We start from the raw sequence: 123208 nt of genomic DNA, 5'->3' as shown, positions 1-123208 counted from the left end.
TCCCACAGAGTTGTGATTGGCTGGAACCATCTGACCAATCACAGATCTCTGCGGGAAATATGAATATGTGTATATATACGGCAGTGCAGGGGACCATAGGAGAGCGGCTGCATCTATACATTATACAGGAGGATCACAGCGGGTGTCATGAGTGACATCCACTGTGATCTTACTGTAACTGCAGGTACTACTACTCCCAACATGGAGCACACTCTGCACACTCTGCTCCATGCTGGGAGCTGTAGTACCTGCATTAATAGACAGATTGCACCGGGTGTCAGAAGTTACACTCGCTGCGATCTGTCTATTAATGCAGATACTACAGCACGCAGCATGGAGCAGAGTGTGCTCCATGTTGGGAGTGGCAGTACTTGCAGGTAAGAACAGATCACAGCGGGTATCACTACTGACACTCGCTGTGATCGTCCTGTGTATTGCAGAGATGGAGCGGCTGTATACATCGCTCCCATCTCTGCTCTATACTCCGGCCACTCATTCATTCATATTTTCCTCAGAGCTGTGATTGGCTGCAACCATCTGGCCAATCACAGCTCTGGGTGGGAAATATGAATAAGTGATGTTCTATTCATTGCCCGGAGTATAGAGCAGAGATGCGAGTGCTGTATGAAGCTGCTCTGCTTCTTTGCCAACGAACCAGGGGGCCTCCAGCTGTTGCAAAACTGCAACTCCCAGCATGCCCAGACAGCTGGAGGCACCCTGGTAACAGTAACAGAAGCACTGTGTTAGCTCAAGTGACATGACATGTTATACATAAATCACCCGACAATCAAACACATCGATCAAACACATCAATCATTCATACAGCAGTCATTCATTCATTCATTCAACATTACATCATGTATTAATAAATCATAAAATTATATTATCTTACCTGTCTTCCAATGTTCCGATCTCTGCGGTTCCCCTCTTTTCCTGCACCCGCTCCCGATAATGGTCCCCTGCTTAAAAAAGATTTACCCGAATGTGCCCGAATACCGAATGTATCCGAAAACAATCAAACCCAAAATAAAAAAAACAAACTAAATGAAAATTTTTCTAGTGCACAAGTCTAACTTTTGCTTTAACTTTGAATCTAAATTTGTCGCAGTTACTTTATTGCAACTTTTCAAGTAGACAGTTTTCTCAGGATTGTGTAGATGTCAAAATCAAGTTGTCTTTCTCAGTGGTATTGAGTTTATTTTGTATGCATTTTTGTGAAATCTTGCACATTTTGGTGCAATGGTTTAACCCCTTAAGGACGCAGCTCATTTTCACCTTAAGGACGGAGCCATTTTTTGCAATTCTGACCACTGTCACTTTATGTATTAATAACTCTGGGATGATTTTACCGTTTATTCTGATTCTGAGATTGTTTTTTCGTGACATATTCTACTTTATTTTAGTGGTAAATTTGCATCATTACTTGCATCCTTTCTTGGTGAAAAATCCCCAAATTTCATGAAAATGTAGAAAATTTAGCATTTTTCTAACTTTGAAGCTCTCTGCTTGTAAGGAAAATGGATATTCCAAATAAATTTTATTTTTCTTCACAAATACAATATGTCCACTTTATGTTGGCATCATAAAATGGACATATTTTTACTTTTTGAAAACATTAAAGGGCTTCAAAGTATAGCAGCAATTTTCAACATTTTCATGAAAATTGCAAAATCTGAAGGAACAGATGTTACAGAACTACAACTCCCAGCATGCCTGGGCAGTCTAGGCATGCTGAGAGTTGTAGTTTTGCAACATCTGGATAGCTACTGTTTGGGCACCACTGTAATAGTGGTCTCCAAACTGTGACCCTCCAGATGTTGCTAAACTACAACTCCCAGCATGCCCAGACAGCCTTTGGCTGTCTGGGCATGCTGGGAGTTGGAGTTTGGCAACCACTAGGAAGGCAGCAGTAAAGATCGCTTTACTGCCACCCTCCTTGATGCTCCACGCCGTCGCGTCTCTACCTGCGCTGCTGATCTCTGCTGATGTCCCCACCGTATCTTCTCCACAGGTACCGGCCGCCATCTTCTCCCCCTGTTCTGCCCGACATCCAGGGGTGGGCAGAGCGGGGGGTTTCCATGGCAACCCCTCCGCCTTCAACTGCCATTGGTCAGTACTCATTGCTGACTAATGGCAGGGGATAGGAGGGGGTGGCACCACTGCAACCTCGCTCCTATCCCTTAGGATGATCGGGGCTGTCACTGACATCACATCCCTAATTTCAGGGCGATCGGGTCACCAAAGACCCGATCAGCCCAGAATAGCAGAAAATTGCATGTCAAAATCAATTGACATGCGATTTTCTGCGATTGCCGAAATGGGGGGGGGGGGGGGGGTGGGGGGGTGGTTAGGGGGTCTCAGGACCCCACTCGACTATATGCCAGGATGCCTGCTGAATGATTTCAGCAGGCATCCCGGTCCGGTCCCCGACCGGCTAGCGGTGGGGACCGGTATTCCCATGGACGTATCCATACGCCCTACGTCCTTAAAGGAGTACTCCTATGCTTGTTTTTTTAAGGGCAAACTAAGCCTAAAACAAAGTTATATAACATTGTAAATTACTTACCTTATCCTTATGGCTCTTTTCCTGGTCTTCTCCCGCATTTCTTCTCCGACCGGAAGCTGGCTCCTTTTTCTTCAATCCATGACGCTCGACCGCTGCTTCTTAGGCGCCGCCGCCATCTTCGCCCGGTGACTCATAGCTCCCATGAGTCACTGCGGGCTCTTCCGGCCTCCCAGTCCCGAGTCGGCCACTCCCCATCTCAGTAATCTATTCATATATTCGCAGAGCTTGCGTGCGCACGCAGCGGCGGCCGAAATCTCATTGGAGCTCGGCGACCATGTGAGTAGGATGTATTCTGTGAGGCGGGGATAGGGAAATAAGTGGGAGAGGAGGGGGCGTGCAATATTATAATTTAGGGAGGGGGCCGAGCAGGGGAGCTACAGGGGGAGGGCAGGAGCTGGGCGGAAATCAGGAGCGGGCATGCTGGGAGAAGTAGTTTTTTACAGAGCGTGGAAAGAAGAGAACCCGGAAGTAACGGAAACTTGGGGCAGCAATAACACAATAACGGCTGGGCCATTTTAGATGAAAGAGGGGTCGTTTAAAAGGTACGTTCATGGGCTACATTGTGGCATGTTTTGGTTGGTGCATCGGAGTACTCCTTTAAGGACTTGGATGCAGGGCGTATGCATAAGCCTTGCGTCCTGAACAGGTTAAACAGCCGCAGCAGGGACCATAAAATTTGTCGCAGCAGGGGGACCATACAAAGTGGTGTCTTGAAGTGTTTATTTAAAAAAATAAAAAATGGACTAGCACATTATTTATCACATTCCATGCGACACTTCAATAAATGTGGCGCGTATATACAAAAAAGATTGAAAAAAAAAAAAAGAATTCACCCACACCAACATTGATAAATGGACTGATGTTAGATGCAACGCTGAATGGACAATGAATTTTGCTCTCTCTTTTTTAAATCCTCTCAATAAGTGCCTCGCAACAGAAACGCGGATATATAGGAGAGATTCTATGATTTCCAAATCTGTGCACCATTTAGGCTATGTTCACACGACTGAAAACGTGCGGAATATCCGTCCATTCTGCACATTTGCTTAATTCCGCAACAGTAGGACTGCTCGGAGATGCACCATTTCATAGACAGCAATGCATTTCCGAGTGGAATCTGCAGAAAACTGATTTTACTGTCCACTGTGTGCACAGAAAAATCAATGGGACTCTGGTGCAGGGAAATTTCTGAGTGGAATATTTCCACGGATCTGAGTGTGAACACCGCAATGGTTATCACTACAACACCAGCAGTTATCACCCAACATTTGTTACAAACTAAAGAACTTATGTTTTATATTGTTCTATCTTGTATTTTACAAGTGGAATTCTTAAAGTTTGCCTCAGCCCTGCACATCATGCTCTTCTAGTACTCTGTAATTCTTCTAGATTGTTGCATCAGAGCCTGTCTGAACAGATGCCGTGCAGAGGCCACATTCCTGCTGTGACCCGACCAGCCGATTTAAATACATAAGTCAGTGTTTCCCAACCAGGCGCCTCCAGCTGTTGCAAACTTATGCTGACAACTTATGCTGGTTGGAAAACACTGGCATAAGTTGTCAATATGCAGGTGCATTGTATGTTCCTATCTTCATGAGCATCTGTGCCTTGTCTATGATAACAACAGATAACAACAGTGGGATAGTGATGAATGACAAGATTACAATCATGCAACCAATTTAACTCCTTCCTGGCTGAGACAGCCAGTTTTCATTTTTTTCCCTCCTGCATTTGAAAAGCCAATTCTGTATCTTTCTGTATTCTTTTTTAAAGAAATATTCTTAAAGATAAACTGTCAGTTTGCTCCCCCCGCACTAACCAGTGGTACTGGCTGATGCGGGGGACGCTGATCAGTTTGGTCCTTACCATGCCCGGATCCGCCCCGCCGTTCGGCCGTAATGTTCTATTTTCGGTATATGCAAATGAGGTGTTAACTTGCACTGGCCAGGCTTACTGGCACTCTGACGTTAGCGTTTTTGGCCGCAGCGCCGCCCAGCTCATCAATATTCCTCCCCTCCTTCTCTCCCTCTTCTCCCCGCTCTGTAATGAAGAGAAAGGGGAGGAATATTGATGAGCTGAGCGGCGCTGCGGCCAAAAACACTAACGTCAGAGTGCCAGTTAAACCGGCTGGTGCAAGTTAGCACCTCATTTGCATATACCGAAAATAGAAGACTACGGACGAACGGCGGGGCGGATCCGGGCACGGTAAGCATCAAACTGATCAGCGTCCGCCGCACTACCAGCCAGTACCACTGGTTAGTGCGGGGGGAGCAACCTGACAGTTTTCCTTTAAAATTGCCATATTCTGATCCTCATAAAATAGTTTTATTTATTTATTTATTCTTATGAGGGCTCATTTTGTGCATTATGGTCTGTTCATTTTTTTTTTTTTTTTTTTAGATGAGACTTATTGATTGTTTTTTTTTTCATATACATTATATGAAGTGTGCAAAAATCTGCAATCCTGGCATTGGGTATGTTTTTTTTTTTCTAATTACGGTGCTCACCGTGCAGGACCATAAAGTTTATATTTAAATAGATCGGACAAGTTTGCATATGGCAATATGAAATATATTTGTTTTTGTTTACTTTTTTATTGGAAAATGTGAAAAGGGGGTAATTTGTATTTTAATTAGGGATGGGGCTTTTTTTAATATATATTTCAAAACTCATACCTGCTGTGTATGATGCGAAATCAACTACTGAGCTTGCGTCATATTCCCTGATAGCGAGAGTGACATTCATGTGCATCATGAGTCGTGAAAGGGTAAGCCAGCCGAAACATCGCCTTACACTATGTGTGAATAAAGACCTATAGGGGGTGATTTATAAAAACCTGTACAGAGGAAAAGTTGACCAGTTGCCCAAACTAGAGATGAGCGAATCGAAGCTGATGAACCCGAATTAGTTATGCATTTCATGAAATATTTGATTTGCAACAAATGCGAATATCGCCGCGATTCTATCACGCAAATCGCTTCATTAATCTCTATTTACTGCGGTCCAGGCTCCAGGGCATCTAAAATGGCGGATCCACATATCAGTACATGGGGCAAGGAATGCTGGGAAGGCGGGAAGGCAAGGCGGGAAGGGAAGTAGGCGGGATGATCCTGAATAACATGCAGGAGGCAGCCTATCAGCAGCCAGTCACCCCTGTGATGTCACAGCCCTATATATTTGTCAGCCATTTTGCGGCTCATCATATCATTCATTACACTGCATACAGATAGGACGGACATTGCTGTATGTATGTTACACAGAAAAGCTCATTCCAGCAGCGTTTCACATCCTAGTCACATCAGCCTTCTGGTTGACAGAGAGCAGTGTTTTTTTCACTGTAAATAATTTTTACTGCAGCCATTAACCTCCCAGTCACTTTCTTCAGCATTGTATTACAGAGGGGGGCAGATAGCTGGGTGTTGCCTCATACATTTCAACAAGCTGCCTCAACTTCATAAACCTTAGCAGAGGAGGCAGGAATAATTTTTCAGCGCAATTCTGTCTTTGTTCCACAACAAATCCTCTACTGGTTATACTAGTCTGTAGACGGTATAATACCCAGCAGCCCATTCCTAATAATCTTTGACAGAGAGCAATTTTGTGTTTAGCACACAGTTTTTTTGTGCTGCTGCACTGTTGTGTACTGCTGGAGTTTTCCCAAAATAATGTTTTTTTAAGTGTACTGTAGCGTATTTTTCTGTCCTCATAAGTGCACACCACATATGTACATCTAAGTAGTGTACTATTTTGTATCTGTTAATCTGTCAAGGGCCTAGATACTGTGAAAGTCCAGGCAAAAGTAATCACCAGCTGGTGTTTTACTAAAATAAGTTTTTTTAAGCATACTGTACCACATTTTTCTGCCCTCATTAGTGCATAACTGCATACCACATACGTACATCTAAGTAGTGTACTATTTTGTACCTGTTAATCTGTCAAGGGCTGTGAAAGTTCAGGCAAAAGTAATCACCGGCTGGTGTTTTACTAAATACGTTTTTGTAAGCGTATTGTACCACATTTTTCTGCCCTCATAAGTGCATACCACATACATACATCTAAGTAGTGTACTATTTTGTACCTGTTAATCTGTCAAGGGCATAGATACTGTGAAAGTCCAGGCAAAAGTAATCACTGGCTGGTGTTTTACTAAAATACATTTTTTTTAAGCATACTGTACCGCATTTTTCTGCCCTCATAAGTGTATGCCACATACCTACATTAAGTAGTGTACCAATTTGTGTCTGTTAATCCGTCAAGGGCCTACATACTGTGAAAGGACAGCCAAAAGTAATCACCGGCTGGTGTTTTACTCCAATACGTTTATTAAGCGTACAGTAGCACATTTTTCTGTCCTCATAAGTACATACCACATACCTACATCTAAGTAGTGTACATTTTTCTGCCCTCATAAGTGCATGCCACATACCTACATCTAAGTAGTGTACTATTTTAAACCTGTGAATCTATGAAAGGCCTAGATACATTGAAAGTCTAGGCAAAAGTACTCACCGGCTGGTGTTATACTCAGATACTTTTTTAAGCGTACTGTACCATATTTTTCTGCCATCATGAGTGCATACCACATACCTCCATCTAAGTGATGTACTATTTTGTGCCTGTTAATCTGTCAAGGGCCTACATACTGTGAAAGGACAGCCAAAAGTAATCACCGGCTGGTGTTTTACTCCAATACGTTTATTAAGCGTACAGTAGCACATTTTTCTGCCCTCATAAGTGCATACCCCATTCCTAAATCTAAGTAGTGTACTATTTTAAACCTGTTAATCTGTCAAGGGCCTAGATACTGTGAAAGTCCAGGCAAAAGTACTCACCTGCTGGTGTTGTACTCAGATACTTTTTTTTTTAAGTGTCCTGTAGCACATTTTTCTGCCCTCATAAGTGCATACCACCTACCTACATCTAAGTAGTGTACTATTTTGTACTTGTTAATCTGTCAAGGGCCTAGATACTATGAAAGTCCAGGCAAAAGTAATCACTGGCTGGTGTTTTACTAAAATATGTTTTTGTAAGCGTACTGTACAGCATTTTTCTGCCCTCATAAGTGCATACCACATACCTACATCTAAGTGGTGTATTATTTTGTGCCTGCTATTCTGTCCAGGGCCTACATAATGTGAAAGGACAGCCAAAAGTAATCACCGGCTGGTGTTTTACTCCAATAAGTTTATTAAGAGTACTGTAGTGCATTTTTCTACCCTCTAAGTAGTGTACTATTTTAAACCTGTTAATCTGTCAAGGGCCTAGATACTGTGAAAGACCAGGCAAAAGTACTCACTGGCTGGTGTTGTACTCAGATACTTTTGTAAGTCTACTATAGTACCTTTTTCTGCCCTCATAAGTGCATACCACATACCTACATCTAAGTAGTGTACTATTTTAAACCTGTTAATCTGTCAAGGGCCTAGATACTGTGAAAGTCCAGGCAAAAGTACTCACCGGCTGGTGTTGTACTTGGATGCTTTTTTAAGTGTACTGTAGTGCATTTTTCTGCCCTCATAAGTGCATACCACATATGTACATCTAAGTAGTGTACTATTTTGTACCTGTTAATCTGTCAAGGGCCTAAATACTGTGAAAGGACAGTCAAAAGTACACACCTGCTGCTGTTCTAGACAAATACTGTTTTAAGGGTAGTGAAGCGTATTGTACTCCCCTCATATAAGCACTAAGTATGTCAGGCAGAGAAGTGCCAGGATGTGCACAGAGGAGTGGCAGAGGCCTAAATTCATCAGGCAGAGGTCGCAGCAGACTAGGGGTGAGTGGCAGCAGGAGTCGCAGCAAGAGGCCTGAGCTCCCGGTATCAGCTAGCTGTTGTGTCTCGACCAGCAACCCATCTTCCGTCATCGATTGGTTAACATGGTCATCCACTCATCACAAGTGACAGCTGATACCCCCCAGTCAACAGTCAGGGGGTTTCTCAGACACAACCCTCAGTTGGCATGGCCTGGGAGCAGTGCCTGTCCTCCCATTGCTTCTGTTTTATGCTGTTCCCTCCCCTAAAGAAGTATCTTTTGCTGTGGGTTCAGCTCTTTTATTCAGTGAGGAAAATCTGATAGAGGACAGTCATTAGCTACTGCCCAGCCAAGTAGTGGAAGCGACATCTGCCGCTTCCCCCGCTAGGCTGGCAAGTAGTGATGAGGAGAGTGATGTGGGAGGCGGTGTTGCAAGGGTTCAGGGTCCTGAAGCAGACACTGTTGAGGAACCTGAGGAGGACATCAGTGACGTGCAGACACTTGTTGATAATGATGAAGCCAATCGCAATTGGGAGCCGAGTGCAGAAGGGGCTTCATCATCATCAGGAAAAGAGAGTTGCAGGTTGCCCGTGAGGCAGCATCTGAGCCAGCAAAGTGGTAGCATGGTTGGCAGTCAGCATGGTGGCAGAAGTGGAAATTCTGGAGCCAAACGTGCCAGGGGGAGACCACCTGCTTCGCGGCAGCCCACCTTCCCGGGAGGTAGAGGAACAGGGGTTCCTGGAGTCGGCGGCAGTAGCAGTCAATTAGTGCGGACTGTTGGTGGGAAAATCAGCTACTCGGTGGTGTGGCAGTTTTTCATCAAGCATCCGGAGGAGGTTCACATAGCCAGATGCAAGATATGTCGGCAGAAGGTGAAGTGTGGCCAAGGTCCCAATGTTGGCACCACGGCCCTGCGTCAACATATGCTTCGCCATCATAAAACGGCCTGGGAGAACTGTGGCTCCGATGTAGTGGTCCAGCCTGCTACATCACCCAGTGGCACGCCGCTCCCTCTTTCAGTCAGCCAAGGCTCCACCACCTCAACCGAAGGGAGCTGTGTGTCATACAATCCTTCTGTCACTCCATATGCTCCTGCTCCTTCTACTTTTAGTCAGCCATTCCGCCAACAATCCATTGGCGAAGCCATGTCCAAGAGACAACAGCATGCACCCACTCATCCAATGGCCAAGCCATCATTTCTTTGCGAAGAAGGCAGTAAGAGCCCTGCACAATTTTGTGGAAGGGAAGGTAGTCCATTCCTTGAGCCTGTTGGTGTATACCAAAGTGCACGTCAGCGCCAGAGCTTTAACTATGGTCAGGGACAATACATGTCCTTTATGGCTCATCGGGTGAATGTGGTTCCTGCACAGCCACAACACCAACTTGGACAGGTCACGCCGCTTCCTCCTCCATGCTTTCAGGCCATTGGTCCTGTGACAGTGTGTGACTCTGCCTCCTCATTCTCCACCGTGTCCTCTGCCTCCACTACCCAGACAAGTCTCAGTGGCCCTTCAGCATACCATGTGTGCAGGGCACGGTGGTGTCACACTGTTCTTCACATGGTTTGCCGTGGCGAAAAGAGTCACACAGGGGAGGAACTGCTAAAAGTCATTCGTAAAGAAATCGGAGCATGGCTTACTCAACGAAAACTGGAAATGGGAACCATGGTGACTGACAATGGGAAGAACATCTTGCATGTGCTGCGACTGGGAAGGCTGAGCCATGTGCCCTACATGGCACACGTGTTCAATATGGTTGTGAAGCAGTTCCTGAAGTGTTTCCCCCACTTTGCATGCACTTCAGCCACTCGTACACCACAAAGCACAGCCTCCTTGAGCTGCAGCGTCAGAACGGTATCCCCCAACATAATCTGATTTGTGACGTTGCCGCACATTGGAATTTCACACTCCATATGTTGGACTGACTGTACGGACAGAGAAAAGCCATCACTGATTTATTTGATGATCCAAGCGGATAGAGGTACTCCCCTGTGTAACTTCAATGTGAACCAGTGGCAGCTCATACGTGACACCTGCCGTTTGCTCAGGCCACATTATTAGTAAGTCGCCCAGATTACGGGATAAACAATGTCATTCCACTGATTCTTTTCTTACAACACATGTTGGAAATAAAGGTTAGTCAGGGTACGCATCAGACCTTTTTTCACCAACCTTCGTCACCAGGTACTGGTATTGCCACCCACTGCACCACTCTGCCACCGGGTCACTTTCAGGTCTCCTGATGCTGCTGCTGCCCCCTCCAGGCTGTCTCATTCAGCCACTATATGGTCTCTTCTCATGTTTCAGCCAACTCCAGGCAGTGTCATTTAGCCAATATATGATTTACTGATGCTTCAGCCACCTCCAGGCTGTGCCATTCATCCAATATATGGTTTACTGATGCTTCAGCCACCTCCAGGCTGTGCCATTCATCCAATATATGGTTTACTTATACTTCAGCTGCCTCCAGGCTGTTCCATTCATCCAATATATGGTTTATAGATGCTTCAGCCACCTCCAGGCTGTGCCATTCATCCAACATATGGTTTACTAATGCTTCAGCCACCTCCAGACTGTGCCATTCATCCAATATATGTGTGGTGACTGGGTGGTGCAGGCAGTAGTGTAGGGTATGTTGACATTAACCCTTTATTGTCGTGATGCCAGGATGCGGTTTCCTTAGGGTAATGGTCCTACCGCCAACTGTCCCACAAACAGTAGGGAAAAATTATGGAATGTCCACAGCAGATATTGATGAAAACCGGAATAAACTTTACTGCATATTTTATGCAACTGCAGGTAACAAAACCGGCTTTGTATAGAGGACCGTAGTTCAGGTTCCTCACAGGCTTGCTGGGACTTCTGAGTACAATGAGCTTTGATTTGTTAGCCACTGTGCTACTGATTTGAAGATAATTGAGTTGCAGTAGTCACACAGGATTTTAGTAGTTTTGAGTTGGATGATTCACGGTTTAGTGGCTGCAGAAGATAAGGCTTCAGGCCTAGCTTGAATTGATGATGAGATGTGAGATATGCTTTCTCTGATAATCTGGAACTAAATAGAGCGAATTAAGTGGCAGCAGCCCCTTATAAATTAAGGGGGTGGGACAAAGCTCATTGGATAGCTGTCAGGATTCGGCAGGCTGGAGGTGGATCCTCTGTGTCAGAGAGGGATTGGCGTGGACCGTGTCGGTGGACCGGTTCTAAGTTGCTACTGGTTTTCACCAGAGCCCGCCGCAAAGCGGGATGGACTTGCAGCGGCGGTAGCAACCAGGTCGTATTCACCGGCAACGGCTCAACTTCTCTGACTGCTGAGATAGGCGCAGTACAAGGGATTAGACAAGAGCAGGGTCGGACGTAGCAGAAGGTCAGGGCAGGCAGCAAGGATCGTAGTCAGGGGCAACGGCAAGAGGTCTGGAACACAGGCTAGGAACACACAAGGAACGCTTTCACTGGCACAATGGCAACAAGATCCGGCAAGGAAGTGCAGGGGAAGTGAGGTGATATAGGGAAGTGCACAGGTGAAGACACTAATTAAAACCCATGCGCCAATCAGTGGCGCACCGGCCCTTTAAATCGCAAAGACCCCGCGCGCCCTAGGGAGTGGGGCCGCGCACGCCGGGGCAGCACAGACGGGGAGCGAGTCTGGTAAGCGGGTCGGGATCCGCACCGCGAGCGGGCGCATCCCGCATCGCGAATCGCATCCCGGCTGGGGGCATTGTCGCAGGGCACCCGGTCAGCGGGTCTGACCGGGGCGCTGCGAACAGGAGAACGCTGTGAGCGCTCCGGGGAGGAGCGGGGACCCGGAGCGCTCGGCGTAACAATAGCCAAACCTGTCAGTCCTGACCCATGGAACTCTCGGTATATCACATGACCCGAAGGTCCTTAAGCCATAGCATAACATAAATTAAAGGCACATGACCTCTAAGGTCCTATACAGAGGTATCCTAGATTAATCAAAAATATAAATATGGACATTAAATATTACAATATTAAGAGGCGACTAGGGGTTAGCCCTTCAGGAGAGCCCATTAGCATGGAGCGACTCTGGCTGCGGGGACTCGAGACACGATATGGTCTCCTCATGCTGCCAACACCTCCACACTGTGTCATTTAGCCACTTTAGGGTCTCCTCATGCTGCCAACACTTCCACGCTGTTTCATTTAGCCACTATATGGTCTCCTCATGCTTCAGCCTCATCCAAGCTGTGTCATTCAGCCACTATATGGTCTCCTCATGCTGCCAACACCTCCACGCTGTGTCATTCAGTCACTATATGGTCTCCTCATGCTGCCAACACCTCCACGTTGTGTCATTCAGCCACTATATGGTGTCCTCATGCTGCCAACACCTCCACGCTGTGTCATTCAGCCACTATATGGTCTCCTCATGCTGCCAACACCTCCACGCTGTGTCATTCAGTCACTATATGGTCTCCTCATGCTGCCAACACCTCCACGTTGTGTCATTCAGTCACTATATGGTCTCCTCATGCTGCCAACACCTCCACGTTGTGTCATTCAGCCACTATATGGTGTCCTCATGCTGCCAACACCTCCACGCTGTGTCATTCAGCCACTATATGGTCTCCTCATGCTGCCAACACCTCCACGCTGTGTCATTCAGTCACTATATGGTCTCCTCATGCTGCCAACACCTCCACGTTGTGTCATTCAGTCACTATATGGTCTCCTCATGCTGCCAACACCTCCACGTTGTGTCATTCAGCCACTATATGGTGTCCTCATGCTGCCAACACCTCCACGCTGTGTCATTCAGCCACTATATGGTCTCCTCATGCTGCCAACACCTCCACGCTGTGTCATTCAGTCACTATATGGTCTCCTCATGCTGCCAACACCTCCACGTTGTATCATTCAGCCACTATACGGTGTCCTCATGCTGCCAACACCTCCACGCTATGTCATTGTGCCGCTCTGCGGCAGTGATTCTAAAAGCGATGCCAGTAATCTGTATATTATTCTGAATAACAGTATTATTTAACTAGCCCAGCACACTCCATATGCGTGTTAGAACACAGCAAAGTGTTCTATACCCCTATTGAGGTTGTCTGTAGTCCAGAAATAGCCGTTTTTAATATAGATTCGCCGTAAATAAATTCAGAGCAAACCACATTTTTTCGAAAAATTTGGCGAATTGGCCGAATCAAATTTTTAAAAGGTTTGCTCATCTCTAGCCCATAGCAACCAATCAGATTGCTTCTTTCATTTTGCAGTTTCATTTTTCATTTTTAAGAAGGCATCTGAAAAATGAAAGAAGAGATCTGATTTGTTGCTTTGGTCAACTGGGCAACTTTTCCTCTGCACAGGTTTTGATAAATTTCCCCTTAAACTGTTTTACCTGATGGGATGCTGCTGTAAATCTGTACTGTGTAGTTTTTATTTTAGCCATATTAGATCAGTCTGAAGTTAGTTACATATGTCACAGGTGAGTTTCAAAACCTTCCAAATCAGTTTGATCCATTATTGGGGTTGTTCCTTGTTACATGGGGAGTGCGAAATCTGAGACCAGCACCATTGGAGCTCTCAGAATGGGAATCCATTTAATTCCCAATTTGAGCTTGAGTTAAAAAAAACATGTACAGTGGTCCCTCAAGTTACAATATTAATTGGTTGTATGTTTAAACCATTGTATGTTGAGACCATAACTTTATGTAAACCTGGTAATTGATTCTAAGGCCCCCAAAATGTCATCCAAAAATAGGAAAAAGTGAGGATTAAAGTAAAATAAGGAGATAACTAATACAGATAAAGCAAATCCTTACATATAAAAGTAAGAAAGATCTGCGGGGAGCTGTAAATCACTGTCTGTGTAGAGGACAGGAGCTTCTTCAGGGTACTGTACAGTAAACGCAATGTCCTAAAAAAGTCAAATGAAGTCGCCCTCACCTGCAGCAGCTATCCCTGGCACAGTTAAAGAGTAGTACAGAACATGTCGTATCTCCCTGTACTGTAAGGAGGGGCTAGTAGACAGCTTGTCAGTGCATGCACTTCAATAATACAGGGGTTTTACCAGTAAAATTCCCATTCTGATTAGTCAGTTCTTCCAGCCATTTACACGTTTTACAGATCTGGACTCTCTCTCTTCCGCCTCTTCCTTGGTGCGCAGATATCAGTCTCCAGTACTTCGGACCCAAACCTAGCATTCTGGGGCCCAACCCGTCACACTGCGCTGAGCTTATCCCTGGCCACTGAAATGTCCTGCTGGTGATACACTGAATGGCCCCGACCATCGTCCTATTGCCTGGGTGCTCAGCCTGCCGCTGAGCATGTGATGTCATGTTATTTTCTTTTTGCGGCCCGGCCAGCATGGAAACATAAATAAAATCAATAGACAACCCCTTTAATACTTATCTAAGTTTTAAAGCAAACATTTTCTGAGCATCTGACAGCATTATGCAACTGCTTGTGCAATAAAGTGAATGATACCTTTGTGACAGTTGTCCATTTTGTAAAAAATTATAAAATTGCCCTTTATATCTATAGTAAAGAGCAAAAGAGGTATCAGCCAGCCACATCAATACCACAGTCTGGCACACCTCACTTCCCACCTTCCTCTCCCTTCTTGATTAACATACATGAGTCAACCTCACCAGCCATGCGTCACCCTTTGCATCAATGACATGGATGTGGTGCATGGTGGAGAAGGCCAGGCCATGATCATTTATCAAGGAGGGAGAGGAAAGGAGCAGTGAGGTGTGTCAGAACTTGGCACTGATGCAGGTGGACAATGCCTCTTTGATTCTTCAATCAGGAGCATGCACATGCTTCACTACCACCTTGCAGTGATCTGTGGCCCCATTATAAGTCTATAGGGCCATCCTGATAAGCTTGATGAAGACCAATACAAGCCAGACAGAGAAGCATGCTACAATGGACTTCTCCCCACTTGTTCTCATGATTGGTGGGGGTCTCAGCTTGGAGACCCCGACTGAACAAAACCTGTGAAGTTTTTCTAAATGACAGGTGCAATTAACATTTGCTTTATCCAAGGTTCCTTGTATTGATCTCATTGAATGTTGCAAATCTTTGGAGAAACTGTTAAAAAGAAATGGGTATTTATTATTCACATATTATTTACTGTGGAGTGATAGGAGGTCTAGTGGAGATCACAGAAATTGCAGAAGTGGTAGTCCTTAAATGGGCACTGTCAGATACAAAAACTTTTTATATGTTGCACATCTTGGCAAAACATTAACTTTCCTAATATATTTCATAAGAATATTTTCTTTCCTTTTTAAAGAAATCATGGCTTAAAAAATCATGGCTTTGTAGAAGCTGAAGCACAGGCATGGACAAAGTCCAGTAAGTCAGGGTGGGCTAGCACTCCTTTGAGCTCTCTCTTGTCTGATAGTACTCCTCTGTGCTCTCTCCTGTCTGATAGCACTCCTCTATGCTCTCTCCTGTCTGATAGCACTCCTCTATGCTCTCTCCTGTCTGATAGTACTCCTCTGTGCTTTCTCCTGTCTGATAGTACTCCTCTGTGCTCTCTCTTGTCTGATAGCACTCCTCTGTGCTCTCTCCTGTCTGATAGGACTCCTCTGTGCTCTCTCCTGTCTGATAGCACTCCTCTGTGCTCTCTCCTGTCTGATAGCACTCCTTTGTGCTCTCTCCTGTCTGATAGGACTCCTCTGTGCTCTCTCCTGTCTGATAGTACTCCTCTATGCTCTCTCCTGTCTGATAGCACTCCTCTTCACTCTCTCCTGTCTGATAGTACTCCTCTGTGCTTTCTCCTGTCTGATAGTACTCCACTGTGTTCTCTCCTGTCTGATAGTACTCCTCTGTGCTCTCCTATCGGATAGTACTCCTCTGTGCTCTCTCCTGTCTGATAGCACTGCTCTTCACTCTCTCCTGTCTGATAGCACTCCTCTGTGCTCTGTCCTGTCTGATAACACTCCTCTGTTCTCTCTCCTGTCTGATAATACTCCTCTGTGCTCTTTCCTGCCTGATAGGACTCCTCTGTGCTCTCTCCTGTCTGATAGTACTCCTCTATGCTCTCTCCTGTCTGATAGCACTCCTCTTCACTCTCTCCTGTCTGATAGTACTCCTCTGTGCTTTCTCCTGTCTTATAGTACTCCACTGTGTTCTCTCCTGTCTGATAGTACTCCTCTGTGCTCTCCTATCGGATAGTACTCCTCTGTGCTCTCTCCTGTCTGATAGCACTGCTCTTCACTCTCTCCTGTCTGATAGCACTCCTCTGTGCTCTGTCCTGTCTGATAACACTCCTCTGTTCTCTCTCCTGTCTGATAATACTCCTCTGTGCTCTTTCCTGCCTGATAGAACTCCTCTGTGCTCTCTCCTGTCTGATAGTATTCCAGTGTGCTTCCTCCTGTCTGATAGGACTCCTCTGTGCTCTCTTCTGTCTGGTAGTACTCCTCTGTGCTCTCTCCTGTCTGATAGTACTCCTCTGTGCTCTCTTCTGTCGTATCGTACTCCTCTGTGCTCTCTCCTGTCTGATAGTACTCCTCTGTGCTCTCTCCTATCTGATAGCACTCCTCTGTGTTCTCTCCTGTCTGATAGGACTCTTTTGTGCTCTCTTCTGTCTGATAGGACTCCTCTGTGCTCTCTCCTGTCTGATAACACTCCTTTGTTCTCTCTCTTGTCTGATAGGACTCCTGTGCTCTCTCCTGTTTGATATGACTCCTTTGTGCTCTCTCTTGTCTGATAGCACTCCTCTGTGCTCTCTCATGTCTGATAGTACTTCCCTGTGCTCTCTCCTGTCTGATAGCACTCCTCTGTGCTCTCTCATGTCTGATAGTACTTCCCTGTGTTCTCTCTCCTGTCTGATAGTACTCCTCTGTGCTCTCCTATCTGATAGTACTCCTCTGTGCTCTCTCCTGTCTGATAGCACTGCTCTTCACTCTCTCCTGTCTGATAGCACTCCTCTGTGCTCTGTCCTGTCTGATAACACTCCTCTGTTCACCAAGGTGATGTGGTTTCTGGTGCTGCTTACCGTGCTGATGTGTGGGTCCTTGTTGTGTACAATGGAGGCGGCTGCTGTAGTATGAGCCAAGATTTCTCTCTTCTCCATTTGACAAAACAGGGAATTTGCATTGGCGGCGAGACTGATGTTCACATGCTGAGCAGCGATAGAAACCGGGTCACCTGCACTATCTACATATAAATTGAAGTTAGTGCAGGTGACTCTGCTGTAAGAATGCCTTTAGTAGTAGGTAGTATCCCCTTGTAGGTAGTATAAATAGTTGCAGACATTAGTGGTAGTATAGCATATATTACAAGTATTATTATGTTTTAATAGCATACAACAATCCAATTTCAGTAATTCACATTTGCAACAAGGCATATATCTTGCAACCAACATTCCAATGTTACAGAACCCTGTAGTAGGACACTGCATATAAAGCATTTAAATGTTCATAAGCATCTACTTTTTTTCCAGAAATAACCGGCTGTTCAATGCACACCAATATACAGTGTTTAGTTGACTATGGCCATCCAGCCTGTGTTTATTTAGTACTTTAGGCTCAACAATCACATTCTGTAAATATATATTAGATAAACACACCCTAAGAAGCCTAAGTACTGGTAATTTAATGTGTGAATTACATGCAGTGAACTATATTTAGGAATTCCAATGAATAATATTTTGATAAAATTATAAGGTTCCACTTGGGTGTGGGGCACTCATAATGTAATGTGAAATAATCAAGCCTCTTAAAGAAAGGTAGTTATAAAACACAAATCTGTTATGGGTCCCATGCTGAAACTGAATCGGAATATCCCAAACCATTGATCCTTGTTGATGTATTTGACAGGTCGGCCTAAGGTAAGTACTGTACATATTGTGTGTAATCCCATCTTGCTGGTTAATGTTTTGTAGCCTCCCACAGGATTATTAGTGTATTGTGTGTTTGTATGAATATTTGGCCATAACATGTGATGAGAGTGGGAAATCACTCAAGAAAATAGCTGCTGAAATGTGTGGTGTAGGGAAGATTAAACGTAAACTGGTTTTGGTTTACAGTAACAATGATGTCTCACATCAACAACCCCCATCGCCACTATGAGTCAGACATCTTTTTGTCTGCAACAATCAAATAGTAATTCTAAAAAGTCCCCTCCCCCACTTAGCAAAAGAAAGGGATGAGTAATAGCAGAATAGCAATTGTAACTGTATAAGACTGAATACATTGCAAATATTGATAGAATCTAGAATTAATTTCTATTAAGTAACATTTTAATTTATCATGAAGTTGTAGGGTAACTAGACATGTTTTCTGTAAAAATAGAGACCTATGAAACCAATGCTGTAGTATGGAAATAGTTTTTTGGGTTCCTCAGGTACAGAACAAAGTAATCTGGGAAGTATTACTGTTTAAATAGAATTTTTGAACCTAAATCCTTTAATCAGTTAATTGACCCATTCAGTGCTGATACAGTATATCAGAATTAAAAAATATATGCACATTATATTTTGAGGTCCACTGGACTGCTAGGGCCCAGCAAAGTTCGTCCTCATTACCGGTTAGTTACTTCCCTCTGGAGGGGGTAGAGGAGATGACCAGTGCACAAAGGGGAGTGACTAACTAGTGAAGGGGCTGAACTTTGCTGGACCATAGCAGCCGATGAGAACGCCCAATTGGCTCCAAAGCCTAATTTGCATGTATTTAAAAACTCTGATATCTCAAGACTAGAGGGGGTCAATTATCCAATCACAAGTATGTACGGATTCATGGTCAAAAGCCCTACACAGTCATGCCCTTACGTTATACCCCAAAAACCTGCTGGCAGGTCTAAAGAAAAGTCTTTGGGATTTAAAGACCCTGGGGGAGATATATAAAAACCTGTGCAGAGGAAAAATAGTGCTGTTGCCCATAGCAACCAGATTGCTTCTTTATTGCTGATGAAGCTCTGAGGAGCGAAACATGTCAGGGGGCTATTTGTCTGAGTTTTTAATAAGCCTGTGTCACTGGTCATATTTTTATTATACTGTACTTGTTGTTAGAAAAGGAGAAGTCCAGTGCAGGTATACGGTGCAAATAAAAGCTGATATTTATTCAAGCCACAGGATAGCAGTAAACAGGGTTACGCGTTTTCAGGGTTACGCGTGTGACCAGCCTTACTCATACCTTACTGTACTTAGTTGTATACTGTACTTGTTGTTAGCACTGCAGCCATCATTAGTATACAGTATATGATGTGATACCCCCAGTGTTATACAAAGAGTGCTTGTCCTCATGTCACAGTGAAGTATACCTATTACGGTTGGACTGGTGACACTAGTGTTTTTAAACATCTTTTTTTAGTTATACCTTTTAATAAACATGTTAATAAAAGTGATGTTTTATAGTGGAGTAATAATAAGGGTATTTTTGATCACGGGAACAGGATCAGTTGGTTCAAGTTCTATGGGCAACTGGTCCACGTTTCCTCTGAACAGGTTTTGATAAATTCCCCCCATGTCCATTGGCTTACATTTTTCGTTCAGACCATGGAATCATTGGGTGCATGGCTTTCGGATGGCTTTCACTCATTCACTTTCAGTCATTTCTTGGAATGTATGTTGAAGCAGACAATCTATTTTAGGTCATAAACTTAAAAAAAAAAAATTTCATAAAAGAGCTCATAGCAATATTTTGTCACATCAAGGGAATTCGTCCCCGCCCTTCTCCTATGAGTAGTTTGCTGTACTGTACAACATTTGAAATAACTGTATATTATTGGAGATTTCATCATGCATCATGGCTTAGGATAAGAAATCCAGCCTTGAAAATTGTATTCATGAGTGATGTACAGTATAATACCGCAAGGATAAAAGGACACCCATAGAAGGGTATGCTCTTTATGCTCAGTATGGTTTAGACATATGCATTTCTATATACATTAAGGATTGTTTCTTAAAACTACTGTAAACCACAGCAAATTGTAAAGTTACAGTAAAAAATGCTGCAGAGGAATATGGCTCATACAGACGTCATGTCGACAGGAAGTGATAAGTAAGTGTGAGTGCGGTGAATAACTGTGACAAAATACAACAAATAGTTTTTACTAGAGATTGGAATGCTCATATTCGTGATATCATTGCAATAATGGGAATCTTCCTCCTTTGGGCAATAGTAAAATATGAAAAACACATGTACACTACCGGATTACAGATCACATACTCTTTCACTGTTATTCATTCAAATGAGGACTATGATTTATTATTTCATTTATTTCCAATTGCTTATTCATGAATCATACATAACAGTAAAACTGTCAGACAAAGTAAAAAACACTGAATATCTCAATACCGTGGCACCTGTCAAAGGGCCAGACATAATAGGGAGCAAATAAACAGTCAGTTCTTGAAGTTTTTGTGTTAGAAGAAGGGAAACTGTGCAAGTGTAAGGATCTGTTCCCACAGAAAAACTACGAGAGCACAAAAAAAAATGCTGAAAAGTTAATGCTGATGTCAAGACACAGGGGTTTAAAGCTGCTGCATATGGGAATGCATAGCTACAGACCAGTCAGAGTGGCTATGCCAAGACTTGGAACCTGACTTTATCGTATTCTCACAAAATATATCTTATTTGCACCTTTTTACATTGCAACCTTACATCCCATCCTCATATCCCGTCCTCATATACTGTTCTTATATTCTGTCCTCATATCCTGTCCATCGAATTAACTATTGTCTTCACCTGGCTGCCGAACAGTCGTCAGGATGTTTAAAAGTCCTGGGCAATCTCAGCAGACCGAAAGTAACTGGAGATATACTGAAGTCCCATAGACTTGAACGGGACTTCAGACAAAATCCCCCAACTTTGCATAAAGGGTGGGTTAGAATTGATTTAACTCTACTGTATTTTAAGTTTTGTACCAAGTTTCATCAAAATATCTCCAGTCATTTGGAGGTTATGCTGGAAGATATATACATATATTCATATGTTGAGTTTTAGATATATAGATGACAAAAAATACCAAACACATACAAATGAAAACATTTAAAAATATTAATTATAGGTAAGAGCCAAATACATTGCAAACCTATCCTCTATGCAAAAAAAATATAAATCTCACAGTAAGGTATGGGCAAGTAATACAATCTATTATAGCAGCCAGGTACTAAAAATATAAAGATAGCCAAAGAGTGACCAGAAGAATTCAGAAAAATATCACCCACATAGGGAGTAATAAGGTGGTAGGATAAATAGACTAACATCCTGGAGTATACCTGGTTAACTTATGCCCAAAACAAAAGAACCTGAGGGAAAGAGAGGAGGGGAAAGACCCTTGTGTATCGTCATTGACTTTGTCAGGGGCCATGTACACAGCGATCAGGAGGGTAGACACAGTAATAAACTGTCTCTGCCTTCTCTCTGGAGATTCTGGCTGTCTCTGTCAGCCGGCTCTCCTCTATTGCAGCTGCACATTTTCCTTGTTGCTGCGGACTTTGCAAAATCATCAGGAACTTAAAGATTTGTTTCCTATGAACCAGACGCTTATAGTCATTTGGCCGTCTTCAAGTGGTTAAATAACTATAATCTCTAAATAAATAAGAAACTTAGGATGTCCAAACACAATACGTCACAATATTGTGGCAAGTACAGGTAAAACACTGTGTAAATAAAGTTCTTTTTACCTCTTGTCTTCCTGGGTGTACGTCATGTGTACCTCATCCAAATTTATCAAAGAAGTGCACGTTCTTCATAAATAGGTTAGTAGGTTAGATGTAGACCAGTTTCTAAGTGCAGTCCGAGCTGGTGTGAGGTTACCCACAAATTTTGCCACAATTTTAATAAGTTGCAGTTGACAAATCCCTGACCACTACAAAAAGCGACCATGCCACACTACTAACATCTAACATCAAACATGATAAAAATTGGTTAAAACATGTGGGCAGTGTACCATGCGGTAGAGCTCGTTGTCTCATGTGCCGGTACATGATAAAGTCAAGTCATATTATTTAAACACCAACAGTTGCACATTCCCCATTAAAACATACATATTGTGGGAAACTGACCATGTCATCTATTGCATCTCATGTACGGAATGTAGAAAACAATATGTGGGCTCTACAGCCGAAAATTAGAACATAGAATTTCAGAGCGCATTGCAGGCGCATGTTAAGCTTGTTTATACCCGCGCACTGTCCGGTGCGTTTAGGCACTTTATGGAGATGCACGGAGGTAGTGTCACGCATATGAAGGTTATCCCAATAGAACCTGTTACTAAATCACTCAGAGGAGGTGACAGAACATGAAAATTACATACAAGAGGGACATACTGGGTTATGAAAATGGCGACTCGTGCAACGTGATGTTGTTCTATAGATTTTTTATGCACTTTATTCAATAATTTGCATGAACTATCTATCAATTATTAGTCAGGTACAAAAGGGTTAATGCACGATCAGGACTAGTAAGTGATAGGACCTTGAGAGGACCTTGAAAAAGGCTTTGTATGCCGAAATGCATTGGTTTGATTTTACCCATTTTTGTACCCTCTATATGCTTTTAAGGAAGAATTAATAAAGTTCATATGTTTTAGATACACCAGTTGTCCACTAGTGCTGAGGGATCCATGCTCCATCGTGAGCGAAGCTTTATTCCTACATCTACCTTGTTTGTGGCAGCACCTGGTCTGGACGGGAATCATGATTCCACATGCAGGAGGAGGTGAGAAGAGTTTTTCTGATCTACTGTACACTACATTCAAGATATTTTCTTTAAAGAGTCTAAATGCATTACACAAAAATCAATTTTTACAAAAAAATGAAATAAATAAAACAGTGATAACTTCTCTCTATGATGTTAATTACATCCAGAACACAGACATTCTTGTTATTGTGTAAGCTGTCTACTTCACAATGTGGAAAGTACCTGGACAAGATGTTCAGTACTGATATCACAGTAGTTATCAGAACTCAGCCTATCCAAAAACGGCAATTTTACAAGGAATCCACTAGTGCCAGTCATCTCCTTGAGTCACGCATATTGCTACATAACCATCTATCTGTACATTTAAAAGAGCATCACATAAAACCCTTTTTAAATAATGTGTTAAAATATATTGTACAATATAAATTCAATGTATCATGATTGTTATATATTTGTTGAAGGAATGGGATCTTTTTTTAAGTCCTTTCCACAATTCCGATATTCATCGCCCTATGTCATTTATTATAGTCAACACATTCCTCTAGCTAAATTAAGGAGCTGACACTACAATAATCATTTTCACCAATATACCTTTAATAAAATAGCTTATATCGCACATAATAATTGTATCATTATTATTATTTCTATTATACTGTAATATGTGTATATATAAAGTTTTATTTACAATGGCATCATGACCCCAAGTTTGAGAAAACATTTTAGACTTATTAAAACTGGGTGGAGCTTGCCATAAAGCGGGCGGGGAAGAGGCATGGCCTCCTGCAATGCAACATTTTATTACAATTTGTGCTACCATTTAGCATAAATTGTAATTGAAATGTATGCTAGCTTGGAACAAGTGAAGCTTTCAAAGTGGACATACAGGCAGCTGCTCAAGAACCTGGTTTATTAAATTCTGCTGCATGAATGGGACAGCGGAATCCCATTGATGTGTATTAGCTATAAATTCATGCCGAATTTTCACACGGAATTCCATGAAGAAATTATGGCATGTAAACATAGCCTAAGGCTGCGTTTTTAGTTTTTGCAGAATTCAGCATTGTTTTCCTGCATTTGTGGAATTGATGCGAAATTCATGCTGCAGAATCTAAATGCTTTCTGCGTGATTCCGCAGCACAGTTAAGCCGCATTCACATGGCAGAAAATCCACACAGAATTTTGCGTGAATTTTCCCGCTGAATTCTGTGTGAATTTATTGCCCATTAACTTAGGCATTAAACATTAACAAGTAGCCATTCAGAACATACAACTCCCATCATGGACAGTGTCTGTTTTATGATGGGAGCTGTAGTAGGAGAGATGGCTCCTGCCAGGGAAGCGGGTGGCATTGCGCCATTCAGTCATATATATAATAATCCTGATCCATGCTCTAGAATTTTAAAAACCCAGCCGGGAGCCCTAAATGGCTACATGCTGTCGGCCATTCAGGGCTCCCAGCAGAGTCTTTGAATCTGAATTTTTGACAGTTAAAAATACATAGCTGGGGAGCGTTGCAGCTGACATGCCACCCACTCCTCCACCCCGGTTAATACATTTTAATCGCATCGGGTTTCAGAAGTGAAATCTGATGCGATCAATCCCTCAGCCCCTGTACTATTACCACCAACATGGAACAAATTCTATAATAGTAGTACTATATCTACAGTAGTCTCCCTAGACACCGGCAGACTCCCGCAGCTGGAGAACTACTACTCCCATCATGGAGCAGTGCAGAAGTCCAGGGTGGCTGCAGAATAAAGATGCAGAATCCGTGCGAACATTTCCACATGGATTTTGCACAAATTCCGCTTCAATTTTGCATCTGCTTAACATTAAAAGAATTGTACACTGAACTAATGCGGATGCAGAATTGATGCAGATGTGCGGAACTTAGGTTATGTGAATGCGGCCTTAGGCATTGTGTGAATGCGGCCTTAGGCATTGTGTGAATGGGGCCTTAGGCAGCCTCTGCAGACACCCTCTGCTTCCTAAGTTACTTCCTCATTTTATGTACTGACCTTTTGTGTGGCACAGTATGAAATGCCTTAGAAAAGTCCAGATATATAACAGCCACAGCTTCCCCCTGGTCCCTGGACCTCCATATAGAAGCTATTTTCATTAGGATACTAAAGATTCAAAAATCTTACCCACAACAGCTGTTAAATTTATGGTTTTCTCCTATTTCTAACACATGTATTCTCGTAGGGCACATGTCGTTCACAGGATCTATACAAGAGGCTTTTAAAAATGTCCCATTTAGCTTGGGTACTTACTTACTGAAGACAAAGTCCTTATCTATGTCCCTAAGGTCCTCTCTTGGCCTTCCTGAACTAGTAGACATTTTCTTACAGGATTTCTAAAAAAAAACATATTTTTGAAATACATCAGGGCAGTACATATTTGGGGTGTCCCAGCACCAAGGGCTGTCCTGTGGGCTGCGGATCTACTCGGGCATGCCTGCTGCACACAGTTATATTGTTTACTATGTTCATGCACTTTATTATATTTACTGTATTCATTGTATTGTTGTATTATGTGTGTACTGTGCAGAGTATTCAGTTGACCACTTTTACCCAATGAGAACCCCCAAATTGTCCTGTTTATAGTTTGTGTGTGTGCGGGGGGGGGGGGGGGGGGAGTTGCCCGAGTTCGGTGCTGAGTCACTGCAGAGTGCAGAGCTCCATGTGAGCTGCAGTGTGGAATGGATGTGTAAGAAGTGTGAGGTGATCCAGAGGGAAGCCTAAAGAAAAGCTCTTAATCAAGTCAGTCCCACCATTCTGCAAGTGTTCCCCCATACAGGAGTTCGTGAGTCATATCCTGGCGGTGTCAGTGAAATTGGACCTTAGCAGAACCCTAGTCGGCATGGGATATCTCTTAATCTACAAGTCTCCAGTCTATCTAATTCAAGTGGATGAAATATACTATAAGTCCCAGCAAGGTAACAGGGCTCCTGTTACGCCGAGCGCTCCGGGTCCCTGCTCCTCCCCGAAACGCTCGCGGCGTTACTCTCCCTGCAGCGCCCCGGTCAGACCTGCTGACCGGGAGCGCTGCACTGACATTGCCGGCGGGGATGCGATTCGCATAGCGGGACGCGCCCGCTCGCGAATCGCATCCCAAGTCACTCACCTGTCCTGGTCCCCGGCTGTCATGCTCTGGCACGCGCGGCTCCGCTCTCTAGGGTGCGCGCGCGCCAGCTCTCTGAGATTTAAAGGGCCAGTGCACCAATGATTGGTGCCTGGCCCAATCACCCTAATTAGTTTCCACCTGCTCCCTGGCTATATTACCTCACTTCCCCTGCACTTCCTTGCCGGATCTTGTTGCCTTAGTGCCTAGAGAAAGCTACCACTGTGTTTACCATTACTGTGTTCCTGACCTCCTGCTATTACCATTGACTACGAACCTTGCCGCCTGCCCCGACCTTCTGCTACGTCTGACCTTGCTCTTGTCTACTCCCTTGTACCGCGCCTATCTCAGCAGTCAGAGAGGTTGAGCCGTTGCCAGTGGATACGACCTGGTTGCTACCGCCGCTGCAAGACCATCCCGCTTTGCGGCGGGCTCTAGTGAATACCAGTAGCAACTTAGAACCGGTCCACCGACACGGCCCACGCCAATCCCTCTCTGACACAGAGGATCCACCTCCAGCCAGCCGAATCGTGACAGGTCCCAAGGGTTACACTGCATCCCTTCTACTCTGCTCTGTACTGTGTGTAATACCATCTGCACCTGCCTCAGTAAAAGACAGTTGTCTGTAACCCGGCATTGGTGTGTTTCTTGTCCCCATACCTAGCACAGGAGAAGCTGTCTCCACCTTGGACCATGTATAGGCTAACAGTGCCCTGGCGTCAGAAATTGACAAGTTTACCTTGCACCCCCATGTCACCATATATATTAATTTTCTTTTATGTTTTACTGTACTGAAAATCACAGACAATTATTCTTTTCAATACAAAGACATCCAACAAATAAAACATTTTTTTTTTCCATTAGTAAGAAACATTCAGCAATTCAGAGGTATAAATACATACTAAGCCCTGCACAGCCGGGTCATCTTGAGCCACTGTTAAGGGCAAAAACAAACAATGGGTTGCAGCATCATACCGACACAACATATCCTTCATTCTCATCAACAGTGATTCCCAACAGTCCTAAAGTGAATGGCATAGCGCAGTTTCCATCATTTTATAATATGGAAATACTCTTTAACAAATTGCAGCACAAGAAAGTTTCTGCTATGTGAAATAGCCATAGGCAAAAAGACCTTCAGGAGAATTATACCACGCTCTCACAGCAAAACTGTCATTTTAACAACAGACAAAAAATGACAAATGGTTTCTTTCCAAGAATCCAGTTCTTGTGGAATGGTCCAGTCATCCTCCACCTGACTCAACACATGGTTAGATGTTTAACTATTAATCTCTTTACAATAAGCAGGAATGTTCACTACTTTACTACAAGTTACCTTTTCACCTCTATTAGTGTGGAGTTTCCTCCAGGATTCGATAGAATATTTAGTATTATTTTGGCATGCTTCCAGTGTGTCATCAAGAAGAAAGCCATGATACCCTATCCCTTAGTGCCTTGTGTATATATTCAAGGATACTGCAGTATACGCCATGGTAGAGATTTATCACTGCGTTGTTTTGTACGTCATTTTTAAAGTCAAGTTTTTGCGAGTTTTTTGGCAAAAATGGTCATAATGTGATGAATAATGCATAAATCCACCTCAACTAACAAAATGACCTCACAACACCACTTCTCACTTTGTAAAGCAGTTTTCTAGAACAGCAATGAAGGTGGTCTATGTTGGCGGTGTTACAATAGTACATGAAGTGATACGTGGAATTTGATTTATGGAAAATCTTGCTTAATGTTACGGATAGACAAGCAATCCACCATCTCCCAGCATAGAAGACCAAAAACATACATAAAAAAAATTATATTAGGGGAGGTGCCTAAAACTTAACTTTTATTACACCAGGTAAAATACACCACATAAACCAGTGCTCTAAAGACCACAACCAAAAAATAATAATAGAAATCATAGATTGTATGCACAATCATTTTTTGATCAGTCATCACTAGAAAATCCATTTTAAGCAAGTCCCAACGAATTTCCGCCAATATTGATCGGCATCCTCAGGGGATCACAGAATTGCTCCCTGAAATGAATAAAAACTGCCGTCACCTCCCACCAACCCAAAGTTAAATTGGCATAGCTGGGGGCACAAGGGCTCCCCATAGCTGTTCCTCTGAGCTGATGGAAGAGACGGTCATTAAATAAAAATTGATTATGTGTTAATACAAAATTTAATAATTTCAATACAAAGTTGTTATGTGATTGCATGAACGTCCCTCTGAAGGATAAAAAATATGAGACCGCCTTAAGCCCAACCTCATGGGGTATGTACGAATAGAGGGCCTCTACGTCAATACTGGTAAGCAAAGTGTCATCATCCACCGTAAGGCCCTCTATATTTTAGGAGGTCCATTGTGTGGTATTTGATGGCAGGGATGGGAAGAAACCTCGCAAAATCTGATCAATGTATATTCCTAGTTTTTGTCCTAAACCTCCTATCCCTGCCACAATAGGATGACCCTTGAGTGGGGATAATTCACGTCTGTAAGCTTGAGCGGGATCATGGGGTAAGATCTCATACGTACTCTTATCATCAAGTAGTCTATGACACATTCTAATGTATTCCTGACGATTCATAACCACTATGTTGCCCCCCTTGTCTGCCTTCTTTATGATTAGGTTGTTATCATTTTGTAATTACTTCATAGCTTTTCTTTCTTCATTAGAAAGATTAGTCCTAATCTCAGACAAAGGGGGCAAAGACAGTGATGCAACATCACGCAGTACCAATTAAAAAAAAAAATCAATACATGATGTGTCTCCAATAGGAGGAAAAGATTTGCTTTTAGGTCTAAATTATTGTCCTCCAGGAGGGATGCCAGGACCCTCATGGCCGGGAGATCATTTAAGCCAATGCCCAGTTCTAGGCATTCTTTCCTCTCTCTAATTTTATGGAATTTGTGCCATTTGAGCCTACGGGCAAACAGGTGAAGGGCCTTGGTCCATGTAAATTGGTCAAATCTCACTGACGGTACAAATGAGAGACCACGGTCAAGGACCCCCACCTGTTCATCAGTCAAAGTAGTTCCTGAGAGATTGATCACCTGTAACAACCTATCAGGTTGGGCTCTAGATCCTAACGTCGACTGTCCTTTGGTCGCAGAGGATAGGGTTCCCGGTTCATATCTCGGCCTACATCCCCTAAAAAAGAAGAGGGAGAAGAGAACATAGATGAACCATCCACCCCCCATTCTACATCGTGATGTTTCTTTCTTATATCCCCTCGACCATGATTATAACCCCATCCTCTATAGCCACGATAATTCTCCCTACCCGTTTGTTCTGTGGGTTACACTGGTCACCCTCACTGGGTTCGGTATCTGAAGAGGATATTTCAGTCTCGGTGTCCCGAGTCAGGGGAACTCTAGTTAACACACTATATGCCCTGTTTTCTAAAAAAAATCCTGAAGATCTCTTATAAACTGAGAGTGCTTGCGCTCCTTCAGTTGATACTGAAATTGAACTATAGAATTGTGGGCCTGAGTTTCCTTCACTACAAAGTCCGGGTCATCCTTAAATCTTAGGACAATCTCCTTCTGTTCTTTCATTCCTCCTCCAATAAAATATGTAAACATTTTAAAGATGTACTAGTATCCTCTGCTTCCCACTTTTTGCGTACTGACGGGGTGTGAAGTCAAACTGCTGGGAGCACAGGGATTCCAGGCCTCTTGGTACAATGCCGTGCTTGATGTGGCTCTCGAATCCCTGTATCTACCAGAAGGACGTTGCATATTGCCTATGACAATTAACTAAATCCCTAAGTGCTATTTTCAGAGATGGGGGGGAATTTAGGTAGTGAAAAAGCACGTTCAGAAAAGACTTCTTGTTACGCCGAGCGCTCCGGGTCCCCGCTCCTCCCCGGAGCGCTCGCTACACTCTCGCTATTGCAGCGCTCCGGTCAGATCCACTGACCCGTTGCGCTGCGATCCTGCCTCCAGCCGGGATGCGATTCGCGATGCGGGTGGCGCCCGCTCGCGATGCGCACCCCGGCTCCCGTACCTGACTCGCTCTCCGTCGGTCCTGTCCCGGCGCGCGCGGCCCCGCTCCCTAGGGCGCGCGCGCGCCGGGTCTCTGCGATTTAAAGGGCCACTGCGCCGCTGATTGGCGCAGTGGTTCTAATTAGTGTGTTCACCTGTGCACTCCCTATGTATACCTCACTTCCCCTGCACTCCCTCGCCGGATCTTGTTGCCATTGTGCCAGTGAAAGCGTTTCCTTGTGTGTTCCTAGCCTGTGTTCCAGACCTCCTGCCGTTGCCCCTGACTACGATCCTTGCTGCCTGCCCCGACCTTCTGCTACGTCCGACCTTGCTTCTGTCTACTCCCTTGTACCGCGCCTATCTTCAGCAGTCAGAGAGGTTGAGCCGTTGCTAGCGGATACGACCTGGTCACTACCGCCGCAGCAAGACCATCCCGCTTTGCGGCGGGCTCTGGTGAACACCAGTAGTGACTTAGAACCGGTCCACTAGCACGGTCCACGCCAATCCCTCTCTGGCACAGAGGATCCACCTTCTGCCAGCCGGCATCGTGACAGTAGATCCGGCCATGGATCCCGCTGAAGTTCCTCTGCCAGTTGTCGCCGACCTCACCACGGTGGTCGCCCAGCAGTCACAACAGATAGCGCAAGAAGGCCACCAGCTGTCTCAACTGACCGTGATGCTACAGCAGCTACTACCTCAGCTTCAGCAATCATCTCCTCCGCCAGCTCCTGCACCTCCTCCGCAGCGAGTGGCCGCTTCAGCCCTACGACTATCCTTGCCGGATAAATTTGATGGGGACTCTAAATTTTGCCGTGGCTTTCTTTCTCAATGTTCCCTGCACTTGGAGATGATGTCAGACCAGTTTCCTACTGAAAGGTCTAAGGTGGCTTTCGTAGTCAGCCTTCTGTCTGGAAAAGCTCTGTCATGGGCCACACCGCTCTGGGACCGCAATGACCCCGTCACTGCCTCCGTACACTCCTTCTTCTCGGAAATTCGAAGTGTCTTTGAGGAACCTGCCCGAGCCTCTTCTGCTGAGACTGCCCTGTTGAACCTGGTCCAGGGTAATTCTTCCGTTGGCGAGTACGCCGTACAATTCCGTACTCTTGCTTCAGAACTATCCTGGAATAATGAGGCCCTCTGCGCGACCTTTAAAAAAGGCCTATCCAGCAACATTAAAGATGTTCTGGCCGCACGAGAAATCCCTGCTAACCTACATGAACTCATTCATCTAGCCACTCGCATTGACATGCGTTTTTCCGAAAGGCGTCAGGAGCTCCGCCAGGATATGGACTTTGTTCGCACGAGGCGTTTTTTCTCCCCGGCTCCTCTCTCCTCTGGTCCTCTGCAATCCGTTCCTGTGCCTCCCGCCGTGGAGGCTATGCAAGTTGACCGGTCTCGCCTGACACCTCAAGAGAGGACACGACGCCGCATGGAGAATCTCTGCCTGTACTGTGCCGGTACCGAACACTTCCTGAAGGATTGTCCTATCCGTTCTCCCCGCCTGGAAAGACGTACGCTGACTCCGCACAAAGGTGAGACAGTCCTTGATGTCAACTCTGCTTCTCCACGTCTTACTGTGCCTGTGCGGATATCTGCCTCTACCTTCTCCTTCTCTACTATGGCCTTCTTGGATTCCGGATCTGCAGGAAATTTTATCTTGGCCTCTCTCATCAACAGGTTCAACATCCCGGTGACCAGTCTCGCCAGACCCCTCTACATCAATTGTGTTAACAATGAAAGATTGGACTGTACCATACGTTTTCGCACGGAGCCCCTCCTAATGTGCATCGGACCTCATCACGAAAAAATTGAGTTTTTGGTCCTCCCCAATTGCACTTCTGAAATTCTCCTTGGACTACCCTGGCTTCAACACCATTCCCCAACCCTGGATTGGTCCACAGGGGAGATCAAGAGTTGGGGTACCTCTTGTTTCAAGGACTGCCTTAAACCGGTTCCCAGTACTCCCTGCCGTGACCCTGTGGTTCCCCCTGTAACCGGTCTCCCTAAGGCCTATATGGACTTTGCTGATGTATTTTGCAAAAAACAAGCTGAGACTCTACCTCCTCACAGGCCTTATGACTGTCCTATTGACCTCCTCCCGGGCACTACTCCACCCCGGGGCAGAATTTATCCTCTGTCCGCCCCAGAGACTCTTGCTATGTCTGAGTACATCCAGGAAAATTTAAAAAAGGGCTTTATCCGCAAATCCTCCTCTCCTGCCGGAGCTGGATTTTTCTTTGTGTCCAAAAAAGATGGCTCCCTACGTCCTTGCATTGACTACCGCGGTCTTAATAAAATCACGGTAAAGAACCGCTATCCTCTACCTCTTATCTCTGAACTCTTTGATCGCCTCCAAGGTGCCCACATCTTTACCAAACTGGACTTAAGAGGTGCTTATAATCTCATCCGCATCAGGGAGGGGGATGAATGGAAGACGGCATTTAACACTAGAGATGGACACTTTGAGTATCTGGTCATGCCCTTTGGCCTGTGCAACGCCCCTGCCGTCTTCCAAGACTTTGTTAATGAAATTTTTCGTGATCTCTTATATTCCTGTGTTGTTGTGTATCTGGACGATATTCTGATTTTTTCTGCCAACCTAGAAGAACACCGCCAACATGTCCGCATGGTTCTTCAGAGACTTCGTGACAATCAACTTTATGCCAAAATGGAGAAATGTCTGTTTGAATGTCAATCTCTTCCTTTCCTAGGATACTTGGTCTCTGGCCGGGGACTACAAATGGATCCAGACAAACTCTCTGCCGTCTTAGATTGTCCACGCCCCTCCGGACTCCGTGCTATCCAACGTTTTTTGGGGTTCGCCAATTATTACAGACAATTTATTCCTCATTTTTCCACCATTGTGGCCCCTATCGTGGCTTTAACCAAAAAGAATGCCAATCCTAAGTCATGGCCTCCTCAAGCGGAAGACGCCTTTAAACGGCTCAAGGCTGCCTTTTCTTCTGCTCCCGTGCTCTCCAGACCTGACCCATCTAAACCCTTCCTATTGGAGGTTGATGCCTCCTCAGTAGGAGCTGGAGCGGTTCTTCTACAAAAAAATTCTTCCGGGCATGCTGTTACTTGTGTTTTTTTTTCGAGGACCTTTTCTCCGGCGGAGAGGAACTACTCCATTGGGGATCGAGAGCTACTGGCCATTAAATTAGCACTTGAGGAATGGAGGCATCTGCTGGAGGGATCAAAATTTCCAGTTATTATTTACACCGATCACAAAAATCTCTCCTATCTCCAGTCTGCCCAACGGCTGAATCCTCGCCAGGCCAGGTGGTCTCTGTTCTTTGCCCGGTTTAATTTTGAAATTCACTTTCGCCCTGCCGATAAGAACATTAGGGCCGATGCTCTCTCTCGTTCCTCGGACGCCTCGGAAGTAGAGCTCTCTCCGCAACACATCATTCCTCCTGACTGCCTGATCTCCACTTCTCCAGCCTCCATCAGGCAAACTCCTCCAGGGAAGACCTTCGTCTCTCCACGCCAACGCCTCGGAATCCTCAAATGGGGTCACTCCTCCCATCTCGCAGGCCATGCGGGCATCAAGAAATCCGTGCAACTCATCTCTCGTTTCTATTGGTGGCCGACTCTGGAGACGGATGTTGTTGATTTTGTGCGGGCCTGCACTGTCTGTGCCTGGGATAAGACTCCTCGCCAGAAGCCCGCTGGTCTTCTTCATCCTCTGCCTGTCCCCGAACAGCCTTGGTCTCTGATTGGTATGGACTTTATTACAGACTTACCCCCATCCCGTGGCAACACTGTTGTTTGGGTGGTCGTTGATCGATTTTCCAAGATGGCACATTTTATTCCTCTTCCTGGTCTTCCTTCAGCGCCTCAGTTGGCAAAACAATTTTTTGTACACATTTTTCGTCTTCACGGGTTGCCCACGCAGATCGTCTCGGATAGAGGCGTCCAATTCGTGTCAAAATTCTGGAGGGCTCTCTGTAAACAACTCAAGATTAAATTAAACTTTTCTTCTGCTTATCATCCTCAGTCCAATGGGCAAGTAGAAAGAGTTAACCGGGTCCTGGGTGATTATTTACGGCATTTTGTTTCCTCCCGCCAGGATGACTGGGCAGATCTTCTACCATGGGCCGAATTCTCGTATAACTTCAGAGTCTCTGAGTCTTCTTCCAAATCCCCATTTTTCGTGGTGTACGGCCGTCACCCTCTTCCCCCCCTCCCTACTCCCTTGCCCTCTGGTTTGCCCGCTGTGGATGAAATAACTCGTGATCTTTCCACCATATGGAAAGAGACCCATAATTCTCTCTTACAGGCTTCATCATGCATGAAGAAGTTTGCTGATAAGAAAAGAAGAGCTCCCCCCATTTTTTCTCCCGGAGACAAGGTATGGCTCTCCGCTAAATATGTCCGCTTCCGTGTTCCCAGCTACAAATTGGGACCACGCTATCTTGATCCTTTCAAAATTTTGTGCCAGATTAATCCTGTCTCTTACAAACTTCTTCTTCCTCCTTCTCTTCGTATTCCTAATGCCTTTCACGTTTCTCTTCTTAAACCACTCATCATCAAGCGTTTCTCTCCCAAACTTGTTTCTCCCACTCCTGTTTCCGGCTCCTCGGACATCTTCTCCGTAAAGGAGATACTGGCCTCCAAGAAGGTCAGAGGGAAAACCTTTTTTTTGGTCGATTGGGAGGGCTGTGGTCCTGAAGAGAGATCCTGGGAACCTGAGGACAATATCCTAGACAAAAGTCTGGTCCTCAGGTTCTCAGGCTCCAAGAAGAGGGGGAGACCCAAGGGGGGGGGGGGTACTGTTACGCCGAGCGCTCCGGGTCCCCGCTCCTCCCCGGAGCGCTCGCTACACTCTCGCTATTGCAGCGCTCCGGTCAGATCCACTGACCCGGTGCGCTGCGATCCTGCCTCCAGCCGGGATGCGATTCGCGATGCGGGTGGCGCCCGCTCGCGATGCGCACCCCGGCTCCCGTACCTGACTCGCTCTCCGTCGGTCCTGTCCCGGCGCGCGCGGCCCCGCTCCCTAGGGCGCACGCGCGCCGGGTCTCTGCGATTTAAAGGGCCACTGGGCCGCTGATTGGCGCATTGGTTCTAATTAGTGTGTTCACCTGTGCACTCCCTATGTATACCTCACTTCCCCTGCACTCCCTCGCCGGATCTTGTTGCCATTGTGCCAGTGAAAGCGTTTCCTTGTGTGTTCCTAGCCTGTGTTCCAGACCTCCTGCCGTTGCCCCTGACTACGATCCTTGCTGCCTGCCCCGACCTTCTGCTACGTCCGACCTTGCTTCTGTCTACTCCCTTGTACCGCGCCTATCTTCAGCAGTCAGAGAGGTTGAGCCGTTGCTAGCGGATACGACCTGGTCACTACCGCCGCAGCAAGACCATCCCGCTTTGCGGCGGGCTCTGGTGAACACCAGTAGTGACTTAGAACCGGTCCACTAGCACGGTCCACGCCAATCCCTCTCTGGCACAGAGGATCCACCTTCTGCCAGCCGGCATCGTGACACTTCTTTTGCATCAGTTAACCACTCTGCCAGATTCGGAGTTCCAGTTACAAGACTAGCCATCACTATATCCTCAAATAAAAATGGAAAATCTTGCTTAAAGTTATAGATCTACAAGCAATCCACCATCTCCCAGCATAGAAGACCAAAAACATATATCAAAAAAATGTTATTAGGGGAGGTGCCTAAAACTTTACTTCTATTACACCAGGTAAAAAACACCAAATAAACCAGTGCTCTAAAGACCACAACCAAAAAAATTATAACTTGGCTGTCATAAAACATAATAGAAATCATAGATTGTATGCACAATCATTTTTGGATCAGTCATTACTAGAAAATCCACTTTAAGCAAGTCCCAACAGGTTTCCCCTAATATTGACTGACATCCTCAGGGGATATATAAAATGGATATCATTATATAGTTACTGATAGTTCAGCATACAAATCATTACGGTACAATGCTAATGTCACGATGCCGGCTGGCAGGTAGTGGATCCTCTGTGCCAGAGAGGGATTGGCGTGGACCGTGCTAGTGGACCGGTTCTAAGCCACTACTGGTTTTCACCAGAGCCCGCCGCAAAGCGGGATGGTCTTGCTGCGGCGGTAGTGACCAGGTCGTATCCACTAGCAACGGCTCACCTCTCTGGCTGCTGAAGATACTGAAGATAGGCGAGGTACAAGGGAGTAGGCAGTAGCAAGGTCGGACGTAGCAGAAGGTCGGGGGCAGGCGGCAGGGTTCGTAGTCAGGGGAGATAGCAAAGGTACTGGTACACAGGCTATTGAACACACAAGGAACGCTTTCACTGGCACTAAGGCAACAAGATCCGGCAAGGGAGTGCAAGGGAGGAGACTAGATATAGCCAGGGAACAGGTGGGAACCAATTAAGCTAATTGGGCCAGGCACCAATCATTGGTGCACTGGCCCTTTAAGTCTCAGGGAGCTGGCGCGCGCGCGCCCTAGAGAGCGGAGCCGCGCGCGCCAGCACATGACCGCAGGAGACGGGAACGGGTAAGTGACCTGGGATGCGATTCGCGAGCGGGCGCGTCCCGCTGTGCGAATCGCATCCCCAACGGCCATGGCAGAGCAGCGCTCCCGGTCAGCACTGACCGGGGAGCTGCAGGGAGAAGGACGCCGTGAGCGCTCCGGGGAGGAGCGGGGACCCGGAGCGCTAGGCGTAACAGCTAATAGTCATACAATTTTTGATTCTGTGGTCAGATATAGGGTACCCTAGAGCATAGCAACCCCTGTTAATAACCCTCATACAGCAGCGGCAGTGATCTCCGGTACCTGTAATAAAACATAAAGAGAGGGGCTATAAACACTGTATATTTCAGGACCTCATCCTAAAGTGTAGAATCTGTCACACTCACGGCCATAGGAAATCCAGAAGAGACCTGTAAAAGAAATGCCCTATCACTCTCAATGTTCCAGGCACCTGTAAAAAGAACACTGCACACAGCTCTGGCCGGCTCCTTACATGACAGTGCGCTCAGCCTATAACCGGCTGAGGCAGGACATCGCTGCAGCCGGTGATACACTGATGGCTCTGTGACGTCACCGTCCCCAGGAAGCAGCAAGAGGACCGCAGCAGAGAACCGTGTGGCTGGTACCGGAGCAATGGGGGAACGTAGGAAGGTGACTCAAAGTTTATTTTGTTTATTTTTGCAGCCCGGGCACAGGCATATGTAAAATGCATGCAGTACAGATGTCCTTTAACCACCAAGCAGCATGGTGTGCAGTGTTCTCTTTACAGGTGCCTGGAACATTGATTGATAGGGCATTTATTTTACAGGTCTCTTCTGGATTTTCTATGGCTGTGAGTGTGACAGATTCTACACTTTAGGATGAGGTCCTGAAACATAAAGCGTTTATAGCCCCTTTCCCCTCTCTTACCGGAGATCACTGCCGCTGCTGTATGACTGTTATTGACAGGGGTTGCCATGCCCTAGGGTACCCTATATCTAACCACAGAATTAAAAATGATATGACTATTATTGTAATTGACTATGAATTTATGAGTTGCTAGACATTTATTAGAATTCATTAGCATTGTACCGTAACGATTTGTATGCTGAACTATCAGTAACAATGCCAGGATGCCAGTCAATATTGGCGGAAACGGGTTGGGACTTGCTTAAAGCGTACCTGTCATGGTGCAAATAAAAGAAAAAAAAGTGATATGTTACTCGGACCCAATCCTGATCATGTGCATATAAATTTTACGTGTCTTTGACCTATATATCCAGAGATATAAGCCTTTATCTGCTGGTGAGTTACTTTTTCATTGTGCAGGCTGGAGGGGGCGTGTCAGTCTGTCTCCCTTACAGGAGCAAGCCTGTGCAGTCAGCCAATCAGTACTCTCTACTCTGTAACCCTTTCCTCTCTGGTTTTATGCTGTGTCATGTGTCAGAGGAAGATATTTGGAGCTTGCCTGCAGTAATCAGAAGACATTATGGTGAATTCATAACAGGATAAAATTTATAAATATAAGAATAGATCTTTATAAAATTAGTGCAAGGATTTTTTAGATAAAAGTACAACATTTTTATGAATACATGTTCTATCTGTTTTATCTTCTCCTAGTAAAGCTGGATGCTAATCAGCATAGCTGTCACTATGTGTGTCATTCATCTTTCACAGACTCCTGAATGTCTGATCAACTTTGTCATTCAGGAGTCCGAGAAAGCTTTGACTATTTCAACATGCTGGGAGTTGTAGTTTAGTAACAACTGAAGCTGCAATGTTTGTAAATAACTGTGTTAGAGCAGTGTTGCCTCCAGTGGTTTTAAAACTACAGCTCCCAGCATGTCCACACATCCTTTATCTGTAGTTTTGCATACACAATAGAAATCTCCTATACTGGATACTGGTATGCTTTACGGCCGGTATCCAGTATGCTATAAAATCTAGACTAGTCTGTCAGGCTAAAAGACAGGCGACCCCTAGTGGTGGCTATTTTGAGCTTGAATTTCAGGTGAAAATTTAAATTTTTTTTAACAGGTGTATATTGTGAAATGTCATATTATAATGAGTGCTGCAATATATGAAAAGTTTTTAACAATGACAATGCCTCTTTAAAGTGGATTTTCTAATGATGACTGATCCAAAAATGATTATGCATACAATCTATGATTTTTATTTGGTTTTATGATGGCCAAGTTATTTTTTGGTTGTGGTCTTTAGAGCACAGGTTTATTTAGTGTATTTAAAAGTTAAGTTTTGGGCACCTCCCCTAGGATCATTTTTTTGATATATGTTTATGGAATTTGATTTAATCATACTACCTTGTAGTTGTATAGTAATTGATGCTGTGTGGTGTAATAATCATAGTAGCATTTGGCAGCATTACACAAAATACTAGAAATACATTAATCACTTTGCCTAGTACTCTGCAATATCTATGTTCTGCGGTATATTATTTACAGTAGTGTATATTTTGTATGGATACAGTTGGAAATATTCCAATGTTATTGGTTGTGGTGACACTATACACTTCTTTATCTAACATTAGCTTTTAATATATGTTATCAATAAAAGTGAAGTTTTAAGATCACCTTAGGCACTGAGGTGCTGTATTTTTTGTGGTCTATGTTTGCAGTTTTTTTCAACCATTATGTGGTAGCCAAAAACAAGTAAAAAAGATTCATAAATCTCCCCCTATGAACTTATGACATTGGTGCCCACTGCATTTTTTTAAACAATATCAGCAATATAACATCCAGAATCTAGACTGTTACAGTACATTAACAGCAATGCAGGTTATACCAGAAAACTGGATTCACTTACTATTCCTTTTCGGCTAGGTTTACATGGTGCCTTTTTCTTTTTTTCTTCTTTTTTTTCCGGTATTATATCACATTTTACAGGTAAGGTGGAGAGAACACAATGCAATAATCAAGTTTATGCAATGCATTTTTGACCTTACCTGTTCACCCATAACCACAATGGAAGAATGTTGCAATTTGCATGTGTTTTACAATAAATTTTTTTCACCTGGTGTTTAAATTTCATTTGAAACATGATTAAAAAATGCATAGTGTGAACCCGGCCATATAATCATCCATTTTATTTTTGCACAGAGCACAGAAGTTTTCAATTAGAAATCTATTAAAGTTACGCTTTGGGCAAATTTTCATAATGAGTAAAATGGCGCTGCTACGATGATATAAACCAGGGCTGATAATTCCTTCACTCTGATCTCCCAATTGTAGGTGTACGTTAGAGAAGAAGTTCTTTAACATCATTTAGGACTCCTGTCTCTGGTTTTCTGCTTTATGGGCCAAAGGTGGGAAGAGGTAAAAACAATGTATTACTTGTAATAAGTAGAGTACATGGGGCATGTAGGGGGTGGATAGAAAAGGATGTCTGTGAGGTGCAGCTTCAGCCAATAGACTGCAAGCAATGAGTGCTGTCAGAGTAGGGGGCATCAATATGGTAACTTAGAAACTACAGCTGTTTTTTTTATTTTTTGTGTGTGCACTGACAGTCACTATTAGATTAAGGGTGCATTCCCACCTGGCGTATTTTGCTGCGTATTTGCTGCATATTTGCTGCTGCGTATTTTATTTCCCATTGAAGTCAATGGGTTAGAAAATATGCAGCAGCAAATACGCAGCAAATACGCAGAAAAATACGCCAGGTGGGAACATACCCTTAAGATTAGTTCATTTTTATATCGATTTTACTTCCATGTTATCCTTTTTATGGTGTGTGCACTTTACGGTGTGGAGTATAAACCAAAGTCAAGTTTTGTCAAGATAATGAAAAAAAAATATTTTAAGTTTCCCTGATGGTCTAGAGTAATGCCAACTTTAAGGATGGTCTCAGTTAGAGAATAGGCAATCTCCCCTTCCAAGGTGTTGGAGGGGTAAATGCCTCCTTCCCTAAATGTCTAGGGCACTAGAGGGTTGATAAACTATCACTGTTGGTCTAGAATAATATTTGCTTTTTAAGGTAGTCAAGATTAATGGAGTAATTGGTGCCTGCTGGCTGTTAGTCTTTCACAGTAAAGAGGTTAATGCAGTGTCCCTAGTGGTCTAGGGTAGAAATGGGGTAAATACCATAAAGACCAATAATAAGACAATAAGATTTGTGAGGATGCATTAGAACCTGTTATATAACAGATCTCCATTGCCTTTCTTCCTATTCAATCTTCTATTCCATCGATCTGAAGGATGCGGGGCAGTTTTCTCAGGTTCTTCCTCTGCTCTTGTGAAAGCTTTTGCTTTCTTGAACATATAAGAAATAAAGTGTGTTGTCCTAGTGGCCATTGAACTTGAGGGTTGGTACTGAGTGCTGTAATCATTGAGGAAAGTCATGCTCTTGCCAAAATCCAAGAGTTAAAGGTTGTGATCTTTTAGCTATGCTGTTTAATAGTTAATCCTTGTATACATTACTTGAACATGAGAGTTAGTAGTCCCCAGTCATATTATCTTTGACATATATACATAACTTAACCTGTACCTGCATAATGATGCAAGCAACATTATGTGTCAGCGCCATGCCAATGGTGCCTGGTCCCCAGTGCTCAGCACTTCCTGGTCTGCTCTTAGCAAAAAGAAGTGCCCACTGAGCCAATCACTGTCTGCAATGCTGACCATCTCAGCCACTGACTGACACCTTGCTTGTATTTAAAGCAGACCAGGATAGGTTGTCCCTATGAAATATGTAATAATTGTCTTTGAATTATTTTAATTTGTCCTTTTATGCAATTATATATTTTTTCTTTTGTATATGACAAGGAATAAAAAAAAAAAAAACTGATGTTTTAGGAACACTCTATGAAATCATGACTCTCATGCTCTGATTCCAGTCCGCCATGCTGCTTCATGGTGAAATCTACGATTTCAGTACTGCTGGTCCTAAGGGAGCCAATACAACCAACAACAATGGGAGTCAGCAAAGGAGGAACTTTATAAGAGAGGGAGGGAGGGTAATAAAAGGGGGAGTAGAAAGCAAAAGGGGGGGGGGGGGTAAGGAATCACCAGCAAGAGCGGGCGCACAATGCTTGGCAGGGAGGCACGTTAGCTCAAGGAAAAAGTACTGCTGGTCTTGTGTGCACCAAAGACTACTCTGAGGAAATTGATCTGGGAATTATCATGTGAAAAAGACTATATTGGCCAGTTTAATATGACCACCAACCAAACATTGTGGTGTCTAGAATTGTGTGTATGTTGAGATTGGACTCTCACTCTCACTGAGATTATCTGTAATGTTACCAATGCTTGTCTGTTTGCTTGTGTTTGTTTTCATCCCTCTGTTGAGCATCCAACAACTTTTTATCAGTACAGTCAGAGATGAGCGAACCGAATCGGACGAAGTCGAATTCGTTCCGAATTTCATGAAAAATTTGACTCGGACCGAATCCGAACTTCGACTCGATTTGAAATAACTAATTTCTTCATTAGCGACACCCCTGCGATCGTCCTGTATAATGTATAAATACAAGTGGCTTTCTCCTGCGCTCGCATCTCTGCAATAGATAGGACTATAGTAGCAGATGACAGGAGTGACACCCGCTGTGATCTGTCCTTAAATGCAGGTACTACTGCTCTCAACATGGAGCACATTCAGCTCCATGCTAGGAGCTGTAGTACCTGCATTAATAGACGGATCACAGCGAGTGTCACTTGTAACAACTGATGCGATCGCCCTGTATAATGTATAGATGCGGATGGGCAGCTGCTCTTCTCTGGTCCCACTGTAGTATGAGTATATGCTGTATATATACCTATTATTCATATTTCCCATAGAGAGTTGTGATTGGCTGGAACCATCTGGCCAATCACAGCTCTCTGTGGGAAATATGAATAAGTGATGTGAATTCTATTCACATCACTGGCCAGCCGAAGTATAGTGCAGTGATGTGAGCACAGGAGTAAGCCTCTCCATCTCTGCAATAGAAAGGACGATCTCATCAGGTATCAGGAGTGACACCTGCTGTGATCTGTCCTTAACTGCAAGTACTACTGCTCCACACATGGAGCACACTCTGCTCCATGCTGGGAGCTGTAGTACCTGCATTAATAGACAGATCACAGTGGGTGTCACTTCTGACACCCGATGCAATCGTCCTGTATAATGTATAGACGTGGGTGGCCAGACGCTCTTTTCTGCTCCCACTGTAGTATGAGTATATGCCATATATATACCTATTATTCATATTTCCCTCAGAGAGCTGTGATTGGCTGGAACCATCTGGCCAATCACAGCTCTCTGTGGGAAATATGAATAAGTGATGTGAATTCTATTCACATCACTGGCCAGCCGGAGTATAGTGCAGTGATGTGAGCACAGGAGAAAACAGTTCCATCGCTGCTATAGAAAGGACAATTGCATCAGGTATCAGGAGTGACACCTGCTGTGATCGTTCTATTAGTACAGGTCTACAGCTCCCATCATGAAACAGTCTGTTCCATGCTGGGAGTAGTAGTACTTCCTAAAAAATTTAAAAAAATAGAGAAAAAAAGCATTTTTCACCTAAAAACCCATATGAGGGCTTATTTTTTGAACCACCAATTTTTTATTGTATAAAAAGTGACCAAAATTTTTTGCACATACGCCATTGACCATGTGGTTTAATTAATGATATATTCTTATAGTTCAGACATTTATGCACGTGGTAATTCCACATATGTTAATTTTTTTTTATTTACACAGCTTTTTTTAATGGGAAAAGGGGGGTGGTTCAAACTTTTATTAGGGAAGAGGTTAAATCATCTATATTAACTTTTTTTTTCACTTTTTTTTTGCAATGTTATAGCTCCCATAGGGGACTATAACATGCAGTACACTGATTCAATACACTGATCAATGGCATTGCATTGCAATGCATTGATCAGTGTTATCGGTGGTTGATTGCTCAAGCCTGGATTTCAATCAATCGCCGATCAGACGCGCACCCTCCTGATGCATCCTAGCTGATCGGGACATCGCGATTTTACCGCCCCATTTATTTAATTTTTTCAAGCATTTAGATGTGCCGCCATGAATAATTGCGGGGGTCAGAGATGAGCCAGGGACATCAGTAATATGTATAATACAGTAGGCAAAAAAAAAACAAAAAAACACTTTATTAGTCCAAGACAAAACTCGGGTACATAGTGAAAATGAGTCGCTATTTGACAGCGCTCGTAACAATCAAATAAATGGGGCCCATGCTTGTCCAAGCATGGACACATTGGTGTGTCATTTTGAAATTTTGTTGACATATCTGTGCACAAATCATAGTGTGAACGTAGCCTAAGGTATATGGAAGCCTCCTGATTTTACACCAACAGATGATGTCAGTAAGAAGAAGAGTCGGGCGTGATGGATTTTATCCGCTCAACCCTTTTGTTATGGAGGTTAACCAGTGACAGAGCTGTCTGGCTGTGGCTTACCTTTCCCCTTCCAATAGACATAGCTGAATGCTCATGTGTATGGGAAGAAAGGGAGAGAAAACTATCAGCTGAACAAACATTTTGCCTAACAGTTATTAAAAATGTATGGCCACCTTAAGATTTACCAAAACTGGTGCAAGGAAAATTAGGGTAGTTGTCTATCACACCACAGTCATTCCCATACAAATGAATGGAGCATGTGCCGTCTACAGCATGTGCTCCTCACTGAGATCCAAAGTCCCATTCCAAAGATCGTGGTGGTCAGTTATGGGGTCCTAGCTACCTATCCCCTATCCTGTGAATAGGAGATCATTTAGAATGGGGGACAATATAGTTTTCACCGGACAACCCCTTTAATGTCTTTATAGTATGTTCACATTTTTTTGCATGGTTTTGCTGCTGTCCTGTTTTATATGCTGACAGGGAGCTGCAGATTGCAACATCTAGAGCAGTGTTTCCTAACCAGGGTGCCTCCCGCTGTGGCAAAACTACAACTCCAAGCATGCTGGGAGATGTAGTTTTGCCACAACTGGAGGCACCCTGGTTGGGAAACACTGATCTAGAGTGTACAGTCCACTGAAGTTGTAGCCCTTTCTTTGTTTCCTATTGAGAAATGTGGCATGCAGTTAGGGTATTCAGTTACTTTTATTTAGTCTTTTAACCACTCTCTGAAATTTACTCAACTGCTGCACTTAAAGGGGTACTCCATCCCTAGACATCTTATCCCCTATCCAAAGGACCCCCCCAATCTTCCTGCTGCACCCGGCGTTCGCCGCGCTCATGACATCGCGGCCACGCGCTCTCAATGCAAGTCTATAGGAGGGGGCGTGACGGCTGTCACGTCCCCTCCCTAGACTTACATTGAGGGGGAGTGGCCGTGATGTTACGACCGGAGCGTGACGTGACATCAAGAGCCTCTGTGCAGCATCGCCAGTCATCCGGCATGGAGCAAAGTTAGGTCTGTGTACCGGATGTCTGGGGTGCCGCAGCCGAGATCATGAGGGTCCCCAGCAGCGGGATCCCCGCGATCAGACATCTTATCCCCTATAATTTACAAGTCTAGTGATATTTGTTGTAAAAAAATAAAAAATAAAATTCTGGCTGCCTACAACCACCATACAGCTAGGTAAAAAAATAAATAAATCAAATCGCACAATATGTTGATGGCAAAAATTCTGCTCATTTGCACCATCTCTAGGTAAACTTCAGTATGTTACCCAGTTGTAGCACTCAGCTTTGTTACGGTTCCCATAAAGTGAACTCTTTAATTACATTGAAGCCTTTATTTCTTTGCATTCTTTTTTGTATTGCAAACGACTTCAGAGGCTCGAAATAATACACAAGCTTGTAAAACACTTGTCTGTAGGTCCAAATGCTGCGATGAACCGGCCTCCTGTGAGCTGGCGGCTTTGATAACATTTATCTCATTTTACAGCTAATTTCAAATGGACAAGAATTTCATAAACATAAACACAATGAAGTAGAAAAAGTGTTAGATCTGCAATTTATAATAAGAAAGTGAATATGAAATTGCTGTGGGACTCGGCAGCTTAACAGTAATTGCCAGGCTTGTTTTATGAGTCCCGTGGTGTTACTTTGAACAATTGTGCACTTTCCCAATGAAATCTGTTAATCTCTGTGTACATATAACTGCTATGGTAAACAGATTTCGCTCGGTATTGTTCTAAAACAAACAACTTCAATTTGGATCCAATGGATTATTTAATGGAAAACAAGATTTGCCTACTGATACATTTCCATCAGTGCCTCAATCACCAGCTGTTGCAGTTCCTTAAATTGACTTGGAGGCACTGTTGAGCTGATATTCTATGACCCCTGACAGTGTTCATACATTGACAAGTCTTTAAAGGGGTACTCCAGTGGGATTTTTTTTTTTTAAATTAACTGGTGCTAGAAAGTTAAACAGATTTGAAAATTACTTCTATTATAAAATCTTAATCCTTCAAGTACTTATCAGCTGCTGTATACTACTGAGGAAGGTCCTGACACAGACAGAGGTGTCAGCAGAGAGCACTGTGGTCAGACTGAAAAGAACTACACAACTTCCTCTGGAGCATTCAGCAGCTCATAAGCACTGAAAGGATTAAGATTTTTTAATAGAAGTAATTTACAAATCAGTTTAACTTTCTAGCACCAGTTGATTTAAAAAAAAAAAAAAAAAGTTTCCACCGGATTTCATAATGACTATGCACAATTGATGTCACACAACCAAATTCTACATTTTTATAAGTGGATATATTAAATTATTGTTAATCCTGAACCAACACTATGGCCCAGATTTATCAAACTGTGTGAGAGAAAAAGTGGAGTGATTTCCCCACAGCAACCAATCACAGCTCAGGTTTCACTTTACCTCAGATCGTTAGCTGAGCTGTGATTGGTCGCTGTGGGAAAATCACTCCACTTTTTCTCTCACACAGTTTGATAAATCTGGGCCTATGGGTCTAATGTATTATTGGAGTTATGTGTAAATTTAGGTAAAAAACAAGTTTATTGACAATTTCCCAGGTTTTCCACTTCAATGGCCCGATTGTAGTCAGCTAGTGACTACGTTCGGATAATTTTCAAGTGCATTCAAGTTTTGGCTTGGCTGAGAAACTTGGCGTACAGCACTTTATTAGTCCAAGACAAAACTCGGGTACATAGGGAAAATGAGTCGCTAGTTGACAGCGCCCGTACCAATTAAATACATGGGGCCCATGCCTGTCCAAGCATGGACACATTGGTGTGTCATTTTGACATTTTCTCAACATATCTGTGCACAAATCATAGTGTGAACGTAGCCTAAGATATATGGAAGCCTCCTGATTTTACACCAACAGATGATGTCAGTAAGAAGAAGAGTCGGGTCTGATGGACTTTGTCCGCTCGACCCTTTTGTTACAGGAAGGGTTAACCAGTGCCAGAGCTGTCTGGCTGTGGCTTACCTTTCCCCTTCCAATAGACATAGCTGAATGCTCATGTGTATGGGGAGAAAGGGAGAGTGAACTATCAGCTGAAAAACATTTTGCCCAGCAGTTGTAAAAACGTATGGCCACCTTAAAGGGGTACTCTGCTGCCCAAAAAACTGTTCCGAACGCTGGAGCCGGCGTTGGGAGCTCGTGATGTCATAGCCCTGCCCCCTCATGGTGTCACACCCTGCCCCTCAATCCAAGTCTATGGGAGGGGGCGTGACACGCCCCCTCCTATAGACTTGCATTGAGGGGGCAGGGCTATGACATCACGAGCTCCCGGCGCCAGCTCCAGCGTTCAGAACAGTTTGTTCCAAACGCTGAGCAGCGGAGTACCCCTTTAAGGTTTACCAAAACTGGTGCAAGGAAAATTAGGGTAGCTGTCTATCACACCACAGTCATTCATATACAATTGAATGGAGCATGTGCGGTCTACAGCATGTGCTCCTCACTGAGATCCGAAGTCCCATTCCAAAGATCGTGGTGGTCGGTTATGGGGTCCTAGCTACCTATCCCCTATCCTGTGAATAGGAGATAATTTAGAATGGGGGACAATATAGTTTTCGCCGGACAACCCCTTTAATGTCTTTATAGTATGTTCACATTTTGTTGCATGGTTTGGCTGCTGTCCTGTTTTATATGCTGAAAGGGAGCTGCAGATTGCAACATCTAGAGCAGTGTTTCCTAACCAGGGTGCCTCCCGCTGTGGCAAAACTACAACTCCAAGCATGCTGGGAGATGTAGTATTGCCACAGCTGCAGGCACTCTGGTTGGGAAACACTGATCTAGAGTGTACAGTCCACTGAAGTTGTAGCCCTTTCTTTGTTTCCCATTACCCACCATAGCAGCGGGCATTTCAGTTAAAGATGTTATATGTTGCCAAATGCATGGTGACCTACATGTTGAACCAAAAGTGGTGACTAAAAGCAGAGAATCCTCTGGCATGTCCAGTATTCGGGCTCCTCACTGACACCAACTGCAGGTGAGACATCTAACCACCTCCTGAGCCGTGCAGCTGGGGGCAGTCATCGCTCCCTTTCTATGAGACAAAAGATTTTTTTTCTTATGTATTTCGTAATCAGGAGCACATCTGATCATGAGAAGAGCTAATGGTTATTATTACGTAAGGACCAGGGACATACACACATAGGGGGACATGTATCAAAGATTTTACCCCTGTTTTGTGTGTATTTTTTTGTGCAAAATTTTGCACAAGCCCTTTTTTTGCGCAAGTTTTGGTAGAGCATGTCCTCCAGATGTGGCTGAATCAGGGTACCTTGGAGTGACATCTATAGTACACATGGATTTATTAACTGCGTACTTTTCCTTTACACCAAAAATGTTGCCGCAAGAGCTGTTTTTTTTGCGCAAATATCAGCCATCTTGGACTTAACGTAGCAAGATGCTCTAAATCATCGATTCTATTTTCCAAAGAGTGGATTGAGGAGATTACTATATTTACCCGCAATTTATGAAGCTCATTGTGCTTGATTGATAAATTTAGAGCTTCTGCACATAATTTAGAATTCGGGAAAATGGGTAAACTGCTTCTACCATACACAAATAATGATACATGTCCCCCATAGACTCAAAAGGGGGCTTGAGCCCTTGCCGTTTTAATGTACCTGCCCTATAATGCCCTCACTGATTGGGACCTCTATGGAGTGATGCGGGTCATATTCAGCTGACATGACTGCTGGAGCTCTTGTGGTAAAGGGTGTGAGATGCAGGGCAGATGGAATTACCCTAGGGGCAGATGGCATTAACCCCTTGTATTCGTGATGCCAGGGCGTGGTTTATCCTCAATACCACCCGAAGGTATACAGCTGGATCCTGGGCTAGACACGGGGGAAATAATGACTCTGACGCCAAGTTATGGACAACGGTAGCTTTACTGAGTGACAGAGTGTACAGTCTATACAGTTCAGCCAGGGCCCAAAGAGGTGACCAGTGACTCAGAGACCTTAAGGGCTTGCTGGGACTTGTAGTGGGACTGGACAATTTAATGCAGGCCACGCTGACTTGACAGTTGCTGGCAGGGACTGACTTGACTTGACTGACAACTGAAAAAGCTATGATTGTAGCTTACTTGCAATTGACTGTGGCTGCAGACTTGACTCCAATGACTCTGGACACACACACTAGGACTCGACTTGACTGGACCTCAGCTTAGCAGAAAGAGCAGAGCTCATGGAGAGCGAGCTCCTCCCTGGGCTTTTATGGGGAGACTAGCAGGGAGCCCATAGGTCACCCCTGGGATCACCTGGCCACTGGTACCTCCTGGGTAACAATCACATGGTACATTTCTTAAAGCAACAACACATTATATAATACCTAGCAAAACATATATACAGGGGGGGGGGAACAAGTACAAGGGGCCCAGGGGACACTGAAGGGAGGCTGCCGGACAGGGCAGCAATGGTACGGGGTAACACCTCCCGTACTGGGCTACCACAAACTCCCCCTCTTAAATACAGTTGTCCTCGACGCCCAATCCTTGAGGGCGGATGACCGAAGTGGCCACTGGGGGCCTAGTGTCACTTCCTGGGGCATTATGCAAAATGTTCTTCACAGGTCTGGTTATGAAAACAAAACAGGAGATACAGTTAATTATAAACGGCTCCCCAATAATCCGACGGGTAAAACACTCAATCTACTCTGTACATTCCTTAGAAATAAATGTGAACAGGGGCTTATAACCCAATCCACCGCTGAAAAATTAATTCCCCGTGATCCTCGCTATGCCAGATGGTATTTCCTTCCAAAGGTGCACAAGTCGCAGAGCCGGCCCCCGGGACGACCTATCGTTGCAGGGATCGGTTCTGCGACTGAGTACTTCTCCCAATATCTAGAGTGGCTATTAAAACCTATCCTCCCCTCTATTCCATCTTATGTGAAGGATACCGGCGACTTATTGACACACTTAAAAAACTCCCATTGGTCCGACACCTACCACCTTGCTTCTTTAGATGTTGAGAGCCTGTACACCCGCATCCCACACGATACGGGTGTACAGGCTGTCCGTGAAATACTGATTGAGACTGACAAAACACCCAAATTTATTACTTTCGTTGGAGAAGCCCTACAGTTTATATTATCTCATAATGAGTTTAGAGAAGGGGACACGTGGTATAGACAGGAGACCGGGACTGCGATGGGCACCCCGGTCTCCTGTACGTTTGCCAATTTGTTTCTTGCGGTGTTTGAACGCCGATACGTATTCTCGCATAGCAACCCGTATGTCTCTTATATAAAACTGTACCTTAGGTTCATCGATGATGTCCTAATCATATGGCAAGGTACCCAAGAGAGGTTTAATGCCTTTGTTTCATATATGAATACGACCAACCAAGAAAACATGTCGTTCATGTCTGTGTCCAGTGATACCGAGCTCACTTTTTTAGATGTAAAATTCAGTGTACGAGATGGGTCATTGCATTCACAAGGCTATAGAAAATCTATTGCCCGTAATTCCCTACTTCATTTAAACAGCTCACACCCGCATCATGTCAAAAAGAATATCCGTTTTCCCAATTTTTATGCTTGAAAAAGATTAATAGTGATGAAACCACCTTTTTCACTCAGGCTGATGACCTAAAGAACCGCTTGATGGCAAGAGGTTATCCACCCGATGTGATCAATGTTGGTTATGATCGGGCTGCAGGAACCCCAAGAGAAAATCTTCTATACCCAAAACCGCGTCTAACCAAGAAACCGCAGCATTTTATTTTTTCATTAGCAAATTCAAATATGATTAATGTTATAGCTAATGCAAGATGCAATAATTGGTACATTATTGAGTCGGACTCCGAACTAAAGGATATAGCAAAAAATCTTCCCCTGATTACGTACAGAAAAAATCGCACATTAGGCGACATGCTTAAAACCCCTGCTAAAAATTCACGGGATTTAGCTGAAACTAATATGAACTGGCTACAGAAGATGAACCCAAAGGGTAATTACCCCTGTAGACATTGTTATTTTTGTTCCCAGAACTTGGCCAATAGAACCTGGCAACTTGGGGGCCATATACATACTGTAAATGATTTAGCCACCTGCCGCACCTCATACTTAGTGTACGTCATTGTTTGCCCTTGTAACTTCTTTTATGTGGGCAAGATGATTCATCCTTTGTTTGTAAGCTATAGGGAGCACGTTAGGTCTATCCGAACCGGGATAGGTGCTCCCAAATTAATTTCCCACATAAAAGAAGCCCATAACAGTGATCCATGTGCCCTGAAATTCGCTGGCATCGAAAGAGTTAGAGTTTTACCTAAGGGAGGAGATAGACATGCCGCCCTCTTGAGAAGAGAAGCGGCATGGATCCTAAAATTAGATGCTACAAGGGTTTTGGGTCTCAACAATCGAGTGGATTTAGCTCCCTTCCTCGATCGATGAGACTGAATTCATGAACCACTAGATATGTTATACTAATCACATTAAGAGAGCTTCTTACCTTATTATTTTTTCTGCCGATGTAATGATCCTACTGTTCATGTTGTTTTGTTAGTGCACATGTTGTTTTGTTTACACCACATGACCTTTTTGTTATTACATGTGACCACAACGCCACCCCCGGAGAGCGCTAATAAATAGCGTCACCGCCAGGTGCCGCGATTGTATACCGGCTGGAAGAAGCGCTTGGTTAGCGTGAAACAGTCTGTCCCGGTCCTACCCCACCCGCCTCCACCCCCCACCAGCCTGTTATGCCTGACATGGTGAAATAAAGAATTACCTTTGGATGGTGAGTGCAGACTCTGTTTTCTTCGTTACTATTGAAAACAAAACAGGGGCGAGTCCATGTATCACTTGTAAATGTCCATACAGGCTTCTATATTTTAGGATAATAGACATGTGGGGGAAACGGACCTGTAACTGCTTTAGTAACACTTTTAAGACACCAATACACATAAGTTGCGGATTGGGCTGACGGAAGCAATCTTCCCAATGCCTTGGCTGCTAGGGCCCTTCGGTTCTCAACACTTCTCCCGAGAACTCAACATACATTGATATTCTATACAACAGTGTTACCTTTACATATTGTACTCTGTCTCTATACATGCTTTTACCTATATCTTAGGGGAACCCTCTGGCCTCTACATTGAAGACTTGTGGACTGGGACTACGAATGATGCTACAGTCTGAACTTAGATATTTACATGATTTACATGTATGTGGACTATTTTGATGATGTATGGACTAACTATGTGTGGTACATAACTTTACACATTATATTGGAAGCTAATCTTTGTACCTTGCGGAAATTTGTCCTTGTGTTGACTGTTGGGACCGATGCAACACCACTTCAGGGGAATCTTGAACTCTTGCGTCTTCTGGAGCTCTTGGAACCTCTGAAGCTGCAGCTAACTCCTCCTCGACGAATTCAAGAGCGGGTATTGGTCCAGGCTGGCGGGACCCAGAGTCGCTGGTGTTCGCATTGGAGAGGCTAGAGATGGAGTTGGTACTCTAGAGACTCTAGGCCGGAGCCAATGGTAACAAGACTGGGACTGGTGTAAAGACTAGAGCAGATTGAACCAGCCCTGGTGCTGGTGAGACACAGAAGATCACAGGCTGGGTTGGAGAAAACATGGGGAAATCCATGGATGGGTGGATTCCCTCACCCGGAACGTACTCTCTCGCAGGTCTGACAGCTGGAGGAGGTGATGCTGGGTGCACTGGTAGAACTTCTTTCAGACATAACTTGATTCAGTTTTGGTGAACAACTTAAGGCTCATACCCAGGCTTTTGTACTTAGTATACATCAGATTCTGGATAGGGTACGGCCGTCACCATGTATGTTCTGTCTCCCAGATAGAGTCTAACTTTTGGGTCCTTGGAAACTTCCGCAGCCAGACTTTATCGCCCAATTGAAGTGGTTTGGCAGAAGGATAACGGTTATAGTCCTCCTGTTGTCTCCGCTGGGCCTCGCCCATCTTCTTGCTGACAATTACATTGGCCTCTTGGATCCTTCTCTGGCGGTGAGAGACCCACTCGAGGGAGGCTTGCGGAGAGTTGTTGAATGGGGCTTGGAGCCCAAATGTTCGGTCTTTAGGCAGATGCCCATGTCTCCCCATCATCATGTAGAAAGGGGTGTACTCCGTAGAACAGTGGACTGTATTATTATAGATCTCCAATAGTTCGGCCAGCAGTCGGGGTCACTCTTCTTGTTTTGACACAGAGGCTGCTCGCTAGATGTGGATAAAGACTTAAAAAAGACTTCATTGTGAAGTTGAAACATTGCATAATTTTTGTACTGGATGGGTGAATAAACTGTTTTGCCTTCACAATTCCTGCATTGGAGTGCCGTCTTCTAACTCTACCTTGCTTTTATTATTGACCATGGTCTGGTCTTGAGGACTGAGTACCCCCGAACATTTTAAAGGTCATCACAGTGCACCACTCATTTACTCTACTTGTGGATAAAGACTTGGTTGATGCGCTCACAGAGCCCGTTCCCCTGGGTTTCTAGTCCGGAGTTTCTTGCAGGCATGGAATTGACACAGCTCTTGAAAGAGTTGGGCCTTGAAGGCCGCTCCATGGTCCTTTAGGACAGACTCCGGACACCCAAGGGTTTGCACCCAATTGGAGTAGAACATCTGGGCCGCTGTCTTGGCTGTGAGATCTATGACAACCCATTTATAGTAGTGAACCACAATGGTAAGAGCATAAGTGTAAACCGACTGGTTAGGCCTTTCACTCTGGATGGAATGGAGGGGAGCTCTTGCGTACTTGCGCACATTCTTGGTGACGTTACAGACTGCATGTCACGATTCGGCTGGCAGGAGGTGGATCCTCTGTGCCAGAGAGGGATTGGCGTGGACCGTGCTAGTGGACCGGTTCTAAGTTACTACTGGTATTCACCAGAGCCTGCCGCAAAGCGGGATGGTCTTGCAGCGGCGGTAGTAACCAGGTCGTATCCACTAGCAATGGCTCAACCTCTCTGACTGCTGAAGATAGGCGCGGTACAAGGGAGTAGACAAGAGCAAGGTCGGACGTAGCAGAAGGTCGGGGAAGGCAGCAAGGATCGTAGTCAGGGGCAACGGCAGGAGGTCTGGAACACAGGCTAGGAACACACAAGGAAACGCTTTCACTGGCACAATGGCAACAAGATCCGGCGAGGGAGTGCAGGGGAAGTGAGGTATACATAGGGAGTGCACAGGTGAACACACTAATTAGAACAACTGCGCCAATCAGTGGCGCAGTGGCCCTTTAAATCGCAGAGACCCGGCGCGCGCGCGCCCTAGGGAGCGGGGCCGCGCGCGCCGGGACAGGACCGACGGAGAGCGAGTCAGGTACGGGAGCCGGGGTGCGCATCGCGAGCGGGCGCCACCCGCATCGCGAATCGCATCCCGGCTGGAGGCGGTATCGCAGCGCACCCGGTCAGTGGATCTGACCGGGGCGCTGCAGTAGAGAGGATGTTGCGAGCGCTCCGGGGAGGAGCGGGGACCCGGAGCGCTCGGCGTAACAGTACCCCCCCCCCTTGGGTCTCCCCCTCTTCTTGGAGCCTGAGAACCTGAGGACCAGACTTTTGTCTAGGATATTGTCCTCAGGTTCCCAGGATCTCTCTTCAGGACCACAGCCCTCCCAATCAACCAAAAAAAATGTTTTCCCTCTGACCGTCTTGGAGGCCAGTATCTCCTTCACGGAGAAGATGTCAGAAGAACCAGAAACAGGAGTGGGAGAAACAAGTTTGGGAGAGAAACGGTTGATGATGAGTGGTTTAAGAAGAGAGACATGAAAGGCATTAGGAATACGAAGAGAAGGAGGAAGAAGAAGTTTGTAAGAGACAGGATTAATTTGGCACAAGATTTTGAAAGGACCAAGATAGCGTGGTCCCAGTTTGTAGCTGGGGACACGGAAGCGGACATATTTAGCGGAGAGCCATACCTTGTCTCCGGGAGAAAAAATGGGGGGAGCTCTTCTTTTCTTATCGGCAAACTTTTTCATGCGAGATGAAGCCTGTAAAAGAGAATTTTGGGTCTCTTTCCATATGGTGGAAAGATCACGAGTTACTTCATCCACAGCGGGCAAACCAGAGGGCAAGGGAGTAGGGAGGGGGGGGAGAGGGTGACGGCCGTACACCACGAAAAATGGGGATTTAGAAGAAGATTCAGAGACTCTGAAGTTGTACGAGAATTCGGCCCATGGTAGAAGATCTGCCCAGTCATCCTGGCGGGAGGAAACAAAATGCCGTAAATAGTCACCCAGGACCTGGTTAATTCTTTCTACTTGCCCATTGGATTGAGGATGATAAGCAGAAGAGAAGTTTAATTTAATCTTGAGTTGTTTACAGAGAGCCCTCCAGAATTTTGACACGAATTGGACGCCTCTATCCGAGACGATCTGCGTGGGCAAACCGTGAAGACGAAAAATGTGTACAAAAAATTGTTTTGCCAACTGAGGCGCTGAAGGAAGACCAGGAAGAGGAATAAAATGTGCCATCTTGGAAAATCGATCAACGACCACCCAAACAACAGTGTTGCCACGGGATGGGGGTAAGTCTGTAATAAAGTCCATACCAATCAGAGACCAAGGCTGTTCGGGGACAGGCAGAGGATGAAGGAGACCAGCAGGCTTCTGGCGAGGAGTCTTATCCCGGGCACAGACAGTACAGGCCCGCACAAAATCAACAACATCCGTCTCCAGAGTCGGCCACCAATAGAAACGAGAGATGAGTTGCAAGGACTTTTTGATGCCCGCATGGCCAGCGAGGTGGGAGGAATGACCCCATTTGAGAATCCCGAGACGTTGGCGTGGAGAAACGAAGGTCTTCCCTGGAGGAGTTTGCCTGATGGAGGCTGGAGAAGTGGAGATCAGACAGTCAGGAGGAATGATGTGTTGCGGAGAGAGCTCTACTTCCGAGGCATCCGAGGAACGAGAGAGAGCATCGGCCCTAATGTTCTTGTCGGCAGGGCGAAAATGAATTTCAAAGTTAAAACGGGCAAAGAACAGAGACCACCTGGCCTGGCGAGGATTCAGCCGTTGGGCAGACTGGAGATAGGAGAGATTCTTGTGATCGGTGTAAATGATAACTGGAAATTTTGATCCCTCCAGCAGATGCCTCCATTCCTCAAGTGCCAATTTAATGGCCAGTAGTTCTCGATCCCCGATGGAGTAGTTCCTCTCCGCCGGAGAGAAGGTCCTAGAAAAAAAACCACAAGTAACAGCATGCCCGGAAGAATTTTTTTGTAGAAGGACCGCTCCAGCTCCCACTGAGGAGGCATCAACCTCCAATAGGAAGGGTTTAGATGGGTCAGGTCTGGAGAGCACGGGAGCAGAAGAAAAGGCAGACTTGAGCCGTTTAAATGCGTCTTCCGCTTGAGGAGACCAGGACTTAGGATTGGCATTCTTCTTGGTTAAAGCCACGATAGGAGCCACAATAGTGGAAAAATGTGGAATAAATTGTCTGTAATAATTGGCGAACCCCAAAAAACGTTGGATAGCACGGAGTCCGGAGGGGCGTGGCCAATCTAAGACGGCAGAGAGTTTATCTGGGTCCATTTGTAGTCCCTGGCCAGAGACCAAGTATCCTAGGAAAGGAAGAGATTGACATTCAAACAGACATTTCTCCATTTTGGCATAAAGTTGATTGTCTCGAAGTCTCTGAAGAACCATGCGGACATGCTGGCGGTGTTCTTCTAAGTTGGCAGAAAAAATCAGAATATCGTCCAGATACACAACAACACAGGAATATAAGAGATCACGAAAAATTTCATTAACAAAGTCTTGGAAGACGGCAGGGGCGTTGCACAGGCCAAAGGGCATGACCAGATACTCAAAGTGTCCATCTCTAGTGTTAAATGCAGTTTTCCATTCGTCCCCCTCCCTGATGCGGATGAGATTATAAGCACCTCTTAAGTCCAGTTTGGTAAAGATGTGGGCACCTTGAAGGCGATCAAAGAGTTCTGAGATAAGAGGAAGGGGGTAGCGGTTCTTTACCGTGATTTTATTAAGTCCGCGGTAATCAATGCAAGGACGTAGGGAGCCATCTTTTTTGGACACAAAGAAAAATCCAGCTCCGGCAGGAGAGGAGGATTTGCGGATAAACCCCTTTTTTAAATTTTCCTGGATGTATTCAGACATAGCAAGAGACTCTGGGGCGGACAGAGGATAAATTCTGCCCCGGGGTGGAGTAGTGCCCGGGAGGAGGTCAATAGGACAGTCATAAGGCCTGTGAGGAGGTAAAGTCTCAGCTTGTTTTTTGCAAAATACGTCAGCATAGTCCATATAAGCCTTAGGGAGACCGGTTACAGGGGGAACCACAGGGTCACGGCAGGGAGTACTGGGAACCGGTTTAAGACAGTCCTTGAAACAAGAAGTACCCCAGCTCTTGATCTCTCCTGTGGACCAATCAAGGGTTGGGGAATGGCGTTGAAGCCATGGTAGTCCAAGGAGAATTTCGGAAGTGCAATTGGAGAGGACCAAAAACTAAATTTTTTCGTGATGAGGTCCGATGCACATTAGAAGGGGCTCCGTGCGGTAACGTACGGTACAGTCCAATCTTTCATTGTTAACACAATTGATGTAGAGGGGTCTGGCGAGACTGGTCACCGGGATGTTGAACCTGTTGATGAGAGAGGCCAAAATAAAATTTCCTGCAGATCCGGAATTCAAGAAGGCCATAGTAGAGAAGGAGAAGGTAGAGGCAGATATCCGCACAGGCACAGTAAGGCGTGGAGAAGCAGAGTTGACATCAAGAACTGTCTCCCCTTTGTGCGGAGTCAGCGTACGTCTTTCCAGGCGGGGAGGACGGATAGGACAATCCTTCAGGAAGTGTTCGGTACCGGCACAGTACAGGCAAAGATTCTCCATGCGGCGTCGTGTCCTCTCTTGAGGTGTCAAGCGAGACCGGTCAACTTGCATAGCCTCCACGGCGGGAGGCACAGGAACGGATTGCAAAGGACCAGAGGAGAGAGGAGCCGGGGAGAAAAAACGCCTCGTGCGAACAAAGTCCATATCCTGGCGGAGCTCCTGACGCCTTTCGGAAAAACGCATGTCAATGCGAGTGGCTAGATGAATGAGTTCATGCAGGTTTGCAGGAATTTCTCGTGCGGCCAGAACATCTTTAATGTTGCTGGATAGGCCTTTTTTAAAGGTCGCGCAGAGGGCCTCATTATTCCAGGATAATTCGGAAGCAAGAGTACGGAATTGTATGGCGTACTCGCCAACGGAAGAATTACCCTGGACCAGGTTCAGCAGGGCAGTCTCAGCAGAAGAGGCTCGGGCAGGTTCCTCAAAGACACTTCGAATTTCCGAGAAGAAGGAGTGTACAGAGGCAGTGACGGGGTCATTGCGGTCCCAGAGCGGTGTGGCCCATGACAGAGCTTTCCCAGACAGAAGGCTGACTACGAAAGCCACCTTAGACCTTTCAGTAGGAAACTGGTCCGACATCATCTCCAAGTGCAGGGAACATTGTGAAAGAAAGCCACGGCAAAACTTAGAGTCCCCATCAAATTTATCCGGCAAGGATAGTCGTAGGCCGGAAGCGGCCACTCGCTGCGGAGGAGGTGCAGGAGCTGGCGGAGGAGATGATTGCTGAAGCTGTGGTAGTAGCTGCTGTAGCATCACGGTCAGTTGAGACAGCTGATGGCCTTGTTGCGCTATCTGTTGCGACTGCTGGGCGACCACCGTGGTGAGGTCGGCGACAACTGGCAGTGGAACTTCAGCGGGATCCATGGCCGGATCTACTGTCACGATTCGGCTGGCAGGAGGTGGATCCTCTGTGCCAGAGAGGGATTGGCGTGGACCGTGCTAGTGGACCGGTTCTAAGTTACTACTGGTATTCACCAGAGCCCGCCGCAAAGCGGGATGGTCTTGCAGCGGCGGTAGTAACCAGGTCGTATCCACTAGCAACGGCTCAACCTCTCTGACTGCTGAAGATAGGCGCGGTACAAGGGAGTAGACAAGAGCAAGGTCGGACGTAGCAGAAGGTCGGGGCAGGCAGCAAGGATCGTAGTCAGGGGCAACGGCAGGAGGTCTGGAACACAGGCTAGGAACACACAAGGAAACGCTTTCACTGGCACAATGGCAACAAGATCCGGCGAGGGAGTGCAGGGGAAGTGAGGTATACATAGGGAGTGCACAGGTGAACACACTAATTAGAACAACTGCGCCAATCAGTGGCGCAGTGGCCCTTTAAATCGCAGAGACCCGGCGCGCGCGCGCCCTAGGGAGCGGGGCCGCGCGCGCCGGGACAGGACCGACGGAGAGCGAGTCAGGTACGGGAGCCTGGGTGCGCATCGCGAGCGGGCGCCACCCGCATCGCGAATCGCATCCCGGCTGGAGGCGGTATCGCAGCGCACCCGGTCAGTGGATCTGACCGGGGCGCTGCAGTAGAGAGGATGTTGCGAGCGCTCCGGGGAGGAGCGGGGACCCGGAGCGCTCGGCGTAACACTGCACATTCACTGCACAATTTCTCAATGTTGCTCCGCATTCCGATCCAATAGAACATTCGCTTGACAGTAGCTTTGGTTTTGTGGACTACAAAGTGACCATGGTATGAATTAAGGACCATCTCCGCATCTCTTTGGGGGACCAGAATCTGATGAAATCGATCTTCAGAGACCGAATCCAAAGAATTTCGGCACAACAGTCCTTTGTGCACAAACAGCCGCTTCCTTTGTTGCAACAGAAGTTTCAGCTCGTAGTCACACTGGGCCCGGCGTAGATGGGTTGGTACCTTTTTCGCCAGAAGGTAGTCCAACATATCCCTCATGACTCGAGTTTTGTCCTGAAGAATCTTCCAGGTGTGTTCACCGTCCATGAGGGCGGTCACAAGATTCTGGTTCACGAACCGTTGGTAGAATGGGGGAATCTCCATGTCTTCCCACACGTCTTCGACAGGGGGTTCTTCGTCGGGGGTCATCCTAGACAGAACGTCGGCATTGACATTCGACTTGCCGCTTCTGTGCTTGATGGTGAAACTTTAATTGGCTAATCTTGGAGCCCAACACTGCTCGATGGCACCCAACTTGGCAGCGTTCAGGTGGGCCAACGGGTTATTGTCCGTGTAGTCAGTAAATGGCGTGTCAGCCAAATAATCTTTGAACTTTTCGGTCACGGCCCACACCAGGGCGAGGAGTTCCAACTTGAATGAGCTGTAATTTGCATTGTTGTTCTCTGCTCCTCGCAGGTTAAGACTGGCATTGGGAATTACTCGCTCTTGCCCTTCCTGGACTTGGGACAGGACAGCTCCCAGACCTTCAAAACTGGCATCAGTATACAGCTGAAATGGCTGACTGTAGTCTGGATACGCCAGGATGGGTAGTTCTGTCAGCAGACGTTTGAGAGCTCGGAACACCATCTCTTGCTCTTCAGCCCATTCAACAAGTAGTCTTCCATTGTAGTTCTCCATCGCCGTACCCCGTAAGAGAGATGTAAGGGGTTCCGCAATCTGGGAAAAGTGGGGGAATGAAACGGCGATAGTAGCCGGCAAACCCCAGGAAGCTTCTGACATCTTTCACCATTCGCGGGGTTGGCCCTTTCTTGACAACTTCCACCTTTTCAGGATTAGGCTGTACTCCCTCTGTGCTGACAACATGACCCAAGTAGTGGACCTGAGGTTTGAGCAAGTGACACTTTGATGGTTTGATCTTCAGCCCATGCTTGATCAGGACTTGGAAGACATCTGACTGGTGGCTAAGGTGTTCCTGGTAGGACTTGGAATACGCAATGACATCATCCAGGTACAATAGGACACTTTAGATGGCCCAGGCACCTTTCCATCAGATGCTGGGATATAGCAGGGGCATTGCACAGCCCAAACGGCATACTTTTAAACTCCTGATCCATACTTACTTCTCCTGATCCTCCACGTCCATGGGCACTTGCCAATATCCACTGGTTAAATCCAGGGTGGAGAAGTAAGCAGCAGACCCGAGGGCGGTGAGTGACTCCTCGATCCTTGGCAATGGATAAGCGTCCTTGTGTGTGACATTGTTCAATTTCCTGCAGTCAACACAGAAGCGGATGGTTCCGTCATTTTTGTTGACTAGGACAAGTGGCGCCACCCAGGGGCTCTGACTTTCCTGGATTACGTCTGCCTCTTTCATGTCGTCAGCTTCCTCTTGACAGTCTGATACATGCCGGGCACGACCAGACGGTGTCTTTCCTTGATAGGTGGCTGGAGGGCTCACACTGGATCCTTCGGCCACTTGAGCCGCACACTGTCGGGCCACCAGACGTTCTGTCACAATGTCTTTCGACTCTAGGAGGTGCAGCTGGGCTACAGGAGTGTATTTGGGCAAGGCAGTAGCAGAATCAGACAGGTTTACTAACTGCACCGGGACTCTCCTATTGGTCACAGTGACAAGGCTTCTCGCAGCTCGAACAAGAGGATGATCCAATTGCATAGGTTTCAGCAGGGCTTGATAGTCCCTATTCTTGACTCTGGGATGTGCACAACATCAGATGATGGTCTCCGTGTTGGATTAGAGGTCTCCGACCTGATGTCTTGAACTCGTAATCTTCAGATTTCACCTTGCCTGTTGGCAATCTTCTGTTCCACCTGTAGAACTTTCAAGTGGTGCTGCGCAGCCTGCTGGCCTGAAGGGGACATATGGGGAAGAGATGCATGCAAGGCATCTAATATTTCAGCTGTTGCTTTAAGGAAAATAAGGTGCTTTCCCCTTTAATATGATTGCTGAAGTGCTGCAGCGGCTTGGACTTGGCTAATGGGGGTACTGTAATGGATGTTCCCCCTCTATTTTGCAGGCAACCTGTTGTAAATAGTCTTGCGACCAGACTTGCAGGTACTAATGGGTTAATGCTAACACCGGAGACTTAATACTGACAATCGTTGGTGTTTGCAGAGTCTGTGCTGCAGCAGGTACTTGTTAGATAACAGCAGAGTCGGACGCAGCAGCCGGAAACTCCAATATGGCTGTGCCCAGGGAACTTCCTTTTTTGGTCCGGTCGGCAAAATCTTCCCCTGTGCAACACAGGGCAGTTCTTTGATTCCTCCTCTCTGTGCTGAAGAGGCATCACCGCTGGGGACTGACGGGGTGGAGCTGCGACCACTCATGCACGAGGGAAACACTGAACCAAGTTAACACTTTCAGGTACCAGTGACTCAGAGACCTTAACCCCTTAAGGACTCAGGGTTTTTCCATTTTTGCACTTTCGTTTTTTCCTCCTTACCTTTTAAAAATCATAACCCTTTAAATTTTCCACCTAAAAATCCATATTATGGCTTATTTTTTGCGTCGCCAATTCTACTTTGCAGTGACATTAGTCATTTTACCCAAAAATGCACGGCGAAACGGAAAAAAAATCATTATGCGACAAAATCGAAAAAAAACTCCATTTTGTAATTTTGGGGGCTTCCATTTCTACGCAGTGCATATTTCGGTAAAAATTACACCTTATCATTATTCTGTAGGTCCATACGGTTAAAATGATACCCTACTTATATAGGTTTGATTTTGTCGCACTTCTGGAAAAAATCATAACTACATGCAGGAAAATGTATACGTTTAAAAATGTCATCTTCTGACCCCTATAACTTTTTTATTTTTCCACGTACAGGGCGGTATGAGGACTCATTTTTTGCACCGTGATCTGAAGTTTTTATAGGTATGATTGTTTTGATCGGACTTTTTGATCACTTTTTATTCATTTTTTTAATGGTATAAAAAGTGACCAAAATACACTTTTTTGGACTTTGGATTTTTTTTGCGCGTACGCCATTGACCGTGCGGTTTAATTAATGATATATTTTTATAGTTCGGACATTTACGCACGCGGCGATACCACATATGTTTATTTATTTATTTTTTTACACTGTTTTATTTTTTTTATGGGAAAAGGGGGGTGATTCAAACTTTTATTAGGGAAGGGGTTAAATGACCTTTATTAACACTTTTTTTAAACTTTTTTTTGCAGTGTTATAGGTCCCATAGGGACCTATAACACTGCACACACTGATCTCCTATGCTGATCACTGGCGTGTATTAACACGCCTGTGATCAGCATTATCGGCGCTTGACTGCTCCTGCCTGGATCTCAGGCACGGAGCAGTCATTCGTCGATCGGACACCGAGGAGGCAGGTAAGGGCCCTCCCGGTGTCCGATCAGCTGTTCGGGACGCCGCGATTTCACCGCGGCGGTCCCGAACAGCCCGACTGAGCAGCCAGGTCACTTTCAGTTTCACTTTAGAAGCAGCTTTGACCACCGCTTCTAAAGGGTTAATACCGCACATCGCCGCGATCGGCAATGTGTGGTATTAGCCGCGGGTCCCTGCCGTTGATGAGCGCCGGGACCGATGCGATATGATGCAGGATCGCGGCGCGATCCCGCTTCATATCGCGGGAGCCGGCGCAGGACGTAAATATACGTCCTGCGTCGTTAAGGGGTTAAGGGCTTGTTGGGACTTGAATTAGGACTGGACAATTTAATACAGGCCACTTTGACTTGACAGTTGCTGACATGGACTGACTTGATTTGACTGACGACTGACAAAGCTATGACTGTAGCTTACTTGCAATTGACTGTGGCTGCAGACTGGACTTAAGGCCTCCAATGAGTCTGGACACACACACTAGGATTCCACTTGACTGGACTCAGCTTAGCAGAAAGAGCAGAGCTCAAAGAAAGCGAGCTAGCTCCTCCCAGGGCTTATATGGGGAGACTAGGAGGGAGCCATAGGTCACCCCTGGGATCACCTGGTCACTGGTACCTCCTGGGTAACAATCACATGGTACATTTCATAAAGCAACAACACATTATATATTATAATACATAGCAAAACTTATATACCGATGGGGGGGGACAAGTATAAGGGGCCCAGGGAACACTAAAGGGAGGCTGCCGGACAGGGAAGCAAGAGAATTAGGTAACATCTCCCGTACTGGGCCACCACACTCTTTTACCTAAGGAATTGTGTTGTGTTAACATATGTGAGGTTTTTACAAACTTTTTTTTCCTGTTATAAGGAGAAGTGTCCTTTTTTTTCTACTTTTCTACTTGAGCCCCTGCTCCCCAAAATGTCTGTACACGTCCCTGGTAAAGACACTTTTCTGTCCAACACATGGCAGCCTGTACAATAGGGGCTGCAGAATGTCAGATGTCTCTTTTTTTGTTGAGACACAAGTCTTTTGAGAAAAATGTTCACGAAATAGACTGAAGGTGGTTACTGTAAAGGTCTTTAAGTGGTTAATGCATACCCCTTTAGTGGGCTGATCTCTGTGCACACTACAATGTACAATCAGTCAGAAGCAGCACACGTGGAGGGCATGCTGTGGGCACTAGCCCCTCCTGTGTTCTTCCTCCGCTGCTTAGTCTGTACCTCTCCATTAATAACTTACTTGAGGCACGGAGTATTTCTCATGCAGGATGATGTAACTTCTGAAGAAGGAGGGGTATGACAATGAGGAAGGGGCGTGCTCTCTCCATACATTTCCATTCTGTTGAACGCAGGATTATCCTATTTGTTTAAGTATAAATAGGAGAGTTGGTATAGCTGCAAGATGCCACACACAAAAGGACCATCTTCTCACCGCCCAGGATGGCACAGTCACTTAAGCTGGTCAATAGGACTTCGGTATTCAGGAACCTCACTGACTTATGGGCTGAGTTTATGTTTAAAAATCCAGAGAAAGTCATCAAAAGACACAAGTCCATGGCAGACGTGCCCGGACCGTCTGCTGCCAGCTTCTTAACTGATATATTCTTCAGGAGAGGGCTATCCCGGCTGCATGAGCTACAGGTAAGCGGCTTTTATATAGATTGCATGGACTACATGACCCTGGGGAATGATGAACATTAGTAAGACATTGTGTGCCAGGGCAAGAAACTAATGCTGCCAGCTGGAAACAGAATCCTAGACGTACCATTGTTATTAGAGATTTCCAGCCCTAGAAAAGGGTATATATATAAATATATATATATATATATATATATATATATATATATATATATATATATTAGAAACAATGTTACCCATTGATTTTTTTTTTATTACTAAATCAAATATTATATTTGTAGGCAGCTAAAGCCAATTTGATGCACACTGCCCCAATTGTTAAAATATCATCACCAATATACATTGTAGTTTGTTCACTATTGGACCTACACTCATAGTACTGTAAAGTTAGATCTTTTAAAATATATATATTATTATTATTATTATTATTATGCTACTAAGCATGCCTGGGTTATAATACTACAAGAAATGAAGCATTTGACAGTGTAACCATTATGGGGGGGTTGTAATACATTGAGAATATTCTGAATGAATCATCGGCATGAACAATACATTCCTCATTTTATCTCGAACTCCCCAGATGTATTTGGTACAGGACATGTTAGTTGTATGAAAAGTGCAATATCTCCATGCACATCAGATACTAGTATAATATTCAGTATTTAGTCATCTGTTTCCTCTCTTACACATATCCTTCTCAGATAAATGTGACGATATTCAGATTTGTCAGACAGATTCATTGCTGGTTTCACCATAGAATGTGGCAATCGCTTTCAGCACCTTTACGAGTGGACAAGGCTTCTCCTACCACAGCAGGAATAGAGTGCATACAATCTGACTATGTCCCTATAGGCAGGATTCCTGGCTAATCTAGATGATTGTCTATTGTTTAATCTGATCGCATACACTTCTAACAAAAGGGGGACTATAGTTTCATTGTTCATCTCCTAATTTGAAGATTTTTAAGTACTTTTTTTTCTCCCTGTTGTGGCAAGAGATGGAGTTATTGGGGGGGGGGGGGGGGGCTGTTGGGGTTGAGTTTGTATTATATGTTGGCTATATGGACACTTATGGAATCACCCTAGTAGCTGTGAGCTCTGAGTAATCACTCTTTTAGTGAATAGTCATCCACAACTTATAGTCTGCAGGGACCTGTCCAGTGCCACCATTAATGTGACTCAATTGTATTTATTAGGAACAACGGCCCGGCATTTATCATTGTAGGTGTAAGTGAAGCATTTTTATGCACCTTTTTTGTGTGCTGGTAATGTACATTTGATGCATTTTGTACAGGTAAACATTTTCTGAAATTTCTCTCTTCACATACACCAAAAAGCTAAGCTAAGTCTGGGCTGGTGTAGTTTTAGAGACTTTTCAGTGGCTTTGCGCCTTTTTACAAAAAGGGTGCAGTTCATAAATCCCTTCCATATCGTGTATTGCCAAAATCAGTGGATTGCAACTCAAAATCAGCAGAAATGTGTAAACCAAAAGGTGCAAAAAACTGTCTAAAGACAATGATAAATGTTGCCCATGGTGTCAGGAGTATAGTACACACACAGTTAAAATCAGAACTGCCCCCTCTACATGTTTCGGTGAAACAACACCGGAGGTTGCCTCACTGTTTCCTCCTGATGGTGTTGTTTCACCGAAACATTAATGGTGGCACTGGACAGGTCCCCGCAGACTATAAGTTGTAGATGGCTATCCACTAAAAGAGTTATTACTCATGATATAGTGACAGTCATAATCCCTGGCTTACTTTTTACTCTAATACATTAAAAGTTAGGTTTTAGGTAGTCAGTAATTATAGGGATTTTTGTACCTTAGGCTTCCTTTGCCTACGGGGTAATTGTGTTTAGTTATAAAGTTTAAATCAACTGATGCCAGAAAGTTAAACAGATTTGTAAATTACTTCTATTAAAATAATCTTAATCGTTCCAGTACTTATTAGCGGCTGTATACTACAGAGGAAATTTTTTTCTTTTTGGATTCCTTTTCTGTCATTACCACAGTGCTCTCTGCTGACACTTCTGTCCATGTCAGGAACTGTCCTATAAAATCCCCATAGTAAACATATGCTGCTCTGGAGAGTTCCTAAAATGGACAAAGGTGTCAGCAGAGAGCACTGTGGTCGTGACAGAGAAGAAATCCCAAAAGAAAAGAATTTCCTCTGTAGTATACAGCCGCTAATAAGTATTGGAAGGATTAAGAATTTTTATTAGAAGTAATTTGATTTAAAAAAAGAAGACGTTTTCCACCAGAGTACCCCTTTAAGTAGCCCTCAAGTCTTTATGGCTAACCCCCAGGTTTCAAGCTTGGTTTGTATATTTTCCACTTTCTTATATTTGTTACTATATATCTGGAAACTTCACCTTCCTACCACACACTATAAACATACATTTTATAAAACGTATGCTTACTTAGGTTATACACAACTTACTTTATTTGTTACTACTGTGATTGAGCATTATATGACTTTACAGCCCTATTAATTACTCTAACACATCACTACTTCTATATTCCATTAGTTGCAAGGAAAAGCCAAGTATGGGCCTGTATGGAAGGCAAGCTTTGGTCCCATTCTGACTGTGCATGTAGCTGACCCATCACTCATTGAACAAGTCTTACGACAAGAAGGAAAGCATCCCATCCGTTCTGATCTGTCATCCTGGAAAGACTACAGACAGTACAGGGGTCATTCCTATGGACTACTTACAGCGTAGGTATCCAGAAAAATTCTCTAAATAATACAAAATGCTAGTATTATATCTGTACTTTCTACTTAGTAAATATATAGTTACAGAATGTGGTAAGATAAGTATCAGCTAACCATTCTGGGATTTTCCATGATAGCAAGAGAGCTGTTCATGTAAACCTGCTATATATATTGCCTTTTATGTAATTTATCTGAATTTAAAGGGGCACTCCGGTGCTCCAGCGTTCAGAACATTTTGTTAAGAACGCTCGCAGCCGGAGGCCGTGATCGTGATGTCATGGCCACACCCTCCCATTGACATGCCCCCTCCCATAGACACGCCCCCTCCCATAGACATGAATGGAGGGGTGTGGTGTGACCTCATGAGGGGGGGGCGTGGCTGTGATGTCGCGACCACTGCCATAGGAACCTGAACAGGTGCTGCAGGAGATCAATTTGGATAGGGGATAAGATGTCTAGCAGTGGAGTACCCCTTTAATTATTTTCAATTTGAAGGGGTAATCTTACTTGTAATTTGTTTGTAAAAATGTGCTTAGGTTGGTGAAAACCCTATACTTACCTTTCCTGCTCCTGCCACCACTTTTCTCCCAGAGCAGTCCTGTTGTACTGTGTTTCTTGTCTTTGGAGTCAGCACTGTCTGCTGAGGGTGGACATTGATGTGTGCCGTGGCCGTTGATGGGCTGACTGGGCAATACACATGCTGACCCCAAACACAAGAAGGAGTGCATGATGGGAGAACGCTGGCGGGAGCAGGGAAGGTTAGTATAGTGTTTTTTTTTTGTGTTTTGCACCAACCTTTAAGGAACAGTCAGAATACCCCTTTAAAGTGGTTGACTGCTATTGTCACTTATTGTTTGAGGGATCCCACACAAATAACATGATCATGGGCTGTCTTGCTGCTTGAACCTACGCGATCAGTTGTAATCTGTGGGGGAACCCTACAACAAGTGATCAGTTTCCCTGTAGTGCCTCCACTGGGGAAATCAGGCATTTACATGATGCATTTTAGAGATGCTGTTAGACTCTCTCTACCATGGCTAATAGATAAGGTTCCTGAATGGAGGACCACTATTTACTTACTTTAAAACTACCCTAATAGGGTAGTTTAAACTGTAAACAATATTTTGCATACTTTTTCTATTACTTGTATATTGAGGTAAAATCTTTGTCTTTTATTATTATTATTATGTGACATCTGTATTCTGTCTATATGATCCTTGCAGTGAGGGGGAGGAATGGCAGCGGTTTCGCAGTATTTTGGGGAAACACATGTTGAAGCCCAAGGAGGTGGAAGCTTACAGTGATGTTCTCAATGATGTGGTTGGGGACTTAATAAAGAAAATTCAACACCAGAGAAGTCAAAGTCCACAACACGTTGTCAAGGACATCTCCAGTGAATTCTACAGGTTCGGATTAGAAGGTAAAATTATTCCCATACTTATTGATTCCAAGATCAATATATTTAGCAGTATACTGTATTTTTCAGAGGAATTAAAATTCTGCACATCCTATAAGTATGAATTTCATCTTGTTCTAGGTATTTCCTCTGTTCTTTTCGAATCTCGCATTGGTTGTTTGGAGACCACGGTCCCTAAAGAAACAGAGAAGTTCATTCAATCCATCAACACTATGTTTGTGATGACCCTTCTCACCATGGCCATGCCCAAATTTCTGCATAAAATTTTCCGAAAACCCTGGCAAAAATTCTGTGAATCCTGGGATTACATGTTTGCTTTCGGTAAGGATTGTGTTGCATCTTGCACACTTAATGCTGATATCTATAGTTGACAGCTCATTTTTACCAGTATCATAAATAGAGATGAGCGAAGTTACAGTGATTCGATTTGTCACAAACTTCTCGGCAGTTGCTGACTTTATCCTGCATAAATAGTTCAGCTTTTAGGTGCTCCTGTGGGCTGGAGACTCTCTCCTAGGACTGGATCCACATTTTCCAGTCCACCGGAGAACCTGAAAGCTGAACTAATTTATGCAGGATAAAGTCAGCAACTGCCGAGCCGAGACCCCCGCAATCTCTCCTGCAGCACCCCTGTCATCTGGTGCACGAAGCGAGCTTCATTCCTTGCCCGATGACTGGCGATGCAGGGGCTGGAGGATCATGAGATCATGGCCCCACTCCCATAGACTTGCATTGAGGGGGCAGGGCATGACGTCACACGGTTGTGGGGCCGTGATGTCCCCTTCCATAGACTTCCATTGAGGCGGCGGGACGTGACATCACGAGGAGACGGGGCAGGGACGTCATGATCCTCTGGCCCATGCATCGCCAGTCATCAGGCACGGAGCGAAGCTCGCTCCATGCACCAGATGACAGGGGTGCTGCAGGAGAGATCGCGAGGGTTCCCAGCGGCAGGACCCCTGCGATCAGACATCTTATCCCCTATCCTTCGGATAGGGGATAAGATGTCTAGGGGCGGAGTACCCCTTTAAAGCTGTTTATGCGCATTGGACCAAACCTTCTCTTTTTTGGTGCAATCAGCCAAAAGTCTAATGTGTATGGGGGCTTTCGGGCGGTCCTCTGTAGTCAGCTCACAGGGACAAGAAGAATCAGGGGAGCTGATAATGTATAGCAGCATCTTTTTCTCTTCATTGGTTCAAGTCTATCTGGGAGTTGGGAACGATGTTTGCTCACCTTTAGCTCCAAAACGAAAATTCATCCAGGGAAATCCATTACACAATCTACATACAGGTGCAGAATATCAGACAGAAAAGCTCTTTGATCTATGCAGTAGAATATTGATTTTATGTTGGGCATACATTGCAATTTCAGTTATTTCTCCTGTTCACACACAGCGGCTGATCTAATCCCAGTTGTGTTATGTCTCTTCTCTACATTAGCTGGAGATGCAAACACTACGGCGTCTACAGCATTTTTTTCTTATTGATCCTGAAGCTTTACATCAGCTGCATTATATTTTGCTAAGTTCTTTGACCTTTCACGAGCAAATAGTAAAAGTTGCTTATCTAAATCCTATAGCAGTCATGGCTATATGTTTATTCTATATCACGATATTGCATTTTTTCTATACTTTAATAAGTATCATACAATTAATCTCATGTATGCAATTACATAATGGGCAAATAAATAGAAAAATTAGCACCAACGATATCATGATATATTATGTCAGGACGTAACTCTTACAATACATGGTTAAAGGGGTACTCGGCCTCTAGACATCTTATACCCTATCCCTTATCCCAGCGGTGGGACCCCCGCGATCTCGGCTGCGGAACCCCAGATATCTGGTGCACGGAGCGAACTTTGCTCCGTGCCGGATGACTGGCCATACGGGGCGGATGATTGTGATGTCGCGGTCACTCCCCGCTCGTGACATCACGGTCACGCCCCCCCCAATGCAAGTCTATGGGAGGGGGCGTGGCGTCCATAGACTTGCATTGAGGGGGCGTGGCCATGACACCACGAGCGCGGCATGGCCATGACATCACGAGCCTCCGGCGCTGCACCCGACGCTCTAAACGAACACTGGGTGCAGCAGAGAGATCGCAGGGGTCCCCAGCGGCGGGACCCCCACGATCAGACATCTCATCCCTTATGCTTTGGATAGGAGATAAGATGTCTAGGGGAGGAGTACCGCTTTAAATCAATGAATAAACAAATACTTTTACGTATTATATTTGTATATATGTATAATTTTAGTCTGTTTATTTTTGCAGCTAAAGGTCATATTGACAAAAGAATGGCAGATGTAGCTGAGAAACTGTCCAAAGGGGAGAAAGTAGAAGGAAAGTACTTGACCTATTATCTGGCTCAGGAAAAAATCCCTATGAAATCTGTGTATGGCAATGTGACTGAGCTTCTTCTGGCCGGAGTAGATACGGTAAGTCGGCAATGAGTTCTGGTGGAAAATCTGATATGATAATCTAGTACAATGTTTCACAACCAGGGTGCCTTTACCTGTTCCAAAACTATAATTCCCAGCATGCCCGGACAGCCGAAAGCACGCTGGTTAGGAAACACTAGTTTAGTAGATACAGCAAAGTTTATTAAGTAACACATAAAAATGTAAAAACTACAGATAGGCGATGAGTGTGCAGTAGTAATGTATTTGTTTTATTCTTTAATGACTTTTGTATGAATTCCCTTTTGTTTATGGCAGATATCTGTTCCATACATGCATTGTTCCTTAAGTTTATTTATGTTGACTGCAGATTTCCAGCACTCTTTCCTGGAGCTTATATGAATTATCGAGACATCCAAAAGTACAAGCCTCTCTGCACCAAGAGATCCAGGAGGTTCTTCAAGGTCGGGAAATCGCAACAGCAGCTGATGTCACCAAGATGCCCCTTATGAAAGCCGTTGTGAAAGAGGTGCTAAGGTAAATTTACAATATATATATGTATATATGTATAGTATGCATTTATGGACCTACAAAACAGATATATGTATAGTATATATGTATGGACCTACATAACAGATATATATATGTATAGTATATATGTATGGACCTACATAACAGATATATATATATGTATAGTATATATGTATGGACCTACATAACAGATATATGTATAGTATATATGTATGGACCTACATAACAGATATATATATATGTATAGTATATATGTATGGACCTACATAACAGATATATATATATGTATAGTATATATGTATGGACCTACATAACAGATATATATGTATAGTATGTATGTATGGCCCTACACAACACATATATGTATAGTATATATGTATGGACCTACATAACAGATATATATATGTATAGTATATATGTATGGACCTACATAACAGATATATATGTATAGTATATATGTATGGACCTACATAACAGATATATATGTATAGTATATATGTATGGACCTACATAACAGATATATGTGTATAGTATATATGTACGGACCTACAAAACAGATATGTATATATATATATATATAGTATGTATGGCCCTACAAAACAGATATATGTATAGTATATATGTATGGACCTACATAACAGATATATATGTATAGTATGTATGTATGGCCCTGCACAACACATATATGTATAGTATATATGTATGGACCTACAAAACAGATATGTATATATATATATATATATATATATATAGTATGTATGGCCCTACAAAACAGATATATGTATAGTATATATGTATGGACCTACATAACAGATATATATGTATAGTATGTATGTATGGCCCTGCACAACACATATATGTATAGTATATATGTATGGACCTACAAAACAGATATGTATATATATATATATATATATATATATATATATAGTATGTATGGCCCTACAAAACAGATATATGTATAGTATATATGTATGGACCTACATAACAGATATATATGTATAGTATGTATGTATGGCCCTGCACAACACATATATGTATAGTATATATGTATGGACCTACATAACAGATATATATGTATAGTTAGTATGTATGTAGCTACAAAACTTCTGTGCACTAGTTTTGTCCAAGGCATTGTTTTGATGCTATAAGAATCTGCCAAATATTAATGATAAAAAAGACATGTCTGTGAATGTGTTATCTTATCTCTTCTAGGCTGTATCCAGTTATCCCTGGCAATGCACGTGTTATATCGGACCGAGACATCCAAGTAGGAGAGTACATCATACCAAAGAAGGTAGGTTCATTCATGTGTTCTGTAAACTATATTTCTTCTCCATGTAACCCCCCATCTCGGTCTAATACAGAGGGGTTTACCCAAGTCATGCCATTAACAGAAGCTTATTTCTTTTAGACACTCATTACACTCTGCCACTATGCCACATCCAGAGACGAGAAGTACTTCTCAAACCCAAATGAGTTCCACCCTGAGCGCTGGATGAAGAAAGATGAGTCTCATCACCCCTATGCCTCTATTCCATTTGGTTTTGGCAAAAGAAGCTGCATTGGAAAACGTATTGCAGAACTAGAAGTGTACCTCGCACTTTCAAGGGTAGGTAGAAATATTGCGTTTATAGAGAGTCATGTATCGTATTAGTATCAGTAGCTTCATCAGTGTCCTGAAGTGACAGGACCACGATAAATCAATCCCAAAAACGTCTACATATAGGCTGATATTTATCATTGTCTTTATACAGTTTTTTGTGTCTACAAAAGGCGCAAAAAAGGCGCAAGAAGAGTTTATTTGCGCCCTTTTTGCGCCTTTTGGTTTACACATTTCTACTGATTTTGAGTTGCAATCCACTGATTTTGGCAATACACATGATATGGAAGGGATCTATGAACTGCGCCTTTTTGTGAAAAGGCGCAAAAAAGCACAAAGCCACAGAAAAGTCTCTAAAACTACACCAGCCCGGACTTAGCTTAGCTTTTTGGTGTATGTGAAGAGAGAAATTTCTGAAAATGTGACCTGCACAATATTTATCATATGCCCTGTGACCATTTAATAGATTTGGTGATCCTACACATTACCAGCACACACAAAAAAAGGTGTAGAACAATGCTTCACTTACACCTACAATGATAAATGCTGGCCATAGTGCCCATGAAAATCCCATCATTTATATCAATGACAGGAATAAATAAATAAACACTACAGGTCTAGGAGAGGGAATGAGATACTGACCCATACAGAGATGTTGCTTCTAGTAAGTTTTCTACAGTCTTTAGTTCACAGCAACACTGTTCAGTACTACTGTATAATGTCCTCCACACTGCTGCTGATTCTGAGAGTGCGTGACAGAGACATAGGGGAACAGGAGCTCATCTTCTCTATATATGCTGTGTATAAAAGACATCATAGCATCTAGCCTATGCTCACTATTGAGCCGAGCCTAGGGAAAAATGATAATTATAGTCGGAGCCGACAAAGGAGAAAACTGCTGATATGTGTGTATACATTTAAAAGTCATGTAATAGTCAGAAATACTTACTTAAGACTTACACTTACTCCAGTGTAGTGGTGTCTTACTGCCCGGCTTCATTATTAATCAGCTATTTGCATAGTGCCAGCTTATTTTTTTTTAGGAATTATTCTAACAAAATGAACAACCCCTTTAGTTCTGTAACAAACAAAGCCGAATTAAGTTTTTTGTTTTAATGGTCTCTCAATTTCCTTTCCAGATTCTTACCCACTTTGAAGTAAGACCTGAGAATCCTGAATGTGTGGTGAAACCCATGACCAGAACACTTCTAGTTCCAGATAAAGAAATCAATTTACAATTCCTGGAGAGATAATTTCATGTTCCCCCCCCCCCCCCCCTTTTTTTTTTTTTGTCTTGAAGATTTAAGTGGAATTGGGATTTCATATTTTTTTATTGACTGGTCCTCAAAATCTCACAACAATTCTTGTCAGAATTCTTTCGTAGCTAGTCATCATAGGTCCAAAGATGAAGAGTTCCATGTTCCAGTTCCAAGCTACTAATAATGAATATTTATTAATATAGGATTATTATGGACAGTAATTTGGAGAAATACATATGACATTTTTTGTGGTCATGCTTGATAAAGCAATGACCTTAGTGATGTACAACATGTTTAAAATGCATTGACGCACTCACCACTGGCTGTTAATATGAAACTGTCCTTACCTCATGTACGTCAATTGTACGTCAATTGTTGTTAATGATAATTTATACAAGATGGTTTGTACATATTTAACATCTATTTATTTATCTGTTCATACGTGTCTATGTAAATATCAGTAATAGATACTGTCAGTGTGTTAAGCTCTGTTCTATATGTTTGTATATATTTTTGACACATGGATCTTTGTTTTTTATATTTTTATATATTTATTATATAACATTAATAAATATTTGTTTTATATAATGAATTTTGTACTTTTTTACTCGCAATGTAAATCAATCATGTTATTAAGTGAAAGCCTAAAATCTGTGTGGCTTGGCTACATACATGGTGATGACATCAATGTTTAGCCTTTTATCTTGAAGTTCTGCTGGTGAAATAATTTTGGGTCAATTACTTACCATAACAGACAGAAGAGAGTTGACAGCTCCTCTATAATCCAGTTCCTAACAGGTGACGTGTTCTCTACTTGGAGTTGTTCTTTACCTTCTTTTCATTATCTGACTTAGACCGTCATGAAGACTTCTCCTGATACCTGCCAAGACATCACTGACCCCTCACTTATAAATGTATTAAATAAATTCATACCCCAGACCCCTGTATAAATCCATACCCCAGACCCCTATATAAATCCATACCCCAGACCCCTATATAAATCCATACCCCAGACCCCTATACAAATTTGCACCCCAGACCTCGAGACCCCTCCTCTCACACAGTCATAATAGACCTCCAGATCCATCACAGAATACTCAGGACTACTTAATTAGCCTCTCCCCTCCCCAGTAGTCATAGATTTCCCCCTAGCCCACTCACATAGCATTAACAATACCCAGCCCCTATAATTACACCCTATGCAGAAGTAATATTAGACCCTTCAAAGAATCTACACAGAGTTCCTACCCAGTGCCTCACTAGAGATACCCAGACCAATTGCCTGCCCACTGATTCCTATTTACAAGTCTCCATTCCTGGTCACTGTGCAGTAGCCAGCACTTGCCCCTTTGAACCATAGCCCTGGACAACACGTCATGATGTCATGTGTGACAGGAGTGACCAAGGGTTTTTACAGGACCAGTCATCAATACCCGATTGGCGGGCTGCTTATACTTGACACCTTTGCCGATCAGCTGTTTCTTGTAGCTGCAGGACCCAAATGTAATATAATAATAATATACAAAGCCGTACTCCTGTGCTGAGAATAATGTGGTGCCTCTATACAATATACAAAGCAGAGGCGTCTGGCTCCCTACATTGTTTACAAATGAACAACCTACATGAATAAGACCATCAATCCTAAAGTAATACCAACCAAGGCGAGAAAAAAAACAATAGATATCAACCTACAAGAATATCTCAACCCTCAAATAAGAAAACACTTAATGCAAATATGTAGAGCAATGTATAATCTTTATTAAACAACCCAAATCAATGACATAATTTGCCCACCCCTAAAAAAACATGTATACACATAGACATATTAAAAAACATAGCAGCAGTGAGGGAACACAGAGTCACAAATAAATACATCTAGAAGAATAGAAAATTCATATTTTGCATGCTGGGAACAAATTCATAACAATTATATACCCCTTTCTTTGTGGGCTAATATGAATCCAGTCCCCAGCATGCATCAGATATAACCAAAAATGAAGGTGCAATAGTGCATATAGCAGCAAAAAAAGGTGCACTGATAGTTGTATGTCACTAATTCTCAGCCACTAATTTTGCACATTTGCCATATAAAAGTTCACATAGAACTAATGTAATACAGAACCTGTGGTACGTGACTCAGACCGACTCCAGTATTCCCCCACCTCACACTCCAACGCGTTTTGCCCCGCTTCTTCCGGAAGTGATGAGGAGGGGGGGACATCAGGAGCTATTTATATGAGAGGGCCTTTAGTACTCACCAATCAGGAAAAAATATCCGTTGGCACCAAATACATGGCGCTTGAGATGCCATCTCCGGTTCCCATGCCTAACCGGACCTCTGCCGTCATTTCGCGGGATCTGCCGCTTACGCATCGTCACCAGAGAGACGAAAACGAGGCGCAGCACAAGTTCCGGACATGCGCACTCAAGCGCACAACGTCCATGTCAGATAATGGAAGAAGTGCCCAGAGATGCCGTAACAAGGCAGAATTGCCCAGAGATGCCGTTTACAAATGGGCTATGTGACTGAGGGAACAGCAGAACCAGGGGTACTGGTTGTAGGCACCTGCTGATCAGCTATTTATGACCTATCCTGTACATTTGGTATAAATGTTTGTGGGAATGGGCTGTATGCATTAATAGGCATACACAGATGGCAGATCTGGAAGTATTTTTTAGGCCCTGTACACCCCTCAGGTTTGTGGAGAATGCTGCTGGGGTGACAGCGGGAGCCCCCTCTTCTATCCACTTAGATACCACTTTTGTTTTTGGTATCTGAGAGGGTAAATAAATAGGACCAAATTCATCTTCAATCCTGCCTGTTGCAGCAAAGTAAGTCCCAACACACAGCTACCAACCAATGTGGATGGTTCCGGTACAGCACCTGTGCCCACCCCTTCCCACCTGCCACCCACATAAATATCCATTCTCAGATTTATTTAAAGGGGTATTCTGGCTTTATACATTTTATCCCCTATCCAAAGGATAGGTGATAAGATGTCTGATGTCTTGTCACATCATGCCCCCTCCCTTCATGTCTATGAATGGAGACACGAATGGAGGGGGCGTGACGTGACGTCACAAGGGGGCATGGTATTACGTCACGTCTCCAGTCCCGGAAACTTCTGGTTTCCGAGCCTGGAGACGCAGCTCCGCACATAATGCCCCCCACGATAAAAGGTCTAAAGCCGGATTACCCCTTTAAATATGGAGATAGGAATAAATTGATGCCAGGCCTCTTTGGCAGAAGCTTATCTCTTGGAGGAACAAAAATTTACATGTTGAAATCCAACATTCCCAAAACCTCTTTACTGTTAAGCCAGATTTAAGAGGACTGTCAGACTACCTTTATATACAATAGAAGATTTCTGATCACTGATATTAAAGTGAAAGCTTAAAGGAGAACTCCAGCAAAAATTAACTAATTCCCTATCCACAGAATAGGGGATAAGTGGCCGCTCATGGTATCCCCCCCCCCGGCTCCCTCAGTAAGGAGCGTGTGTCGTCTACCGTTCATTTCAATGGGGGTGCCGGTGATGCCCGAGTGCTATACTCAGGTCTTTATGGCGCTCCCACAGAAATGAATGGAGCATGTGCTGTTACACTGGAGTTCTCCTTTTAGGAGTCTCCCTTCTCTAAGAGCACAAAGACAAACGTACATCTTGTTCATTGCACCGCACTACAAACAATGTGATCCAAAAGTCCGATGTCTTCATGAACCACTTGCTGCTGGCTCACTACTGGCTGTTAAGGGCATTACATCCTATAAGGAGGTCCTTCTCCCTAGAAGAGGGCTTCTCTCTAGGCACATAATAGGGAGAAGGCTGCCAATAGTGGTGTTGGGCTGAGGGAGCCGGCTTTTCATGAGTATACTAGACCCCCGCCTCACAGTGTTCTCACTTTACTGCAACTAAGAAAATGTAAGTTTGTCTAAACTAAACCATAGTCATACATAATAGATACAAAGGAGACATCAGCTGCCTGACACTCATGCATGATGTTCTCAGAGAAGTACATACTTACAGAGGAACGGCACAACACAGCGATATAAGAAAAGCAGCTCCAGTACTTGTATATAATGGATAAAGAAAAAATTTACTAAAAAAAGATATTTGAGGAATGGTGGCTGGTTCTCGCATATGGCAAGAGATATGATATATTGCATCATATACTGAAATATATTGATACCCATGTATTATACTACTATACTGTGGTAGCTATACAATTAGTGCTGGCCACTATAATATTATGCTGCAATACTGGCACAGAAACAGCAGCCCTTACATCATTACTTGCAGGTCCCGGCTGTATTATACAGATAACATTCAGCTAGGTTGGGATTAGAGATAACTCCAATCCTAGCCATTTAACCCCTTGGATGCTGCAATCAATTACTACTTTTAACATTCAGTTAGTGAATCAGTTTTCACTGACGGTTCTTTGTGGTCTAAGGGGACTAAGAAACCCTAAGTTATATTATTTCTGTTATAAAGAGTACCTATCAAGCTCTTATTAAATTTTATTATCCTCCCAGTTCACTGCCCCCATCATGATAAACCACCCCCTGCCTTTACTTTTATTATTTTTTAGTTTTCTACCTTGATATTGCTCTGTATTTTCTGCTCAGCCTCAGTAAGATTCACAGACTGGGAAGGGGCATTCCCCAGCAGGCGTGACATCATCTGAAGCCATACAGGGGAGAACTTCCTCCCTCACTCTGCTACACACAGCTCAGAGCAGTTCAGTGTGCGAATAGCTATGACTGGCTAAGGCTGCACACTCCCCCCCCCCCCCCCCCCTCAGCACTCCAGACTGCATTTCCTGATTTTGGACTTCTGCCAGGCCAGCAGGAGTCCAATGTCTGTGCAAGAGATGAGGGAAATGTGCTCTGGACAAGTAGAGAGACACCTAGTGGCAGCTATATTAAGCACAAATAAAACATAGAAAACTTCTTTTTTTAAAACAAAGTACATTAGAAAGATTTTTTATTTACCATAAAGAGTGCAATAGGAAAAAAATTTTTAATGCCCATGCCCATTTAATTTTCTTTTTGCTATGGCCAACTTCTGATCTTAATGCCCAAACTATGCCACCTCAGGTGATTTAGAGTTTACCTTTAGTGGCTTGTTACCAAGGTTCAACACAGTATTATGTGACTATAGAAATAAGTACAGTGTAATGTGTATTATAGTATTATGGTTAGGACCTCTAGAGCAGTGGTCCCAAACTGTGGCCCTTCAGATGTTGCAAGACTTAAACTCCCAGCATGCTGGGAGTTGAAGTTTTGTAACATCTGGAGGGCCACAGTTTGAATGCTGATGTATGGAAAAAGTTGCACTCTATTTCCTCCCTTGATAATATAGATAGTTAAAAGGTAGCCATTGTACTATAATAGCACTTGTTGAGAATTTCTAGGTTACTTTTACTTCAGATATTAATGTTAACATTTCCAAATATTTACTGAACAGCCATAGAAAACATTGTAGTAAATATGTGGAACTTGTTAGAAGTTTCCATAAAAGTTGATTGGTGTAAGAATCTATCACTGATCCTGTCTATTCGTGGTAGTCATGCCACTGGGAGAGTCTAAGTCTACCTTGCCAATGGGACCTCTTGTTTGAGAGGAAGCTAGTCCGTGCACCTGTTCCAAGGGGAAGGTACCCTGTTATATACTGGTTCTGAGATACTGGTCATGAGGAGGTTGCTGTAGCTAATTGTCACTCAATTGGCGTTCGACGTACTTGTCCCAGCCCCCCAAAATTAGCCACGCTCCACTTCCTGGTGCTGGGGCCCAATATGAGTGCAATATCATTGGCTAAGGTGGGACACCACTGCAGACAGTGATTGACTTAGCAGCAATTGACTTGATTGGGCTCCAGCACCTGGAAAAGGAGAGTACCGGAGACCGGGAGTAGCATGACCCAAGGTAACATGGGAGCATGGAAGGTATGTATAGCTTTGTTTTGTAATAGCAGACAGTTGGGCATCTTTATAAAAAAAATCACTTTGTACTGGATAACCCCTTAAAAGCCCCAGTCGTACCACAAGACAGAGGCCGCTGCTGAGCCTCCACTCCTCCTGTATTAAAAGAATCTGTGAGCTTTACACCCATTATACAGTCATGGCCGTAAATATTTACACCCCTGAAATTTTTCAAGAAAATGAAGTATTTCTCACAGAAAAATATTGCAGTAAAACATGTTTTGCTATACACATGTTTATTCCCTTTCTGTGTATTGGAACTAAACCAAAAAAGGGAGGAAAATAAGCTAATTGGACAAAATGTCACACCAAACTCCAAAAATAGGCTGGACAAACTTATTGGCACCTTTGTCCACAGTGCGCAACATTATCAAGAAGTTTGCAACCCATGGCACTGTAGCTAATCTCCCTGGGCATGGACGGAAGAGATAAATTGAGGAAAGGTGTCAACGCAGGATAGTCTGGATGGTGGATAAGCAGCCCCAAACAAGTTCCAAAGATATTCAAGCTGTCTTGCAGGCTCAGGGAGCATCAGTGTCAGCGCGAACTGTCGACATTTAAATGAAATTAAACGCTATGGCAGGAGACCTAGGAGGACCCCACTGCTGACACAGAGACATAAAAAAAAAAGCAAAACTACATTTTGCCAAAATGAACTTGAGTAAAATCCTTCTGGGTAAACTTCTTGTGGACAAATGAGACCAAGATAGAGCTTGGTCTCATCTTTACAGCCCAGTGTCAGAAAGCTGGGTTTGCGTCCGAGATCTTGGGTCTTCCAGCAGGACAATGACCCCAAACATACGTCAAAAAGCACCCAGAAATGGTTGGCAACAAAGTGCTGGTGAGTTCTGAAGAGGCAGCAATGAGTCCAGATCTAAATCCCATTGATTGCTGTTGGGAAAAGGCGCCCTTACAATAACCTGAAGCAGTTTGCAAAGGAAGAGTGGTCCAACATTTCAGCTGAGAGGTGTAAGAAGCTTATTGATGGTTATAGGAAGCAACTTATTTCAGTAATTTTTTTTCAAAGGGTGTGCAACTAAATATTAAATAGTCACTGTCAGATCTAAAAACTTTTGATATGTTGTAAAGCATGCAAAAACAATAGGTTCTGCAATTGCTTTCATTAGAACATTTTCAGTATTTCATAGTGAAAAAGCCAGTCAAAGAACTGCCCCCTCTGCCTCCTGGAATACATTCAGTGCTTCTGTGAACACTGCTTCGTCCTGGACTCCAGGACGTTTTGGAGGGAGGGAGGGGATGTACACACTGCAGAGACTCATGTGAAGAGAAGGGGAGGGGGAGGGGCAGGAAGACTGCTGCCGTCTCTCACACAGCAGACATCAATGAGAGAGGCAGAGACATGCATTGCAGATGAAAAAGTAAGTGTCCAAGCATGTGTGTGTGTGTGTGTGTGTGTGTGTGGATATATGTGTATGTGTGTATATCAGTGTGTCTATCTAATGTGTATGTGTAAGAATATATGAAGCCTGTGTGTGTGTGTGTGTGTGTGTGTGAGATAAAGAGGGACTACCCCCAGCTGTTGCAAAACTACAGCTCCCAGCATGCCCACACATCATTTGGCTGTGCAGGCATGCTGGGAGTTTTAGTTTTGCAACAGCTGGAGGCACCCTGGTTGGGAAGCACTAGACTGAGGAGAGGGAGGGGGAGTGGCTATCACAGGGAGCACCTGCCCCTCTGCTTCTGGGGGATAAAATTAAGGTATGTCAGAAATAAAGCTAATTCTGAGAGAAATGAGAGAAATGTAGGTCACAGACACATACAAAGTACATGTACATGATCAGGATGAGATACTGCGCAACATATAACAGTTTTGTTTTTTTGAGTGATCTGACGAGTACGCTTTAAGTTAAGGGTGCCAATAATTTTGTCCAGCCCATTTTTGGAGTTTGGTGTGACATTATCTCCAATTTGCTTTTTTTCCCTCCCTTTTTTGGTTTAGTTCCAATACACACAAAGGGAATAAACATGTGTACAGCAAAACATGTGTTACTGCAATCCTTTTCTGTGAGAAATACTTCATTTTCTTGATAAATTTCAGTGGTGCCAACATTTACAGCCATGACTGTACATTTCAACAAAAATCCTGGCTGATCAATGCCTGATTCATCTTTACAAAGGTCAGTCTCTACACATTTTTCGTGGGGTTCCCCTTGGGGTGACTATGGTCCCGGTCGCACTAAACACCCGCTCTGATGGCACACTACTGGCCGGGCAGGACAGCTTTCCCAGGACAAACTCTGCTAGTAGCGGCCACAAATCAAGTTTGGCATTTTCATGTTAAGGTATGCCTCCACCTGCTGGTTCAGGTCCTGCTCCAGGTCTACCTGCTGCTGATGAGTTGCTTCACTATTTGGGTGAAGAAAGGTAATCAACAACTGTAGACTAAGGCTGCTGCTGATGGAGCTGGTACTGCTCCTGCCAACCCACCCCTCCCCAACAGCCATGGCAGTGGAAGGTGAGCGAACAGGGCCCCCTGAGTCAGACCTGCAAGAGGATGGACGATGGCGCAGATAGGCATTGGCCAACTGACTATGTAGGATATCTCTGTAGTAGGCCCCCATTTTCTGCCGGTAGCGAGGGTCCAATAAGGTCCAATATGGTGACAATTCGGCGGTCACTACGCAAGCAAGTGAGCATGCATCGTGACTCCCTGCCTCTATCTACACGGTGTGTCTGGGTCCTCTGTCTCGCCTTCCTCATAACCCTCTAGCTCCTCTAGCTGCTCCTGCTCCTCCTCTTCTGTCAGATGACTAGAAAATACGCTTAAAACAGTATTTGTCTACAACACCAGCAGGTGTGTACTTTTGGCTGGCCTTTCACAGTATCTAGGCTCTTAAGACTTTAAAGGAGACCTCCAGGATAATACAATTATGTAAAATCTACTCCATTAGGTAAAGTTATATAAGTTTGCAATACACTTACATTATCCCTCTTGCACTCTTTGTTTGTTCCCATGCTTTTTTTGCTCCGACAGGAAGTGTTATAGGTGCATTGGAACTTTGATTTTCGACCACCATTCATTCCTATTGCGGCGGCCATCTTGTGGTCAAAGTTTCAGCTTTCCCGGCATACTGCGGGAGAGTTCTATGCCTCCCGTCCCCGAACTCAGCCACTCCCAACTGTTGAATATTAATTTTTGCACAGCCATCATTGGCTGAGCCTTTCAAGCTTACTCCCCGATCCACAGTCCGATTGCAGTGCTGCCGCAGCGCAGCCGCAGAAGGCTCAGTGCTGTTACGTCAGTGTAAGAGCAGTGAGCCAACCAGCGTACACCCCACACGCATGCTCTGTGTAAGCTAACAATCTTGCAAGCTTACAGACTTCGGCCGGAGTTCTGCGCCTGCGCAATTCATTCAGCGCAGAAGAGGGTGGGCTTACACATTAAATAGATGCGAGTGAGCAAGAGCAGAAGGGCGGTGAAGAGATTACAGGAAGCTAACGCAGGGACTCATGGGACATGGCGGCCATATTCATGACATCACAGGCACTTCCGGCGGCGATTTTGGAAGAATGGCTGGACCAATTTTTGTGAAATAAAGTTTCATGAATAGGTGAGTAAATTATCTTTAATATGAGAAGAAGTTATTTTTTGATTTTTCCATACTGGAGTTATCCTTTAACAGGAACAAAATAGTACACCACTTAGATATATGTATGTGGTATGCACTTATTAGGGGAGGACAATGCGTTCCAGTACGCTTAAAACAGTATTTGTCTACAACATCAGCAGGTGTGTACTTTTGCCGGGCCTTTCACAGTAACTAGGCCCTTAAGACTTTAACAGGTACAAAATAGTACACCACTCAGATGTAAGCAAAGGTTACACTTAATAGAGGACAATATGCTTTTAGTGCTCTGCTCACCCTAACTAGCTGGCTACTATTAGCTTTTCAGTTGTTGTACACACCAGTGCTGCAGCACACAGTCACTGTGTACTACACCCAAAATTGCACTTTCTCTCTCATTCTCACTCCCTTCCCTATCAGTGCTTCTAGGCTGGATTTGGGCTTGAGGTGAATCGCTGTTGTAAAAATACTTTTCTGTGCAACACACACTGCTCTCTGTCACTCTCTCTCTCTCTGCAATGGAATGCTGATGTGACTGGGAGGTGAATTGCTGCTGTAAAAAGCTTTTCTGTGCAACACACACTGCTGTCTGTCCCTTTCTTTCTCAATAAAAGGATGAAGTGACTGGCCGCAAGATGGCTGACGATTAAATAGGGCTGTGACATCACAGGGGTGTCTGGCTGCTGATAGGCTGCATCCTGCATGTGATTCAGGGTCATCCCGCCGACCCTTGTTCCCGCCTTTCCAGGATTCCTTGCCCCATGTCCTCACATGTGGAGACGCCATTTTAGATGCCCTGGAGCCTGGACCGCACTAAAGGGAGTTTAATGAACAGGTTTGCGTGATCGAATTGCGGCGATGTTCGCATTCGTTGCGAATCAAATTTTTCCGGAAATTCATCCAGCATCACTCCTAGTGCATGAGATATTTAGCACAAGGAAGAGTGAAACAGGAAGGCTATTGGACTGTAAAATGATAGGAGGCACAGGGCTGAGATAATGAACAGAGGCTATGGGCTGTTACGCCGAGCGCTCCGGGTCCCCGCTCCTCCCCGGAGCGCTCGCTTCACTCTCCCCGCGGCAGCGCTCCGGTCACGTCCTCTGACCCGGGGCGCTGCGATTCCGCTGCCAGCCGGGATGCGATTCGCGATGCGGGTAGCGCCCGCTCGCGATGCGCACCCCGGCTCCCCTACCTGACTCGCTCTCCGTCTGTTCTGTCCCGGCGCGCGCGGCCCCGCTCCCTAGGGCGCGCGCGCGCCGGGTCTCTGCGATTTAAAGGGCCACTGCGCCGCTGATTGGCGCAGTGGTTCCAATTAGTGTTTACACCTGTGCACTTCCCTATATCACCTCACTTTCCCTTCACTCCCTCGCCGGATCTTGTTGCCTTAGTGCCAGTGAAAGCGTTCCTTGTGTGTTCCTTGCCTGTGTTTCCAGACCTTCTGCCGTTGCCCCTGACTACGATCCTTGCTGCCTGCCCCGACCTTCTGCTACGTCCGACCTTGCTTTTGCCTACTCCCTTGTACCGCGCCTATCTTCAGCAGCCAGAGAGGTGACCCGTTGCTAGTGGATACGACCTGGTCACTACCGCCGCAGCAAGACCATCCCGCTTTGCGGCGGGCTCTGGTGAAAACCAGTAGTGGCTTAGAACCGGTCCACTAGCACGGTCCACGCCAATCCCTCTCTGGCACAGAGGATCCACTACCTGCCAGCCGGCATCGTGACAGTAGATCCGGCCATGGATCCCGCTGAAGTTCCTCTGCCAGTTGTCGCTGACCTCACCACGGTGGTCGCCCAGCAGTCACAACAGATAGCGCAACAAGGCCAACAGCTGTCTCAACTGACCGTTATGCTACAACAGTTACTACCACAGCTTCAGCAGTCATCTCCTCCGCCAGCTCCTGCACCTCCTCCGCAGCGAGTGGCCGCTCCTGGGATACGCTTATCCTTGCCGGATAAATTTGATGGGGACTCTAAGTTTTGCCGTGGCTTTCTTTCCCAATGTTCCCTGCATCTGGAGATGATGTCGGACCTGTTTCCCACTGAAAGGTCTAAGGTGGCTTTCGTAGTCAGCCTTCTGTCCGGAAAAGCCCTGTCATGGGCCACACCGCTCTGGGACCGCAATGACCCCGTCACTGCCTCTGTACACTCCTTCTTCTCGGAAATCCGAAGTGTCTTTGAGGAACCTGCCCGAGCCTCTTCTGCTGAGACTGCCCTGTTGAACCTGGTCCAGGGTAATTCTTCCGTTGGCGAGTATGCCGTACAATTCCGTACTCTTGCTTCAGAATTGTCCTGGAATAATGAGGCCCTCTGCGCGACCTTCAAAAAAGGCCTATCCAGCAACATTAAAGATGTTCTGGCCGCACGAGAAATTCCTGCTAATCTACATGAACTTATTCACCTAGCCACTCGCATTGACATGCGTTTTTCCGAAAGGCGTCAGGAACTCCGCCAAGATATGGACTCTGTTCGCACGAGGCGTTTCTCCTCCTCGGCTCCTCTCTCCTCTGGTCCCCTGCAATCTGTTCCTGTGCCTCCCGCCGTGGAGGCTATGCAGGTCGACCGGTCTCGCCTGACACCTCAAGAGAGGACACGACGCCGTATGGAGAACCTCTGCCTGTACTGTGCTAGTACCGAACACTTCCTAAGAGATTGTCCTATCCGTCCTCCCCGCCTGGAAAGACGTACGCTGACTCCGCACAAAGGTGAGACAGTCCTTGATGTCTACTCTGCTTCTCCACGTCTTACTGTGCCTGTGCGGATGTCTGCCTCTGCCTTCTCCTTCTCTACAGTGGCCTTCTTGGACTCAGGATCTGCAGGAAATTTTATTTTGGCCTCTCTCGTCAACAGGTTCAACATCCCGGTGACCAGTCTCGCCAGACCCCTCTACATCAATTGTGTAAATAATGAAAGATTGGACTGTACCATACGTTTCCGCACGGAGCCCCTTCTTATGAGCATCGGATCTCATCATGAGAGGATTGAACTTTTGGTCCTCCCCAATTGCACCTCGGAAATTCTCCTTGGACTTCCCTGGCTTCAACTTCATTCCCCTACCCTGGATTGGTCCACTGGGGAGATCAAGAGTTGGGGGTCCTCTTGTTCCAAGAACTGTCTAAAACCGGTTCCCAGTAACCCTTGCCGTAACTCTGTGGTTCCTCCAGTAACCGGTCTCCCTAAGGCCTATATGGACTTCGCGGATGTTTTCTGCAAAAAACAAGCTGAGACTCTACCTCCTCACAGGCCTTATGATTGCCCTATCGACCTCCTCCCGGGCACTACTCCACCCCGGGGCAGAATTTATCCTCTCTCTGCCCCAGAGACTCTTGCCATGTCCGAATACGTCCAGGAGAATCTAAAAAAGGGCTTTATCCGTAAATCCTCCTCTCCTGCTGGAGCCGGATTTTTCTTTGTGTCCAAAAAAGATGGCTCCCTACGTCCTTGCATTGACTACCGCGGTCTTAATAAAATCACGGTTAAGAACCGCTACCCCTTACCCCTCATCTCTGAACTCTTTGATCGCCTCCAAGGTGCCCACATCTTCACTAAATTGGACTTAAGAGGCGCCTATAACCTCATCCGCATCAGAGAGGGGGACGAGTGGAAAACGGCATTTAACACCAGAGATGGACACTTTGAGTATCTGGTCATGCCCTTTGGACTGTGCAACGCCCCTGCCGTCTTCCAAGACTTTGTCAATGAAATTTTTCGTGATCTGTTATACTCCTGTGTTGTTGTATATCTGGACGATATCCTAATTTTTTCTGCCAATCTAGAAGAACACCGCCAGCATGTCCGTATGGTTCTTCAGAGACTTCGTGACAACCAACTCTATGCCAAAATTGAGAAATGTCTGTTTGAATGCCAATCTCTTCCTTTTCTAGGATATTTGGTCTCTGGCCAGGGACTACAGATGGATCCAGACAAACTCTCTGCCGTCTTAGATTGGCCACGCCCCTCCGGACTCCGTGCTATCCAACGCTTTTTGGGGTTCGCCAATTATTACAGGCAATTTATTCCACATTTTTCTACCATTGTGGCTCCTATCGTGGCTTTAACCAAAAAAAATGCTGATCCCAAGTCCTGGCCTCCTCAAGCAGAAGACGCCTTTAAACGACTCAAGTCTGCCTTTTCTTCGGCTCCCGTCCTCTCCAGACCTGACCCTTCCAAACCCTTCCTATTGGAGGTTGATGCCTCCTCAGTGGGAGCTGGAGCTGTTCTTCTACAAAAAAATTCTTCCGGGCATGCTGTCACTTGTGGTTTTTTCTCTAGGACCTTCTCTCCAGCGGAGAGGAACTACTCCATCGGGGATCGAGAGCTTCTAGCCATTAAATTAGCACTTGAGGAATGGAGGCATCTGCTGGAGGGATCAAGTTCTCCTGTTATTATCTACACCGACCACAAGAACCTCTCCTACCTCCAGTCTGCCCAACGGCTGAATCCTCGCCAGGCCCGGTGGTCTCTGTTCTTTGCCCGATTTAATTTTGAGATTCACTTTCGTCCTGCCGATAAGAACATTAGGGCCGATGCTCTCTCTCGTTCCTCGGATGCCTCAGAAGTTGAACTCTCTCCGCAACACATCATTCCACCTGACTGCCTGATCTCCACTTCTCCTGCCTCCATCAGGCAGACTCCTCCAGGAAAGACCTTTGTTTCTCCTCGCCAACGCCTCGGAATCCTCAAATGGGGTCACTCCTCCCATCTCGCAGGTCATGCGGGTATCAAGAAATCTGTGCAACTCATCTCCCGCTTCTATTGGTGGCCGACTCTGGAGACGGATGTTGTGGACTTTGTGCGAGCCTGCACTATCTGTGCCCGGGATAAGACTCCTCGCCAGAAGCCCGCTGGTTTTCTTCATCCTCTGCCTGTCCCCGAACAGCCTTGGTCTCTGATTGGTATGGATTTTATTACTGATTTACCCCCTTCCCGTGGCAACACTGTTATTTGGGTGGTCGTTGATCGATTCTCCAAAATGGCACATTTCATCCCTCTTCCTGGTCTTCCTTCTGCGCCTCAGTTGGCTAAACAATTTTTTGTACACATTTTTCGTCTTCACGGGTTGCCTACGCAGATTGTCTCGGATAGAGGCGTCCAATTCGTGTCTAAATTCTGGAGGGCTCTCTGTAAACAACTCAAGATTAAATTAAATTTTTCTTCTGCATATCATCCCCAGTCCAATGGACAAGTAGAAAGGATTAACCAGATCTTGGGTGATTATTTGCGACATTTTGTTTCCTCCTGCCAGGATGACTGGGCAGATCTCCTCCCATGGGCCGAATTCTCGTATAACTTCAGGGTCTCTGAGTCTTCCTCCAAATCCCCATTTTTCGTGGTGTACGGCCGTCACCCTCTTCCCCCCCTCCCTACTCCCTTGCCCTCTGGTCTGCCCGCTGTGGATGAAATTTCTCGTGACCTTTCCATCATATGGAGAGAGACCCAAAATTCTCTCTTACAGGCTTCATCACGCATGAAGAAGTTCGCGGATAAGAAAAGAAGAGCTCCCCCCGTTTTTTCCCCTGGAGACAAGGTATGGCTCTCCGCTAAATATGTCCGCTTCCGTGTCCCTAGCTACAAGTTGGGACCACGCTATCTTGGTCCTTTCAAAATTTTGTGTCAAATTAATCCTGTCTCTTATAAACTTCTTCTTCCTCCCTCTCTTCGTATCCCTAATGCCTTTCACGTCTCTCTTCTCAAACCACTCATCCTCAACCGTTTTTCTCCCAAGTCTGTTCCTCCCACTCCTGTTTCCGGCTCCTCGGACATCTTCTCGGTCAAAGAAATTTTAGCTGTCAAAAAGGTCAGAGGGAGAAATTTTTTTTTAGTGGACTGGGAGGGTTGTGGTCCTGAAGAGAGATCCTGGGAACCTGAGGACAACATCCTAGACAAAAGTCTGCTCCTCAGGTTCTCAGGCTCTAAGAAGAGGGGGAGACCCAAGGGGGGGGGTACTGTTACGCCGAGCGCTCCGGGTCCCCGCTCCTCCCCGGAGCGCTCGCTTCACTCTCCCCGCGGCAGCGCTCCGGTCACGTCCTCTGACCCGGGGCGCTGCGATTCCGCTGCCAGCCGGGATGCGATTCGCGATGCGGGTAGCGCCCGCTCGCGATGCGCACCCCGGCTCCCCTACCTGACTCGCTCTCCGTCTGTTCTGTCCCGGCGCGCGCGGCCCCGCTCCCTAGGGCGCGCGCGCGCCGGGTCTCTGCGATTTAAAGGGCCACTGCGCCGCTGATTGGCGCAGTGGTTCCAATTAGTGTTTACACCTGTGCACTTCCCTATATCACCTCACTTTCCCTTCACTCCCTCGCCGGATCTTGTTGCCTTAGTGCCAGTGAAAGCGTTCCTTGTGTGTTCCTTGCCTGTGTTTCCAGACCTTCTGCCGTTGCCCCTGACTACGATCCTTGCTGCCTGCCCCGACCTTCTGCTACGTCCGACCTTGCTTTTGCCTACTCCCTTGTACCGCGCCTATCTTCAGCAGCCAGAGAGGTGAGCCGTTGCTAGTGGATACGACCTGGTCACTACCGCCGCAGCAAGACCATCCCGCTTTGCGGCGGGCTCTGGTGAAAACCAGTAGTGGCTTAGAACCGGTCCACTAGCACGGTCCACGCCAATCCCTCTCTGGCACAGAGGATCCACTACCTGCCAGCCGGCATCGTGACATGGGCACTTCTCATAATAGCTCTATTGCAGTGGGGTAGAAAAACAGGAGAACTCCATTGGTCTCCATAACAAAGAAACCCAACACAGGGTGCATTCCCATGTTGTTTACATTCTCTCGCAGTCAGCTAGTGACTTTGGTCAGCTCAGAAGGAAATTGAGAAACAGTAAAAAGGTGTGTGATCAGCGCACCCTAACCTATTTAATGATAATGTAATTTTTAGGGGGGTTGGAGAGAGGTTCTCTTTAAATAATGAAGAGGTAAGACTGTAACTAAAATCTTACTTAGGGTGCATTGAGAATTTTAAAACCGCCTGCTGCAGTATCCCTGCCAGACCCATTTGCCGTACCCAATCAGTCTTAATGAGCCGACCAGAGTCAGCTAGTCGGCTCATTTTCCAACTGTATCCAGTTTTTGACCTGTATCGAAAACCACAGCAGGCACACCAATACCTTACTACTGGGATGCTTGAACACTGGCAGCACAACTGATTGGCCCTACACTCACACCTCCTCATAGGATGGACCGACCGCATCCCACAGTGACTGGAAGTAACCACCTAGGTTAGGCACCCTATTTGAGAATTCTATTATTCATAAACAAGTGCTGCATTAATTTTGAGCATCCCTCAGTGATCTGGTGTGTAGGTTACTATTTGCCTCTCTTCTAATTTGACACTGCTAATCTTTTGTCTGTAATGCAATTATTTACGCCATTTTCTCCATCTCGTTTCATTACTGCAAACAAAAGCTTAATCCTAAAATAGAGACTTGACGATGGGACAAACCTGTTCAAAGATAAGTATGCTGATTGTATAGTCTGTTCTATAGTCTGTTTATGACCACTTGGACGAACAGTGAATTTGATTTTATAATAACAATCTTATCATCTTAATTTTATGGCGCCAAAATAACAACCTACCCAATCCTTGCCTGACATAGGGCAGTGTCATAAACTTGAGATTTTTAGCATATGCCACCAACATTCTTCAGCAAAAATCTCATGTCAAGCTTAGCCTCATTTAAAGATTTTTCTGACACTTCCCAACCCACTCCTTCCTCTCACAGATAAATGTATACATCAAGGAAATGATCACTGCAAGAAAAAGCTGGAAAGCTAAATAAATGACTCACCCAGAAATATTTCATATCTTGTATGGCCAAAGGCGTATCATGTCAAGTACCACACCTTCTCGCCGGATGTCTGACAGTTCTACATTTTTTTTTTCTTTATGGGCAGAAAATCTTAAGGTTCTTGTAAACTATTGAGTGGAAATTGTTAAAAAAAAGTTCCACTGAACACAATGTTTTCTCAAATGTATTTTATAGTGATATTGTATAATACTAATGGAGGATATACAATTTTATATACTGTTATAATGTGACTACTAGTTCACCATTCACGAGCCTAATAATTCAGATGTGACTGCAGTGTACCAGAATATCTCTATTTACTCTATGCTACACTAGCCACAATCCAACGCAATATCCCAGCAAGCATCTCAGTTTTTAAGACTTCTATTATTATGACATGGTGAGTGGGATATTGGGGTTAGGAACAGTCACACCGACATTCCAAGGTTTTGAGTAAAGTTAACATGTGAATACTAGTGATCCGTAGTTGTCAAGACATTTTAATGGGGTGTTTTAGTTTTTTCCTTTAATTTGTGTCTTTAACTGGTGCAAACTTTCCCTTTCTATAGTATGTAAAACAGTGGAAAACATGGGTTGGGATTGACTGGTCTACAGTAAGATTCCCTGATCCTGAATCTAATGAATCGTCTGTCTATACATATAGTTCATGTAAAAATTGTTCTGCCTTCCAATTACTGATTCCATGGAGAAGAGTCTTATTTCAGATTTCTTCAAGGAATCAGAACACTCGGAAAACGGAACTAAATGAATTGATGGCTTTTTCACTAGATTTGGGTTCGGCAAATCTTTCTGTAGGTTTTTCCACACTAGTTGGGACTCAACCCAAAGAGTATGGGAAGGAGAATAAGGTACACAAGCATCGGCAGGGCCGATTGGCCAATCCACAGCCAGGGACATCAAGCCAATCAGGGCTTAGGTACGGCATCTAGGACTTTAAGACTGACCCTGACACTTAGTCAAAACCTGCTGCTGACTTGGATAAGTACTGTGGTTTACCTCTTTAGATCATCCTGGCATTTACATCTTGACTGTTTACTGACTATATGTTAGCCTGCTGCTTGTACTTTATCTATGCTCTCCTGGTTCTGACCCTGGCTATTCTACTACTCTCTTTCCCATCCAGGGTTCTAAACAATAGCAGAGAAAAGCATTCAGCAATCCAATGGTATCCTAAAACTGAAGCTTTATTAAATCCATATAAAAGTCCAAGTGAAGATACAAACAGTCTCACTTATGTTTAGTTCGACTTTTATATGGATTAAAGAAAGCTTCAAGTTTTAAGATACCCTTGAATTGCTGGATTCTTTTTCTGCTATTGTTTGAAGCCATTACACTTCTAGAATATCCTCTCTCTACTAAACTCCTCTCTTCCTATGGTGAGCCAATTGTTTGCCTTTGATACCAGGTTCTGGTTTTGTTTGCAACCCTTTTCCCCTGGCACTGATAGATTGTTATCTACGGACACAATCTGGGGCCCTATAAGCTAAGTCCATGCAGTGGGCTCTTGTGAGGGGTTAGGGGTAGCCTTAGATCCTTTCAACTGGTGTGGCGTTGGACTTGGAAGCCACTTGTTACTATCTCAGCCTCATTTATGCCATGATCCTAGGGTGTCATTACAGGTTGTATGTAACATTAACGTAAATGGCCAAAAATTTGGATAGACCAACCAATGTCCTGTGAATATGGGATAAGTCAAATTCCCTGGACTTTACACTGAATGTATTTCACCTCTGCTGTCGGAGTTCTTTATTACAGAATGTGTCACAGGGTAACATGTAAACATATAATCATCATGTGTCATATCCAGTTGAGGCTAATTGAGCTGTGGAATTGAACTGTTCTCTAAAACATCTTAATGTTAATATATATTGTATCCATCTTACTAACTGGTGCTGAGACAAGTTGTAGCAGGCTCATGAGTAATATGCTGACATTTGTGTAAATCCTGCTTTTTTATGAGCAATAGGCACATTTAAAATGAGCACAAGGGTTAAAGATCATCTGAGGGTTACATGAAGAGTTGCCTGGTAGAAACTTAGAGTTAAGAATATTTCTAGGAAGGCAGGAGCTGTTAGCTGGATCCTAGTAGAGATTCATTCTGAATATTAACTTTTGAGTAGGCAGAAAGATCAAATGTTAATTGGTACAATGACTGCACATTGGCACAACTTCACTTTTCGGAGATATCCATGAACTGTTCCCATAGCTATTAAAAAATACACTGTGTGAATGCTGTACATAGTTTAGTATATCTTTATTTCTTGGCCATAAATGGGATAGTTTCCACAGTAGCGTGTTCTAGTCTAGGATGGATTATAGGAAAGGAATCCAGGCCTCCATCCCTGGGAAGGGAGCAGAGGCCTCCACCACCTCCAGTCAGCTTAGTGAACTAGTGATAGGTAGGCCTCCACTCTTGCTGCATTCAAATAGGTGGCACCTTTCTAGTTTGTGAGGCAACAGCTTCCAGCATATCCGGGTTATCCAGGGGGGAGCAATAGCAATACCTTTCTTCAATCCCAGTGCTCACTTTCACTTCCCTGTTGCCTCATGACTTCCACGTTGGGGGGGATGGGTACTGCATTGCGATCATCAAAGGGGGTAAAAACATGCCTTCATACAATGACCAATTGGCACACAATGTTGCCCATATTGTGTGGTCATTGGTTATTGTGTGCAGGCGGGATTTTGTTGGCATACAATAATCATGAATCACAATGAGGTAGCTGCTACCTGCCTCCATCGCAGAAGTTATATTTTGCTCACTAGCCACCAAGGCACAGAGGGAACGGACAGTAAACTGATCAGAGGACAGCATTTACACAAGACTGTGGATTGAAAACAATGTCTACAGCAGATATTAAACTCAAGGATCCCCCCCTCCCTACAGATGCAGTTATGACTAATTATGGGGGCTTCCACCAGATTTTTTACCCATCGGCCTCCACTACCCTTGATCCAGCTATAGTTAGAGTTTTCACTATTGTGATATTATTATGATATTCATTTATACACAGCTGTATTTTGCTCAGTATTTTGCTTTAGTGCAGATGTAGCACTCACCATTATGAGAGCGGCAGTAAATTTGCCATGCTGGATGCAAGAGAGATGTAAATAGTACTGCCTGCATTGGCGATCACTTCTGTACATTTGCCAAACAAATTTGGTATCATTGTAATCATACTGACCTGTGGAATAAAGTTGACAAGTCAGTTTTACCATATTGGGAAATTTTTTGCAAAAAATCTAATTTGGGGAAGGGGGGTCAGAAAGGGGTTAAAGGGTTTTCCAGGTTTAGTATAATAAGGTTCTCATCTTGTCTAGATACAGCACCATGTCTTTTGATTAATGGAGTAGGGTATTGCATTTAAGCCTCCATTTTCTGTACTCACAGTAAATAGAGGCTGCTGGGAACATCCCCCAGCCCCTCCTCCCCTGCAACTCCCCATCCCCACTGCACCCCGACGGTTTCAACATTCCGTGGTAGTGACATCACGCCACGCCCCCTCCATTCATGTCTATAGGAGGGGGCATGGCAGCTGTGTGCGCTCACCCACAGTCGTCACACCCCCTCCCGTAGACATGAATGGAAGGGGCGTGGCATGACATTACAATCACGGCTGCCTGAAGATGGCATTTTGAACATAAATCATACATGAATAGGATAGGGGATAACATGTCTAGGAGCGGAGTGCGGCGGAGTATGTGGAGGGCCATACACTTAAGGTGTAACTGCACTAACAAATACAATGTAGAGAGTGGATCCAGAGCACTGCAGGTGCTAGGTATAGTGCACATATACACCTACAAGTTCGTTCTATGGGAGGTGCTAGCATGCTAAATGGAAGTCATTCTGCAACAGTTCACACCAAGTTGAAAGCAACGCATGCTGCAACTCACCCAATCGCAGTTAAAACGTGTCCTTTATTCGGTACCTTCTGTACAACACTTCTTAGAAGCATAGAATGTGTCGGTAGATAAGAACCATTTGGCCCATCTAGTCTGCCCAATAATCTGAATCCTATATAATAGTCCCTGGCCCTATCTTATATGGAGGATAGCCTTATGCCTATCCCATGCATGTTTAAACTCCTTTCACTGTATTTGCAGCGACCACTTCTGCAGAAAGGCTATTCCATGCATCCACTACTCTCTCAGTAAAATAATACTTAAAGGGGTACTCCGGTGCTTACACATCTTATCCCCTATCCAAAAGATAGGGGATAAGATGCCTGATCGCGGGAGTCCCACAATGCTACGCTCCTCAATGCAAGCCTACAGGAGGGGGCGTGATAGCTATATACTATGTTTCTATTACTGTAGAAACCTTTGCCCCCTCTAATTTAAAACTAAAACCCCTCTAAATTTAATCCACCTATAATACAAGGTAGCCCCATAGACCTTTTTCAGAAGTCTGTATTACGTGAGGTGAAAGCCCTAATATATAAAAAAAAAAAAAAAAAACAAGATAACATAACAACAAGAGAAGCAATATGGCTGGAAGCACAGGAACATCCAGTAATTTCTAAATCTGATAAAGGGGGATCTATTGTGGTATGGGCGAAAGAGCATTATGACCAGGAGGCCACTCGGCACCTTGGGGACATAATGACATACTAGAAATTAAATGAAAACCCCACCAGGCGTTCTATGAAAAATATGAGACATATGTTGTCTAAACATGTTCAAAAAGGTATAATAGGAGTAAAAACTATGGAGTGCCTCATTCCTGTAGCCCCGAAACCAGCTAAATGGTATCTGGTCCCAAAAGTGCACAAATTGCCGACCCGGCCCCCAGGCCGCCTGATTGTGGTGGGGATAGGGTCGGCGATGGAGGCACTATCATCATACATAGAATGGTTGTTGGCCCCTCTGTTATCAACTATTCGTTTTTGTTTTTTTAAATACAGTGGTCCCTCAACATACGATGGTAATTCGTTCCAAACGACCCATCGTTTGTCGAATCCATCGTATGTTGAGGGATCCGTGCAATGTAAAGTATAGGAAGCTGTACTCACCTGTCCCTGCCGCTCCGGACCAGGTCCTCACCGCTCCCGATCCTGTCCCAGGGGCTCCCGATGCTGTCCCGCTGCTCCGGTGTCTTCTTTGCGATCCTCCGGCTTGTTCCGCATCTTCTGCAGGGTCCGGGCCTCGCTTTCTGGTGACGTTATTACACTGCTGCGCCGGCGCGGCGTGCGTAGCGACGTAATAACGACACCGGAAAGCGAGGCCCAGACCCTGGAGAAGATGCGCAAGACACCGGAGGATCGCAAAGTGGACCCGGAGCAGCGGGAATAGGTGAGCGAACCTGCCAGGGATGCTTAAACTGCTATCCGACAGCAGCTTAAGCATTTTGCGCTGTCGGATAGCAGTTAATGCGATGGCCCCGACATATAAAAGCATTGTATGTCGATGCTGACATCGACATGCGATGGCCTCTGAGAGGTCATTGTATGTCGATTTGATCATATGTCAGGGCCATCGTAGGTTGGGGGGGTTACTGTACAGAAAAATTGTTACAGGCACTTACAGGTTTTATTTGGCAGGATACTTATAGCCTCGCTTTCATCGACATAGAAAGCCTGTATACCTGCATCCCACATGATGCGGGTATACAGGCTTTAAAGGGGTACTCCACCCCTAGACATCTTATACCCGATCCAAAGGATAGGGGATAAGATGTCAGATCGCCGGGGTCCCGCCGCTGGGGACCCCCGCAAGCAGCACCCACCTGTAACTGCTTCCGGAAGCATTGGAGGATCTCAGGCTAATGCCTCCCGACCACGGGGACGGCCGTCACACCCCCTCCCATTGACTTGCATTAAGGGGGCGGGGCGTGACGCCACACGGGGGGCGGAGTAGTGATGTAACGATCTTCCATCCCCGTGGTCGGGAGGCATTAGCCTGAGATCCTCCAGCGCTTCTGGAAGCAGTTACAAGTGGGTGCTGCTTGCTATATTGCGGGAGTCCCCAGCGGCGGGACCCTGGCGATCTGACATCTTATCCCCTATCCTTTGGATATGGGATAAGATGTCTAGGGGCGGAGTACCCCTTTAAGGGAGTTCCTGACTATGTCGGATAAATCAGCCGATTTCACTGAATTTAGTACGGACATAATGGAGTTTGTTCTGCATAACAATCCATTCATATGAGGGAGTTTGGTACGTGCAGAATCGGGGAACAGCAATGAGTTACCCGGTATCATGCACGTACACAGACATTTTCCTGGCCATGATGGAAAGTCGATGAATATTCTCCAGCAGTAATCCATTTGTTAAAAATATAAAACTGTACCCGGGATACATCGATGATGAATTTATAGTGTGGGAAGGAGGACAAGAAGGTTTTGGAGATTTCGTAAAATACCTCAATGAAACAAATGCAGTAAATATGTTGTATACCCATCAATTAGGGGGGGAGACAAATTGAAGCTTTTAGATGTTCAAATATCTATAGAGGAGAATAAAATATAAACTACAGGGTATCGTAAAGAGATAATGAAAAATTCCATACTTCACTACTAAAGTTCACATCCTAAACATGTAAAAGATGGTATCCCATATAGCAAGCCATTGCGCTTGAAATGAGTAAATAACAATGAGCAGAAATTTTTAGAACAGGCAGATGACCTTAGAATGCGTTTGCTATACATTATCCAGCACAGGTTATCGATGCAGCTTTTGATAAGGTGAATGAGAAAAACCAGGATGAATTAATTAATAAGAAAAAGAAAAAAATGAAGAAAAATAAGATAAAAAGAGGGGTTTTATCATTCCAGAATACTCCTATGAATAGAACGATAGCACAAGCCATATATTATAATTGGTATATTTTGGAAAGTGATAAAGATTTACAAGAAATAACAACGCAGGTTTTTTTTTTTAAATAAAAACTAAACAGAGTCCAGAAAGGAAAAACGACTAGATGGATAGAAAAAGCTGTAATTTTTCATGTAAACGCTGTTCTTTTTGTAAATATAATTTGGGGGAAAAAATGTTTCAATATTTGTAACCTGCAGTAGTACCCATGTTGTGTACTGCATTAGATGCCCTTGCAAATGTTTTTATGTCGGTAAGACTAAAAGACATCTTTTTATACGAATAAGGGATCACCTACATTCTTTACGAACAGGCATTGGAGCTAAGAGATTTATTACACATATGGCAGAGGTCCATGATAATAATTGCCAAGGACTATATTTTGCTGGCTTGGAACAAATTACTGATAGTAAAAGAGGCATAGATCGTGATACTCTTCTATTGCAAAGAGAAGTTATATGGATTAGCACATAAGATGCATTAGGGCCTTTAGGGCTCAATGAGCGTAATGATATGTCCTCATATATCTAGTTTACATATAGCAGAGTATGTCTATATTTATTGATTTTTAACCCCTTAAGGAGGGGTTAATTTTTACGTTTTCATTTTTTCCTCCTCGCCTTCTAAAAATCATAACTCTTTTATATTTTCATCCACAGACTAGTATGAAGGCTTTTTTTTTGCGCGACCAGTTGTCCTTTGTAATGACATAACTCATTATATCATAAAATGTATGGCGCAACAAAAAAACACTATTTTTGTGGGGAAATTAAAAAGAAAACCACAATTTTGCTAATTTTGGTAATTTTTGGCAATTTTGCTAATTTTGGTAATTTATGGTAAAAATGATATGTGTTCTTTATTCTGAGGGTCGATACGATTAAAATGATACCCAAGATAACATACTTTTATATTATTGTTGTGCATAAAAAAAATAACAAACTTTTTAACAAATTAGTACGTTTATAATCCCTTTGTTTTGATAACCTCTAACTTTTTTATTTTTCCGTATAAGCGGCGGTATGAGGGCTAATTTTTTGATACCACATTTGCATATAAAAAACTTTTAATACATTTTTTATAATTTTTTAAAAATAAAATGTATTAAAAAAGTAGCAATTTTGGACTTTTTTTTTTCGTTCACGCCGTTCACCGTACGGGATCATTAACATTTTATTTTAATAGTTCAGACATTTACGCATGTGGCGATACCAAATATGTCTATAAATTTAGTTTTTTACGCTTTTTGGGGGTAAAATAGGAAAAACGGACGTTTTACTTTTTTATTGGGGGAGGGGATTTTTCACTTTTATTTTACTTTTACATTTTTTTTTACACTTGAATAGTCCCCATAGGGGACTATTCATAGCAATACCATGATTGCTAATACTGATCTGTTCTATGTATAGGACATAGAACAGATCAGTGTTATCGGCGATCTTCTGTTCTGGTCTGCTCGATCTCAGACCAGAGCAGAAGACGCCGGGAGCCGGAAGGAGGAAGGTGAGGGGACGTTCTGAATGATCGGATCCCCCGCAGCAGCGATCATTCATTGAAATCGCGCACTGCCGCAGATGCCGGGATCTGTATTGATCCCGGCACCTGAGGGGTTAATGGCGGACGCCCGCGAGATCGCGGGCGTCGGCCATTGCCGGTGGGTCCCTGGCTGCGATCAGCAGCCAGGATCAGCCGCGCATGACACGGGCATCGCTCCGATGCCCGCGGTTATGCACAGGACGTAAATGTACGTACTGGTGAGTTAAGTACCACCGCACCAGGACGTACATTTACGTCCTGCATCCTTAAGGGGTTAACTGTCACAAAATAAAGTCCATGTTTTTGCCTCCATTTTTTTCTTTTTCAACACTTGTTTTCCCTTGTCAGTATTCCTGGTCTTCCCTATACCCCTCCCCCTCCTTACCTGGTATGTCCACTTTTTCTTTCCTTTTTCTTGCTGTCTTTCCCCTCCCCCTTGGTATCCTCCCCAGGAGGCTTGGACTCAAATACGTCATACTCACCTGTGTTGGTAGACCAGATGAAGCTTCTATTGAAGAGAAACAGGTTTTGTCTTTGTGGACATCCCCTTTGGCTGTTGTCTCCCTCCCAGCGTCTCGTCATTTGTGTTTGTGTCAAGATGTAGTTTTAAGAAGTGTTGTACAGAAGGTACCGAATAAAGGACATATTTTAACTACGATTGGGTGAGTCTCAGCATGCGTTTCTTTCTGCTTGGTGTAACTGCACTAACACTTCTGTAGCAGGATATCTGTTTTCATTTCCTTGCAACTTCATAGCCCAAGATTTGCCCAAAAGTACATAATTCTGGATGCAAATTTTCCTGAAGTCCTACAGACTTGCATGGCACTTTCGGTAAATCTGTGCCCTGATCCGCTGTAGTCTCTGGCAAGCCTTAGGCTACCAAGTTGCTGGGAAATTTAAACAGATATGGAGAAAAGGTTTAGACATATTGGATTTCAACTGCCCAACCCTTTTTGTTCTCAAAGAGAAAGGTCACAGAAGAGAACACATGTACACAGAGGGGTCCCTGAACAGCTTTCCTCTCCTCTGGCTAAGACAAAACTCTTTCTTAGAGCTGAAGACTTATAGTACTTTATCACCACAGTATGAACTAAAACAGGAATAGGACAAGAACTTGCTTGTAGGACAGGATTTTGCCCTGGAAGAAGCCTTGAGCGAAACGTTGGGTGGTGGAAGCATACACATCTACCCGGTCCACTTGGTAATGATTGTATTTATTCTATTTGTTTTTTGTGTTTCCTGTATTTTTGCCATTTGCAACTTCTGCTTTGATACTCCCCTAGTATGCACTTTTGGCACTTTTTGCTGCTACCTTCAGCATATTGAGCCTTTCTGGGTGAACACTACTTAGGTCTGCCACGATAATACTAACATTGTGTTCACATCTTCCATGTATGCTTCCATTTCTGTTCGGTTTTCCATCAGTCACACTCTCTCCCTATATGTAATTTTATCAATGTTAAATGTATGTTTTTCCTATATATATAAAGTGTGATAAAGTGATGTTTTATTGATTCATAAACGCCTTTCTTGTCTGTTGTTTGGGATTAGCGTTTGGCGTGGATCAGTCAGGCATGGGAATTCTTTGTGTTCATTGTTAATTGACAGGGAGACAAAGAGAACTGCTGCTAAAATAAACACTGTCCACCCCAACAAGTGTGACTATCTCAAATGTTTTTAACAGTGACACTTCCTTGTGTTTGAAATGTTCACTATAGTTTAATAATTACAGAGTCTGATAACCAGTGGCCTGGAACCACTAAACAGGATCCCACACAAACAGTCCCAATGCCAGCCAAGCAGGACATTACCCAATAGTACAGCACCTTCAGGGTTAGAGCAAATAGTCACAGGAACACAACAGGAAGCTGTAGGTCAACATTTATTTCACCAGTGAATTCATAAAGAGAAAACAGACATGGTCGCACATCCACAACATGCACAATGTCCAAAGGCTTCTCAGCAACATTTATTAAGCTAACAGGTCATTAGTGTACTTTATGATCATGAATTGCAAGCCCACTAGCCACGTCATGGCAACCTGTAAGTAGTGGGTCCCTACCATCCCTTGCATAAAATAGTGTAGCACTGAGCGGTGACCACCACCGCCGCAACACCAGTGCCCACAGGGGGAACGACCCACTGGCAGAGCAGCCCCAATGCCACACAAACCAGTCTCTGGGCCGCACCCCCCCACAGACACGGCGCCGGGGCAGCAATGGACGCCGCACAGCACCACACCAGTGTGAACAGGTGTAAAAGCTCACTCACCATGTGCTCCCAGTCAGAGACTGGGAGACTGCTAGGAAGAATGGGGCCCTATGCAGCTTCCTGCCAAAATGATAAAGGCCTGGGCTGAGGGGGAGGGGCAGAGTGCTGACAAAGTAAAAGACAAAAAAAAAAAAAGAGGGTGATAGAAAACACAATGTGAATTTAAATAGAGAAAACAGACATGGTCGCACATCCACAACATGCACAATGATCTAACGCTTCTCAGTAACATTTATTAAACTAACAGGTCATTAGTGTACTTTATGATCATGAAGTGCAAGCCCACTAGCCACGACAAGGTCATCTGTAAGTAGCGGGTCCCTAACATCCCTAGCATAAAATGTTGTAGCACTGAGCAGAGACCACCACCGCTGCAACACCAGTGCCCACAGGGGGAACGACCCATTTATCTCACCAGTGATAACTGAATATTGACACTATCCTCCCTTCTTTTACATAGCAATAAATTGAAACTATTTTTTATTCATATTATTTTACTTATTTATATATATTTTTATATAATGCCTTTGGTTCCAGGGTGCTTTACATTTGTTAAGGGTTAAAATACATAAGGTTTTGAAATTCCGCTCGGACATTCCGATGCAGCACTGTGGTCAGACAGAAAAGAAATTAAAAAAGAAAGACAACTTCCTTTGTCTGGAAGGGTTAAGATTTTTAAATCAGCTGATAAGTACTGGAAGGGTTAAGATTTTTAAATAGAAGTCATTTACAAACATGTTTAACGCTCTGGCACCAGTTCATTTAAAAAAAAATGTTTTTTCATCGGAGTACCCCTTTAAGTACACTATTACAATTTTCTGAGATAGATTGTCTACATGACCTTCTTTTGAGTCAAGTATCACCTTGATGAATAAGCTATGATTAAAATATCTATTGGTGTAAAGGCTAATGGCTAATGCATAATTTTGCAAATACAGTGATCCCTCAACTTACAATGGCCTCAACATACATTAGTTTCAACGTACAAGGGTCTTTTCTGGACCATTGTAAGTTGAAACCAGACTCAACATACAATGTACAGACAGTCCAGATCTGTGAAACGTGTCAATGGCTGGAAGATCTGACCAATCAGAATGGGCAATTTACTGGTAAAACATCTGTATTACTGAAGTGTATGCACTGACTGGTGTCTGGTAGCGCCCCTACAGTACAGTGAGGTATTACATGTTCTGTACTCTTTGCCTGTATTACTGAAGTGTATGCGCTGACTGGTGTCTGGTAGCGCCCCCTACAGTACAGGGAGGTATTACATGTTCTTTACACTTGGATTACCTGTACCAGGGTTACCTGCTCCTTTGGACACCAGGTGGGCGTGGCACCATGTTACTTTTTTTTAGGACATTACATGTATTGTACAGGACCCAGAAGAAGCTCCTGTCCTCTACATAGACCAGTGTTTCCCAAGCAGGGTGCCCCCAGCTGTTGCAAAACTCCAACTCCCAGCATGCCCGGACAGCCAAAGGCTGTCCGGGCATGCTGGGAGTTGGAGTTTTGCAACAGCTGGAGGCTCCCTGCTTGGGAAACACTGACATAGACAGTGATTTACAGCTCCCAGCAGATCTTTCTTACTTTTATATGTAAGGATTTGCTTTATCTGTATTAGTTATCTACTTATTTTTCTTTAATTCTCATTTTTTCCTATTTTTCGGATGACATTTTGGTGCCTTTAGAACCAATTACCAGGTTTCCATAGAGTTCTGGTCTCAACATACAATGGTTTCAACATACAATGGTCGCCCTGGAGCCAATTAATATTGTAACTTGAGGGAACACTGTATATGTTGTTTTACGTTTTTAATAATCTAAGTGATATATGAAATTACCCTGTTTTTGGCAAGTTTCATGACATGTATAAACATATGCATATGAGGGAAAAAGAACAAACACTTACTAGTGGAAAGTGGAAACAAAGTGGAAACATTGTATAAAAGGCCCAATGTGTCTGATAGTTCTGCTCCTTCACTCTGCCATGGACAATAGACAACTGAATTCAAACTGCCAGAACTTAGATTTGCCTCATGAATGGCGCATTCAATTATCACCAATTACAACCCTACTGAAAACTACAAGTGTTTGGGGAGATAAAAAAAAAAGGATCTTATATGGAAGGACCCAAGGACTGCTGTTCAAGTGCGGCAAGAAATGTTTTCCAAAGCAAATAATTACTTCATTCTTACCAAATTATGAGAAAATGTTACAATGTAATCATACACGTCATTTCAATTAACAGACATCAAAAGAAAAACTATGGAAAAAAACTGAGAAAAAAAATCATAAACGACATAATATGGCGAATTTTCTTTTTTGCATATGAAAATAATAATTCTCCTTCAAAAACAAGAATGGGACAATGGCAAATGTCATAATAGAAGAACACTAAAGTTATTACAATGATGTTCTGGATAATTAGGTTATATGGGCAGCAAGCCACTTGGCAATAACTTGTTGTCAGGCAATAAGGATCACTGACCCTCCTGTCTTTCATTTACTAACATGGGTCTTTTGCCATGTGCTAAGTTTCTCAAGCAGAAATCCGCCAACACATGGCACGCTTACCCAGTATATTCAGTTTTAACGGCAGCTCCTGACTTTACTCTGGGCAGACTGTGTGTTCCCTACAGAAGAGCTCCAGTCAGGTATTAACCCCTTAAGGACCGGGGTTTTTTCCGTTTTTGCATTTTCTTTTTTTGCTCCTTGCCTTTAAAAAATCATAACTCTTTCAATTTTGCACCTAAAAATCCATATGATGGCTTATATTTTTGTGCCACCAATTCTACTTTGTAATGACGTCAGTCATTTTGCCCAAAAATCTACGGTGAAACGGAAAAAAGATCATTGTGCGACAAAATTGAAAAAAAAAAAACGTTTTGTAACTTTTGGGGGCTTCCGTTTCTACGTAGTACATTTTTTGGTAAAAATGACACCTTATCTTTATTTTGTAGGTCCATATGATTAAAATGATACCCTACTTATATAGGTTTGATTTTGTCGGACTTCTGGAAAAAATCATAACTACATGCAGGAAAATTAATACGTTTAAAAATTGTCATCTTCTGACCCCTATAACTTTTTTATTTTTCCATGTATGGGGCGGTATGAGGGCTCATTTTTTGCGCCGTGATCTGAAGTTTTTAATGATTGAATGTTTGCATTGATAGGACTTATTGATCGCTTTTTATTCATTTTTAAATGATATAAAAAGTGACCAAAAATGCACTATTTTGGACTTTTGAATTTTTTTGCGCGCACGCCATTGACCGAGCGGTTTAATTAATGATATATTTTTATAATTCGGACATTTCCGCACGCGGTGATACCATATATGTTTATTTTTATTTTTATTTACATTGTGTTTTTTTTTTTATTGGAAAAGGGGGGTGATTAAAACTTTTAATAGGGGAGGAGTTAAATGATCTTTATTCACTTTTTATTTTCACTTATTTTTTGCAGTGTTATAGGTCCCATAGGGACCTATAACACTGCACACACTGATCTCCTATGTTGATCACTGGTTTCTCATAAGAAACCAGTGATCAACGATTCTGCCGCATGACTGCTCATGCCTGGATCTCAGGCACTGAGCAGTCATTCGGCGATCGGACAGCGAGGAGGCAGGTAGGGGCCCTCCCGCTGTCCTGTCAGCTGTTCGGGATGCCGCGATTAGCCGCGGCTATCCCGAACAGCCCGACTGAGCTAGCCGGCAACTTTTACTTTCGCTTTTAGCCGTGCGGCTCAGCTCTGAGCGCGCGGCTAAAGGGTTAATAGTGCGCGGCGCCGCGATCGGCGCTGCGCGCTATTAGAGGCGGGTCCCGGCTTCACTATGATGTCGGGCCCGCCGTGATATGACACGGGGTTACTGTGTAACCCCGCGTTATATCAGGAGAGCAGGACCAAGGACGTACTGGTACGTCCTTGGTCCTTAAGGGGTTAAAGCTGTACTCCGGCGCTTAGACATCTTATCCCCTATCCAAAGGTTAGGGGATAAGATGCCTGATCGCGGGGGTCCCGCCGCTGGGGACCCCCGTGATCTTGCACGCAGCACCCCAGTTAAGATCAATCCCTGAAGCATGTTCGCTCTGGGTCTGATTACCGGCGACCACAGGGTGTGATGTCACGCCTCCGCCCCTGTGTGACGTCACGCTCCACCCCTCAATGCAAGCCTATGGGAGGGGGCGTGACAGCTGTCTACTTTTGGCATAGATCTGTGTGACATACACATTTTTTTACTTTATTGGCAGTCACAGCAACTTTAATACAGGAAGACTCTACAAAAATATACTGCATAAGGCTAGGTTTCCACTTTTTTATTTTTTTTTACAAAAACGCCCATTCTGCCAAAAATGCCAAATCCCCTTGGCGTTTTTCAGTTTGGCTTTTTTATTATGCTTTTGGCATTTTTGGGCTCCTTGGCAGTTTTTAAAAACTTCCTCGTGTCAAGACGTTTTTTCGGGAAAATCTTGGCATTTTCCTCCCATAGAAGTCTATGGGAGGGAAAAAACGCCAAGAAAAACGCCATGGGGGTTTTAACTATGGCGTTTTTTCAGGCAGTTTTTATTCTCTTTTGGACTTTCGCGATCCAAAAAAGTGATGGAAATACCTTTTTTATAAAAATTTCGTAGGGTTCCATTAAAAAAATATAATAACAAAGATACAGTAGTGATGGAAGAAATTGTATTTAACACATTTTATCTTTTTTATAACAAAATTTTAATTAATTTTTAAACAGGGATCAATTTATGTGGGAGGGTAGGGCACTAAAAATGTAGCCAACAATAATAAAAATGAAGTGTGTGTGTATTTTTAACTTTTTTTTTTTTTTTTAATTTTTTAGGTAGTGCTACTACTCCCAGCATGGAACACACTGTATAATGTATAGAGCAGCCGCCCACATCTATACATTATTCAGGAGGATCACAGCGGGTGTCAGGAGTTACACTCGCTGCGATCTGTCAATTAATGCAGATACTACAGCTCCCAGCATGGAGCAGAGTGTACAGAGTGTGCTCCATGTTGGGGGTAGTAGTACCTGCAGTAAGGGACAGATCACAGCAGATGTCACTCCTCCTGACACCCGCTGTAATCCTCCTGAAGTGACTGTCGGGACTCTGCTGTTCTCAAGGCTACAGAGCTGGGAGAACAGCTGATGCTGAGCAGTAGGTACTCATCCTATATCTACTGCCCCAGCAACAACTTAATGTGAGCCTGCAATGTGTATACAGTATACACATTGCTGGCTCACTTAACCCCTTGCTGAGCTGTGCGCTAAGCCAGCCCGACAAGGAAAGAGTTAACTTACACTGCTGGACAGTGTAGGTTAACCCATTGGGGGGTATTCACACTATATATACTAGGTTATTCTTAGAATTACGTGTTTAATTCTGTATTAGCAAGAGCACCTACTGGACAGGCAGAGTCACTCACACACGCAAAGAAGGAGAAGAAGAAGTGTACCTAACAGTGGCAGGATTTGGGTATCAATATGCTACAATTCCTAAGTGAGATATCCACTTTGATGCATGTACTAAAGAAACCCGAGGCAGTACATTCAAGTTAGTAATCTAGGGTACTATGTGTGCAAGTACTATTTTAAGGGGAATCCTCCCTACTATTTTTGTTGAGACAGGTGCTAGCGATGGACGACAGCAATAATACAGAAGCCGGGGTGTCACCTGTTGAGTTACCTACTAAACACCTTTAGCATTTTATACATTTGTATGTATAAGAATTATAGATATTGTTAGTGTTGAGTGTACACGTGCAGTACGTCGATATTTTCTGTGTACAACTCTAAATTACTTTTTGTGTACATAGACATTAGACTATTTTCCTGTGTACAACCTCTACTTACTACTTATGTAAACAGACATGAAGATATCTTCCCATGTACAGAACCATATACATATTTACTATACGTTTATCAACACTCCAACATGTTTCAGGTGTATTCACCCGATAACTGCAACATTTAGCATAAGAGTTCTTATGAAGCTGCTGGTATATACATAAAGCAGACGTGTAAGGATCAGCAGTCCACCTACACTAAGAGTCCAAAGGAAATATACAAATTGGCGTGTAAGGATCAGCAGTCCACCTACACCAGGAGTTCATGGAAGGGAAAGGTAAACACGGCCTTACCACAAATCAGCCTGGTACAGTCCTTGATGAATCTCCTACAGGCTAGGAGTCTCTTGACTTAATAGTCAGGCACAAGCTTAGTGGTTACGTTGCTGAACCTAAAACTGGAACAACTTAGCACAGTCCTGCTAGGCACTATTCTTGAACGTGGTTGCTGTAAGACAAACTGGTTAGACAGAAAAACAATAAGACATCACTTTAGAGTCTCTTTAGAAGATGTTCTTCTTTAATCTTGTAGTGCCTCTCTTGGTTCCCCTATATCTGCCAACATCAGGGGCAGGATTAGACTTAACATAGCTTTGCCACACCACATTGGTGAGGATGGAGTTGTGGAAAGCAGCTTGAGAAGGGGTTATAGGCTTACTAGCCGGGATCAAAGTGGGGCAATAGGGCTTGAGTACCATCTCCAAACCAGGATGGACCCATGACTCTTTCGTTGGTACCCTGGAAGCAGGCAAACTCTCCATGTCAGAAGAGGGCCTTGGTACATACGTTGGTACCTGTGCAGGAGGCAAACTCTCATTGCTCCGAGAGGGCCTAGGTACGGTCTTTGGTGCCCGCAATTCTGGCTTGCTTTCTTGAACTTGAGCAGGACTTGACTCTCGACGATCTGTAGAAAATTAAGAACTTGGTTCTTTGCTGTACATAGAAGATGATGAACTTGACTCTTTGCTGTACATAGAAGATGATGAACTTGACTGTTGAAGCTCCTCCTCCTTGGGGGCGCTGGTGGAGGCTTTAGGAGCAGACCTTGTCGGCCTCAAGTTGAAGGGATCGGACTCCCAATCAGTTGAAGGAAAATATTTGAAGGGAAGCTGTGTTGGGGCTGTTGGTCTGGCGACCGCGGCAGTCCATTCTCAACGAAGGCTCTGGACGGGGGTGTACTCCACAATTTCACCCACCTCCAAAGTGTAGAACTTCTTATGGAGATATGGCCTTTGCACTGCTCGCCGGTTTACGAGGATGGTTTGCCCAGTGTGGCAGTCAAAGAGTGTCCCATAACCTCTGACCTTGTCGACCTTGGCCACAGTTGCTCTTCTTCTTTCCAATGGCTCCTCCCCTTCTTGGGGGTGATCCCATTTACGGATGTACAATGCCTCCATTTCTTTGGTATTTTCTTGATACCGCACTCTTTCTTCATAAGGCAAATGCACTTGCTTGGGAGCATAGAGTTCTTTGTATCGGGCCTTTAGCTTTTCCATCAATTCAGCCAGCTCAGCTTTTTGACGGGCCCTTTCCCTTTCCGCAGATGGTATTGGTGGGAGTGGCTTCCCAGGTAAAGGTTGAAGTACTCTGTGCATGTATTCGATCAGCTCCGGCTCATCTCCGAACACCCATTGCGGCAAATTTGGTGAGCACGGTAGTGCACTTGGCAAGCTTGATCGAGGAATGACCTCAGGGCTGGAGGAGGAAGAATAGGCCGCATCTGGCGGGGTACTCACAGCAGACTCCTCCAACTGAATCTCGGCCCACGAGCCCCAGGTTCTGTGGTGAGGGGACAATCTCACCGGTGATGCACCTTCAGGTATCCCTGCGCTTTCCGCTGGAGGTGTTTCTGGCCAATCGTCATCATCATCAGGCAGTGGGGGAAGATTGCAGGCCCCCTCTTCATCTAATGACAACCGCTGCCGACGGTCAGCAAGCTCTTCAAAAAGTTGGGCTGCGACTGCCACAACTTTCCGTGTTTCCGGCGCCATTTTGCGAACTTCACCACGTGGAACGCTGCTCTCCGCCACGTCTGTACTCTCCGGCTCTCCGTGCAGACTGAAGAGGTCGCTGTGCGTGGCGTCTTTTATAGTGGGCTTCTACAAAATGGCGCTGGGTAGGAAGGACGCTATCGGTGCAGCCCCGACTTGTAATGTAATAAAATGACTGAAGGTCCACAAGGTACTTGAACTTAAACTTGGGTAACTTTACTTAAGTGCTTGCGATACATCCAGTGAACAATGACAGTCTCAGGAATACAGTCTTTATATAGCTCAATGACTGACAACTGTTGCGGACCTTGAAATAGACTAAAGTCTCTGAATTTAGGGTAATTATTGCATATCCGTCCGGATTTAGGGGATATATAAGGTCCAGTGATCTTGCTGAGTGCGTGGGGATTGATACACTCAGAATTTAGAAGTTAGTAGTCTTCCTGTGACTAGAGAGGGGAGGACTACGGGATCTAGTAAGGAAAAATCCTATACTTCGCTGCAGAGTTATAGGTATTACTATAAAATACTTTAAAACTGCTTATGTGATGTTTTTATTTTTCAAGATGACCTATAATGATCTACCGGATATGTCTATAATATCCGCAACATCCAAAGACATCATTCTGCAAATTAATATTTCTACATACAGCTGAGTGATCGCTTTAGTAATATTTATATAACTGTGTTATATTTGTTATGTATTGTTCCTTGGCCACGTGGTTTTCTTTGGCCAATCTTTCCTTTGTTGTAAATTTCTCAAAAAAAGAAATCCAATAAAAATTATTTCAACCAGAATTTAGAAGTTACCGACTGTCGCCGCAAGGTTCAAATGTATAAAATGGTAAAGGTGTTTAGTAGGTAACTCAACAGGTGACACCCCGGCTTCTCCGTGGGTAGTATTATTGCTGTCGCCCATCGCTAGCACCTGTCTCAACAAAAGTAGTAGGGAGGATTCCCCTTAAAATAGTACTTGCACCCATAGTACCCTAGATTACTAACTTAAATGTACTACCAAAAAAGTGAGAACATAAGAGTCTCCGGATGTGCTTAAAATATAACTTTTACTAGTAGCAATTAAAATGATTAAACTATTATAGGTGTTGATTCATGAAATAGCCAAATGGCAAAATTAAACAGAGAAGAGTGCTATTTTATGGATAATTGCTGAGCCCAGCCAACATCCCTATTGCACAATCACTGTTAAAACATAAGATAAATACACAGCCAGCGCAGTCACTGGATAAGGTACGTAGCAAGAACTTGATATTATGATAGAATTTCCACCAACGCGTTTCTGCCACCGTTTACGGTGGCGTCATCAGGGAGGAATATATAACTATCTTTCTATTATCCAGATAGGTACCACAAAATGTATAGAAATCAATTAATGTATATGCCAAAGAAACCTAAAAAGGAAAGCAGATTAACAATCTTATATAGAGACAGTAGAATCAGGCATGTAGCATATTGACCCAGGTAGCTTATAGTCAGTATCACCGCCTGTGGAGAAAAGAAATATGCAGATCCACTGTCTATGTTCAGAATCCTGCGATCCACCTAGAAAAAAAGGCAGGAGAAAACTCTTTCACAATTGTGTCCTGTAAGAGAGCAAGATCCATAGAACTGTACAGTGACAGTCTATAGTACTCACGGTTTCAACGGATCAGTAGAGTAACAACGCGAGACACCTGCAATCCTGCAGGGAGCCGGGGATTACCGGCTCACTCGCGGGTTCCAGCGAGGAGATGGCGCCTGACATCACATCCGCCCAATGCCGATTAAATACACGCTGACCACGCCCAGCGAGTGACACCATTACTAGAGGGGCGTGCGCATTCAAATGCGATTGACAGCGCAGGACAATCGCGGCTCGGGCAGTATACATAGAAGTGTCAGATAAGTCTAGCCTTGGAACACTTAAAGCAGCCGCATCACTGATAATATTAAAAGGCATAAGGGGCAGATTAACCCACTCGTGCCTAATATAGTGTGCATATAGAGAGAAGGATTAAATATTATCGCAGCACGGACAGCGACTTCGCAACAGGGATTCCAGTTAGTAAAGGACCGATCATGAATGAAGTAAAGTCCTATTTTAATTGTTTAATAAGGCAAATAAAGTCTAGCCATAATCATTACTAAAGGACATTGAGGAACAAGAAGATGGTAGTACTATTAAAAAGAAAGTACTATTTGACTTTTATGCAAAGAGAGGGAATAGATGAGCCAACGAAGGAGAGATACGGGGGGGGGGGGGGGAAGAGAGGGGGGGTTATATTATAGAAAGGACAAGAGCAGTATTTGCTCAGAAAGTCCCACGTTGGTCTCACACACCGTAGGATTACAAAAAATCCTATGTGTGTGTTGGTCCCACACACCGATGATTACAAAAAAGAAGCACAAATTATGAAACAGCGATTTCGCAACAGAGGATATCCAGATTATGTATTAAATAAGGCTCAGAGAGAGGCCTCTATGAGACCACGGAGTGAACTGTTGGTGCCTAAACAAAATAATGTATTTGCCACTAATTCAACTCCTGCCAGAATCATAGGCATGTATGATAAATATTCAATTCCTATACGGCAGATTATCACGAAACACTGGGACATTTTGAAGGTAGACCCAGATCTAAAGGAAATTATTACCAACACCCCGCAAATAACATATAGTAGAGGCCGCAGTCTTGGTGGCATGCTTGTCCACAGCCATCTTCGACAAATGGATTCTGTAGCACAACACTGGCTGGGTCGCATGTCACCTACAAAAGGCTGCTTTAAATGTGGCCACTGTCGGGCTTGCCAATATGTAATTAAGATATATACAATACCACATCATCACGAACGGATTACCATCCCACACTACATAAATTGCTCCTCAAAAGGAGTAATCTATTTAGCTATGTGTCCTTGTCCCATGTTCTATGTGGGAAAAACAAGTAGGGAATTCAAGAAAAGAATTTTAGAGCACATTGGGGACATTAGGAATTCTCGAGACACTTCAGTTGCCAACCACATGAATCATTTCCATGGGGGTACCCTACACCAATTGTCATTTGTTGGAATTGAAAGGGCATTTATATCTGAGAGAAAGGGGGACTTGGATAGAATCTTGCTGCAGAAAGAATGTCGCTGAATACACAGGCTAAATACAGTGACCCCTGCGGGTCTTAATGAGCAGATTCAATTTGGATGTTTTTTTATACATTATTTTTTGTTCCAGTTGGTCCCACACAGGATGACCTGTAGGTAGTCAGGGACGGCTGTAGTCAGCCGGGAGGAGTGAGCGGTCATCCATTTTAATTAGGGTCAACTAGAGGTTTCTAGGAGGTTCCTGTGCGGGACCGCCCTTTTTAGGGCGGCCACCCCGCCTAGGCTTAGGGCTCTTTTAATTAGGGTTTACCAGGTACATCATAGGTCCCCTAGAGCCATGTAATAATTCCCTCCTCCCTATCCAACTAGGACAGCCAACTCCTACGGTGTGTGGGACCAACGTTGGACTTTCTGAGCAAATACTGCTCTCGTCCTTTCTAAAATGTAACCCCCCCCTCTCTTCCCCCCCCCCTCCTCCCCGTATCTCTCCTTCGTTGGCTCATATATTCCCTCTCTCTGCATAAAAGTCAAATAGTACTTTCTTTTTAATAGTACTACCATCTTCTTGTTCCTCAATGTCCTTTAGTAATGATTATGGCTAGACTTTATTTGCCTTATTAAACAATTAAAATAGGACTTTACCTCATTCATGATCGGTCCTTTACTAACTGGAATCCCTGTTGCGAAGTCGCTGTCCGTGCTGCGATAATATTTAATCCTTCTCTCTATATGCACGCTATATTAGGCACGAGTGGGTTAATCTGCCCCTTATGCCTTTTAATATTATCAGTGATGCGGCTGCTTTAAGTGTTCCAAGGCTAGACTTACCTGACACTTTATTTTCTATGTATACTGCCCGAGCCGCGATTGTCCTGCGCTGTCAATCGCATTTGAATGCGCACGCCCCTCTAGTAATGGTGTCACTCGGTGGGCATGGTCAGCGCGTATTTAATCGGCATTGGGCGGATGTGATGTCAGATGCCATCTCCTCGCTGGAACCCGCGAGTGAGCCGGTAATCCCCGGCTCCCTGAAGGATTGCAGGTGTCTTGCGTTGTTACTCTACTGATCCGTTGAAACCGTGAGTACTATAGACTGTCACTGTACAGTTCTATGGATCTTGCTCTCTTACAGGACACAATTGTGAAAGAGTTTTCTCCTGCCTTTTTTTCTAGGTGGATCGCAGGATTCTGAACATAGACAGTGGATCTGCATATTTCTTTTCTCCACAGGCGGTGATACTGACTATAAGCTACCTGGGTCAATATGCTACATGCCTGATTCCACTGTCTCTATATAAGATTGTTATTATGCTTTCCTTTTTAGGTTTCTTTGGCATATACATTAATTGATTTCTATACATTTTGTGGTACCTATCTGGATAATAGAAAGATAGTTATATATTCCTCCCTGATGACGCCACCGTAAACGGTGGCAGAAACGCGTTGGTGGAAATTCTATCATAATATCAAGTTCTTGCTACGTACCTTATCCAGTGACTGCACTGGCTGTGTATTTATCTTACGTTTTAACAGTGATTGTGCAATAGGGATGTTGGCTGGGCTCAGCAATTATCCATAAAATAGCACTCTTCTCTGTTTAATTTTGCCATTTGGCTATTTCATGAATCAACACCTATAATAGTTTTATCATTTTAATTGCTACTAGTAAAAGTTATATTTTAAGCATATCCGGAGACTCTTATGTTCTCACTTTTTTGATACTTATATGCTGGATGATTTGTTTATGCAAACAGTGGTCCATGTAGAACCACCCTATTAGTTTCTACGTTTTAGTGATTAAATGTACTACCTCAAGTTTCTCTAGTACATACATCAAAATAAATTTAAGAAAACACTTAGGAATTGTCGCATATTGATACCCAATTCCTGCCACTGTTAGATACACTTCTTCTTCTCCTTCTTTGCATGTGTGAGATGCTCTGCCTGGCCAGTAGGTGCTCTTGCTAATACAGAATTAAAGAGGTAATTCTAAGAATAACCTAGTTAGGTTGTTTTGAAAGTGCTCTAGAGATAAGTAGCGTGTAGCCGATAGACCCTAGCAGCCACCCTTACTGTGACCTAGCTTCCGGCTAGCCAGTACTAATGTCTAGATAGTCTCATGTAAAGAGAGTTATACTAATGTTCAGTTTAGCCTCATAGAATGTGTAGAGAGCTAATAGGATGTCTTAGGAGCTAGCAACTACATGTCAGATAGCTGCCTAATTGTCTAGTAAGCTTTGGAATGTATAATAAGTTTAATAAAGTTGTCTAGGAAGCTAGAGACTAAAGGATAGATAGCTTCTTCAAATGTCTAGATAGCATTCTTGTCTAGATAGCACCAATGCCTAGATAGATTTTAATTGTCTAGTCCAGATACTAGTAAGAGTATCAAAAGAATGTAAATGTGTTCAATGCTTACTTAGGATGTATAGTGAATTTATACATCCTGTCCTTGTCCTAGTCCCTCTGTCTTAGGGGACAGACGTCGAAGTTGACTTATCTTAAGTAAGGGGGTTTGTGGTGTCCCAATACCGTATCCTATCCGGTACCTTTTATTGTGGGTCCCCATAGCCAGAGTCCCTAGGATGTCGGGGGTCTCTATTGTCTTATCCACCCCTAGTCACCTCTCATCCCTATAGTGCTTATCCTGTAGCCATTTAGGATTTGTATGTGTAAGATTGCATAAATGTAAATAAATTGTTAATTACCTGTCCATAGCGTAGCAGGACCTGCGAGTCACGTGGTCAGGTGAACTCTATGATATTTCTTCTTGAGAACCTTTGGAGGTCCTTGTGACGTAGTGACTCCCATCACACTGTGTAACGGTAAGTGACGGGTGTTCGGACCAGTCAGATTAGCCCCGCCCCCTGCCCATATAAGGGAGCGGCGGCCATGTTCTTGCTCTCTTGTTCCTGCGCAGCCAAGCAGTAAGGATCTCTCTTGTTCCTGTGCAAGCAAGCGAGAAGCATCTGCGCTGCTTAGGTCAGTGAGTCTAGGCCTGAACCTTGCGCGACGGCCGATAACTTCTAAATTCTGAGTGTATCAATCCCAAGCACTCTGCAAGATCACCGGACCTTATCTATCCCCTAAATCCAGACGGATCTGCAATAATTACCCTAAATTCAGAGACTTTAGTCTATTTCAAGGTCCGCAACAGTTGTCAGTCATTGAGCTATATAAAGACTGTATTCCTGAGACTGCCATTGTTCACTGGATGTATCGCAAGCACTTAAGTAAAGTTACCCAAGTTTAAGTTCAAGTACCTTGTGGACCTTCAGTTATTTTATTACATGCACCTATTGTTTCTGGGAAGGGCGGCGATAGGCCGGAGAATTACCTCAGCATACTAGCCCTCAGCCTGGCGTCACGAACTATAGGGTTAACATTAACCCCTTACCTACTACAACATCCCAACTACCCTACACCCCCCAAGGCTACCACACTAATACATGTATATATTTAATAATAATATATATTTTATAATAATGTATAGTACTTAGCTTGTTTAGCGTTGCAGGACCTTCGGTCATGTGACCATGTTGGTATGTTGGAGGACCTTTAGAGGTTCTTGGGTCATGTGTTGCCCACAATCCTTTGTAATGGTGATTAACACAAGTATGGACCAATTAGCACTAGTCCAGCCCCTGCCCATATAAGGGGGCTGTAGCCAATTATCGCTCTCTTGGGTTGCTGCTCTCATGGATGACAGACTAGCAGGACGGATCTGCGCAACTTTCAAAGACACGCTAGGCCTCAAAACCTACCGGCCTCAGCAGAACTAAAACCGTGAGTTCTAAACTACCCCCGCTAATGCTAGCGTGACTACTGGACCGCAACTAAATCCCCTAAATCCAATGGAACAGCACCTAATACCTAAAGATTCTAAATTGCTAAAGTCCCAACCTTTGTCAATCTCCAGAGAAAGCAGTTGTATGCATAGAGACTGTTCAGTTTATGAAGCTTGCAGAAAATCTTCAGTAAAAGTTAAAACTGTTTCAGAAAACTCTCCGGTTGTGGACAATCTATTATTATCTACCTCCCTATCGCTCTTGGGAAGCGTGGTGGTAGGACAAGCATTACTGAGGAGCCCCCACCCTGGCGTCACGAATAGCAAGGGTTAACAAGCACCCTTTAATTACCGCACAGCTACACTCCCCATACCCTACATCCCTCAGGCTATCACATAGCTTTTTGGCGTCACGAACAGGATACGGGTGTGTGCCTCCAGCTGTTGCCAACAAATAAAGTGTACGAGGGGAGGCGAAAGGTGCTGCGGAACCGCAATTCACAGTGCAAGAGGTTAAGGGCAGAGCAAGTCCTTCCCACGCGCATGATCCTGAAACTCCGCCCACCGAAGTCTCCGGAGCCGCAGTAGCCCTTTTGGTGGAGCCCTGGACAGAAAACCTGTGAAAAAGCATAGCTGGTGTGACAAGGAAATGCAGAGCGTGGCAGAAGACCAAAAGATATAAAGAGCCAGCACGGTGTAAAACCCTGAAGCGCCAGGTCGCTAAGCTGAGATCTTGGCTGAATTCTATTCAACTCCCGATCGTTGCACTCAATTTCCAGACCAGTGCTATCAAGTTCGAGATCTACACACTCAATTTCCAGATCAGCGCTCTCAAGTTCAAGATCTACGCACTCAAGTTCTAGATCAAAGAACAGCCACGTCTCTTAAAGGGACCGACATTCCCAAGCTTTAAAGGGGTTATCCAGGAAAAAACTTCTTTTTTACATATCAACTGGCTCCAGAAAGTTAAACAGATTTCTAAATTACTTCTATAAAAAAAAATCTTAATCCTTTCAGTACTTATGAGCTTCTGAAGTTAAGGTTGTTCTTTTCTGTCTAAGTCCTCTCAGATGACACCTGCCTCATGAAACGCCCAGTTTAGAAGCAAATCCCCATAGCAAACCTCTTCTAAACTGGGCGTTTCCCAAGACAGGTGTCATCAGATAAGATTTTTTAATAGAAGTAATTTACAAATCTGTTTAACTTTCTGGAGCCAGTTGATATATATAAAAAAGTTTTTTCCTGGAATACCCCTTTAATTAAAGGGACAATTCCATTTGCCAAAATGTCAGATACAGCAGTAGCAATACCGCTTCCAAGTCCTGCTCCACCTCCGGATCCTGCTCCTTTACCTGCCCCAGCACCACCTGCACCCCCTAGTCAGCAAGAGGGCGGTGCTCCAGTGGTTTCCTCAGCGGAACCAGCACAGCCAGCAGGACAGGTCCAACCTGATTCATCTCCAGCTGCTGCACTGACCTCCAGGACACAAGCTGCCGCACCTGTCTTTCTGGAGAACCCTGTTCTCCCACATTATAGCGGTAATCCGTTTACACTGAGGGACTTCAAGGAGAAGATATCCAGCCTCTTCGCTTTTAAAGCTTTCTCCCCTCATCTCCAGGTGCAGTTACTTACCGGACAGCTGCGGGGACCTGCATTTGAGGAGGTACGCACATGGCCATTGGCCGACAAGGCTACAGTGGAGAAAATCTTTGAGGGGCTCTATCAAGTGTTCCAGTCTCACTCCCTCTCTGAGGTATGTCTAAGACTATATGAGCGACGTCAGAAACCAGGTGAGACTCTTCGGGACTATGCTGTAGCCCTGCAGAACGCATTAGAAGCAGTACAAAAGCTAGATGACATCACGCCCGATCAGGGTAACAGGGTGTTAATGGACAGGTTCATAGATGGTGCCCAGAATAAGTGGGATGAGGCCCAACTCAGGATGCTGGCGGCTCAAAACTCTGATATGGCTTTCCCTGCCTTCAAAAGGTTGGCCATTAAAGTAATTGAGTCAGGGCCCGAAGCAGAGGAAGTTAGGCCCCCTTCTACTGAATCATTGGGAGCCCCGGCCCTGGCCGTAACCACAACCCAGCCTGCCACCGTCTCGACTCCCTCTAGTCCTTGGGCTAATGACTTACAACATTTACGACTGGACATTGATCAGTTGACTAAAGCTGTTAACGAGATGGTAGGCAGGGCTAACTCCCCTTCAGCCAAAGAGACTGCCCCTCGTCCTACCAGGCCACCTAGTGCCCCCCCCCCCTTTGCGGCCCCCTGGGACTCAACGACCTGTTTGTAGTCATTGTAACAAAACTGGACAATGGAAGAGCCAATGTTGGGCTTTAAACGGGCATCCCTTGGGGTCGAGGACCGCACCCCAGGAGTAACCACTGAAGGTCCGGAACCAACCAGCACCAAAACTCTCAATGTATGTTGCCCCCTGCCCTTATGTACAAATTGTGGTAGAGAGGATCAAATTGCAGGCCTTGGTCGACACTGGGTCCCAGGTGTGCACCATTCCTCAAGAGGTGTTTTACAATTATTTGGGTCCTGAGATGCTATGTGAGCCTAATGAAGTAGACTTTCAGGTGATGGCGGGGAGTGGGAAACCAGTACCCAAGTATGGCTACTGGGAGCCCACAGTGCAAGTAAGGAATCATGTTCTCAGGGGACAAGGTGTTATTGTTACTAGTGTTGTTGATGAACATGCAGCTGAGTTTATTCTGGGAATGAACATCATGAGACACTGTTTTGATGACATAGTTAACTCCTTGCATGCTTTTCTTCCCTACATGTCACCCTCTGGCCGGAGAGCCGTGCAACACCACCTCAGGACACTTCAAGCTGAACAAAAGTTTGTCAATCCTCACGGGGAGATCTGCCGGGTGAGAATCCAAGACATACGAGCTGTTACACTGCAGCCGCAGACGGAGACTATTATCTGGTGCCGCGCCCGACCAGGTGTGAAGAACCAAGATTATCAGGCACTCTTGGAACCCATGCAACTGGAGGACTACCCTTTGGTATGTGCAGCTAGAAGCCTTGTGACAGTGCGAAATGGGAGAGTTCTGGTTTGAGTAGATAACCTCTCCCAAGCCGTCACCAGATTAACCAAGTATACTCCTATTGCTCAGTTACATCATCTGGACTCCCAAGACGTGATGTCAAAACCACAAGTTGCAAGATAGTGGACTGCTCAGGCTGCCCCCAGGGCCGACAAGGGCCCTGTGGACCCATGGTGGACTCAGTTGCAGATAGGGGACAAAGATAATCCTCAGGACCAGGTTGGAGGAGTCATTCAGGTGGCTAAACAGTTCCAGGAAGCCTTCAGTAAACACCCCACCGATTTTGGCCGAACCACGATGATCTAACAACGGATTCTGACTGGAGATAGTCCCCCCCATCAAGGAAAGGCACCGGCCAGTTGCACCTGCGATGTACCAGACGGTGAAACAGATGCTGCAGGAGATGAAAGAGGCTGATGTAATTCGGGAGAGCCAGAGTCCCTGGGCGGCTCCCTTGGTCCTTGTAAAAAAAAAAAGGACGGAACCATTTGGTTTTGTGTAGACTACAGGAAGTTGAATGATGTAACCCACAAGGAGGCCTACCCTCTTCCTAGGATAGAATAGTCCCTCACTGCTTTGGGATCTGCAGCCTATTTTTCTACACTAAACCTGACTAGTGGGTACTGGCAAGTACCCATGGCCGAGGAAGATAGAGAAAAGACGGCATTTGTGACCCCAATGGGGCTTTTTGAGTTCAAAAGTATGCCCTTTGTACTTTGCAATGCAACGGCTATCTTTCAACTGTTGATGGAGAGATGCCTTGGGCACCTGAATTTTCAAAGTGTTCCTCTTTATCTGGATGACGTCATCGTCTACTCTCGGACATACCAAGAACACCTCACCCATCTCAGAGAAGTCTTCCAAGTTCTGATACAACATGGCCTGAAAGTCAAGCCCTCCAAGTGCCATCTATTGAAACCCAAGGTCCACTATCCGGGACATGTCGTCAGTGCCGATGACGTACAACCTGATCCTGATAAAGTAAGTGGCGGAAAAGATTGGCCTACGCCTAGAACTGTACTGTCCGGAGTTTCTTAGGGTTTGCAGGCTATTATAGGTGGTTCATCCCTCACTTCGCTCAAATTGCCGGGCCCCTGACTACACTGTTGCGGGGAATTGCCAAAGAGAACTACAATGGAAGACTCCCGATACAGTAGGATAAAGACCAAGAAGTGTCTTTTCAGGCCCTGAAGCATCTCCTTACAGAACCTCCCATCCTAGCGTAGCCCGATTACAGCCAGCCATTCTGATTGTACACTGACGCCAGCTTTGAAGGTTTGGGGGCCATTCTGTCGCAGCTACAGGATGGTAAGGAGAGAGTGATAGCCTATGCCAGCTGACACCTACAGGGCGCGGAAAGGAATGACGCTAACTATAGTTCTTTCAAGCTCGAACTGCTTGCTTTGGTCTGGGCGGTCACTGAAAAATTCAAGAACTATTTGGCAGCTACTCCCTTCACGGTGTACACCGACAACAACCCATTGGCACATTTGAACACTGCCAATCTGGGGGCCATTGAGCAACGCTGGGCCTCTCAACTGGCCAACTACGATTTCAACATCAAGTATCGCAGTGGGAAGACCAATGTTAACGCAGATCTGCTCTCCCGTATGGCCCCCGGTGAAGAGCCACCCATGGAGGATGTGTGGGAAGATGTAGAGATGCCGCCCTTCTACCAGAGGTTTGTGAGTCAGAGTACTCTGACAGCTCAAGAAGGTGACGACCCTGGGCCTCTCAAGGTCCCCAAAGATCTGTATACCTGGAAAACCCTGCAAGAGGAGAGCCATGTCATTGGGGATCTCCTGGACTATCTATTGCAGAAGAGAGTGCCGACTAGGCTTCGCAAGGTGCTTAGGGACCTGGAGTTGAAGCGGTTGTGGCGACAGAGAAGTCGTCGGTAATGTCACCAAAAATTCTCGCAAAGATGCAAGAGCCTCACTACATCCCATCCGTACTGAGAGGTCTAACCAACTGGTTGCTGTGGATCATGTGAAGTTATCCCCTACTCGATCAGGATATACCTATGCCCTGACCATGGTGGATCATTATTTCAAGTAAGTAGTCGTTGTGCCCGTCAAGGATTTAACTGCCAGAACGGCCGCCCAAGTCTTCTACAGCCATTGGGTCCAACCTCTCGGGTGTCCTGAATCGGTCCTCACTGATTGGGGGACCGCATTTGAGGCTCAGTTGTTCCAGGAACTCTGCCAATTCCCTGATTGCAAGAAGCTCAGGACCACTGCATATCACCCTCAAGGGAATGGGCTGTGCGAGAGAATTAATAAGGTGTTCATCCACATGCTAAGGGCAGCATCTGTTTCAAAGCATGAAGAGTGGCCCCGACTTCTGCCTGAACTGTTGGAGATCTACAATAATACTATCCACTGTTCCACTGGGTACACTCCCTTCTTTTTGATGATGAGCCGACACGGTCAGCTGCCTAAGGATAGAGCCTTTGGGTTGCAAGCAGCTTTCAAGAACTCTCCTCAGGCCTTTCAAGACTGGGTTTCTGAGCATCAAAGGAGAATTGAAGAATCTAAGGACATTGTGGAGAAGAAAATGGGCGACGCTCAGTACAGACAGCAAAAGGATTACAACCAGCATGCATCCGCTCAACCACTGCAACTCGGGGATAGAGTCTGGCTCAGGAACTTTCCTCGGTCACATAAGCTGGATTCTCCGTGGGAGACTGAGCCTTACACTATTACTGCAATGCCATATCCCGACACGGATGTTTATGAAGTACAGAAGGAGGGGTTTCAGCCGCAGGTAGTCCACCGAAATAGGATAAAATTGTGCATGAAAGACGACTTGCCTGAGCCGCCTCCTCCAGCTCCCTCAGAAGCAAGGCCGACAAGAGAGTATGTTCCAGGAGAAGGAATTTACCCCATCATGGACGTT

At 44.5% G+C, this 123208-nt stretch overlaps 1 protein-coding gene across 5 annotated transcripts; it reads left to right on the top strand.

The window, feature by feature from the left end:
* The first annotated feature begins 22832 nt into the window (after nt 1-22832).
* On the top strand, nt 22833-75032 carry LOC130358804 (25-hydroxyvitamin D-1 alpha hydroxylase, mitochondrial). 5 transcript variants are annotated; one of them, XM_056562616.1, is made up of 10 exons: nt 47801-47874; nt 64223-64596; nt 67122-67312; nt 68533-68729; nt 68847-69047; nt 71003-71166; nt 71498-71664; nt 72874-72955; nt 73073-73270; nt 74401-75032. In XM_056562616.1, exons 2-10 carry the CDS (start codon nt 64396-64398, stop codon nt 74512-74514), a joined length of 1515 nt encoding a protein of 504 aa, XP_056418591.1. In that variant the 5' UTR covers nt 47801-47874; nt 64223-64395; the 3' UTR covers nt 74515-75032. The 5 variants fall into 5 exon arrangements, with proteins under 5 accessions (XP_056418593.1, XP_056418591.1, XP_056418594.1 ...); XM_056562617.1 differs by lacking the exon at nt 47801-47874 and adding an exon at nt 51515-51636 and having other exon boundaries at nt 64484-64596; XM_056562615.1 differs by lacking the exon at nt 47801-47874 and adding an exon at nt 51558-51636 and having other exon boundaries at nt 64328-64596.
* The last annotated feature ends 48176 nt before the right edge of the window (nt 75033-123208 follow it).

This window comes from Hyla sarda, chromosome 2, assembly GCF_029499605.1.
Source record: "Hyla sarda isolate aHylSar1 chromosome 2, aHylSar1.hap1, whole genome shotgun sequence".
In the NCBI taxonomy this organism is placed as follows: Eukaryota; Metazoa; Chordata; class Amphibia; order Anura; family Hylidae; genus Hyla; species Hyla sarda.
This window is presented reverse-complemented; position numbering and strand designations above follow the sequence as displayed.

Bases quoted from the DNA above. Each gene is read 5' to 3' on its own strand.
- LOC130358804 (XM_056562616.1), top strand. From the start codon at position 64,396: ATGGCACAGTCACTTAAGCTGGTCAATAGGACTTCGGTATTCAGGAAC. The intron at 67,313-68,532 runs GTAGGTATCCAG...TGATCCTTGCAG, and splicing joins TCCTATGGACTACTTACAGC to TGAGGGGGAGGAATGGCAGC. The intron at 71,167-71,497 runs GTAAGTCGGCAA...TGTTGACTGCAG, and splicing joins TTCTGGCCGGAGTAGATACG to ATTTCCAGCACTCTTTCCTG.